Genomic DNA, 144,179 nt, shown 5'->3' with positions numbered 1-144,179 from the left:
CATAAATCGCTGATGTGAAAGTCGCCTTTTGCAGCAGATCCGACAGTTTTTCCGCATCTGCCGCGTAATGGATCACTTACGGCAACACTGCATTCGGCCTCATTCATTCCCTATGGGACTTACAGACATGTGCGGCACTTGCGGTTTTGCCGCCATCCGGCAAATGCGGTACTTGCAGCAATGAGAAAAAACACTGCTAGCAGTGTTTTATGTATCATCGTAAGTGCAAAACCGCAATTGCCGCACATGTTCGCAAGTAGCCATCACTACCTGTCCCTGCACCTTGCTAGCTCATCCCTATCCAACCCTCCCTGACCTATAACTACACTATAAAGCTTCAGAAAAGCAATTTATTAACTGACATATTCCTATTATAATGAGGGCTCTAGGCTATGGTGTAGACTGGGACGGGCCGTCTCCGGGTCTCCATCCTCTCTGTGCACACCCTCAGTCCCTGCCTCACTGCCTGTGCACAGACCTCCCTCCACCGGACCCGGTAATCGCCGCTCGCAGTAGCATACCAGCAGAGGTGTATCTAGGGTTTCTGGCACCCGGGGAAAGAATTCATTTTGGTGCCCCCCCCCTCCGCCAAGGACATATGTGATTTGTACACTCAGTCATGTGCCCACGAGCTCCTCTCCCTAATGCTCTCAATGTTCAGTGAAAAACTAAGAGAAGCAGAAGAGAAGCTCGTTGTCGCAGGACCATAAGAGTATGTGTCCACGTTCAGGATTGCATCAGGATTTGGTCAGGATTTTTCATCAGTATTTGTAAGCCAAAACGAGGAGTGGAACAATTAGAGGAAAACTATAATAGAAACATATGCACCACTTCTGCATTTATCACCCACTCCTGGTTAAGGCTTACAAATGCTGATGAAAAATCCTGACCAAATCCTGATGCAATCTTGAACGTGGACACATACCCTAAGTCTGAAAATCGCATATGAGTGACGTGTCCATGTGACGACTACTGGAACTTGCAGAGCTGAATCCTGACATCGCAGCTTCTGAATTCTCACAACGCATGCACTGCACTTTTAGGATTCTCCCTTGCCGGTGGACGGTCATGTCAGCACAAGTATGTGATTTGTATACTTCTGACCACATTCCGACTAGATGTGCCCGGCCTCGCTCAGTTCATTTTCATTGACGGAGGTCACGCATGTCTAGTCAGCACGTGATCGCATTAATGTAAATCTCCAGCATGAGAGAATCCTGACAGCGTGCAGTGTGCACTGTGAGAATTCAGAAGTCTGCAGTCACAAAGAATGACTGCAGACTCATCACAAGCCTGGACATCCCCTTTAAAGGGACTCTGTCATATATAAAGTCATGAATTACCCTAAAAGCACAAATTTTATTAAATATAAATCTAAAAGGCCACCAACCTGTGGCTCACCAAAAACAAAAAACAACACACCGTGAACAAACTAGGGTGGGGGGAGGAGCAAACCCTAGTGTATGTCTATGCTGAACAGCTGCCTATCTGCGGGGGTAGGCACCCTAGGGGAAATGTTGTGGCGCCCCCGCTCTGCGATGGCTGACCCTGGGGTCCCTAAATGAGCCCTGATATACCCACAGGGTCCCGCTACCCAGACAATATTGTACTAAAGGTACCCCTATCAACTATACATAGACCAATCCTAACACAAGGGAGCCCTAAACCCCACACAGTGAAAATTAAAAACAACAGGAGAACATGTGACTAAAGGCGTCTCGGTAGCAGAATTAATAGCTTATCTCTGATTTTGGATATGCTTTGGCAAAAGATATCTACAATCGATTTAGATGGTATCTTTGACCTTAGCTCTAATGCATAACTCACTGCTGAGTTTAATTAGCAGAATTCCATAAACATACGATAGTACACCATGGATACCAGATGTAATTGGTCAAATGTTTCTCAGCTCTTTTATCAGATTAACTAACGTAGCTGTCCGCACTTGCATCGGATACAGCACCAGTGCCCATCACATAGTTCATACAGTTTTGCATATACAGTGGGGCAAAAAAGTATTTAGTCAGTCAGCAATAGTGCAAGTTCCACCACTTAAAAAGATGAGAGGCGTCTGTAATTTACATCATAGGTAGACCTCAACTATGGGAGACAAACTGAGAAAAAAAAATCCAGAAAATCACATTGTCTGTTTTTTTAACATTTTATTTGCATATTATGGTGGAAAATAAGTATTTGGTCAGAAACAAAATTTCATCTCAATACATTGTAATATATCCTTTGTTGGCAATGACAGAGGTCAAACGTTTTCTGTAAGTCTTCACAAGGTTGCCACACACTGTTGTTGGTATGTTGGCCCATTCCTCCATGCAGATCTCCTCTAGAGCAGTGATGTTTTTGGCTTTTCGCTTGGCAACACGGACTTTCAACTCCCTCCAAAGGTTTTCTATAGGGTTGAGATCTGGAGACTGGCTAGGCCACTCCAGGACCTTGAAATGCTTCTTACGAAGCCACTCCTTCGTTGCCCTGGCGGTGTGCTTTGGATCATTGTCATGTTGAAAGACCCAGCCACGTTTCATCTTCAATGCCCTTGCTGATGGAAGGAGGTTTGCACTCAAAATCTCACGATACATGGCCCCATTCATTCTTTCATGTACCCGGATCAGTCGTCCTGGCCCCTTTGCAGAGAAACAGCCCCAAAGCATGATGTTTCCACCACCATGCTTTACAGTAGGTATGGTGTTTGATGGATGCAACTCAGTATTCTTTTTCCTCCAAACACGACAAGTTGTGTTTCTACCAAACAGTTCCAGTTTGGTTTCATCAGACCATAGGACATTCTCCCAAAACTCCTCTGGATCATCCAAATGCTCTCTAGCAAACTTCAGACGGGCCCGGACATGTACTGGCTTAAGCAGTGGAACACGTCTGGCACTGCAGGATCTGAGTCTATGGTGGCGTAGTGTGTTTATTATGGTAGGCCTTGTTACATTGGTCCCAGCTCTCTGCAGTTCATTCACTAGGTCCCCCCGCGTGGTTCTGGGATTTTTGCTCACCGTTCTTGTGATCATTCTGACCCCACGGGGTGGGATTTTGCATGGAGCCCCAGATCGAGGGAGATTATCAGTGGTCTTGTATATCTTCCATTTTCTAATTATTTCTCCCACTGTTGATTTCTTCACTCCAAGCTGGTTGGCTATTGCAGATTCAGTCTTCCCAGCCTGGTGCAGGGCTACAATTTTGTTTCTGGTGTCCTTTGACAGCTCTTTGGTCTTCACCATAGTGGAGTTTGGAGTCAGACTGTTTGAGGGTGTGCACAGGTGTCTTTTTATACTGATAACAAGTTTAAACAGGTGCCATTACTACAGGTAATGAGTGGAGGAAAGAGGAGACTCTTAAAGAAGAAGTTACAGGTCTGTGAGAGCCAGAAATCTTGATTGTTTGTTTCTGACCAAATACTTATTTTCCACCATAATATGCAAATAAAATGTTAAAAAAACAGACAATGTGATTTTCTGGATTTTTTTTTCTCAGTTTGTCTCCCATAGTTGAGGTCTACCTATGATGTAAATTACAGACGCCTCTCATCTTTTTAAGTGGTGGAACTTGCACTATTGCTGACTGACTAAATACTTTTTTGCCCCACTGTACATAATGATGAACAGCACGAATCAGAGCTAATACGTTTTTGGATAGATGGTGTAGTGCAAGAGCTAGAGCGCATTAAGCCTTTAAAGTTTGATACTCATCATTCAGATGCACTGCCGCCCGCCTGTTGTCTGCTTTAGCCTCTACGCGTTTCGCCTCGCTGGCTCATCAGGAGGCTCGATTGCTGCTCATGTTTCTCGATGCAATGTGATAAAGTTGAATCTCAATAGGATTACCTCGCTTTTTAACCCCCCCGAGATTGCCTTGTGCAGGTATTACTACGGAGGACAGAGAATGAGCTTCAATCCAATATTGCAGCCAGCATGCAGCCAGCGGGTAAGGAAAGGGTGAATCAAACACCCAAAAACCCCGCCTCCATGGCTGAAAATTGTTCCCTCCAAATTCAGGTGACAGTGTCCCTTTAAATCTCCTAACATATATAAAAACATGAGAGTTAGCATCACAAATAACATTTACATCCAGGTACCTGATAGATGACGTCGCCTCTGGAGCCGTTCTCCTTTTCTTCATCTTGTCCAGATCCCATGATGAGTTTTTTCTCATCCAGAGCCGTCTCTGCAGACTTCCATCTTCGCCGCTCTTTTGCAGAAAGTCTCCACATGACGCCCTTAAAGATACAAGTGTCATTATAATGCTCCCAAATAAAAAATTGCCCTCACTATATTGTCTGCACAAAATATGACCCCCACACTGTCCCTCTTATGGTACATACTCTTCACACTGACCTCTCCTTTCTATACCGGTCCCCTCTTCACACTGTCCTCTCACACTGTGTCCCCCTTATAGGGCCCAGTATTTATACTCCATATTTATACTCCATCCTCCCACACTGCGTTCATGCCTCCCCCATCCTCCCACCTTGCGTTCATGGCTCCCCCATCCTTCTCCCCTGCGTGCATGGCTCCCCCATCCTCCCACTCTGCGTTCATGGCTCCCCCATCCTTCTCCCCTGCGTTCATGGCTCCCCATCCTTCTCCCCTGCGTGCATGGCTCCCCCATCCTTCTCCCCTGCGTGCATGGCTCCCCCATCCTTCTCCCCTGCGTGCATGGCTCCCCATCCTTCTCCCCTGCGTGCATGGCTCCCCCATCCTTCTCCTCTGCGTGCATGGCTCCCCATCCTTCTCCCCTGCGTGCATGGCTCCCCCATCCTTCTCCCCTGCGTTCATGGCTCCCCCATCCTTCTCCCCTGCGTTCATGGCTCCCCCATCCTTCTCCCCTGCGTTCATGGCTCCACCATCCTTCTCCCGTGCGTTCATGGCTCCACCATCCTTCTCCCCTGCGTTCATGGCTCCCCCATCCTTCTCCCCTGCGTTCATGGCTCCCCCATCCTTCTCCCCTGAGTTCATGGCTCCCCCATCCTTCTCCCCTGCGTGCATGGCTCCCCATTCTTCTCCCCTGCGTGCATGGCTCCCCCATCCTTCTCCTCTGTGTGCATGGCTCCCCATCCTTCTCAACTGCGTGCATGGCTCCCCCATCCTTCTCCCCTGCGTGCATGGCTCCCCATCCTTCTCCCCTGCGTGCATGGCTCCCCCATCCTTCTCCCCTGCGTGCATGGCTCCCCATCCTTCTCCCCTGCGTGCATGGCTCCCCCATCCTTCTCCCCTGTGTGCACGGCTCCCCATCCTTCTCCCCTGTGTGCACGGCTCCCCATCCTTCTCCCTTGTGTGCACGGTTCCCCATCCTTCTCCCCTGTGTGCACGGCTCCCCATCCTTCTCCCCTGTGTGCACGGCTCCCCATCCTTCTCCCTTGTGTGCACGGCTCCCCATCCTTCTTCCTTGTGTGCACGGCTCCCCATCCTTCTCCCTTGCGTGCACGGCTCCCTATCCTTCTCCCTTGTGTGCACGGCACCCCATCCTTCTCCCTTGTGTGCACGGCTCCCCATCCTTCTCCCCTGTGTGCACGGCTCCCCATCCTTCTCCCCTGTGTGCACGGCTCCTGTTGTGAATTCTGTGGCAGAGCTCCCTCCTGTGGTCACAAGTGATACTTCGGCTGATTCTCTCTGTGAGCTTCTGTTGGTGGAGGGAAGTGGTACTGCGGCTTCTGAGTTTCCTCCCTCAGGTGATCTGGTGAGGTCGTTAGGTGCTTCTCTACTTAACTCCACCTAATGCTTTGATCCTGGCTTCCTGTCAATGTTCCTGTGTTGGACTTGCTTTTCCCTGGATCATTCCTGTGGCCTGCTGCTCTGCATAGCTAAGTTCTTCTTTGCTATTTGTTTGCTATTTTTTCTGTCCAGCTTGTCTAATTTGTTGCTGGAAGCTCTGGGACGCAGAGGGTGTACCTCCATGCCGTTAGTTCGGTACGGAGGGTCATTTGCCCCCTTTGCGTGGTTTTCTTTAGGGTTTTGTGTAGACCGCAAAGTTGCCTTTTCTATCCTCGCTCTGTTAAGAAAGTCGGGCCTCACTTTGCTGAATCTATTTCATCTCTACGTTTGTCTTTTCATCTTAACTCACAGTCATTATATGTGGGGGGCTGCCTTTTCCTTTGGGGTATTTCTCTGAGGCAAGGTAGGCTTATTTTCTATCTTCAGGATAGTTAGTTTCTCAGGCTGTGCCGAGTTGCATAGGCAGAGATAGGCGCAATCCACGGCTGCCTCTAGTGTTGTTTGGAGAGGATTAGGGATTGCGGTCTGCAGAGTTCCCACGTCTCAGAGCTCGTTCTATGATTTTGGGTTATTGTCAGATCACTGTATGTGCTCTGACCGCTATGTCCATTGTGGTACTGAATTGCCTTTCATAACAGTACAGGAAGCCAAAAGTACTAATGATTCTCAATAGAGGGAAAGGAGAAGTTCTGAGACCATTTTTTTTTCTTTGCACTGTGTTTTGCCTTTTTTTTCCCCTAGACATTTGGGTGGTTCAGTACACAGGTGTAGCGATGGACATTAGAAGTCTGTCTTCATTTGTGGATCAGCTCTCGGCAAGAATACAAAAGATTCAAGACACTATTGATCAGAAATCTATGTTAGAACCAAGAATTCCTATTCCTGATTTGTTTTTTGGAGATAGAACTAAGTTTCTGAGTTTCAAAAATAATTGTAAATTATTTCTGGCCTTGAAACCTCGCTCCTCTGGTGATCCAGTTCAACAGGTTTTGATTGTTATTTCTTTTTTGCGCGGCGACCCTCAGGACTGGGCATTTTCTCTTGCGTCAGGAGATCCTGCATTGAGTAATATCGATGCGTTTTTCCTGGCGCTCGGATTGCTGTACGATGAAGCTAATTCAGTGGATCAGGCAGAGAAAAATTTGCTGGCTCTTTGTCAGGGTCAGGATGAGATAGAGGTATATTGTCAGAAATTTAGAAAGTGGTCCGTGCTCACTCAATGGAATGAATCTGCGCTGGCAGCTATGTTCAGAAAGGGTCTCTCTGAAGCCCTTAAGGATGTCATGGTGGGATTTCCTATGCCTGCTGGTTTGAATGAGTCTATGTCTTTGGCCATTCAGATCGGTAGACGCTTGCGTGAGCGTAAATCTGTGCACCATTTGGCGGTATTACCTGAGCTTAAACCTGAGCCTATGCAGTGCGATAGGACTTTGACCAGAGTTGAACGGCAAGAACACAGACGTCTGAATGGGCTGTGTTTCTACTGTGGTGATTCCACTCATGCTATCTCTGATTGTCCTAAACGCACTAAGCGGTTCGCTAGGTCTGCCACCATTGGTACGGTACAGTCAAAATTTCTTCTGTCCGTTACCTTGATCTGTTCTTTGTCATCGTATTCTGTCATGGCATTTGTGGATTCAGGCGCTGCCCTGAATTTGATGGACTTGGAGTATGCTAAGCGTTGTGGGTTTCTCTTAGAGCCCTTGCAGTGTCCTATTCCATTGAGAGGAATTGATGCCACGCCTTTGGCCAAGAATAAGCCTCAATACTGGACCCAGCTGACCATGTGCATGGCTCCTGCACATCAGGAGGTTATTCGCTTTCTGGTGTTGCATAATCTGCATGATGTGGTCGTGTTGGGGTTGCCATGGCTACAAGCCCACAATCCAGTATTAGATTGGAAATCCATGTCGGTGTCCAGCTGGGGTTGTCAGGGGGTACATGGTGATGTTCCATTTCTGTCAATTTCGTCATCCACCCCTTCTGAGGTTCCAGAGTTCTTGTCTGATTACCGGGATGTATTTGATGAGCCCAAGTCCGATGCCCTACCTCCGCATAGGGATTGTGATTGTGCTATCAATTTGATTCCTGGTAGTAAATTCCCAAAAGGTCGACTGTTTAATTTATCCGTGCCTGAGCACGCCGCTATGCGCATTTATGTGAAAGAATCCCTGGAGAAGGGGCATATTCGCCCGTCATCATCACCATTAGGAGCAGGGTTCTTTTTTGTAGCCAAGAAGGATGGTTCGCTGAGACCTTGTATAGATTACCGCCTTCTAAATAAGATCACGGTTAAATTTCAGTACCCCTTGCCATTGTTATCTGATTTGTTTGCTCGGATTAAGGGGGCTAGTTGGTTCACCAAGATAGATCTTCGTGGTGCATATAATCTGGTGCGAATCAGGCGAGGAGATGAATGGAAAACTGCATTTAATACGCCCGAGGGTCATTTTGAGTATCTAGTGATGCCATTCGGACTTGCCAATGCTCCATCAGTGTTTCAGTCCTTTATGCATGACATCTTCCGAGAGTACCTGGATAAATTCCTGATTGTGTACTTGGATGACATTTTGGTCTTCTCGGATGATTGGGAGTCTCATGTGAAGCAGGTCAGAACAGTTTTTCAGGTCCTGCGTGCTAATTCTTTGTTTGTGAAGGGATCAAAGTGTCTCTTTGGTGTGCAGAAGGTTTCATTTTTGGGTTCATCTTTTTCCCTTCTACTATCGAGATGGATCCTGTTAAGGTCCAAGCCATCCATGATTGGACTCAGCCGACATCTCTGAAAAGTCTGCAAAAGTTCCTGGGCTTTGCTAATTTTTATCGTCGCTTCATCTGCAATTTTTCCAGTATTGCCAAACCATTGACCGATTTGACCAAGAAGGGTGCTGATTTGGTCAATTGGTCTTCTGCTGCTGTGGAAGCTTTTCAAGAGTTGAAGCGTCGTTTTTCTTCTGCCCCTGTGTTGTGTCAACCAGATGTTTCTCTTCCGTTCCAGGTCGAGGTTGATGCTTCTGAGATTGGAGCAGGGGCTGTTTTGTCGCAGAGAGGTTCTGATTGCTCAGTGATGAAACCATGCGCTTTTTTTTTTCCAGGAAGTTTTCGCCTGCTGAGCGAAATTATGATGTGGGCAACCGAGAGTTGCTGGCCATGAAGTGGGCATTCGAGGAGTGGCGTCATTGGCTTGAAGGAGCTAAGCATCGCGTGGTGGTATTGACTGATCATAAGAACTTGACTTATCTTGAGTCTGCCAAGCGGTTGAATCCTAGACAGGCTCGTTGGTCGCTGTTTTTTGCTCGTTTTGACTTTGTGATTTCGTACCTTACGGGCTCTAAAAATGTGAAGGCGGATGCTCTGTCTAGGAGTTTTGTGCCCGACTCTCCGGGTTTGTCTGAGCCGGCGGGTATCCTCAAGGAAGGAGTAATTGTGTCTGCCATCTCCCCTGATTTGCGGCGGGTGCTGCAAAAATTTCAGGCTAATAAACCTGATCGTTGTCCAGCGGAGAGACTGTTTGTCCCTGATAGGTGGACCAATAAAGTTATCTCTGAGGTTCATTGTTCGGTGTTGGCTGGTCATCCTGGAATCTTTGGTACCAGAGAGTTGGTGGCTAGATCCTTTTGGTGGCCGTCTCTGTCGCGGGATGTGCGTGCTTTTGTGCAGTCCTGTGGGATTTGTGCTCGGGCTAAGCCCTGCTGTTCTCGTGCCAGTGGGTTGCTTTTGCCCTAGCCGGTCCCGAGGAGGCCTTGGACACATATCTCTATGGATTTTATTTCTGATCTTCCCGTTTCTCAAAAGATGTCAGTCATTTGGGTGGTCTGTGATCGCTTTTCTAAGATGGTCCATCTGGTACCCTTGTCTAAATTGCCTTCCTCCTCTGATTTGGTGCCATTGTTCTTCCAGCATGTGGTTCGTTTACATGGCATTCCAGAGAATATCGTTTCTGACAGAGGTTCCCAGTTTGTTTCAAGGTTTTGGCGAGCCTTTTGTGGTAGGATGGGCATTGACTTGTCTTTTTCCTCGGCTTTCCATCCTCAGAATAATGGCCAGACCGAACGAACCAATCAGACCTTGGAAACATATCTGAGATGCTTTGTTTCTGCCGATCAGGATGACTGGGTGTCCTTTTTGCCTTTGGCTGAGTTCGCCCTTAATAATCGGGCCAGCTCGGCTACCTTGGTTTCGCCATTTTTCTGCAATTCTGGGTTCCATCCTCATTTCTCTTCAGGACAGGTTGAGTCTTCGGACTGTCCTGGTGTGGATACTGTGGTGCACAGGTTGCAGCAGATTTGGACTCATGTAGTGGACAATTTGACCTTGTCCCAGGAGAAGGCTCAACGTTTCGCTAATCGCAGACGCCGTGTGGGTCCCCGACTTCGTGTTGGGGATCTGGTTTGGTTATCTTCTCGTCATATTCCTATGAAGGTTTCCTCTCCTAAGTTTAAACCTCGTTTCATTGGTCCGTATAGGATTTCTGAGGTTCTTAATCCTGTGTCTTTTCGTCTGACCCTTCCAGATTCTTTTTCCATACATAACGTATTCCATAGGTCATTGTTGCGGAGATACGTGGCACCTATGGTTCCATCTGTTGATCCTCCTGCCCCGGTTTTGGTGGAGGGGGAATTGGAGTATATTGTGGAGAAGATTTTGGATTCTCGTGTTTCTAGACGGAAACTCCAGTATCTGGTTAAATGGAAGGGTTATGCTCAGGAAGATAATTCCTGGGTTTTTGCCTCTGATGTCCATGCTCCCGATCTTGTTCGTGCCTTTCATGTGGCTCATCCTGGTCGGCCTGGGGGCTCTTTTGAGGGTTCGGTGACCCCTCCTCAAGGGGAGGTACTGTTGTGAATTCTGTGGCAGAGCTCCCTCCTGTGGTCACAAGTGGTACTTCGGCTGATTCTCTCTGTGAGCTTCTGTTGGTGGAGGGAAGTGGTACTGTGGCTTCTGAGTTTCCTCCCTCAGGTGATCTGGTGAGGTCGTTAGGTGCTTCTCTACTTAACTCCACCTAATGCTTTGATCCTGGCTTCCTGTCAGTGTTCCTGTGTTGGACTTGCTTTTTCCTGGATCATTCCTGTGGCCTGCTGCTCTGCATAGCTAAGTTCTTCTTTGCTATTTGTTTGCTATTTTTTCTGTCCAGCTTGTCTAATTTGTTGCTGGAAGCTTTGGGACGCAGAGGGTGTACCTCCGTGCCGTTAGTTCGGTACGAAGGGTCTTTTTGCCCCCTTTGCGTGGTTTTCTTTAGGGTTTTGTGTAGACCGCAAAGTTGCCTTTTCTATCCTCGCTCTGTTAAGAAAGTCGGGCCTCACTTTGCTGAATCTATTTCATCTCTACGTTTGTCTTTTCATCTTAACTCACAGTCATTATATGTGGGGGGCTGCCTTTTCCTTTGGGGTATTTCTCTGAGGCAAGGTAGGCTTATTTTCTATCTTCAAGCTAGTTAGTTTCTCAGGCTGTGCCGAGTTGCATAGGCAGAGATAGGCGCAATCCACGGCTGCCTCTAGTGTTGTTTGGAGAGGATTAGGGATTGCGGTCTGCAGAGTTCCCACGTCTCAGAGCTCGTTCTATGATTTTGGGTTATTGTCAGATCACTGTTTGTGCTCTGACCGCTATGTCCATTGTGGTACTGAATTGCCTTTCATAACAGGCTCCCCATCCTTCTCCCGTGTGTGCACGGCTCCCCATCCTTCTCCCCTGTGTGCACGGCTCCCCATCCTTCTCCCCTGTGTGCACGGCTCCCCACTTTTTTTCCCTGTCATACTTACCTCTCACCGCGCAGCACAGAACTTCCTGGCATCTCTGCAACGTCTTCCTTCCTGTCTTCAGCGGTCACATGGTAGCGCTAATTAAGGTGAGATGAATATGCGCATATTCATCACCCTTAATGATCGGTACCATGTGACCGCTGAAGACAGGATGGCGCTGAGACGCAGTTGCAGCCACCGCTGGAGGAAGGTGAGTATTACGTCTTCAGGGAGGGAGGGGGGCGGGAAGGAGGGAGGGAGGAGGGGGGGCGGAAACTTGACCCCGGAGTTTTATAAAAAAAAAAAAACCTAGCTCAAGGGCGCCCCCCGCATCCCGCCGCCCTAGGCACGTGCCCTCAAGTGCCTAGTGGCAAATACGGCCCTGCTTATACATGGTTATTAGATCGCCCCTCAGTCATCTTTTTTCTAGACTAAATAATCCTAATTTCGCTAATCTATCTGGGTATTGTAGTTCTCCCATCCCCTTTATTAATTTTGTTGCCCTCCTTTGTACTCTCTCTAGTTCCATTATATCCTTCCTGAGCACCGGTGCCCAAAACTGGACACAGTACTCCATGTGTGGTCTAACTAGGGATTTGTACAGAGGCAGTATAATGCTCTCATCATGTGTATCCAGACCTCTTTTAATGCACCCCATGATCCTGTTTGCCTTGGCAGCTGCTGCCTGGCACTGGCTGCTCCAGGTAAGTTCATCATTAACTAGGATCCCCAAGTCCTTCTCCCTGTCAGATTTACCCAGTGGTTTCCCGTTCAGTGTGTAATGGTGATATTGATTCCTTCTTCCCATGTGTATAACCTTACATTTATCATTGTTAAACCTCATCTGCCACCTTTCAGCCCAAGTTTCCAACTTATCCAGATCCATCTGTAGCAGAATACTATCTTCTCTTGTATTAACTGCTTTACATAGTTTTGTATCATCTGCAAATATCGATATTTTACTGTGTAAACCTTCTACCAGATCATTAATGAATATGTTGAAGAGAACAGGTCCCAATACCGACCCCTGCGGTACCCCACTGGTCACAGCGACCCAGTTAGAGAATATATCATTTATAACCACCCTCTGCTTTCTATCACTAAGCCAGTTACTAACCCATTTACACACATTTTCCCCCAGACCAAGCATTCTCATTTTGTGTACCAACCTCTGGTGCGGCACGGTATAGTTACATATAGTTACATAGTTATTAAGGTTGAAGGAAGACTATATGTCCATCTAGTTCAACCCACAGCCTAACCTAGCATGCCCTAACATGTTGATCCAGAGGAAGGCAAAAAAAATCAAACGCTTTGGAAAAATCGAGATATATCACGTCCAATGACTCACCGTGGTCCAGCCTATAGCTTACCTCTTCATAAAAACTGATTAGATTGGTTTGACAGGAGCGATTTCTCATAAACCCATGCTGATATGGAGTTAAACAGTTATTCTCATTGAGATAATCCAGAATAACATCCCTCAGAAACCCTTCAAATATTTTACCAACAATAGAGGTTAGACTTACTGGCCTATAATTTCCAGGTTCACTTTTAGAGCCCTTTTTGAATATTGGCACCACATTTGCTATGCGCCAGTCCTGCGGAACAGACCCCGTCGCTATAGAGTCCATAAAAATAAGAAATAATGGTTTATCTATTACATTACTTAGTTCTCTTAGTACTCGTGGGTGTATGCCATCCGGACCCGGAGATTTATCTATTTTAATCTTATTTAGCCGGTTTCGCACCTCTTCTTGGGTTAGATTGGTGACCCTTAATATAGGGTTTTCATTGTTTCTTGGGATTTCACCTAGCATTTCATTTTCCACCATGAATACCGTGGAGAAGGTGTTTGTTAGCTTTTTCCTCATCATCTACAACCATTCTTTCACTATTTTTTAAGGGGCCTACATTTTCAGTTTTTATTCTTTTACTATTGATATAGTTGAAGAACAGTTTGGGATTAGTTTTACTCTCCTTAGCAATGTGCTTCTCTGTTTCCTTTTTGGCAGCTTTAATTAGTTTTTTAGATAAAGTATTTTTCTCCCTATAGTTTTTTAGAGCTTCAATGGTGCCATCCTGCTTTAGTAGTGCAAATGCTTTCTTTTTACTGTTAATTGCCTGTCTTACTTCTTTGTTTAGCCACATTGGGCTTTTCCTATTTCTAGTCATTTTATTCCCACAAGGTATAAACCGCTTACAGTGCCTATTTAGGATGTTCTTAAACATTTCCCATTTATTATCTGTATTCTTATTTCTGAGGATATTGTCCCCGTATACCAGATTAAGGGCATCTCTAAGCTGGTCAAACTTTGCCTTCTTAAAGTTCAGTGTTTTTGTGACTCCCTGACAAGTCCCCCTAGTGAAAGACAAGTTAAACTGTACAATATTGTGGTCGCTATTTCCTAGATGCCCGACCACCTGCAGATTTGTTATTCTGTCAGGTCTATTAGATAGTATTAGGTCTAAAAGTGCTGCTCCTCTGGTTGGATTCTGCACCAATTGTGAAAGATAATTTTTCTTGGTTATTAGCAGAAACCTGTTGCCTTTATGGGTTTCACAGGTTTCTGTTTCCCAGTTAATATCCTGGTAATTAACCCCTTCATGACCCAGCCTATTTTGACCTTAAAGACCTTGCCGTTTTTTGCAATTCTGACCAGTGTCCCTTTATGAGGTAATAACTCAGGAACGCTTCAATGGATCCTAGCGGTTCTGAGATTGTTTTTTCATGACATATTGGGCTTCATGTTAGTGGTAAATTTAGGTCAATAAATTCTGCGCTTATTTGTGATAAAAACGGAAATTTGGCGAAAATTTTGAAAATTTCGCAATTTTCACACTTTGAAATTTTATTCTGTTAAACCAGAGAGTTATGTGACACAAAATAGATAATAAATAACATTTCCCACACGTCTACTTTACATCAGCACAATTTTGGAAACAAAATTTTTTTTCCTAGGAAGTTATAAGAGTTAAAATTTGACCAGCGATTTCTCATTTTTACAACGAAATTTACAAAACCATTTTTTTTAGGGACCACCTCACATTTGAAGTCAGTTTGAGGGGTCTATACGGCTGAAAATACCCAAAAGTGACACCATTCTAAAAACTGCACCCCTCAAGGTGCACAAAACCACATTCAAGAAGTTTATTAACCCTTCAGGTGCTTCACAGCAGCAGAAGCAACATGGAAGGAAAAAATTAACATTTAACTTTTTAGTCACAAAAATGATTTTTCAGCAACAATTTTTTTATTTTCCCAATGGTAAAAGGAGAAACTGAACAACGAAAGTTGTTGTCCAATTTGTCCTGAGTACGCTGATACCTCATATGTGGGGGTAAACCACTGTTTGGGCGCACAGCAGGGCTTGGAAGGGAAGGAGCGCCATTTGACTTTTTGAATGAAAAATTGGCTGCACTCTTTAGCGGATACCATGTCACGTTTGGAGAGCCCCCGTGTGCCTAAAAATTGGAGCTCCCCCACAAGTGACCCCATTTTGGAAACTAGACGCCCCAAGGAACTTATCTAGATGCATAGTGAGCCCTTTAAACCCCCAGGTGCTTCACAAATTGATCTGTAAAAATGAAAAAGTACTTTTTTTTCACAAAAAAATTATTTTCACCTCAATTTTTTCATTTTCAGATGGACAACAGGATAAAATGGATCCTAAAATTTGTTGGGCAATTTCTCCTGAGTACACCTATACCTCACATGTGGGGGTAAACCACTGTTTGGGCACATGGTAAGGCTCGGAGGGGAAGGAGCGCCATTTGACTTTTTGAATGAAAAATTATCTCCATCGTTAGCGGACACCATGTCGCGTTTGGAGAGACCCTGTGTGCCTAAACATTGGAGCTCCCCCACAAGTGACCCCATTTTGGAAACTGGACCCCCCAAGGAACTTATCTAGATGCCTAGTGAGCACTTTAAACCCTCAGGTGCTTCACAAATTGATCCGTAAAAATGAAAAAGTACTTTTTTTTCACAAAAAATTTCTTTTCGCCTCAATTTTTTTATTTTCACATGGGCAATAGGATAAAATGGATCCCAAAATTTGTTGAGCAATTTCTCCCGAGTACGCCGATACCTCATATGTGGGGGTAAACCACTGTTTGGGCACACGGCAGGGCTCGGAAGGGAAGGCGCGCCTTTTGACTTTTTGAATGGAAAATTAGCTCCAATTGTTAGCGGACACCATGTCGCATTTGGAGAGCCCCTGTGTGCCTATGCATTGAAGCTCCCCCACAAGTGACCCCATTTTGGAAACTAGACCCCCCAAGGAACTTATCTAGATGCATACTGAGCACTTTGAACCCCCAGGTGCTTCACAGAAGTTTATAATGCAGAGCCATGAAAATAAAAAATAATTTTTCTTTTCTCAAAAATGATTTTTTAGCCTGGAATTTCCTATTTTGCCAATGGTAATAGGAGAAATTGGACCACAAATGTTGTTGTCCAGTTTGTCCTGAGTACGCAGATACCCCATATGTGGGGGTAAACCACTGTTTGGGCGCACGGCAGGGCTCAGAAGGGAAAGCACGCCATTTGGCTTTTTAAATGGAAATTTAGTTCCAATCATTAGCGGACACCATGTCGCGTTTGGAGAGCCCCTATGTGCCTAAACATTGGAGATCCCCCACAAATGACCCCGTTTTGGATACTAGACCCCCAAAGGAACTAATCTAGATGTGTGGTAAGCACTTTGAACCCTCAAGTGCTTCACAGAAGTTTATAACGCAGAGCCATGAAAATAAAAAAAAAAATTTCTTTTCTCAAAAATGATTTTTTAGCCCGCAATTTTTTATTTTCCCAAGGGTAACAGGAGAAATTTGACCCCAAAAGTTGTTGTCCAGTTTCTCCTGAGTACGCTGATACCCCATATGTGGGGGTAAACCACTGTTTAGGCACATGCTGGGGCTCGGAAGTGAAGTAGTGACGTTTTGAAATGCAGACTTTGATGGAATGCTCTGCGGGCGTCACGTTGCGTTTGCAGAGCCCCTGATGTGGCTAAACAGTAGAAACCCCCCACAAGTGACCCCATTTTGGAAACTAGACCCCGAAAGGAACTTATCTAGATGTGAGGTGAGCACTTTGAACCCCCAAGTGCTTCACAGAAGTTCATAACACAGAGCAGTGAAAATAATAAATACGTTTTCTTTCCTCAAAAATAATTTTTTAGCCCAGAATTTATTAATTTTCCCAAGGGTAACAGGAGAAATTTGACCCCAATATTTGTTGTCCAGTTTCTCCTGAGTACGGTGATACCCCACATGTGGGGGTAAACTACTATTTGGGCACTTGCCGGGGCTCGGAAGTGAAGTAGTGACGTTTTGAAATACAGACTTTGATGGAATGCTCTACGGGCGTCACGTTGCGTTTGCAGAGCCCCTGATGTGACTAAACAGTAGAAACCCCCCACAAGTCACCCCATTTCGGAAACTAGACCCCGAAATGAAATTATCTAGATATGTGGTGAGCACTTTCAACCCCCAAGTGCTTCACAGAAGTTCATAACACAGAGCCGTGAAAATAATAAATACGTTTTCTCTCCTCAAAAATAATTTTTTAGCCCAGAATTTTTTATTTTCCCAAGGGTTACAGGAGAAATTGGACCACAAAAGTTGTTGTCCAGTTTCTCCTGAGTACGCCGATACCCCTTGTGTGGGGGTAAACCACTGTTTGGGCACACGTCGGGGTTCAGAAGGGAAGTAGTGACTTTTGAAATGCAGACTTTGATGGAATGGTCTGCGGGCGTCACGTTGCGTTTGCAGAGCCCCTGGTGTGCCTAAACAGTAGAAACCCTCCACAAGTGACCCCATTTTGGAAACTAGACCCCCAAAGGAACTTATCTGGATATGTGGTGAGCACTTTCAACCCCCAAATGCTTTACAGAAGCTTATAACGCAGAGCCGTGAAAATAATAAATACGTTTTCTTTCCTCAAAAATAATTTTTTAGCCCAGAATTTTTTATTTTCCCAAGGGTTACAGGAGAAATTGGAGCCCAAAAGTTGTTGTCCAGTTTCTCCTGAGTACGCCGATACCCCATGTGTGGGGGTAAACCACTGTTTGGGCGCACGTCGGGGCTCAGAAGGGAAGTAGTGACTTTTGAAATGCAGACTTTGATGGAATTGTCTGCGGACGTCACGTTGCGTTTGCAGAGCCCCTGGTGTGCCTAAACAGTAGAAACCCCCCACAAGTGACCCCATTTTGGAAACTAGACCCCCCAAGGAACTTATCTAGATATGTGCTGAGCACTTTGAACCCCCAAGTGCTTCACAGACGTTTACAACGCAGAGCCGTGAAAATAAAAAATCATTTTTCTTTCCTCAAAAATTATGTTTTAGCAAGCAATTTTTTATTTTCTCAAGGGTAACAGGAGAAATTGGACCCCAGTAATTGTTGCGCAGTTTGTCCTGAGTATGCTGGTACCCCATATGTGGGGGTAAACCACTGTTTGGGCACACGTCGGGGCTCGGAAGTGAGGGAGCACCATTTGACTTTTTGAATACAAGATTGGCTGGAATCAATGGTGGCGCCATGTTGCGTTTGGAGACCCCCTGATGTGCCTAAACAGTGGAAACCCCTCAATTCTAACTCCAACACACCCCTAAACCTTATCCCAACTGTAGCCGTAACCCTAATCACAACCCTAACCCCAACACACCCCTAACCACAACCCTAATTCCAACCCAACCCTAGCCCTAAGGCTATGTGCCAACGTTGCGGATTCGTATGAGATTTTTCAGCACCATTTTTGAAAAATGCGCAGGTAAAAGGCACTGCGTTTTACCTGCGGATTTACCGCGGATTGCCAGTGTTTTTTGTGCGGATTTCACCTGTGGATTCCTATTGAGGAACAGGTGTAAAACGCTGCGGAATCCGCACAAAGAATTGACATGCTGCGGAAAATACAACACAGCGTTTCCGCGCGGTATTTTCCGCACCATGGGCACAGCAGATTTGGTTTTCCATATGTTTACATGGTACTGTAAAGCTGATGGAACACTGCTGCGAATCCGCAGCGGCCAATCCGCTGTGAATCCTCAGCCAAATCCGCACCGTGTGCACATAGCCTAATTCTAAAGGTATGTGCACACGCTGCGGAAAACAATGCGGATCCGCAGCAGTTTCCCATGAGTTTACAGTTCAATGTAAACCTATGGGAAGCAAAAATCGCTGTACACATGCTGCAGAAAAACAGCACGGAAACGCAGCGGTTTACATTCTGCAGCATGTCACTTCTTTCTGCGGATTCCGCAGCGGTTTTACAACTGCTCCAATAGAAAATCGCAGTTGTAAAACCGCAGTGAAATGCGCAGAAAAACCGCGGTAAATCCACAGCGGTTTAGCACTGCGGATTTATCAAATCCTCTGCGGAAAAATCCGCAGAGGACCAGAATACGTGTGCATATCCCGAACCCTAACCCTACCCCTAACCCTACCCCTAACCCTACCCCTAACCCTACCCCTAACCCTAACCCTACCCCTAGTTCTAACTCCAACCTTAGTGAAAAAAAAAAAAATTCTTTATTTTTTTATTGTCCCTACCTATGGGGGTGACAAAGGGGGGGGGGGGGTCATTTACTATTTTTTTATTTTGATCACTGAGATAGTTTATATCTCAGTGATCAAAATTCACTCTGGAACGAATCTGCCGGCCGGCAGATTCGGCGGGCGCACTGCACATGCGCCCGCCATTTTGGAAGATGGCGGCGCCCAGGAAAGAAGACGGACACCGGCAGGCTCGGTAAGTATAAGGGGGGGGAGATCAGGGCACGGGGGGGCATCGGAGCACGGGGGGGCGTCGGAGCACGGGGGGGGGGGGCGTCAGAGCACGGGGGGGGAGGCGTTGGAGCACGGGGTGGGGGGCGTCGGAGCACGGATGAGGATCGGTGTGAGTGCGGGTGGATTGGAGCACGGGGTGGGGGATCGCTGTGAAGGGGGGGTGATCGGAGCACGGGGGGATCGCTGTGAGGGGGGGGTGATCGGAGTGCGGGGGGGTTGACTGGAGAATGGGGGGAGCGGACAGGAGGACGGGGGAGCGGAGCACAGGACGGAGGGGAGCGCTGCACAGATCGGGGGGCTGGGGGGGCGATCGGTGGGGTGGGGGCACATTAGTATTTGCAGCCATGGCCGATGATATTGCAGCATCGGCCATGGCTGGATTGTAATATTTCACCAGTTTTTTAGGTGAAATATTACAAATCGCTCTGATTGGCAGTTTCACTTTCAACAGCCAATCAGAGCGATCGTAGCCACGGGGGGGTAAAGCCACCCCCCCTGGGCTAAACTACCACTCCCCCTGTCCCTGCAGATCGGGTGAAATGGGAGTTAACCCTTTCACCCGATCTGCAGGGACGCGATCTTTCTGTGACACAGCATATGCGTCACAGGTCGGATTGGCACCGACTTTCATGACGCATACGCTGTGTCACAGGTCGGGAAGGGGTTAAAGTCCCCCATAACCAGGACCTCATTATGGGTTGCAGCTTCATCTATGTGCTTTAGAAGTAGACTTTCCATGGTTTCTGTTATATTTGGGGGTTTGTAACAGACCCCAATGAGAATTTTGTTACCATTTTTCCCTCCATGAATTTCGACCCATATGGACTCAACATCCTCATTCCCTTCGCTAATATCCTCCCTTAAAGTGGACTTTAGACAAGACTTTACATAGAGACAAACCCCTCCTCCTCTCCGATTTTTACGATCCTTTCTAAACAGACTGTAATCCTGTAAGCCCAGTCATAGCTTTCATCTAACCATGTCTCGGTTATTCCCACTATGTCAAAGTTACCTGTAGATATTTCTGCTTCTAGTTCTTCCATCTTGTTTGTCAGGCTTCTGGCGTATGCGAGCATGCAGTTTAGAGGATTTTGTTTTGTTCCAATCTCCTCGCTGTGGATTGTTTTAGAAATGTTCTTACCTTCTGAGTATGTTTTCCTGGGTCTTCTTTGTTCGCGTCTAATGTTTTTCTTCCCGTCGGGTAGTGTCGGGTATTTATAAGGATCTAGTGCACACTTTTTAAAATAATTATTAGAGCACAGAGTTGGGTAGGATAGAGGAAGATAAATGGGAAGTGATTATGGAATATATACCCCAATTATCGCTGAGTGAATCGGGCAGACTCCCACAGATATATGTACTCCATAGAGCAGTATTCCCCAACTCCGGTCCTCAAGAGCCACCAACAGGTCATGTTTTCAGGATTTCTTTAGTATTTCACAGGTGATGGAATTATTGCCTGTGAAGGTGATGCAATTATCACCTGGGCAATACTAAAGGTACCGTCACACTAAACGATATCGCTAGCGATCCGTGACGTTGCAGCGCCCTGGCTAGCGATATCGTTCAGTTTGACACACAGCAGCGATCAGAATCCTGCTGTGACATCGTTGGTCGCTGCAGAAAGTCCAGCACTTTATTTCGTCGCTGGACTTCCTGCTGACATCGCTGAATCGGCGTGTGTGACACCGATTCAGCGATGTCTTCGCTGGTAACCAGGGTAAACATCGGGTTACTAAGCGCAGGGCCGCGCTTAGTAACCCGATGTTTACCCTGGTTACCATCCTAAAAGTAAAAAAAACAAACGCTTCATACTTACCTTCCGCTGTCTGTCCCCGGCGCTGTGCTTTCCTGCACTCACTGTGAGCACAGCGGCCGGAAAGCAGAGCGGTGACGTCACCGCTGTGCTTTCCGGCCGCTTTGCTCACAGCCAGTACAGAGAAGCAGAGCGCCGAGGACAGACAGCGGAAGGTAAGTATGAAGCGTTTGTTTTTTTTACTTTTAGGATGGTAACCAGGGTAAACATCGGGTTACTAAGCGCGGCCCTGCGCTTAGTAACCCGATGTTTACCCTGGTTACCGGCATCGTTGGTCACTGGAGAGCGGTCTGTGTGACTGCTCTCCAGCGACCAAACAGCGACGCTGCAGCGATCCGGATCGTTGTCGGTATCGCTGCAGCGTCGCTTAGTGTGACGGTACCTTAAGGAAATCCTGAAAACATGACTTGTTGGTGGCTCTTGAGGATCGGTGTTGGGGAACACTGCCATAGAGTATATAGAATCCCTGAACGGCTCTATGGAGCGGGTCTGAGACAGAGTTCTGAGTGTCCTCGGTGCCGAATGGAGGGGGCTGGAATTCTCCATATGTTATGGCAGTGTCCAAATCTGAACCCATATTGGACAGCGGTGCTTAATGCCATAAGAGGAGCGTCTGGTTGTAGGATTGAGAGGGATCCTGTGGTGTGTATACTGGGTAATGTGGAGGAGGTCCTGGTACATAATAAATATAAGGTGGCAATAGCTAGATTATTATATATTGCGCGGGAACTGATCGCCAGACACTGGATAAATGAAGATCCGCCAACATTGAGGGAATTTTTCAGATAGTCTGACTATTGTGGATATGGAAAAAAACATCTATGTTAAGAGAAAAGGCATAAGAACATTTGAGACACTTGGGTGGAGAGATGACCCTGAACTTAAGTTACATCATGCATCATTTGCTGCTCTTGTATGTAATGGTGGGAGGGGGAGGGGAAGGGAGGGAATTTCTGAACTAATGACCATTGTTAACCTTTGTCAGGCTGCATAATTTTACAACGTTAACAGGCTGCAGAGGTACAACTGTACCTTCATATATATTTTATTGAAATTTGGCCAATATATTCTGGACCAAAACTGCAGAGATGTCACAAAATTTCAGCCCTCTACGGCTTTTCGAAAAAAAAAAGTTATTGCAATTTTAAAACGGAATAGTTACAATTGTACCTACTCAGCCGGACGAAGGTTAATGTTGTTCTCATTGCGATATTTGTTTTATTGCTTTGTACCACTGAATTTGGTTACCGTATTTTTCCGACTATAAGACGCACTTTTCCCCCAAAAAAATTGTGAGGAAAATGGGGGGTGCGTCTTATAGTTGGAAGGTAGGCTTACCGGCATTGTGGCCGCGACAGAGGTGCGGGGATGATGTGGCGCGGTGACCGGTATGGCGTGAGCAGGGTCCTGTCCACATTTGAGGTGAATCTGTGGCCCGGTATTGAAGGAGAGAAGCAGAGCTGGGTGAGTTACGGTTTTCCCGGTGGTGGCGGCCATCTTCCTGAGGCCGCGCGTGCGCAGATTGAGTTTTCTGCTTCCTCGCACTTCAGGAAAGAGGCCGCACGTGCGCAGATAGAGATCGCGGCGGCCATTTTCCTGAAGCCGAGTTCGCAGATTGAGATCTCGGCTCCAGGAAAATGGCCGCCACGATCTCCATCTGCGCACGCGCGGCCTCCCGCGGCCATTTTCCTGAAGCCCTGGAAAGCAGAGTACTGAATCTGCGCACGCACGGCCTCAGAAAGATGGCCGCCGCCACCGGGAAAACCGTAACTCACTCAGCTCTGCTGCTCTCCTTCAATACCGGCCCGCGGATTCACCTCAAATGTGGACGGGACCCTGCTCACGCCATACTGGTCACCGCGCCACATCATCCCTGCACCTCTGTCGCCGCCACAATGCCGGTATGCCCGCCACCACCGGGAAAACCGTGACTCACCCAGCTCTGCTGCTCTCCTTCAATACTGCCGTGGCGTCACCTCAAATGTGGAAGGGACCCTGGCTGCTGCCACCTGAGGATGTGACCGCATATCTGCCGCCGCCACAGCACTGCCGCAACCTCCCCATGGACACCAGGCCATGGCGTCGCCCACCTAAGCAGGATGGGACCCTGCTCAGGTGCACACCGTTCCGCCCACCGCACCTCAGCATCACCTCACCTCTGCCACCACCATGCCTCCTGTGACCCTGCTCTGCCACTCAGGGCTGCCATCAGGGCATTACAGCCGTGACTGGCGTATGGGGCCCGGTGAGCACAGGGGGCCCGCATCGGGCCCCCTCTTACCTTCTCACCGGGCCCCTACCGGCAGCCGCAGGCTGAACCGGGCCCTTAGCGGCGGCCGCAGCGTGCAGGTCGCCGGCGTCTGACGTCATTGTCAGTCGCCGGCGAGTGCACGACGCTGCAGCTGCGTGGAGAGAGCAGGAGCGCGGCAAGTAAGCAGAACTTTTTTTTATTTTTTTATTGAGAGCGGTGATCCGGGGGGGGGTTGGGGGGGCAGAAAGCTGGACACAGGGGGGGCAGAAAGCTGGACACAGGGGGGGCAGAAAGCTGGACACAGGGAGGGCAGAAAGCTGGCCACGGGGGGGGGGCAGAAAGCTGGCCACAGGGGGGGGGCAGAGTGCTGGACACGGATGGGGCAGAGTGCTGGACACAGATGGGGCAGAGTGCTGGACACAGATGGGGCAGAGTGCTGGACACAGATGGGGCAGAGTGCTGGACACAGATGGGGCAGAGTGCTGACACAGATGGGGCAGGATTGGACACAGATGGGGCAGAGTGCTGGACACAGATGGGGCAGAGTGCTGGACACAGATGGGGCAGAGTGCTGGACACGGATGGGGCAGAGTGCTGACACAGATGGGGCAGGATTGGACACAGATGGGGCAGAGTGCTGGACACAGATGGGGCAGAGTACTGACACAGATGGGGCAGGATTGGACACAGATGGGGCAGAGTGCTGGACACAGATGGGGCAGAGTGCTGGACACAGATGGGGCAGGATTGGACACAGATGGGGCAGAGTGCTGGACACAGATGGGGCAGGATTGGACACAGATGGGGCAGAGTGCTGGACACAGATGGGGCAGAGTGCTGGACACAGATGGGGCAGAGTGCTGGACACAGATGGGGCAGAGTGCTGGACACAGATGGGGCAGAGTGCTGGACACAGATGGGGCAGAGTGCTGGCACAGATGGGGCAGGATTGGACACAGATGGGGCAGAGTGCTGGACACAGATGGGGCAGAGTGCTGGACAGAGATGGGGCAGAATGCCGGACAGAGATGGGGCAGAGTGCCGGACAGAGATGAGGCAGAGTGCCGGACAGAGATGGGGCAGAGTGCTGGACAGAGATGGGGCAGAGTGCTGGACAGAGATGGGGCAGAGTGCTGGACAGAGATGGGGCAGAGTGCTGGACACAGATGGGGCAGAGTGCTGGACACAGATGGGGCAGAGTGCTGGACACAGATGGGGCAGAGTGCTGGACACAGATGGGGCAGAGTGCTGGACACAGATGGGGCAGGATTGGACACAGACGGGGCAGAGTACTGGACACAGATGGGGCAGGATTGGACACAGATGGGGCAGAGTGCTGGACACAGATGGGGCAGGATTGGACACAGATGGGGCAGAGTGCTGGACACAGATGGGGCAGAGTGCTGGACACAGATGGGGCAGAGTGCTGGACACAGATGGGGCAGAGTGCTGGACACAGATGGGGCAGAGTGCTGGACACAGATGGGGCAGAGTGCTGGACACAGATGGGGCAGAGTGCTGGACACAGATGGGGCAGAGTGCTGGACACAGATGGGGCAGAGTGCTGGAAACAGATGGGGCAGAGTGCCGGACACAGATGGGGCAGAGTGCCGGACACAGATGGGGCAGAGTGCCGGACACAGATGGGGCAGAGTGCCGGACACAGATGGGGCAGAGTGCCGGACACAGATGGGGCAGAGTGCCGGACACAGATGGGGCAGAGTGCCGGACAGAGATGGGGCAGAATGCCGGACAGAGATGGGGCAGAGTGCCGGACAGAGATGGGGCAGAGTGCCGGACAGAGATGGGGCAGAGTGCCGGACAGAGATGGGGCAGAGTGCCGGACAGAGATGGAGCAGAGTGCTGGACAGAGATGGGGCAGAGTGCCGGACACAGATGGGGCAGAGTGCTGGACACAGATGGGGCAGAGTGCTGGACACAGATGGGGCAGGATTGGAAACAGATGGGGCAGAGTGCTGGACACAGATGGGGCAGGATTGGACACAGACGGGGCAGAGTACTGGACACAGATGGGGCAGGATTGGACACAGACGGGGCAGAGTGCTGGACACAGATGGGGCAGGATTGGACACAGATGGGGCAGAGTGCTGGACACAGATGGGGCAGAGTGCTGGACACGGGGCAGAGTGCTGGACAGAGATGGGGCAGAGTGCTGGACAGAGATGGGGCAGAGTGCTGCACACAGATGAGGCAGGATTGGAAACAGATGGGGCAGAGTGCTGGACACAGATGGGGCAGGATTGGACACAGACGGTGTAGAGTACTGGACACAGATGGGGCAGGATTGGACACAGACGGGGCAGAGTGCTGGACACAGATGGGGCAGAGTGCTGGACACAGATGGGGCAGAGTGCTGGACACAGATGGGGCAGAGTGCTGGACACAGATGGGGCAGAGTGCTGGAAACAGATGGGGCAGAGTGCTGGAAACAGATGGGGCAGAGTGCTGGACACAGATGGGGCAGAGTGCTGGACACAGATGGGGCAGAGTGCCGGACACAGATGGGGCAGAGTGCCGGACACAGATGGGGCAGAGTGCCGGACAGAGATGGGGCAGAGTGCCGGACAGAGATGGGGCAGAGTGCCGGACACAGATGGGGCAGAGTGCCGGACAGAGATGGGGCAGAATGCCGGACAGAGATGGGGCAGAGTGCCGGACAGAGATGGGGCAGAGTGCCAGACAGAGATGGGGCAGAGTGCCGGACAGAGATGGGGCAGAGTGCTGGACAGAGATGGGGCAGAGTGCTGGACACAGATGGGGCAGAGTGCTGGACACAGATGGGGCAGGATTGGAAACAGATGGGGCAGAGTGCTGGACACAGATGGGGCAGGATTGGACACAGACGGGGCAGAGTACTGGACACAGATGGGGCAGGATTGGACACAGATGGGGTAGAGTGCTGGACACAGATGGGGCAGGATTGGACACAGATGGGGCAGAGTGCTGGACACGGGGCAGAGTGCTGGACAGAGATGGGGCAGAGTGCTGGACAGAGATGGGGTAGAGTGCTGCACACAGATGAGGCAGGATTGGAAACAGATGGGGCAGAGTGCTGGACACAGATGGGGCAGGATTGGACACAGACGGTGTAGAGTACTGGACACAGATGGGGCAGGATTGGACACAGACGGGGCAGAGTGCTTGACACAGACGGGGCAGGATTGGACACAGATGGGGCAGAGTGCTGGACACAGATGGGGCAGAGTGCTGGACACAGATGGGGCAGAGTGCTGGACACAGATGGGGCAGAGTGCTGGACACAGATGGGGCAGAGTGCTGGACACAGATGGGGCAGAGTGCTGGACACAGATGGGGCACAGTGCTGGACACAGATGGGGCAGAGTGCTGGACACAGATGGGGCAGGATTGGACAGAGATGGGGCAGAGTACTGGACAGAGATGGGGCAGAGTGCTGGACAGAGATGGGGCAGAGTGCTGGACAGAGATGGGGCAGAGTGCTGGACAGAGATGGGGCAGAGTGCTGGACAGAGATGGGGCAGAGTGCTGGACACAGATGAGGCAGGATTGGAAACAGATGGGGCAGAGTGCTGGACACAGATGGGTCAGGATTGGACACAGATGGGGCAGGATTGGACACAGATGGGGCAGAGTGCTGGACACAGATGGGGCAGAGTGCTGGACACAGATGGGGCAGAGTGCTGAACACAGATGGGGCAGAGTGCTGGACACAGATGGGGCAGAGTGCTGGACACAGATGGGGCAGAGTGCTGGAAACAGATGGGGCAGAATGGAGACAGATGGGGCAAGATTGGAGACAGATGGGGCAGGATGGATACGATGGAGACAGATGGGGCAGGATGGGGAGATCATATGGGGCAGAATGGATACTCATGAGGGCAGGATGGGAGAACATATGGCTGGAGCCTGGAATGAGACACACGGGGGCTAAGATGGCGAATATTACCATAGGGGCTAATTAAGGGATATTATTATTGCAGTGATGTATTTATTTTATTTTTTGAGTATACTGTTTTAAATGGGGGGGCGGTCCTGTTACTGTGTAGAGTGATACTATGTTGCCTTCTTCATGTGGTGTAATGTAGAAGTTGGGAAAATTAAGTAATGTGTTCTACAGGCGGAACTCGAGATAACTGTTTTATTTCCTGCAGAGACGAGTCCTGGCTGGATGAAGTGATGGCGGTCTGTGCTGGATGAAAGATGAAGGACTTCACCTAGAGACGTCACTGGTGAGTCAGTGTTACCTATACACTGACACTATACACTGTATACTATATATAGAGGTCCTGTGTACAATGTCACCGGTGATCACTGTATTACCTGTACACAGACACTGCTTACTAATTACAGATCTCCTGTGCATAATGGCACTGATGGTGATAGTATTGTGGGTTTTTTTTTTATTACTGATCAGTATTGTAGTATTCAGTCATTGGTGGTAATATGCGGTCTGGTCATGGTGTAGCGGTATTTGTTCCTTGTATTTTATATTATTCGATCACTGTGGTGGTAATATGTCATCTGGTCATAGTGCTGTGGTATTTGTTCCTTGTATGTAGTATTATAGGTCATTTTAAAAAATGAAAAATAAATAAAAATATACCTAAATTGTATTGCATATTTTAACAAATATTTAATAGGTTACAGCAGAGTAGGGCCCGGCCAAAAGTGTCTACCGTGTTATGGTGGCGGCTTAAAAAATCTTTTGGCCAAAACAAAAGCTGCCGGCTATATGTGTGATCTGGTGATGGGAACTGTCAATGTGTGATAGGTGAGAAGTGGAGATTTTCCAAGAGAGAGCGGTGGGACTGTGGACAGTTTGTGGGGTGGAGCCTGGAGGCGGGGCTGGGGTGGAGTCTGGGCGGAGTTTCAAGGGGGCCCCGAAAATTTTGCCAGTATGGGGCCCCAAAATTTCTAGTGGCAGCCCTGCTGCCACTGCCTGCCCTCAGGTAAGAGATCTTAAATTCGGACAATAAGACGGACCCCCATCTTATAAAAAAATCTTTTTTTCTGCAATTTTCACCCCAAATTTGGGGTGCATCTTATGGTCTTATAGTCTGAAAAATACGGTAAAGAAAAATTCATCTGATTTAAAAAAAAAAAAAAAAAAGATGAAATTATTTCTAAAAGGCTTAAGGTTAAAAGATTACACGCTTCCTCTGTAATTTAGGCAAAATAATAATAATAATATAAAGTATATATTGGCTTTATATTTTAAAAATTACAAAAAGGAAAATGGTCTGATTCAAAAGTTTGGAGATTTGTATTCTCAGATCTCAATTAGCTTGTTAGGGTTATGGCTTGTTCCCTTTCATCGTTAGGAAAGGTCAGGTGATGCAAATTTCCCAGTTTTATAAAAACCCAGCCTCCTCTAACCTTGTGCCAAAAAACAGAAGCCATGGGTTCTTCTAAGCAGCTGTCGAGCACTCTGAAAATGAAAATGGTGGAGACCCACAAAGCAGGAGAAAAATAGCAAAACATTTTCAAGTTGCCCTTCCTTCAGTTCGAAATGTAATTAAGAAAAGGCAGTTACCAGGATCAATGGAGATCAAGATAAGGTCTAGAAGACCAAGCAAAATTTCAGTAACAGGAGCTCATAAGATTTCTAGAGAGGCAAATCAGAACCCCCTCTTGCTTTCAAAAGACCTTCAGAAAAATTTAGCAGACTCTGGAGTTGTGGTACATTGCACTACTGTTCAGAGACACCTACACAAATATGGCCTTCATGGAAGAGTCATGAGAAGAAAACCTCTCCTGCATCCTCAACATAAAATTCAGCGTCATGAGTTTGCAAAAGAACATCTAAATAAGTCTGATGCATTTTGGAAACAAGTCCTGTGACCGATGAGGGTAGAGTAAAACTCATTGGCCACAATGATCAAAGGTATGTGTGGGGAAAAAAAGAGCATAGAATTTCAGGAAAAGAACATCTCGCCAACCATTAAGCATGTGCGTGGATCAATCATGCATTGGGGTTGTGCTGCAGCCAATGGCATGGGGAACATTCTACAGGTAGAGTGAAGAATGGATTCAATGAAATTTCATCAAATTCTTGATGCACACATAACACATCTATAAAAAAAACTGAAGATGAAAAGAGGATGGCTTCTACAGATGGATAATGATCCTAAATAGATGTCAGAATCCACAATACAAGACCTCAAAAGGAGCAAGCTGAAGATTTTACAATGGCCCTCACAGTCTCATGATCTGAACATCATTGAAAATCTGTGCTAGACCTCAAAATAGCAGAAGATGCAACATGACCCAGGAATCTCACAGGGACTAGAGGAATTCTCCAAAGAAAAATGGATAAATATTCCTCAAATAAGAATTGAAAGACTCTTGTCTGGCTGGAAAAAGTGTTTACAAGCTGTGATACACTTTTACATGCCACTGTAATTTGGAACGTGGGGTAAAGAGAACACGGAGAAAGGTTTTGTTTGAAAATCAACATTGCTTGCAGGAACAGAACTCTCCTTGAAGAAGACGGACGGCTCTCTTTGTAAAGGACCCGTACCATTTGCCTCTTATTTCTAAAATATTCAATTGGATTAAAAGAGCTTATATTTTTTGGATGCAGGATTGCAACAAGTTTACAACTTGATTCACATCAAGGAGGAGGATGAGTGGAAGACTGTGTTTACTACTTGAGATGGTCGCTACAAATACCTTGTCATGCCCTATGGACTTTGCAATCCTCCTGCCATTGCAGAAATTAGATTTCAGAGATCTCTTGACTCAGTATTTTCTCACGAGACATGGAGTCTCACTGTCAGTACGTTTGTTCCGTTCTACATAGGCTGCATCAAAACAATAAAACAACCTGAGTAAAAATCAGTGAGTGAGAATCAAGATATGATTCATTTCCTTGGGAACCTTGCAGCTTTACCAGGTTTCAGGAATTGTAGACTGGCAACAAACCCCATAGACTGAGAGCCCTTCACGGTTTTCTTGGCTTCGTCCATTATTTCTGGCAGTTGATCAAGAACTATTCACAAACTGTGCAGCCTCTTACGTCCCAAATGTGGAAGGGAACAAATTCAGTGAAGTGGCCGGACTCTGCAATTCAAACCTTTATTACCCACTTCTACATTATCCTGAGGTCAACAAGCTATTTTGTTTATAGGAAGATGCCCTTTTCATTGGGTTAGGAACAGTTCTTTCACAGTTTTCCCATGAAATTAGGAACCATGACTGCACTTTTTCTCAAAGGAATTTTCTCCTGCTTAATTGAACTATCCCATCAGAGATTAGGAACTACTTGCTGTTAAAATAGTATAGGAAAATAGCACAAACTTCAGGAAGGAGTTAAGTTTTCTGTGACAATTACTCACCTTAAGGCTATGTGCACACGTTCAGGATTTCTTGCAGAAAATTCCTGAGAATTCCGGACATTTTCTGCAAGAAATCCGCAAGAAAACCACATGCGTTTTTGCTGCGGTTTTGCCGCGTTTTTGCCGCGGTTTTAGCGCGTTTTTGCCGCGGTTTTTTCCAGACACTTCCCAATGCATTTTGGAGTGTGAGGGTATGTGCACACGTCAGGATTTTTTCCTGGCAAAATCCTGAGAATTCTGCCAGAAATCCGCGTGCTTTTTTCACGCGGATTTCTCGCGGAATTTGCGCATTTTTTGCGCAGATTTTTTGTGGATTTTTTGCGGGTTTTTTAAAAATTTTCCGGAATGTCCTTTTTGATAGGAAATCCGCAGAAAATCCGGAAAAAGATAGAGCATGTCCGGATTTTTTGCGGGATGTGTTTTTTTTGCGGAAAAAAACGCTAACATCTGTACAAAAAATGCGGAATGCATTCTAAATGATAGGATGCATAATGTTAGCGTTTTTTTTACCGGATTTATAGCGTTTTTATGGCGAAATTCCACAAAAAAAACGCTAAAAATCCTGACGTGTGCACATACCCTGAAATCCACAAAAAAAACCGGAAAATTAATGAACATGCTGCGTTTTTTGCCGCGATGCGTTTTTTTTGCGGAAAAAAACGCATCATGTGCACAAAACATGCGGAATTCATTCTAAATGATGGGATGCTTATTGTATGCGTTTTTTTTGCGGTTTTATAGCGTTTTTATCGGGAAAAACCGCAACGTGTGAACACAGCCTAAGGGTATGTGCACACCATGCAGATTAAGTGCAGATTTAGTGCAAATTTAGTGCAGATTTAGTGCAGAACTGCAGCAGATTTTTCTGCAGCAGAAACGCAGCAGAACTGCACTGTCATTTACAGTACAATGTAAATCAATGTGAAAGAAAAAAAGCTGTGCACATGGTGCAGAAAAATCTGCGCAGAAACGCTGCAGATTTCAAGGAAGTGCATGTCACTTCTTTTGTGCAGTTCTGCAGCGTTTCTGCACCCCTCCATTATAGAAATCCACAGTGGTAAAACAAAAAACGCATTTGCGGATTCTGCCAGGAGATGCAGATTTAGTGCAGAAAATTCTGCACCACATTTCCTACGTGTGCACATAGCCTAAAAATCTGGAAAATCCATTTAAATGCAGTCTCTCAGCACAGAATAGCTGCTGAAACCAAGCACATCTCCAGCCTTTTCGGGTTCTATAAAGCCAGAGATGACAATCAAAGAAGAAGAAGAAAGAAATGGGAGGACCACAAGCAGCTGACAAGATGCACTTAAGGCTATGTGCACACGTTCAGGAATTCATGCAGAAAATTTCTGTGAAAAGCCGGACATTTCTGGGAGATTTCCGCATGAAATCCACATGCGTTTTTTTTGCGCGGTTTTGACGCGGTTTTGACACGTTTTTTGTGCGTTTTTTTCCGGACATTTCCCAATGCATTAGACAGTGGGAAAACCGTGAAAAAAAACACAAAATTAATGAGCAGGTTATTTTTCTGCAATGCGTTTTTCATGCGGAAAAACGCACATCATGTGCACAGAAATTGCGGATTTCATTAAAAATGATAGGATGCTTAATGTATGCAGATTATTTGCGGTTTTATAGCATTTTTATAGCGCAAAAACGCTAGAAAACCGCAAATAATCTGCAACGTGTGCACATAGCCTAAATATTTAGCCTAAAGCCTGCACTGACACCGCTGCTGCCTCATCACTATCGAAGCTACCGCCTCACCAACACCGGAGCTACCGCCTCACCAACACCGGAGCTCCTGCAACCCTCAACCTACTGTCTCCTTCCCCATAATCCTGTAGAATGTAAGCTGCAAGGGCAGGGTCCTCGCCCCTCTGTATCAGTCCGTCATTGTTAGTTTGTTTACTGTATGTGATATTTGTAACTTGTATGTAACCCCTTCTCATGTACAGCACCATGGAATCAATGGTGCTATATAAATAAATAATAATAATAATAATATTTGGCTGTGCCAAGGATGCGCTGAGCCACATAGCAGGAAATCACATGCAACTCCGTGATTTAAATACCGGTAGATCTCCACTTTTGTCATATGTGCGGGAAAAAATTAGAATACGAGAGCCCTCCCTGTGTCAGTAGCTGGGAGAATCAACGTCAATAAAATGATAGTTCTCCCTAAATTCCTGCATGCTCTGAAATATTCAGCCTCCATATCCCCAAAGAAGGTCTTTGCCATTATCAACTGCCATTTAGCGTCCTTCATACGGAGCTCAAACAGACACAAAAAGACTGAGCGCTTTTCACAGAACCAGGGATGAGACACGCGCCTGGACTACTTCTTAATTTACACAGCTAGCCAACTTCGCGTTCTACAAAACTGGATAGCAGATCATTTGCCTAATTCCGAACACCATCTTGAGCACTGTTTGAGTCATAGTTCATGGGGGGGTCTTGGAGGCACCAGAGCAATACTCACGCTTCTTCTTGCCAATTCACAGACTCACAGTTCAAGTGTGGAGAGCCACCAAAAGATCCTTCAATTCAAGGACACATTAGCCAAGTCCCCTTTATGGCATATGCTCTCCCCAAATGGCTACACTCCCAAGATGCTCAGTTTTGGTGGAATGTAGAGGTGAAGATTCTGGCACAGATACACAGTGGGGGAAATAAGTATTTGATCCCTTGCTGAATTTGTAAGTTTGCCCACTGACAAAGACATGAACAGTCTATTATTATAAGGGTAGGTTAATTTTAACATTGAGATATAGAATATTCAAAATAAAGGGTTGCAAACTTTTTCCATTGTTCTTCCAGCCATTAAGGCCCCGTCACACATAGCGACGCTGCAGTGATACCGACAACGATCCGGATCGCTGCAGCGTCGCTGTTTGGTCGCTGGAGAGCTGTCACACAGACAGCTCTCCAGCGACCAACGATCAGGGGAAAGACTTCGGCATCGTTGAAACTGTCTTCAACCATGCCGAAGTCCCCGGGTATCCAGGGTAAACATCGGGTTACTAAGCGCAGGGCCGCGCTTAGTAACCCGATGTTTACCCTGGTTACCATCGTTAAAGTAAAAAAAACAAACGCTACATACTTACCTACCGCTGTCTGTCCCCGGCGCTGTGCTTCTCTGCTCTGGCTGTGAGCACAGCGACCGGAAAGCAGAGCGGTGACGTCACTGCTCTGCTTTCCGGCTGCCCGCCGCTCACAGCCAGAGCAGAGAAGCCCAGCGCCGGGGACAGACAGCGGTAGGTAAGTATGTAGCGTTTGTTTTTTTTACTTTAACGATGGTAACCAGGGTAAACATCGGGTTACTAAGCGCGGCCCTGCGCTTAGTAACCCGATGTTTACCCTGGTTACCAGCGAAGACATCGCTGAATCGGAATCACACACGCCGATTCAGTGATGTCAGCGGGACCTCAACGATCAAAAAATGGCCCAGGCCATTCCGACATGACCAGCGATCTCACAGCAGGGGCCTGATCGCTGGTACGTGTCACACATAGCGAGATCGCTACTGAGATCGCTGTTGCGTCACAAAACTTGTGACTCAGCAGCGATCTCACTAGCGATCTCGCTATGTGTGACGGGGCCTTTAGTCTAATTGTGTGGATGGAGATCGTAGCCCCTGGGGAACCGTCACTACAGGGGTCTCACATGCAGTCCAGGTAATGGGCTTATGGAATATTCTTCATTCTTTGAACTAAAAGCAAAAGGGTAAGGGAGAGGGAGGAAAAGAAGCCACATGGTTAGTGAGGCAGTTGGGAGAATGACGTCGAAGGGAGAGGATCGAGGATGACATCCTGGAGCACATGGATGGATGGCCTATGGAGTTTTGGAGATCAGTTGCTGGCTGGGCTGGGTGTTTGCTACTGTTGAGTGATCTGTCATCTGGGTTTCAGCAATTTTCTTACCTCTAACTGTTCCTGCTGGACACAAGGGCTTTGTTTGTGTTACCTGTCATCTGAAAAAACGTGGACTGTGACTACTGACTATACTGTCGAGTGATACGAAAACTGTGGGCCAAAAACAGAAGGCGGGGACAGCGAGTATCCCATGATATGGAGGTAGTGGGACTACCGGCCCCAAAACCATGGACATAATGAATAAAAAATAGTTGCATCGTTAACCTGCCTAGTTGACTGTTACAACCCACAACCTCAGATCTTCACAAACCCTTTAATGACAGAGCCAATTTTGAACTTAACCCCTTCACCCGCGGAGCTTTTTTCGTTTTTGCGTTTTCATTTTTCCCTCCCCTTCTTCCCAGAGCCATAACTTTTTCATTTTTCCGTCAATATGGCATGTGAGGGCCTGTTTTTTTGCAGGACGAGTTGTACTTTTGAACGACACCATTGGTTTTACCATGTCGTGTACTCAAAAATGGGAAAAAAATCCAAGTGCGATGTAATTGCAAAAAAAAGTACAATCCCACACTTGTTTTTTGTTTAGCTTTTTTATTAGGTTCACTAAGTGCTAAAACTGACCTGCCATTATGACTCTCCAGGTCATTGCAAGCTAATAGACACCAAACATGTCTAGGTTATTTTTTATCTAAGTTTTTATTGTTTTATTTTGAATGGGGGGAGAGAGGGGATGAATTAAAGTTTTATATTTTTTGAATTTTTTTATATTTTTAAAAACTTTTTTTTTTACTTTTTGAATGCTTTAATAGTCTTCATAGGAGGCAAGAAGCTGCCGTATCCCGATCGGCTCTGCTATATAGAGGCGATGGTCAGATCGCCCATATGTAGAAGAATTGCTGACTTGCTATGAGCGCCGACCACTGGGTGGTGCTCATAGCAAGCCGGCACTGACAACCATAGAGGTCTCCAGGAGACCTTGGGTTCTCGTGCCGACACATTGGTTACCTGCGTGATCGCGGAATTGCCAGATTGCGATTGCCGGAAGCGCCATTTAAATGCCCCTGTCAAGAATTTGACAGCAGCATTTAACTAGCTATTAGTCTCGGGCGGATGGATTGCGATTCCACCCGCGATTGGGCCACTTTGAAGATTATTACATTTAAAAACTCCTTGGGATAAACATATCATCATGTACAAGAGATGCTTCAACGACTTTCAATTCATTTGGGACGGTGGTGTGGTCAGCAATTCCAACTCACCTAAGAACGATCGATGCCTTATGTCCACATCTACATACACTAATAGGTAGAATATCTGGAACTGCTTACATCTAATGAGAATAGTCTCTAAGACCCTGTGTAATGATCCGGGCCTGGATTGGAGTCTTATTATTGCAACCACAAGGGTTAGCACAGGCAGGTAGTGTAGTCAGTGGGAAGCCAGAGGTCAGCACACGGGAAACTGCAGTACAACATAAAGGAGTATAGGCGGGTGAGAGAGTTACACACCAGTCCTGAATCCCTATCTCCCCAAAATGGAACTCCTCACAAGAGATGGCGTCTTGGCATTCTCTTTAGCCAGTATAAAAGGATACACAGGAATTAGAACTCTGGTTATATCCAAAAGAGAGAAATGGAAAATCCGGGTACCCAAGAAGAGCAGGAACGGTTTTGTAACTTTTTGTTATGTCTACTTTCAGTTTGAGATATTATGTATGGCTCATACCTTACCCCATCTCTACTTTATATCATTGTTTATACCACTGGCCATCCATTTGTCATATTCCACTGGCTGGTAGTCATCAGTTACAGCTTTATTTTCCCTGACTTTATGTGTTCACCATCTTTAGGAGAACTAGAATAAGCTAGAATCGCTTATTTCCATGCTAAGCTGCAGTCAGACTGCTGGGCTCTGCAGGTGTCCGACGCACCCACTCATCCATTCCCCTAATATATAACTTCATACTGAGGGATGGGATGATTCTGAGGAGATCATCTCAGCGCAGTACACTAGCTGCTGGCTGTCTCCTAATGCCGCATGTTAGGTCGTGCAGCCCAGGGGCGTCTAAGCCCAGATCTGTTCAATGACGCAGGTCACATTAGCTGGAAACTACAACGTCTCCCCGATCCTGAATGTGTCACTGGCTCCCCTCTGTGGTGGATGAGTAGAATGTACTCTTCCACTTCAGTTCATACAGGATCTATAGGTTCATTGCCTCCTTATGGTGTCCACCCCAGCAGTGGCGTAGGAAGGGGGGTGCGGGGGGGGCGGTCCGCCCCGGGCGGCACAATGCGGGGGGCGGCCGGCGCTGCAGGAGAAAGGAAAAAAAAAAAAAAGACGACCCTTTAAATCTTCGGGCGGCGCCGTCCGCCGCCACGACCAGGCTCCCCCCGCCCCTGGGCCCCCGCCCCCCGCTCTATACTCACCTCTCCTGGTTCCTGCGGCGCCGGCAGCTACAGCGTCCTCTGACTCTGCGACGTCTCAGAGCAGAGGGCGCGATGACGTCACTACTGGGGGCGCCAAACTCGGGAACAGCCCCGGGCGGCAAAAGCTCTAGCTATGCCTCTGCACCCCAGGCACACATGCTGTGGGCTCCAGGGAAAGAAAATCTTAAGTGCAGGAGTAGCCAAGAGAAGGCGACTTTATCTTATCAATTTGCGCCATGAATAATGGACATGGAAATTGGCCAGCGGTGCACATACTAAAGTCTGATAAACAAAGCTAAGGAGGGCACCATCTAATGAGCGGGATCCACTTGCGGCATGTCAAACGGAAGGCTCATAAAACTGTACAGAAAAGAAATATACCATATGAATCAGGAATCACCATAAAAGTATCGCATTTTATTGTAACACAAGTTAGCCGACATAGTGCCTGATCATACATGTCCTTGTGTTGGTTTTCATTAGGTCCTTCTTATTATTTCAGCGATTACGTTGTAGTTTATATACTTTCCTTGCATATATTATTATTATTATTTATTTATATAGCACCATTAATTCCATGGTGCTGTACATGAGAAAGGAGTTACGTAAAGGGTTATATACATATATTTATGGTTCATACAGCTCTCTTGTGAGTCGATGTGTACTTGTCATTTCATGACTTTAAAATTGTTTGTGGCTATCCTGTGTTACAATAAAATGTGATACTTTTATGGTGAGCCCTGTTCAATATTGCATGTTTCTTGTTTGTACATTTTTATGTACATACTAAAGTCACAGTAATTTAATGGACGCTGGACCAAGCATGAAACATTCAGAAAGTGACACAAATCCCACCTCAAATCCGCACTGAAATTCACAGTAGGATGGACGTTCTTAAAGGAATAGTGCAGGAATAGAAAAACATAGCGGTCCTGTCCACAGGCTGTGTCTCCTACTGCATCTCAGCTCCAGTTAGATTAATAGGAATGGTCTGCAGTACCAGACATGGCCTGTGGATAGGTAACATAGTAACATAGTTATTAAGGTTGAAGGAAGACTATAAGTCCATCTAGTTGAACCCATAGCCTAACCTAACATGCCCTAACGTGTTGATTCAGAAGAAGGCAAAAAAAAACCATGTGGCAAAGAGTAAGCTCCACATTGGGGAAAAAAAATTCCTTCCCGACTCCACATAAGGCAATCAGACTAGTTCCCTGGATCAACGCCCTATCGAGGAATCTAGTATATATACCCTGTAACATTATACTTTTCCAGAAAGGTATCCAGTCCCCTCTTAAATTTAAGTAATGAATCACTCATTACAACATCATACGGCAGAGAGTTCTATAGCCTCACTGCTCTTACAGTAAAGAATCCACGTCTGTTATTATGCTTAAACCTTCTTTCCTCCAGACATAGAGGATGCCCCCTTGTCCCAATCTCAGGTCTATGAGTAAAAAGATCATCAGAAAGGTCTTTGTACTGTCCCCTCATATATTTATACATTAACATAAGATCACCCCTTAGCCTTCGTTTTTCCAAACTAAATAGCCCCAAGTGTAATAACCTATCTTGGTATTGCAGACCCCCCATTCCTCTAATAACCTTGGTCGCTCTTCTCTGCACCCGCTCTAGTTCAGCTATGTCTTTCTTATACACCGGAGACCAGAACTGTGCACAGTATTCTAAGTGTGGTCGAACTAGTGACTTGTATAGAGGTAAAATTATGTTCTCCTCATGAGCATCTATGCCTCTTTTAATGCATCCCATTATTTTATTTGCCTTTGTAGCAGCTGCCTGACACTGACCACTAAATGTGAGTTTGTCATCCACCCATACACCCAAGTCTTTTTCATTGACTGTTTTGCTCAGAGTTTTAGAATTAAGCACATAATTATACATTACTTATTACTTCTACCCAAGTGCATGACCTTACATTTATCCCCATTAAAGCTCATTTGCCATTTATCAGCCCAAGCTTCTAGTTTACATAAATCATCCTGTAATATAAAATTGTCCTCCTCTGTATTGATTACCCTGCAGAGTTTAGTGTCATCTGCAAATATTGAAGTTCTGCTCTGTATGCCCCCTACAAGGTCATTAATAAATATGTTAAAAAGAAGAGGGCCCAATACTGACCCCTGTGGTACCCCACTGCTAACCGTGACCCAGTCCAAGTGTGCTCCATTAATTACCACCCTTTGTTTCCCATCCCTGAGCCAGCTCTTAACCCACTAAGGCTAGGTTCACATTGCGTTAGGGCAATCCGTTAAGCGCCTAGCGCTAGCGGATTGCGCTAACGCAATGTTTCTTTTTGGTCCGCGTTCGCCGTCCCCGCTAGCGCAGATCCCCGATCTGCGCTAGTGAGGACCGGACCTTGGACGCCACAGGCTGAAATAACATTGCTGTCAATTGGTGCGCTAATGGACACGTTGCACAGCGTTAATTGCGAAATTTTCGCCGTGCAACACTGTCCGTTAGCGTTAACCCATTAACGCAATGTGAACCTAGCCTTACACATATTTTCCCCTATCCCCATTGTTCTCATTTTATGTATCAACCTTTTGTGTGGCACCGTATCAAAAGCTTTTGAAAAGTCCATATACACTACGTCCACTGCGTTCCCTTGGTCCAGTCCGGAACTTACCTCTTCATAGAAACTGATCAGATTACAAATACAAAGCTGTCCAAAAACATATTAATGCTAAATACATAGGAACCTTCAACAAGGAAGGTTTTTCCATCAAAGCATTGGAATATAGGGGTGTGTTAACCTATCATAATCTCACAACCGGGTACAAAGTACCCAAACACATCACTTCCACAAAAAAAGTGTTTAGAAAAGATAAATTTTATTTTTTAAAAACACAGAAAATACCATAATGTCTTATTCAGTAAGAGGAAAGGATAAATACCCAAGTACATAGCACAAAAAAGTGATACAGAAAATTGTATACAGGCTTCTAGGATCATATAGTCTGTGTCAGAGCATATGGGCATCCCAAGTATATAAGCCCTAGTCTAAATAGACCTAAAGTGCATAGTGCCAAGTTCCCAAGCAAGGTTAACACACATAAAATGACGTCATATCTGCACGCCGGAGTTGAAAGAGGCCTTCAAACAGATGCCGGATCCCGGAGCATGGTGCGCATGCGCGTCGCCATTTTGTTGAAGCCCCGATGTGCCACACACCAGCCTCTAAAGCGCAAGTGCGCAGCCCTTTCTCTTAATGGACTAAAGCGGTGCAAAGATCCCTCCCTGAACTATGCATACTAATGAGAAGGATCGCATACCTCCCTCCTCATTGCGCTTTCCCTATACTGGTGTTTAGGTCATTTAGATGTCCAGATTAATCCAAACTACAGGCAATAATATATCACACAGTGATCAGAGGGCATTCAGGAAGAGAGGAGAGAAAGATCACATATAATAAAATAGACAAACACACATATAGCCTCCAGGTTGATCCGGGAAATTCTTCAAACATATAGTGCAACTGAGTCGGTTTTCATGCGATCTTCAAAGGTTGTCAATAAGTGGAGGATCTCAATCATCATAGGGGGACCATATCTCAAGCCATGACAAAATATGATGTTTCATGTAAATAGGTTACTAAAATAAAAAAATACAACAATAAAACACATTTACTAAAGACACAACAAAATTAAAAACAAGCAGGGATTACTAATACGGGGCAAAGCTCAATTTCTCATTTAATCCACTGGGGGACATAGTGCCAAGCTCCACAATCCATCTGGTTTCGGCCTGTGCTAGCACCTGCTTCAAATTTCCACCTCTTATACCTCCATGTATTCTATCGATTCCCTTCACTTTAAGGCCGCGTGGGTCAGAGTTGTGGCACAGCCTGAAGTGTTTGGGCAGGGTTTTCAACAGCAAAAGGTCCTCCACCTCCTTTGCCGCAAGTATATCCCTGACGTGCTCCCTTACCCTGATGCGCAGTTCCCTGGAAGTTAGGCCAATATAGACCTTAGAGCAGGGACACTGAGCAAAATAGATCACATATGAGGTGGTACAGGAAATGTAATGGTTAATAGTGTATTCCCGAGTACCATCCATATTCATAAAGGTTTTAGCCCTTATGATGTTATGCAGATTGCACACCAAACAATTCCCGCAAGTGAAGCATCCCCACCTTTGTTTTAAATTGCCAAAGGGACTTTTCTGGGGAACCACATAGTGGCTCTTCACCAGTTGATCCTTGAGATTTTTACTTCTCCTAGCCGTAATCAATGGTCTTGTGGAGATTTCTTTCCTCAAGATCGGATCAGTTTGGAGGATAGGCCAATGTTTAGTCAGAATCTGGCGAATAGTGTCCCACTGGCAATTGAAAGTTGAGATAAACCTCGTTTGGGAGTCACTCTTATCCTTCACTTTGCCACAACTACCGAGTAGGCCTTGTCGTGGGGTATATTTGGCCCGATGGTATCCCTGTTTGATGTACCTTCGACTGTAGCCTCTCTCCTGAAAGCGGGCTCTCAAATCCTTAGCCTGTGCCTCAAACCCATCCACTGTAGAGCATGTCCGTTTAGCCCTCAAGAATTGACCCGTGGGGATGGCTTTGATCGTGGAATGGGTATGTCCAGAAGAGGCATGCAGGAGCGAGTTAACCGAAGTCTCCTTTCGGTAGATGTCAGTATGGACGAACCCAAAGTCATCCACCACCAATGCAATATCTAAAAAATCTATTTTACGTACATGCCACTTATAAGATAACCTGATATTATAATTATTGTTATTTGTTAAAAATGGTTATTTCGCAAAAATATTTAATCAGGACTATTCACCAGGTGCTTACTCTTAAAAGAAAAATGTCATGATATTCTGATGAAAAGTATAGGGGTTTATTGAATTGTCCATAGGAAAAGCACATAGCAGCAATAACATAAAAGTAGATGAAATAGTTACGAACAGATTGTCCATGTGTAAATATCAGCGCTTGTCTTGTTACTCATCTTTCCCAAGGTCCTGAATGGTAAAACCGTCTGTCTGTGTGAAGTCTGAAGTCATCATGGCATGGAGTAGAATTATAGCATGGCTAACAGCTGTTGCTTTTTTGTCCGACGTCCATGGAGAATGACGTTGAAGGCAGGGGTGACAGTCCCACGTGTCAAAAGGCCCCCACACCCTCCTAAGAGACGTTTATATACATTTCCTACAGACCACGTGTCCTCTGTATATGGTGTTAACTTATACTCTGAGCTACATACACAGAAATAGCTTTTGATAGTGTCAGCAAGAAGCAATGTGCTCAGTACAGACTTGAGAATAATTGAATTACGGTAATAATTAATATTTAACATTATTCAAAGTGGACGTGAACATCTCCAGCTCAGGGAATGGACCCTGCCAGATAATGAAAAGGTTGTCGATATAACGAAACCAGCACTGCACATGGTCGGCGGCGCAAGCCCCCTCCCCGCGAAACACCTCCCTCTCCCATAGGCCGAGGAAGAGGTTCACGTAAGCGGGCGCACACGCCGCCCCCATGGCAGTGCCACGCTTCTGCAAGTAGAACCGGTCCCTGAAGGTGAAGAAATTATGATATAGTACAAATTGCAAGAGTTCTAATAGTAGGTCGACAAGGGGTCCGTCCAAACTGCTCATCTCCAAAAAGAACTTTACTGCACGCAGGCCATGGTCATGGTCAATACACGTGTATAAGGACTCGACGTCTGCGGTGACAAAGAGCATATCGGAGTCCAAGGAGAGACCATCGACCCTCACCAGGACGTCCGCAGAGTCACTCACATAGGAGGGCAGCGTCTCCACCAAAGGTTTTAGATAGTGATCAATAAATTTACATATTGGGTCACAGAGCCCTCCTATGCCAGAGACTATCGGACGCCCGGGGGGGGTCCGTGGGGTCCTTGTGTATCTTTGGGAGGAGGTAAAAGGTAGGGACTTTGGGAAATTTGGTCAACAGCCCATCCAGCACCTTTTTGGGAATAATCCCCTTTTCCCAAGCATGTGTCAAAATTGAGTCAAGTTGTAAAGAGAAGGTGGTCAAAGGGTTTTGAGGGAGGAGGGTATAGTTATGTTTATCTCTGAGTTGTTTAACCCCTTAGCGACCGCCGATACGCCTTTTAACGGCGACCGCTAAAGGTACTTAAACCACAGCGCCGTTAATTAACGGCGCTGTGGAAAAAGTAAATAGCGCCCCCCCCCAGAGTCGGATTTTCTCCGGGGTCTCGGCTGCCGAGACCCCAGAGAACATGATTCGGGGGTTTTTTAACCCACCCCGCATTTGCGATCGCCGGTAATTAACCGTTTACCGGCGATCGCAAAAAAAAAACAAACGCGATCTCTTTTTAATTTCTCTGTCCTCCGATGTGATCGCACATCGGAGGACAGAGAAAAGGGGTCCAAGATAGTAGGATTAGGGGTAGGGTTAGGGGTAGGGTTAGGGGTAGGGTTAGGGCTAGGATTAGGGTTAGGGCTAAATTTAGGGTTAGGGTTGGGGCTAAATTTAGGGTTAGGGTTGGGGCTAAATTTAGAGTTAGGGTTGGCGCTAAATTTAGGGTTAGGCTTCTTTCACACTTACGTCGGTACGGGGCCGTCTGTTGTGAATTCTGTGGCAGAGCTCCCTCCTGTGGTCACAAGTGGTACTTCGGCTGATTCTCTCTGTGAGCTTCCGTTGGTGGAGGAAAGTGGTACTGCGGCTTCTGAGTTTCCTTCCTCAGGTGATGTGGTGAAGTCGTTAGGTGCTGCTCTATTTAACTCCACCTAGTGCTTTGATCCTGGCCTCCAGTCAATGTTCTAGTATTGGACCTGTTTCCTCCTGGATCGTTCCTGTGGCCTGCTGCTCTGCATAGCTAAGTTCTGCTTTGCTATTTTGTTTGCTGTTTTTTTCTGTCCAGCTTGTCTATTTGTTTTTTCCTGCTTGCTGGAAGCTCTGGGACGCAGAGGGTGTACCTCCGTGCCGTTAGTTCGGTACGGAGGGTCTTTTTGCCCCCTTTGCGTGGTTTTTGTTGGGTTTTGTGTTGACCGCAAAGTTACCTTTCCTATCCTCGCTCTGTTCAGAAAGTCGGGCCTCACTTTGCTAAATCTATTTCATCTCTACGTTTGTCTTTTCATCTTAACTCACAGTCATTATATGTGGGGGCTGCCTTTTCCTTTGGGGTATTTCTCTGAGGCAAGGTAGGCTTATTTTCTATCTTCAGGCTAGCTAGTTTCTCAGGCTGTGCCGAGTTGCATAGGGAGCGTTAGGCGCAATCCACGGCTGCCTCTAGTGTGGTTGGAGAGGATTAGGGATTGCGGTCAGCAGAGTTCCCACGTCTCAGAGCTTGTTCTATGTTTTTGGGTTATTGTCAGGTCACTGTATGTGCTCTGACCTCTATGTCCATTGTGGTACTGAATTACCTTATCATAACAGTACTGGAGGCCCAAAGTACTAATGATTCTCAATAGAGGGAAAAAAGAAGTTCTGAGACCATTTTTTTTCCTCTGCACTGTGTTTTGCCTTTTTTTTCCCCTAGACATTTGGGTGGTTCAGGACACAGGTGTAGCGATGGACATTAAAGGTCTGTCTTCATGTGTGGATCAGCTCACGGCAAGAGTACAAAATATTCAAGACTTTGTGGTTCAGAATTCTATGTTAGAACCGAGAATTCCTATTCCTGATTTGTTTTTTGGAGATAGAACTAAATTTCTGAGTTTCAAAAATAATTGTAAACTATTTCTAGCTTTGAAACCTCGCTCCTCTGGTGACCCAGTTCAACAAGTTAGGATCATTATTTCTTTTTTACATGGCGACCCTCAGGACTGGGCATTTTCTCTTGCGTCAGGAGATCCTGCATTAAGTAATATCGATGCGTTTTTCCTGGCTCTCGGATTGCTGTACGATGAACCTAATTCAGTGGATCAGGCAGAGAAAAATTTGCTGGCTCTGTGTCAGGGTCAGGATGAGATAGAGGTATATTGTCAGAAATTTAGAAAGTGGTCCGTACTCACTCAATGGAATGAAGGTGCGCTCGCAGCTATTTTCAGAAAGGGTCTCTCTGAAGCCCTTAAGGATGTCATGGTGGGATTTCCTATGCCTGCTGGTCTGAATGAGTCTATGTCTTTGGCCATTCAGATCGGTCGACGCTTGCGTGAGCGTAAATCTGTGCACCATTTGGCGGTATTACCTAAGCTTAAACCGGAGCCTATGCAGTGCGATAGGACTTTGACCAGAGTTGAACGGCAAGAACACAGACGTCTGAATGGGCTGTGTTTCTACTGTGGTGATTCCACTCATGCTATCTCTGATTGTCCTAAGCGCACTAAGCGGTTCGCTAGGTCTGCCACCATTGGTACGGTACAGTCAAAATTTCTTCTGTCCGTTACCTTGATCTGCTCTTTGTCATCGTATTCTGTCATGGCATTTGTGGATTCAGGCGCTGCCCTGAATTTGATGGACTTGGAGTATGCTAGGCGTTGTGGGTTTTTCTTGGAGCCCTTGCAGTGTCCTATTCCATTGAGAGGAATTGATGCTACGCCTTTGGCCAAGAATAAGCCTCAGTACTGGACCCAGCTGACCATGTGCATGGCTCCTGCACATCAGGAGGTTATTCGCTTTCTGGTGTTGCATAACCTGCATGATGTGGTCGTGTTGGGGTTGCCATGGCTACAAGTCCATAATCCAGTATTAGATTGGAAATCCATGTCTGTGTCCAGCTGGGGTTGTCAGGGGGTACATGGTGATGTCCCATTTCTGACTATTTCGTCATCCACCCTTTCTGAGGTTCCAGAGTTCTTGTCTGATTACCGGGATGTATTTGATGAGCCCAAGTCCGATACCCTACCTCCGCATAGGGATTGTGATTGTGCTATCGATTTGATTCCTGGTAGTAAATTCCCAAAAGGTCGACTGTTTAATTTATCTGTGCCTGAGCACGCCGCTATGCGGAGTTATGTGAAGGAGTCCTTGGAGAAGGGGCATATTCGCCCGTCATTGTCGCCATTAGGAGCAGGGTTCTTTTTTGTAGCCAAGAAGGATGGTTCGCTGAGACCTTGTATAGATTACCGCCTTCTAAATAAGATCACGGTTAAATTTCAGTACCCCTTGCCGTTGTTATCTGATTTGTTTGCTCGGATTAAGGGGGCTAGTTGGTTCACCAAGATAGATCTTCGTGGTGCGTATAATCTTGTGCGTATTAAGCGAGGTGATGAATGGAAAACTGCATTTAATACGCTCGAGGGCCATTTTGAGTATCTAGTAATGCCATTCGGACTTGCCAATGCTCCATCAGTGATTCAGTCCTTTATGCATGACATCTTCCGAGAGTACCTGGATAAATTCCTGATTGTGTACTTGGATGACATTTTGATCTTCTCGGATGATTGGGAGTCTCATGTGAAGCAGGTCAGAACAGTGTTTCAGGTCCTGCGTGCTAATTCTTTGTTTGTGAAGGAATCAAAGTGTTTCTTTGGTGTTCAGAAGGTTTCATTTTTGGGGTTCATCTTTTCCCCTTCTACTATCAAGATGGACCCTGTTAAGGTCCAAGCCATCCATGATTGGACTAAGCCGACATCTCTGAAAAGTCTGCAAAAGTTCCTGGGCTTTGCTAATTTTTATCGTCGCTTCATCTGCAATTTTTCTAGTATTGCTAAACCATTGACCGATTTGACCAATAAGGGTGCTGATGTGGTCAATTGGTCTTCTGCTGCTGTGGAAGCTTTTCAAGAGTTGAAGCGTCGTTTTTCTTCTGCCCCTGTGTTGTGTCAACCAGATGTTTCGCTTCCATTCCAGGTCGAGGTTGATGCTTCTGAGATTGGAGCAGGGGCTGTTTTGTCGCAGAGAAGTTCTGATTGCTCGGTGATGAAACCATGCGCCTTCTTTTCCAGGAAGTTTTCGCCTGCTGAGCGAAATTATGATGTGAGCAATCGAGAGTTGCTGGCCATGAAGTGGGCATTCGAGGAGTGGCGTCATTGGCTTGAAGGAGCTAAGCATCGCGTGGTGGTCTTGACTGATCATAAGAACTTGACTTATCTCGAGTCTGCCAAGCGGTTGAATCCTAGACAGGCTCGTTGGTCGCTGTTTTTTGCCCGTTTTGACTTTGTGATTTCGTACCTTCCGGGCTCTAAAAATGTGAAGGCAGATGCTCTGTCTAGGAGTTTTGTGCCCGACTCTCTGGGTTTATCTGAGCCGGCGGGTATCCTCAAAGAGGGAGTAATTGTGTCTGCCATCTCCCCTGATTTGCGGCGGGTGCTGCAAAAATTTCAGGCTAATAAACCTGATCGTTGCCCAGCGGAGAAACTGTTTGTCCCTGATAGGTGGACGAATAAAGTTATCTCTGAGGTTCATTGTTCGGTGTTGGCTGGTCATCCTGGAATCTTTGGTACCAGAGAGTTAGTGGCTAGATCCTTTTGGTGGCCATCTCTGTTGCGGGATGTGCGAGCTTTTGTGCAGTCCTGTGGGATTTGTGCTCGGGCTAAGCCCTGCTGTTCTCGTGCCAGTGGGTTGCTTTTGCCCTTGCCGGTCCCGAAGAGGCCTTGGACACATATCTCTATGGATTTTATTTCAGATCTTCCCGTCTCCCAAAAGATGTCAGTCATTTGGGTGGTCTGTGATCGCTTCTCTAAGATGGTCCATTTAGTACCCTTGTCTAAATTACCTTCCTCCTCTGATTTGGTGCCATTGTTCTTCCAGCATGTGGTTCGTTTGCATGGCATTCCAGAGAATATCGTTTCTGACAGAGGTTCCCAGTTTGTTTCGAGGTTTTGGCGAGCCTTTTGTGGTAGGATGGGCATTGACTTGTCTTTTTCCTCGGCTTTCCATCCTCAGACTAATGGCCAGACCGAACGAACCAATCAGACCTTGGAAACATATCTGAGATGCTTTGTTTCTGCTGATCAGGATGACTGGATGTCCTTTTTGCCTTTGGCTGAGTTCGCCCTTAATAATCGGGCCAGCTCGGCTACCTTGGTTTCGCCGTTTTTCTGCAACTCTGGGTTCCATCCTCGTTTCTCTTCAGGGCAGGTTGAGTCTTCGGACTGTCCTGGTGTGGATACTGTGGTGGACAGGTTGCAGCAGATTTGGACTCATGTAGTGGACAATTTGACCTTGTCCCAGGAGAAGGCTCAACGTTTCGCTAATCGCAGACGCTGTGTGGGTCCCCGACTTCGTGTTGGGGATTTGGTTTGGTTATCTTCTCGTCATATTCCTATGAAGGTTTCCTCTCCTAAGTTTAAACCTCGTTTTATTGGTCCGTATAGGATTTCTGAGGTTCTTAATCCTGTGTCTTTTCGTCTGACCCTTCCAGATTCTTTTTCCATACATAACGCATTCCATAGGTCATTGTTGCGGAGATACGTGGCACCTATGGTTCCATCTGTTGATCCTCCTGCCCCGGTTTTGGTGGAGGGGGAGTTGGAGTATATTGTGGAGAAGATTTTGGATTCTCGTGTTTCAAGATGGAAACTCCAGTATCTGGTTAAGTGGAAGGGTTATGCTCAGGAAGATAATTCCTGGGTCTTGCCTCTGATGTCCATGCTCCCGATCTTGTTCGTGCCTTTCATATGGCTCATCCTGGTCGTCCTGGGGGCTCTGGTGAGGGTTCGGTGACCCCTCCTCAAGGGGGGGGTACTGTTGTGAATTCTGTGGCAGAGCTCCCTCCTGTGGTCACAAGTGGTACTTCGGCTGATTCTCTCTGTGAGCTTCCGTTGGTGGAGGAAAGTGGTACTGCGGCTTCTGAGTTTCCTTCCTCAGGTGATGTGGTGAAGTCGTTAGGTGCTGCTCTATTTAACTCCACCTAGTGCTTTGATCCTGGCCTCCAGTCAATGTTCTAGTATTGGACCTGTTTCCTCCTGGATCGTTCCTGTGGCCTGCTGCTCTGCATAGCTAAGTTCTGCTTTGCTATTTTGTTTGCTGTTTTTTTCTGTTTGCTGGAAGCTCTGGGACGCAGAGGGTGTACCTCCGTGCCGTTAGTTCGGTACGGAGGGTCTTTTTGCCCCCTTTGCGTGGTTTTTGTAGGGTTTTGTGTTGACCGCAAAGTTACCTTTCCTATCCTCGCTCTGTTCAGAAAGTCGGGCCTCACTTTGCTAAATCTATTTCATCTCTACGTTTGTCTTTTCATCTTATCTCACAGTCATTATATGTGGGGGCTGCCTTTTCCTTTGGGGTATTTCTCTGAGGCAAGGAAGGCTTATTTTCTATCTTCAGGCTAGCTAGTTTCTCAGGCTGTGCCGAGTTGCATAGGGAGCGTTAGGCGCAATCCACGGCTGCCTCTAGTGTGGTTGGAGAGGATTAGGGATTGCAGTCAGCAGAGTTCCCACGTCTCAGAGCTTGTTCTATGTTTTTGGGTTATTGTCAGGTCACTGTATGTGCTCTGACCTCTATGTCCATTGTGGTACTGAATTACCTTATCATAACAGCCATCGCAATGCATCGGCCCGACATACCGACACACGTTGTGAAAATTGTGCACAACGTGGGCAGCGGATGAAGTTTTTCAACGCATCCGCTGCCCAATTTATGTCCTGGGGAGGAGAGGGCGGAGTTACGGACACGCATGCGCGGTCAGAAATGGCGGATGCGACGTACAAAAAACGTTACATTGAACGTTTTTTTGTGCTGACGGTCCGCCAAAACACTGATCCAGTGCACGACGGACGCGACGTGTGGCCATCCGTCACGATCCGTCGGCAATACAAGTCTATGGGCAAAAAACGCATCCTGCGGGCACATTTGCAGGATCCGTTTCTTGTCCAAAACGACGGATTGCGACGGATGCCAAACAACGCAAGTGTGAAAGTAGCCTTAGGGCTAGGGTTAGGGTTGGGGCTAAAGTTAGGGCTAGGGTTGGGGCTAAAGTTAGGGTTAGAGTTGGGATTAGGGTTAGGGTTTGGATTAGGGTTGGTATTAGGGTTAGGGTTGGCATTAGGGTAACGCTTGGGATTAGGGTTAGGTTTGGGATTAGGGTTAAGGTTAGGGTTGTGATTAGGCGTGTATTGGGATTAGGGTTAGGTTTGAGGTTAGGGTTGAGATTAGGATTAGGGGTGTGTTGGATTTAGGGTTTTGATTAGGGTTATGATTAGGGTTGACATTAGTGTTGTTTTGGGGTAAGGGTTGTGATTATGGTTAGGGTTAGTGATTAGGATTATGGATCAGGTTGGGATTAGGGTTAGAGCTAGAATTGGGGGGTTTCCACTGTTTAGGTACATCAGGGGGTCTACAAACACGATAGCCAATTTTGCGCTCAAAAAGTCAAATGGTGCTCCCTCCCTTCTGAGCTCTGCCGTGCGCCCAAACAGTGGGTTACCCCCACATATGGGGCATCAGCATACTCGGGATAAATTGGACAACAACTTCTGGGGTCCAATTTCTCTTGTTACCCTTGTGAAAATAAAAACTTGGGGGCTACAAAATCCTTTTTGTGGAAAAATATATATATATTTTTTTATGACTCTGCATTATAAACTTCTGTGAAGCACTTGGGCATTCAAAGTTCTCACCACACATCTATATAAGTTCCTTGGGGGGTCTAGTTTCCAAAACGGGGTCACTTGTGGGGGGTTACTACTGTTTAGGTACATCAGGGGCTCTGCAAACGCAACATAACGCCCACAGACCATTCTATCTAAGTCTGCATTCCAAAACGGCGCTCCTTCCCTTCCGAGCTCTGCCGTGCGCCCAAACAGTGGTTTACCCCCACATATGGCGCATCAGCGTACTCGGGATAAATTGGACAACAACTATTGCAGTCCAATTTCTCCTGTTACCCTTGTGAAAATAAAAACTTGGGGGCTACAATATCTTTTTTGTGGAAAAAAAAATATTTTTTATTTTCACGACTCTGCATTCTAAACTTCTGTGAAGCACTTGGGCATTCAAAGTTCTCACCACACATCTAGATAAGTTCCTTGGGGGGTCTAGTTTCCAAAATGGGGTCACTTGTGGAGGGTTTCTACTGGTTAGGTACATCAGGGGCTCTGCAAACGCAACATAATGCCCGCAGACCATTCTATCAAAGTCTGCATTCCAAAACGGCGCTCCTTCCTTCCGAGCTCTGCCGTGCGCCCAAACAGTGGTTTACCCCCACATATGGGGTACCAGCATACTCAGGACAAATTGGACAACAACTTTTGGGGTCCAATTTCTCTTGTTACCCTTGTGAAAATAAAAACTTGGGGGCTAAAAAATCTTTTTTGTGGAAAAAAAAAATATTTTTTATTTTCACGACTCTGCATTATAAACTTCTGTGAAGCACTTGGGCATTCAAAGTTCTCACCACACATCTAGATAAGTTCCATGGGGGGTCTAGTTTCCAAAATGGGGTCACTTGTGGGGGATTTCTACTGTTTAGGCACATCAGGGGCTCTCCAAACGCGACATGGCGTCCGATCTCAATTCCAGCCAATTCTACATTGAAAAAGTAAACCGGCACTCTTTCTCTTCCAAGCTCTGCGGTGCGCCCAAACAGTGGTTTACCCCCACATATTGGGTATCGACGTACTCAGGAGAAATTGCACAACAACTCAAGTGGTCTAATTTCTCCTGTTACCCTTGTGAAAATAAAAATTTGTGGGCAAAAAAATCATTTTTGTAGAAAAAATGCGTTTTTTTTTTTCATGGCTCTACATTATAAACTTCTGTGAAGCACATGGGGGTTCAAAGTGCTCACCACACATCTAGATAAGTTCCTTAAGGGGTCTAGTTTCCAAAATGCGGTCACTTGTGGGGATTTTCCACTGTTTAGGCACATCAGGGGCTCTCTAAACGTGACATGGCGTCCAATCTCAATTCCAGCCAATTCTGCATTGAAAAAGTCAAACGGCGCTCCTTCACTTCTAAGTTCTGCGGTGCGCCCAAAAAGTGGTTTACCCCCACATATGGGGTATTGGCGTATTCAGGAGAAATTGCATAACAAAATTTATGGTTACATTTCTGTTTTTACACTTGTGAAAATAAGAAAAATTGTTCTGAATTAAGATGTTTGCAAAAAAAAGTTAAATGTTCATTTTTTCCTTCCACATTGTTTCAGTTCCTGTGAAGCACGTAAAGGGTTAATAAACTTCTTGAATGTGGTTTTGAGAACCTTGAGGGGTGTCGTTTTTAGAATGGTGTCACACTTCATTATTTTCTATCATATAGACCCCTCAAAATGACTTCAAATGTGATGTGGTCCCTAAAAAAAAATGGTGTTGTAAAAATGAGAAATTGCTGGTCAACTTTTAACCCTTATAACTCCCTAACAAAAAAAAATTTTGTTTCCAAAATTGTGCTGATGTAAAGTAGACATGTGGGAAATGTTATTTATTAACTATTTTTCATGACATATCTCTCTGATTTAAGGGCATAAAAATACAAAATTTGAAAATTGCAAAATTTTAAAAATTTTCGCTATATTTCCGTTTTTTTCATAAATAATCGCAAGTAATATCGAAGAAATGTTACCACTAACATGAAGTACAATATGTCACGAAAAAACAATCTCAGAATCAGCGGGATCCGTTGAAGCGTTCCAGAGTTATAACCTCATAAAGTGACAGTGGTCAGAATTGCAAAAATTGGCTCGGTCATTAAGTACCAAATTGGCTCTGTCACTAAGGGGTTAAATACTTCCCTCTCATATTTGTCCATAGGCCAGATCACAACATTTCCCCCCTTGTCCGCTGGTTTAATAACTGCATCGTCCAAAGCATTAAGTTGTTTTAAAGTACGTCTTTGATTTGGACTGAGATTATCTTTCCTTATATTGGTGGAGATGTGTTTAAAATCTTCAGTTACCAAGCGTGCAAAAATATCAATTTGTGGACAGATGGACAAGGGGGGAAAGGTCGTTGATCTGGGCATGGCTGACTTAGGAAATTTGACCATATTCTCTGACTCTTGTTCATTAAGTAGTCCCTCCAATACCTCCAATGCCTCCTGCTCAGTCCCACCGCAGACGCCGATATCCTCCCCTGAACGATGATGTAGCCTCCTCAGGACAAGTTTACGGCAAAAAAGATTTAGGTCTTTCACTGCTGTGAAAAAATGAAAGCCGTTAGTGGGGGAAAAAGATAAACCCAACACCTCAAGTTGTGCCTGGGATAATGTGTGTGTGGAGAGGTTAATTACCTCAAGATTGTTGTTGGTGGCACTGCGGGTCTTTTTAACATACAGTCATGGTCAAAAGTATTGACACCCCTGCAATTCTGTCAGATAATACTCATTTACTTCCAGAAAATGATTGCAAACACAAATTCTTTGGTATTATTATCTTCATTTAATTTGTCTTAAATGAAAAAACACAAAAGAGAATGAAGCAAAAAGCAAAACATTGATCATTTCACACAAAACTCCAAAAATGGGCCAGAGAAAAGTATTGGCACCCTCAGCTTAATAGTTGGTTGCACAACCTTTAGCCAAAATAACTGCGACCAACCGCTTCCGGTAACCATCAATGAGTTTCTTACAATGTTCTGCTGGAATTTTAGACCATTCTTCTTTGGCAAACTGCTCCAGGTCCCTGATATTTGAAGGGTGCCTTCTCCAAACTGCCATTTTTAGATCTCTCCACAGGTGTTCTATGGGATTCAGGTCTGGACTCATTGCTGGCCACCTTAGAAGTCTCCAGTGCTTTCTCTCAAACCATTTTCTAGTGCTTTTTGAAGTGTGTTTTGGGTCATTGTCCTGCTGGAAGACCCATGACCTCTGAGGGAGACCCAGCTTTCTCACACTGGGCCCTACATTATGCTGCAAAATTTGTTGGTAGTCTTCAGACTTCATAATGCCATGCACACGGTCAAGCAGTCCAGTGCAAGAGGCAGCAAAGCAACCCCAAAACATCAGGGAACCTCCGCCATGTTTGACTGTAGGGACCGTGTTCTTTTCTTTGAATGCCTCTTTTTTTCTCCTGTAAACTCTATGTTGATGTCTTTGCCCAAAAAGCTCTACTTTTGTCTCATCTGACCAGAGAACATTCTTCCAAAACGTTTTAGGCTTTTTTAGGTAAGTTTTGGCAAACTCCAGCCTGGCTTTTTTATGTCTCGGGGTAAGAAGTGGGGTCTTCCTGGGTCTCCTACCATACAGTCCCTTTTCATTCAGATGCCGACGGATAGTATGGGTTGACACTGTTGTACCCTCAGACTGCAGGGCAGCTTGAACTTGTTTGGATGTTAGTCGAGGTTCTTTATCCAACATCCGCACAATCTTGCGTTGAAATCTCTTGTCAATTTTTCATTTCCGTCCACATCTAGGGAGGTTAGCCACAGTGCCATGGGTTTTAAACTTCTTGATGTCACTGCGCACTGTAGACACAGGAACATTCAGGTCTTTGGAGATGGACTTGTAGCCTTGAGATTGCTCATGCTTCCTCACAATTTGGTTTCTCAAGTCCTCAGGCAGTTCTTTGGTCTTCTTTCTTTTCTCCATGCTCAATGTGGTACACACAAGGACACAGGACAGAGGTTGAGTCAACTTTAATCCATGTCAACTGGCTGCAAGTGTGATTTAGTTATTCCCAACACCTGTTAGGTGCCACAGGTAAGTTACAGGTGCTGTTAATTACACAAATTAGAGAAGCATCACATGATTTTTCGAACAGTGCCAATACTTTTGTCCACTCCCTTTTTTATGTTTGGTGTGGAATTATATCCAATTTGGCTTTAAGACAATTCTTTTTGTGTTTTTTCATTTAAGACAAATTAAATGAAGCTAATAATACCAAATAATTTGTGTTTGCAATCATTTTCAGGAAGAAAATGAGTATTATCTGACAAAATTGCAGGGGTGTCAATACTTTTGGCCATGACTGTATTGCTGTGGGGGGGGGGTGATTTTCCTTTTATTATATTTATTGTTTCTCTTAGCGTTTCTAGCGTTCAATGTAGCGGAAGAGCCCTTGCCATGTGATTCGCTACCACTCTGTCTGGATTCATCCACTGAGGTAAAGGAGGACATTGATCCAGATCTTGATCTGCTCGGTCTCCTAATTTTGTTAATTTTCCTCCATTTATACATAGTTTTATTTTGAAAATCGAGGTTATCCCGCTGGAGTTTCCTTGATTTAAAACCAACAATTTCTTTTTCCCACTTCTGGAAGCATGATTCAAGATCTTTGTTGAACTCTTCCAGAGCTCCCACAGATAAATCTTTCCTGAGATCGCCCTGAATCTCCTCAATATCTTTTTCAATGTCCTTGAGTTTCATATCATCTAGTTGAACCAGAATTTCCATGAATCCTTTAGAACAATCACCAGCAATTTTTTTCCCATTTATCCTTAAATACCTCATTAAGTTTATTGAGCCACGTTTGATCACGCGCTCGATAGTCCATATGTTTTGGATCACAAGCTGTGAAAAACACAGAAACAATTACAAATACAAAGCTGTCCAAAAACATATTAATGCTAAATACATAGAAACCTTCAACAAGGAAGGTTTTTCCATCAAAGCATTGGAATATAGGGGTGTGTTAACCTATCATAATCTCACAACCGGGTACAAAGTACCCAAACACATCACTTCCACAAAAAGTGTTTAGAAAAGATAACAAATTTTATTATTTATAAACACAGAAAATACCATAATGTCTTATTCAGTAAGAGGAAAGGATAAATACCCAAGTACATAGCACAAAAAAGTGATACAGAAAATTGTATACAGGCTTCTAGCATCATATAGTCTGTGTCAGAGCATATGGGCATCCCAAGTATATAAGCCCTAGTCTAAATAGACCTAAAGTGCATAGTGCCAAGTTCCCAAGCAAGGTTAACACATATAAAATGCCTGACACATACCCATGTGGTAACCCCGTCCTTAGTACCACACACGTCCCAAAGTACGTTTCGCGTCTTCCACTTTCTCAAGGGAGAAAAAGATAATTGTGCATGTCATGTCTGCATAAGTGCTGGCTTATATGGTGCCCCCACTCACCTATTGCCCAATGATGCGTCGCGCACGGCGCCACCGCCCCCGGGTCTCAGGTGCATCTATTACCGGCACTCAGCTTCAGCGTGCAGGGAGGAAATCCCCCGTGACGTCATATCTGCACGCCGGAGTTGAAAGAGGCCTTCAAACAGATGCCGGATCCCGGAGCGTGGTGCGCATGCGCGTCGCCATTTTGTTGAAGCCCCAATGTGCCACACACCAGCCTCTAATGCGCAAGTGCGCAGCCCTTTCTCTTAATGGACTAAAGCGGTGCAAAGATCCCTCACTGAACTATGCATACGAATGAGAAGGATCGCATACCTCCCTCCTCATTGCGCTTTCCCTATACTGGTGCTTAGGTCATTTAGATGTCCAGATTAATCCAAACTACAGGCAATAATATATCACACAGTGATCAGAGGGCATTCAGGAAGAGAGGAGAGAAAGATCACATATAATAAAAGTCCATATACACTACGTCCACAGCGTTCCCTTGGTCCAGTCCGGAACTTACCTCTTCATAGAAACTGATCAGATTAGTCTGACAGGAACGGTTCCTAGTAAACCCATGTTGGTATTGGGTCATGAGGTTATTCCTCTTCTGATACTCCAGCATAGTATCCCTTAAAATGCCCTCCAGGATTTTACCCACAGTAGAGGTTAAGCTTACTGGCCTAGAATTTCCGAGTTCAGTTTTTGTCCCCCTTTTGAATATTGGCACCACATTTGCTATACGCCATTCCTGTGGTTCAGACCCTGTTATTATGGAGTCATTAAAGATTAAAAATAATGGTCTATCAATGACTGTACTTAATTCCTGCAGTACTCGGGGGTGTATCCCCTCCGGGCCTGGAGATTTGTCTATTTTAGTGATTTTTAGACGCCGCCGTACTTCCTGCTGGGTTAAGCAGGTGACATTTACTGCGGATTTTTTGTTATCACTGATCATATTGTCTGCCATGGAATTTTCTTGTGTAAATACTGATGAAAAAAAGTCATTTAGCATATTGGCTTTTTCCTCATCTACCATTTCACCCAGACTATTTTTAAGGGGGCCAACACAATCATTAGTGAGGCGGCATTTTAGAACTCAGTGGAAAGACAATGTTCTAGTAACAGCTCAGTCGTCCCCCACTGTGTGATCTAGGCCTCCGCTGTCACTGACCTGATGGTTGCACACATCGTCTCTACATGGATTTGTCTGGAGCTTGCCAGGTGAGATGCCAAAGAGATTATCCATTCTTCCACTTTCCAGGAAAGAGGGGTCTACTGGACGGTCTACAGAGAGAGGACAAGCAATATTCGTCAGGCACAGATTAGTACACAACACACACAGCATTTTAGTGACCCAGCTGCACATGGCACGCGGGTACTGGCACAGTGATGACGCCAGTGTGAGAGCAGCCGAGTGCGGAATCGCCGCGCTGTCGTCATGTCCTAGGGTAGCACCACACACTGAGCATACACTACATGGAGAGAGGCATCGGCCACCTCTTAATCACGGAGTTCAGGTTTCTCATTCAGCCCCATCACCCCGGTATATAACACAGACCCCACTGAACCCGCATGGAACCCCGGGTGTAACTTCAGTGCCCGTGATCAGCCACACTAACTGGGATATGGGCAAGATGGTCTGGTACGTCACACACCGCTGTATCACAGAGCAGAGTTGTATACACCAGGTCTGGATCAGGGAAGACGATCCTAATACAGGACGAGTGAATCTCCCGCATCTTGGTCACTATCGCATGAAAACCAACAGCGGTGAGTAGGCTATATAGCACACTTAAATACAACCAGGGTTGTATGTTTGTCCAACAACTACAGTGGCTTGAGAAAGTATTCACCCCTTTGGCGTTTTACCCATTTTGTTACATTACAACCTCTGTTTAAATATTTTTGTAATCCGATTTGTGTGTTATGTATCAGCACTAAACAGGCTAAGTTAGCGAAGTGAGAAAATATATGTATACATTAAATTTATGGGCTCAAATAGCTAAAAATTGGCAGGTGCATATGTATTCACCCCTTTTGCAATGAAGTCCCTAATAATTTCTGGCGAAAGAACTTCCCTTCATAAGTCCCATTCTTAGTGACAGGATGTCCCCGTGTGCAATCTAAGTGTCACAAGTTGGTCAGTATATACACTTTACCTTTTCTGAAAGGCCACAGAGGCTGCAACACTATTAACAAGAGGCAACACTAACCAAACACCACCATGAAGTCCAAGAAGAGCTCCAAACAAGCCAGGGACAAAGTTGCTGAGAAGTACAAGTCAGGGTTGGGTTATAAAAAAAATCCCAATCTCTGATGATTCCCGGAGAACAATCAAATCCATTATCATCAAATGGAAAGAACATGGTACCACAACAAACCTACCAAGAGAGAGCACCCACCAAAACTCTCAGCTTGGGCAAGAAGGACATTAATCAGAGAGGCAACACAGAGACCTAAAGTAACATTGAAGGAGCTGAGAGTTCCCAAGCAGAGACTGGAGAATCTGTCCATACAACCACAATAAGCTGTACACTCCAAAGAGGAGGCCTTTATAGAAGAGTAGGCAGAAAAAAGCCTTTACTACACACACAAATTGTAAGGCTTCTTTTGAGTTTGCCAAAAGACATGTGGGAGACTCACCAAATGTATGGAGGAAGGTGCTGTGGTCAGATGAGACCAAAATTGAACTTTTTGGTCACCAAGGTAAAAGCTATATCTGGCGCCAAACCAAGACAGCTCATCACCCCAAGAACACCATTTCCACAGTGAAACAGGGTGGTGGCAACATCATGCTGTGGGGACAGGGAAAATAGTCCAAGTTGAGGGGAAGATGGATGGTGCAAAATACAGGGATATTCTTGAGCAAAACCTGATTCAGTCTGTCAGTGATTTGAGACAGGCACAGAGGTTCACCTTCCAACAAGACAATGACCCAAAGCATACTGCTAAAGCAACACTCGAGTGGTTTAAGGGGAAACATGTAAATGTTCTGGAGTGGCTGCATCAGAGCCCAGACCTTAATTTAATTGAGAATATGTGGTCACGTTGCTGTTCACCAGAGGAAACCATCTAACTTGAAGGAACTGGAGCAGTTTTGCCTTGAAGAATGGGAAAAAATCCAAGTGGCAAAATGTAGAAAGCTCAGAGACTTAACCAAAGTGGCTTGTAACAGTAATTGCCGCAAAAGGAGGCTCTACAAAGTACTAACTTTATGAGGGGTGAATAGTTATGCACATGAAGATTTCAGTTATTTTGTCTTATTCGTTGCTTGCTTCTAAATAAAAAGAAAACTAAATATTCACAGTTGTAGGCATGTTCTCTACAAGAACTGATGCAAGTCCTCAAAAAAAAAAAAGTGAAACTCCAGGTTGTGAGGTAGCAAAACACAAAAGATGCCAAGGGGTGCGAATGCATTCGCAAGCCACTGTACACTGATGCTTCCACCTTGTGCCAGTCACTGCACTGGTTACCATCCATTACAGAATACATTATAAAGTTATCGTGCTCACCCACAAAGCTCTCCACAGGTCAGCTCCTCCTCATCTGTTCTACCATCCTACCGTGCTCTCCACAGTACTGCACCCCCTACATCTGGTTGAACATCCCTGAACCCCCTACACAATGGTTGCACATCCAAATGGGAGAGTGCTTTAAGTGGGGTACCACAGGGCTGTGTCCTGGCCCTAGTGTTGTTAAACATTTTTATAAATGATCTAGATAAGGGAACTGAAGGTAAACTGATCAAATTTGCAGGTGATGCAAACCTAGGAGGGATAGCTAACACTTAAGACAGAGAAAGGATTCAGAAGGATCCAGAGAAGCTTGAACAATGGGCAGCGACTAATAGAATGGTATTTAATGGAGAAATGCAAGATCCTACATCTGGGCAAGAAAAATGAAAATTACATCTACAGATTGGGAGGAATAGAACTAAGCAACAGTACGTGTGAAAAAGACTTGGGTATACTAATAGATCACAGACTGAACAAGAGTCAACAGTGTGATGCAGCAGTAAAAAACACAAACACAGTTCTACGATGTATTAAGAGAAGCATAGAGTCTAGATCACATGAAGTCATTATCCCCCCTCTACTCCTCCTTGGTCAGTACTCATCTGGAATACTGAGTCCAGTTCTGGTCACATTTTAAAAAAAGACATTGAAAAACTGGAGCAACTTCAAAGAAGAGCTATCAGGATGGTGATTGGACTGGAAAGTATGTCCTACGAGGAACAGTTAAAGGATCTGGTAATGTTTAGCTTGCAAACAATAAGGCTAAGAGGACCCTTAATAGATGTCTACAAATATCTGTAGGGCAGTCACTGTGTAGATGTATCATCCTTATTCTCATTTGCACATGAAAACCCGAGAAGCAATGGGATTAAACTGAAAGAGAGAAGATACACATTACATATTAGAAAAAACTTTTTGACAGTGAGTGGAACAGCCTGCCACGAGAGGTGGTGAGTTTTCCTTCAATGGAAGTCTTCAAACAGAGGAAGGACAGACATGTGTCTGAGATGGTCTATTGAATCCTGCATTAAGCAAGGAGTTGGGACACGATGACCTTAGAAGTCCCTTCCAACTCTAACATTCTAGGATTCTATGATCCTCCCTCGTATCTACCACCCTGGCCGGCTGCTCCACAGATCTGCACCCCCTACATCTGTCTATGACCTACCCGATTTCTCCACCCCCTACATCTCCTCATCTGTTTACCACCTACCTGTCCTCTCCACAGTACTGCAGCATCCTACATCTCTCCCTTGTCTTCTTCTACCACCTACCCGTCCTCTCCACAGTGCTGCACCGGCCTACATCTCATCTGTTTACCACCCTATCCATCCTGTCCAGAGTGCTGCACTGCCTTATATCTCTTCATCTATCTACCACCCTACCAGTCCTCTCCACAGTGCTGCACCAGCCTACATCTCATCTGTTTACCACCCTATCCATCATGTCCAGAGTGCTGCACTGCCTTATATCTCTTCATCTATCTACCACCCTACCAGTCCTCTCCACAGTGCTGCACCAGCCTACATCTACTCCTCATCTATCTACCACCCTACCCATCCTCTCCACAATGCTGCAATGCCGTACATCTCATCCATCTTCCACCCTACCCATCCTTTCCGCACTTCTGTAAGAAAAAGAACACGCAGAAGGATGCACACACCTAGAATATATTAATGGTTTATTACACCTTCTAACAATTAAAAACACATTAAAGCCACAGAAAGAGGTAACATACATGTTACCCCCTTTCTGTGGTTTTTGTGTTTTTAATTGTTTGTTAGAAGGTATAATAAAGTTATTTTTCACTACTGATATATTCTAGGTGCGCGTGTCCTTCTGCATGATCTTTTTTCTTACACACATTGCTCATCATGCAGGATGCAGCACACTACTGTTGGCTTATCGTTTGACTAGTAATGCACCCAACATCCAAATTCTCTGCAGTGCTGTAACACCCTACCTCTCCTCCTCATCTACCTACCACCCTACCAGTCCTCTCCACAGTGTTGTACTGTTCTACATCTCCACCTCATCTACCACCCTACCCATCCTCACCACAATGCTGCACCGTCCTACATCTCCTCCTCATCTATCCAACACCCTAACCGTCTTCTCCAAAGTGCTGCACTGACAGACATCTCATCTATGTACACCCCTACCCGTCCTCTCCACAGTGCTGCACTATCCTACATCTCTTCCTCATCTATCTACTACCCTACCCATCCTCTCCACAGTGCTGCACTGACCTACATCTCCTCATCTATCCACCACCCTACCCATCCTGTCCACACTGTCACAAAATCTCATCTTCATCTGTGTACCACCCTACCCATGCTCTCCATTCTGCAACTGATCTAAGAATAACATCCTCCATAATTCGAACTTCACACAGACACTTAAAGGGGTATTCCCATCTGCAAGACCCATACCAATACATAGTAGGTGTAATAATAATATTAGCAAATACCTCCAATTAGAAATGTAGTATAGTACTTCTGATTTTCTATGTCTCATTCCTCATGCGCAGGCATTGCAGGACCGTAGGTATCCATGGTTACGACCACTGATATAGTGACACTTTGGGCTCACTCACACTTGCTATGCAATTGGAAGCGTTCAATCCGATAAAAAATTAGATTGCACTCGGCCCAATGTTAAAATATGGCGCAGCTCACATCTGCGATTACTTTTTCACGCCTATTCGGCAGCATGCTGCAATTCCATCTGAGAATCAGATTGCATGCACCTGAGTGCAGTGCAATTCCCGCAGGCGCATGCAATGGAGAAGTTACTTTCTCCATCTCCTCCGCACCCGTGCTATGAGTCTCTGATGTGAGAGGATCAGGGAGCAGAGCGCGACACTAGGATCACGATCACAGCAGTGCCAGAGCCGAGTCATTAGCTTTCGCATCGGATGCCATTCGCTAATGGGATCCCGGACTTAGTTGCTAGTGGTCGTAACCATGGTTATCTAAAGTCCTGCAATGCCTGCACATGAGAAAAGACATAGAAAATCAGAGAAACTATATTACATTTCAAATTGGAGGTATTTACTAATATTACTATTATTATACCTACTACATATTTGGATAGGATCTATGGAAATACTTTTTTCATTGTAAAGTCTCCAACACTTCTCTCATGCTGCGCCAGTTGTTTGGAATGCACTACTGCAGATTTATTTGAAAACCTCAATTAAAATGATGGCCGTACTGTACATGATTAGCTCTTGTTTCCTCGTGTCCCCCCTATTTCCTTATAGATTGCAGCTTGGGGCCGGCCCCTCACTCCTCCTGTATCTGGTGATCTGTAAGTTACTCTGTGTCCCCGCTTATCGCACTGCGCTGTAGAGTTTGTTGACGCTATAGAAATAACAGTATTTTTATTTAGAGATGATTTCAGAGCAGCGCTTTCTTACAAGGCTCAATTCTCCTGCATGGAAATGGTCCACGCTGCTGTGACCGATCGCCAGTCTCACCTGAATGAGCAGAGCTGAGTATGAGGCTGATAGCCTGGCCACACAAGGACAAACCATGGGCCAACATCTTAGGGCCCCTGCTCACTAGGAGACAGAAGCCGTATGTGGTGTCCAGTGACGCAGTGCTGATCCAATGTATGCAGCTGACTGGTAATAGTACAGATCAGTGGAGGAAACTGGCAGTACGGCACCAGTAGTTCACTAGCAGTTGTGGAGGGCTGGGAAGTCACGCATCCCATTTGGTCAAGACCCCAGCAATCAGTATATACTGTGTGTACCCAGGAGTGCCCACCCTCATCACATGAGATAACGTAGCAGAGCGCACTACAAGCACCAATGTCCCCAAAAACTAAGCCTGAGCCACGCGGCACCATCCACAAGGTCTGACCACGAGCAGGACCCCACGGACGGACACAACACCTCAGGCGTCTCTCTCCCACTTGGGGGTCTCTTTCTCACACCTCAAGGGTCTCTCACTCCCAATCTCGCACCTTAGTGGTGTCTCACCACTGGGGTGTCTCCCACCTTGGGGCTCTCTCCCTATTGCTCACCTCAGGGGTCTCTCACCTCTTGGGTACTCCCTCATGAGTCTCTCTACCTTGGCGGTCTCTCACTCCCTAGCTCTCACCTAATGGCTCTCTCTCCCTGTTTCCTCAGAAGTATCTCCCACCTTGAGGGTCTCCTGCTCCCTCTCTCAACTTATGGGTCTCTTTCCCTCTCACCTAAGGGGTCTCTCTCCCATCTCAGGGGTTTCTCTCACCTCATTGGTTTCTCTCCCTATCTCTCACCTCAGGGGTCTCTCTCTCACCTTGGCGGTCTCTCTTACCTCTGGGATATCTCTCTCAGGGGTCTCTCTCCTACCTTGGCGGTCTCTCTTACCTCTGGGATATCTCTCTCAGGGGTCTCTCTCCTACCTTGGCGGTCTCTCGCTCCCTTTCTCCCACCTCAGGGGTATCTCCCTATCTCTCTCCTCAGGGGTCTCTCTCCCACCTTGGCGGTCTCTCTTGCCTCTGGGATATCTCCCTATCCCTCTCCTCAGGGGTCTCTCGCTCCCTATTTCTCACCTAATGGGTCTCTCTCCCTGTCACCTCACGAGTCTCTCAGTCCCTTTCTCCCACCTTGGGGGTCTCTGGTTCCCTCTCTCACTTCCTATCTCTCACCTCACGGGTCTCCCTCCCACCTTGGGGGCCTCTCTTCCTCACAACCCAACGGTCTGTCCCACTTCTGAGGGTCTCTCGCTACCTTTGTCTCACTGCGGGGGTCTCTCTCCCTGGTCTCAAGTTCTTGACCCCTCATTCCTAAACCTGCTAGGAATTGGCGGGCAGTCTCGGCCATGTTGCGTGTGGCGCCCATCACAAGAGAGAAGCCATTACTATTACTAACAATAACCTGCAGTTCCTGTACATGAGGCCGGAGCACAGTCCTCACAGCCTCCTACGGGGCCTGAGACAGTAGCCGTGGACACTCAGGTCTCCTGTCAGTCACACACGAGACCCCAAACATGGCGGTCAGAAAGTGACACTTCCGTGACGTCAGCACGGCGTCCGCCGTCACCACAGGGTTGTCATAGTGACCGAGAGTCGGCAGTGAGGCCTGAGCAACGCCGGAGCCTGGACTGGAGCAGCGCTAGAGACCGGTGCACTGTGTGACCCGCGGGTGAGAAGGCGGAGACGTCCCTGCACAGTGTGGCCATGTACTAATATACCTGCGGCCATGTGTGACGGTGCCACGAGGAGCAACCTGAGGGATATGTGTCTGCACGTGTACACACTGCCCTGCGGTATAACATGGGGATATTACATCTGTATCTGCCCTGCGGTATAATATGGGGATATTACATCTGTATCTGCCCTGCGGTATAATATGGGGATATTACATCTATATGTGACCTGCGGTATAATATGGGGATATTACATCTGTATCTGCCCTGCGCTATAATATGGGGATATTACATCTGTATCTGCCCTGCGCTATAATATGGGGTATTACATCTATATGTGACCTGCGGTATAATATGGGGATATTACATCTATATGTGACCTGCGCTATAATATGGGGTATTACATCTATATGTCACCTGCGGTATAATATGGGGATATTACATCTATATGTGACCTGCGGTATAATATGGGGATATTACATCTGTATCTGCCCTGCGGTATAATATGGGGATATTACATCTATATGTGACCTGCGGTATAATATGGGGATATTACATCTGTATCTGCCCTGCGGTATAATATGGGGATATTACATCTATATGTGACCTGCAGTATAATATGGGGATATTACATCTGTATGTGACCTGCGGTATAATATGGGGATATTACATCTATATGTGACCTGCGGTATAATATGGGGATATTACATCTGTATGTGCCCTGCGGTATAATATGGGGATATTACATCTGTATCTGCCCTGCGGTATAATATGGGGAAATTACATCTGTATCTGCCTTGCGGTATAATATGGGGATATTACATCTGTATCTGCCTTGCGGTATAATATGGGGATATTACATCTGTATCTGCCTTGCGGTATAATATGGGGATATTACATCTGTATCTGCCCTGCGGTATAATATGGGGATATTACATCTGTATCTGCCCTGCGGTATAATATGGGGATATTACATCTGTATCTGCCTTGCGGTATAATATGGGGATATTACATCTGTATCTGCCTTGCGGTATAATATGGGGATATTACATCTGTATCTGCCCTGCGGTATAATATGGGGATATTACATCTGTATCTGCCCTGCGGTATAATATGGGGATATTACATCTGTATCTGCCCTGTGGTATAATATGGGGATATTACATCTCTATCTGCCTTGCGGTATAATATGGGGATATTACATCTATATGTGACCTGCGGTATAATATGGGGATATTACATCTATATGTGACCTGCGGTATAATATGGGGATATTACATCTGTATCTGCCCTGAAGACACAAAAGAGAATAGTAAAACCAAAAACACTCAGTTTGAAAAAATGTTGCAGTAATCCGCAAGTGCTAGTAAAAGATGTAAAAAACAGGGTATTTGGTTGATACGTTTTTTGCAAAAAATGTATACTAAGCTGCTCTACCAATCTTCACGGTATACCCTTATCAGAGCAGTCCTAACTAATGTATGCAATCCCTATCTGATGTATTTAAAAACCTGATCATCTGTATATAACCTGTGTGAACAGGGTTCAGAGAGGAAAAATCCATGTGTGCATACAGGGTAGAACAGCTATTGTGCAGATAGCCCAAGAGGAGTGGTGGAACTCCCCAGTCTTGTAGACACAAGAGAACAATTATGGAAACAGGAACACATGGGCTACTTGCACAGTGAACAAGTCTGTATGATCATGTTCACACACCACCAAGAAACCTGAAGACACAAAAGAGAATAGTAAAACCAAAAACACTCAGTTTGAAAAAATGTTGCAGTAATCCGCAAGTGCTAGTAAAAGATGTAAAAAACAGGGTATTTGGTTGATACGTTTTTTGCAAAAAATGTATACTAAGCTGCATCTGCATCTGTATCTGCCCTGCGGTATAATATGGGGATATTACATCTGTATCTGCCTTGCGGTATAATATGGGGATATTACAGCTGTATCTGCCTTGCGGTATAATATGGGGATATTACATCTATATGTGACCTGCGGTATAATATGGGGATATTACATCTGTATCTGCCCTGCGGTATAATATTGGGATATTACATCTGTGTCTGCCTTGCGGTATAATATGGGGATATTACATCTGTATCTGCCTTGCGGTATAATATGGGGATATTACATCTGTATCTGCCTTGCGGTGTAATATGGGGATATTACATCTGTATCTGCCTTGCAGTATAATATGGGGATATTACATCTGTATCTGCCCTGCGGTATAATATGGGGATATTACATCTGTATCTGCCCTGCGGTATAATATGGGGATATTACATTTTTATCTGCCCTGCGGTATAATATGGGGATATTACATCTGAATGTGACCTGTGGTATAATATGGGGATATTACATCTGTATCTGCCTTGCGGTATAATATGGGGATATTACATCTGTATCTGCCCTGCGGTATAATATGGGGATATTACATCTGTATCTGCCTTGCGGTATAATATGGGGATATTACATCTGTATCTGCCCTGCGGTATAATATGGGGATATTACATCTGTATCTGCCCTGCGGTATAATATGGGGATATTACATCTGTATCTGCCTTGCGGTATAATATGGGGATATTACATCTGTATCTGCCTTGCGGTATAATATGGGGATATTACATCTGTATCTGCCCTGCGGTATAATATGGGGATATTACATCTGTATCTGCCTTGCGGTATAATATGGGGATATTACATCTGTATCTGCCCTGCGGTATAATATGGGGATATTACATCTGTATCTGCCCTGCGGTATAATATGGGGATATTACATCTGTATCTGCCTTGCGGTATAATATGGGGATATTACATCTGTATCTGCCCTGCGGTATAATATGGGGATATTACATCTGTATCTGCCTTGCGGTATAATATGGGGATATTACATCTGTATCTGCCTTGCGGTATAATATGGGGATATTACATCTGTATCTGCCTTGCGGTATAATATGGGGATATTACATCTGTATCTGCCCTGCGGTATAATATGCGGATATTGCATCTGTATCTGCCCTGCGGTATAATATGGGGATATTACATCTGTATCTGCCTTGCGGTATAATATGGGGATATTACATCTGTATCTGCCCTGTGGTATGATATGGGGATATTACATCTATATGTGACCTGCGGTATAATATGGGGATATTACATCTGTATGTGACCTGCTGCGGTATAATATGGGGATATTACATCTATATGTGACCTGTGGTATAATATGGGGATATTACATCTGTATCTGCCCTGCGGTATAATATGGGAATATTACATCTATATGTGACCTGCGGTATAATATGGGGATATTACATCTATATGTGACCTGTGGTATAATATGGGGATATTACATCTGTATCTGCCCTGCGGTATAATATGGGAATATTACATCTATATGTGACCTGCGGTATAATATGGGGATATTACATCTATATGTGACCTGTGGTATAATATGGGGATATTACATCTGTATCTGCCCTGCGGTATAATATGGGAATATTACATCTATATGTGACCTGCGGTATAATATGGGGATATTACATCTACATGTGACCTGTGGTATAATATGGGGATATTACATCTGTATCTGGGTCATTCCACATCAAGTGGACCAGTTTTAAAAATCGTCCCCACTCGACCGTCTCCGATTTTGCTGAAAATTTATAAGGATGTACATGTATGTTTGAAAAGAGGTTCTGTAAATTTTTAGGGCCAGATCTTAAATACATTGGGCACTGTTGACCTTTCACTGGAGGTTCCACCAAGCCTGCGGCTTCAGCTAAGAGGATTTTGCAAACTTTGGCACATAGCCATTAGAGTTCTATACTGGCTATGATGCTGAAATTTGGCATACTAGCTCAACTTTTGCTGCTAAACACGATAACATTATTACCGGCTATGACAAAACAATATTTCGGCCGCAATTTTGTGTGAAAGTAGCTTGAAAACCGCGTCGCATAAAATTTATGCCAAACTTTGCCCATATATGGAATTTTTTTGGTATCAGTCATGGAAAGTCGCCCTGTGATGGGATTGGAGGGACAGCAAAGAGGTTGGCAGCTCGTGCCAGTCTTCAACGCCCAACTGAAAACCAAATACTGACCCTGGTGGATTTATTCAACTTTTGCAACGAGCAACTGCATGGAATCAAGTTTTTTTTTGTTCCAAAAGAAAAAAATTGACGAAATACGGGTAGTTCAAGAGGAAAGGTTCAAAGATGGACATACAATTGCTGGAACAAGAGAAAATCACCAGTTTGTGCCAATTGATGACAAAAAGATTTGCATTTCAAGGGTGTCAAATGACCCATCATCTTTCATTGCCCATGTAGATAGATCTGTCAGATCAGAAATGCCTTTTGTGCCCATTGCAAACCTCCAGCCAGGGCAATACATTGCCTGCATTTACGATAGGAACTGGTGGATTGGAAATATTTCTGAAATTTCAGTCGACGAGCATGATGCATTAATAAATTTTATGCATCCTCATGGACCAGCTAGCTTCTTTCACTGGCCTGTAAGAAATGATACATGCTGGATTCCCGAGCAGTCAATCATTGCAATAATTCCAGCACCAGCTGCAACAGCAATGGGCCGACAATACAGCTTCTCTGAACCGATTATGTTGGGAATTCAGCAACAATTCCAGACCACTTAGACTGAACATTATGGCTTGGGAACCAACAAAAGATACCCAATATTAGGCTTGGGATCCTAGGCAAAGACACCCACCCTCAGGCTTCGGAACCTGCGATAAAGAGACCGCCCGAGGCTCGCCTTGCACGGCTATCGGCCATGGCTCCTAGGCGATGGGGCTGCCAATTCTCGAAAGACAGCATTATTACAATTCTTAATAGGATTATAATACCAAATCTTAGGGAATGGGTTGTGGTATAACCACCATGGACCAACGCAAGGGTTTGAATAGTTACCATTCATTGCGTATTAATAAATAACACCATGTTCAGTGGCATTTTTCATTTCTTAAACTGAGAGACTCCAAAAAAAAAAAAACAATGATCATTGTAGAGAAAAATGTGCTCTTTCTAATGATATCAGAATTAATATATTTTAGGGGTACCCTTTTTGAGAAAGTTGACCTAAAAATAGGTAAAATTCAGGTTTTTAAGTTTTTCATCATATGTGGGTGTGAATATTTCCACAAATACATATACTTTGACCGTTATATTGCAGCAATGCAAAGTCATGTAGATGTTTGGTGTACAGGGCAAAGCACCAGTTATTATTGGTTTTTGGTCTTGAGTTATATATGGGCAAAGTTTGGCATAAATTTTATGCGACGCGGTTTTCAAGCTACACAAAATTGCGGCCGAAATATTGTTTTGTCATAGCCAGTAATAATTTTATCGCGTTTAGCAGCAAAAGTTGAGCTAGTATGCCAAATTTCAGCATCATAGCCAGTATAGAACTCTAATGGCTATGTGCCAAAGTTTGCAAAATCCTCTTAGCTGAAGCCGCAGGCTTGGTGGAACCTCCAGTCAAAGGTCAACAGTGCCCAATGTATTTGAGATCTGGCCCTAAAAATTTACAGAACCTCTTTTCAAACATACATGTACATCCTTATAAATTTTCAGCAAAATCGGAGAAGGTCGAGTGGGGACCACTGGTCCACTTGACATGGAATGACCCATCTATCTGTGACCTGCGGTATAATATGGGGATATTATATCTGTATGTGACCTGCGGTATACTATGGGGATGTTACATCTATATGTGACCTGCGGTATAATATGGGGATATTACATCTGTATGTGACCTGCGGTATAATATGGGGATATTACATCTATATGTGACCTGCGCTATAATATCGGGATATTACATCTGTATGTGACCTGCGGTATAATATGGGGATATTACATCTGTATGTGACCTGCGGTATAATGGGGATATTATATCTGTATGTGACCTGCGGTATAATATGGGGATATTACATTTGTATGTGACCTGCGGTATAATGGGGATATTACACCTGTATGTGACCTGCGGTATAGTGGGGATATTACATCTGTATGTGACCTGCGGTATAATGGGAATAGTACATCTGTATGTGACCTGCGGTATAATGGGGATAGTACATCTGTATGTGAACGGCGGTATAATGGGGATATTACATCTGTATGTGACCTGCGGTATAATGGGGATATTACATCTGTATGTGACCTGCGGTATAATATGGGGATATTACATCTATATGTGACCTGCGCTATAATATGGGGTATTACATCTATATGTGACCTGCGCTATAATATGGGGATATTACATCTATATGTGACCTGCGCTATAATATGGGGATATTACATCTGTATGTGACCTGCGGTATAATATGGGGATATTACATCTATATGTGACCTGCTGTATAATATGGGGATATTACATCTGTATCTGCCCTGCGGTATAATATGGGGATATTACATCTGTATGTGACCTGCGGTATAATGGGGATATTACATCTGTATGTGACCTGCGGTATAATATGGGGATATTACATCTATATGTGACCTGCGCTATAATATGGGGTATTACATCTATATGTGACCTGCGCTATAATATGGGGATATTACATCTGTATGTGACCTGCGGTATAATATGGGGATATTACATCTATATGTGACCTGCGCTATAATATCGGGATATTACATCTGTATGTGACCTGCGGTATAATGGGGATATTATATCTGTATGTGACCTGCGGTATAATATGGGGATATTACATTTGTATGTGACCTGCGGTATAATGGGAATAGTACATCTGTATGTGACCTGCGGTATAATGGGGATAGTACATCTGTATGTGAACGGCGGTATAATGGGGATATTACATCTGTATGTGACCTGCGGTATAATGGGGATATTACATCTGTATGTGACCTGCGGTATAATATGGGGATATTACATCTATATGTGACCTGCGCTATAATATGGGGTATTACATCTATATGTGACCTGCGCTATAATATGGGGATATTACATCTATATGTGACCTGCGCTATAATATGGGGATATTACATCTGTATGTGACCTGCGGTATAATATGGGGATATTACATCTATATGTGACCTGCTGTATAATATGGGGATATTACATCTGTATCTGCCCTGCGGTATAATATGGGGATATTACATCTGTATGTGACCTGCGGTATAATGGGGATATTACATCTGTATGTGACCTGCGGTATAATATGGGGATATTACATCTGTATGTGACCTGCGCTATAATATGGGGATATTACATCTATATGTGACCTGCGCTATAATATCGGGATATTACATCTGTATGTGACCTGCGGTATAATATGGGGATATTACATCTGTATGTGACCTGCGGTATAATGGGGATATTATATCTGTATGTGACCTGCGGTATAATATGGGAATAGTACATCTGTATGTGACCTGCGGTATAATGGGGATAGTACATCTGTATGTGAACGGCGGTATAATGGGGATATTACATCTGTATGTGACCGGCGGTATAATGGGGATATTACATCTGTATGTGACCTGCGGTATAATATGGGGATATTACATCTATATGTGACCTGCGCTATAATATGGGGTATTACATCTATATGTGACCTGCGCTATAATATGGGGATATTACATCTGTATGTGACCTGCGGTATAATATGGGGATATTACATCTATATGTGACCTGCTGTATAATATGGGGATATTACATCTGTATCTGCCCTGCGGTATAATATGGGGATATTACATCTGTATGTGACCTGCGGTATAATGGGGATATTACATCTGTATGTGACCTGCGGTATAATATGGGGATATTACATCTATATGTGACCTGCGCTATAATATGGGGTATTACATCTATATGTGACCTGCGCTATAATATGGGGATATTACATCTATATGTGACCTGCGCTATAATATGGGGATATTACATCTGTATGTGACCTGCGGTATAATATGGGGATATTACATCTATATGTGACCTGCTGTATAATATGGGGATATTACATCTGTATCTGCCCTGCGGTATAATATGGGGATATTACATCTGTATCTGCCCTGCGGTATAATATGGGGATATTACATCTGTATGTGACCTGTGGTATAATATTGGGATATTACATCTGTATGTGACCTGCGGTATAATGGGAATATTATATCTGTATGTGACCTGCGGTATAATGGGAATATTACATCTGTATGTGACCTGCGGTATAATATGGGGATATTACGTCTGTATCTGCCCTGCGGTATAATATGGGGATATTACATCTGTATGTGACCTGTGGTATAATATTGGGATATTACATCTGTATGTGACCTGCGGTATAATATGGGGATATACATCTGTATGTGACCTGCGGTATAATATGGGGATATTACATCTGTATCTGCCCTGCACTATAATATGGGGATATTAAATCTGTATGTGACCTGCGGTATAATGGGGATATTACATCTGTATGTGACCTGGGGTATAATATGGGGATATTACATCTGTATCTGCCCTGGGCTATAATATGGGGATATTACATCTGTATGTGACCTGCTGTATAATGGGGATATTACATCTGTATGTGACCTGCGGTATAATATGGGGATATTACATCTGTATGTGACCTGCGGTATAATGGGGATATTACATCTGTATGTGACCTGCGGTATAATGGGGATATTACATCTGTATGTGACCTGCGGTATAATATGGGGATATTACATCTGTATGTGACCTGCGGTATAATGGGGATATTACATCTGTATGTGACCTGCGGTATAATATGGGGATATTACATCTGTATCTGCCCTGTGGTATAATATGGGGATATTACATTGTATGTGACCTGCGGTATAATATGGGGATATTACATCTATATGTGACCTGCGGTATAATATGGGGATATTACATCTGTATGTGACCTGCGGTATAATATGGGGATATTACATCTGTATCTGCCCTGCGGTATAATATGGGGATATTACATCTGTATCTGCCCTGCGGTATAATATGGGGATATTACATCTGTATCTGCCCTGCGGTATAATATGGGGATATTACATCTGTATCTGCCCTGCGGTATAATATGGGGATATTACATCTGTATCTGCCCTGCGGTATAATATGGGGATATTACATCTGTATGTGACCTGCGGTATAATATGGGGATATTACATCTGTATGTGACCTGCGGTATAATATGGGGATATTACATCTGTATGTGACCTGCGGTATAATATGGGGATATTACATCTGTATGTGACCTGCGGTATAATATGGGGATGTTACATCTGTATGTGACCTGCGGTATAATATGGGGATATTACATCTATATGTGACCTGCGGTATAATATGGGGATATTACATCTATATGTGACCTGCGGTATAATATGGGGATATTACATCTGTATGTGACCTGCGGTATAATATGGGGATATTACATCTATATGTGACCTGCGGTATAATATGGGGATATTACATCTGTATGCGGTATAATATGGGGATATTACATCTATATGTGACCTGCGGTATAATATGGGGATATTACATCTGTATGCGGTATAATATGGGGATATTACATCTATGTGACCTGCGGTATAATATGGGGATATTACATCTATATGTGACCTGCGCTATAATATGGGGATATTACATCTATATGTGACCTGCGCTATAATATGGGGATATTACATCTGTATGTGACCTGCAGTATAATGGGGATATTACATCTGTATGTGACCTGCGGTATAATATGGGGATGTTACATCTGTATGTGACCTGCAGTATAATGGGGATATTACATCTGTATGTGACCTGCGGTATAATATGGGGATATTACATCTGTATGTGACCTGCGGTATAATGGGGATATTACATCTGTATCTTCCCTGCGGTATCATGGGGATATTACATCTGTATGTGACCTGCGGTATAATAAGGGGATATTACATCTGTATGTGACCTGCGGTATAATAAGGGGATATTACATCTGTATGTGACCTGCGGTATAATATGGGATATTACGTCTGTATGTGACCTGCGGTATAATGTGGGATATTACGTCTGTATGTGCCCTGCGGTATAATATGGGGATATTACATCTGTATCTGCCCGGCGCTGTAATATGGGGATATTACATCTATATGTGACCTGCGGTATAATGGGGATATTACATCTATATGTTACCTGCAGAATAATATGGGAAAATTACATCTGTATGTGACCTGCACTATAATATGGGGATATTACATCTATATGTGACCTGCGGTATAATATGGGGATATTACATCTATGTGACCTGCGGTATAATATGGGGATATTACATCTATATGTGACCTGCGCTATAATATGGGGATATTACATCTGTATGTGACCTGCGGTATAATATGGGAATATTACATCTATATGTGACCTGCGCTATAATATGGGGATATTACATCTATATGTGACCTGCGCTATAATATGGGGATATTACATCTGTATGTGACCTGCGGTATAATGGGGATATTACATCTGTATGTGACCTGCGGTATAATATGGGGATGTTACATCTGTATGTGACCTGCGGTATAATGGGGATATTACATCTGTATCTGCCCTGCGGTATCATGGGGATATTACATCTGTATGTGACCTGCGGTATAATAAGGGGATATTACATCTGTATGTGACCTGCGGTATAATAAGGGGATATTACATCTGTATGTGACCTGCGGTATAATATGGGATATTACGTCTGTATGTGACCTGCGGTATAATGTGGGATATTACGTCTGTATGTGCCCTGCGGTATAATATGGGGATATTGCATCTGTATCTGCCCGGCGCTGTAATATGGGGATATTACATCTATATGTGACCTGCGGTATAATGGGGATATTACATCTATATGTTACCTGCAGAATAATATGGGAAAATTACATCTGTATGTGACCTGCACTATAATATAGGGATATTACATCTATGTGACCTGTGGTATAATATGGGGATATTACATCTATATGTGACCTGTGGTATATATAATATGGGTATGTTACATCTGTATATAATCTGCGGTATAACATGGAGATATTACATCTGTATGTGCCCTGTGGTATATTATGGGACATTACATCCCGGGCTGTGGAGTCGGTAAGCCAATCCTCCGACTTCTCAATTTCCATGACAGCAACTCCACGACTCCAACTCCCTCATACATGGCTCATGTTTAAGTAATAAATTTGCTGTAGTAAAATGGTAACATCAGGCTTTTAACCATTATTATGATACAATAATCAAGCCATTTAGATAGAACATAAAATATATTTATTGGAATACAACTTTAAAAAAAAAAACTTTTGCATATTTACAATTTATTATACACTCTGCAGTATGTGGGGAAAAAAACAGTTTACCGTATGTTAGGGCTAGCGGAACGCACCAAATACAAAGACAGATAGAGTATGGTGAGTTCGCAGCCCGGGGTCCACCGTGCAGAGATGGAACCTGCTGCCAAGTAATGACGGACTATATGGCGGTACTCATAAGTATACACACGTGGGTTAAACTTCACCCAGCATGAAGGAAGCGATCCTGTTGCGTCACAGGATCGCGGTACCGCACATAGAGCGCGAGCAAGTAGTCAGCGAACTCAACCCCAACTAGGATTGAAGTCCGATTAGACCGTTGCTGGCACAACACCGCAACTGGGTGTGTAAGGAAGCTGAATAACAATATTAGGGCACAAGAGTGCATGCGGTGCCGCACTGACGAACGCCACTAACCACCCAGGCTTGGGTAAGGAAAGCACAGAGGAAGTGCACGGCGCCGTACTGGCGGTCACAGCAACTGGACGCTGTAATGTGTGATTCGTGCTGTAGGATAAGTCGGGCGCTAGATAGCAACCATACACCTTCCGCGAACAGACATTCAATAGGGAAGGGGTATCCAAGGACGACTTGCACTCACAACAAACACACATATGCAAATGTACACTAGCGCATGGCCGTGCGGTCATGCGCAGTTTATATAGTTGCAGCACAGGAAGTGGCCACAGAAACTTTGCCCTTCCAAGACCTGCCAAGAGGACCAATGGAATGTGCTGCAGGGCCTGAGCACATGACCCTCGATCTCCAACGGGAGATCTTGCCCTGGGCATGCTCAGTGTGTGCAGACAAGGACTTAGTCCCAGAGAAGTCTGCTCGCTGCTGACCTGCACTGGCTTTAATGGCAGAAGCTGAAGAAGCAGCAGTAACTCTCTGTACAGAGTGAGACTGAGCAAGACGCTGGGACCGACGTCCCTGCTGAGCAGACTCCACTGCGGCTGGATAAGAATGGGAGACCGCAGCGGAGATGGCTCGAGATTCCCCCTGTGCAGAAGCGGGAACTCGAGACCTAACATTACCCCCCCCCTCCTAGGGCCCCCCCCCTCCTTGGGCCTCGCTACGCTCGAAGGCAGCAATGAGCTGTGGGGCCCGAATGTTTTCAGCAGGCTCCCATGACCTGTCCTCTGGGCCATAACCCTTCCAATCCACCAGATAGAACTTTTTGCCGCGTACCACCTTGCACCCCAAAATAGCGTTCACCTCGTAATCGTCCGTAGACGAACCCGATGTCCCGGCAGATGACTCGGAAAACCGGGACATGTATACGGGTTTCAAGAGGGACACATGAAAGGTGTCGGTGATACCCAAGCGTGGAGGAAGAGCCAAACGGTAGACCACAGGATTAACCTGTTCGAGAACCTTGAAGGGACCCAAGTAGCGAGGAGCAAACTTAGTGGACTCAACTCGAAACCTGATGTTACGGGCGGAGAGCCACACCAAGTCGCCTGGAGCAAAGGTCGGAGCGGGGCGCCGATGAACATCGGCGGAGGACCTCATTCTCTCCTTGGAGGCCCGAATGGCATCCTGCGTGCGGTCCCAAATGTCCCGTGCCTCCACAGCCCAGTCTGCCACCCTGGAGTCAGCAGAAGACACAGGCATGGGCACAGGAACACGCGGATGCTGGCCGTAATTTAGGAGGAATGGAGTCTGACCGGTGGTGTCGGCTACGGCATTGTTAAGTGCAAACTCTGCCCACGGTAGCAAGGATGCCCAGTCATCCTGCCTGGCAGAAACAAAATGTCGTAAATATGTGACCAAGGTCTGGTTGGCCCTCTCTACCAACCCATTCGTCTCGGGATGATATGCCGAAGAGAGATTCAACTCAATACTGAGTAGACGACAAAGCTCTCTCCAGAATCGAGACGCAAACTGGGGACCCCGGTCACTAACAATTTTGTCTGGCATACCGTGTAGGCGAAAGATATGCTTGACGAACAAGACAGCCAACGCCGTGCAGAAGGTAGCCGTGGAAGAGGCACCAAGTGCACCATTTTGGAAAAATGGTTGGTGATCACCCAGATAATGGTGCAGTTACGAGACTTGGGTAAGCCCACCACAAAGTCCATCCCGACCATCTCCCAGGGCCTGTCCGCCACCGGCAGAGGATAAAGCAAACCAGCTGGCCGTTGCCGAGGAGTCTTGTTCTTGGCGCAAGAGACACACGCCCGAACATACTCTGCGACATCACGAGCCATATGCGGCCACCAGTATGTCCTCGCCAGTAACTCAGATGTCCTTTTGGTACCAAAATGTCCACCCACCCTGGACGAGTGTGCCCAAGAGAGAACCTCCGGTCGCAAACTGGATGGTACAAAAGTCTTGCCCGGAGGCACAGACTCTAGCGAAACCGGGGCTACAGTTCTCAAGCTCTCGGTGGGGACAATAAACCGAGGCTCCTCCTCCTCCTCCGCAGATGACACAACGGAGCGAGAGAGAGCGTCGGCCCGAATGTTCTTCTCCCCAGAAAGAAAATGGAGGGTGAAATGAAACCGGGAGAAGAATAAGGACCATCTGGCCTGGCGAGAATTCAACCGCTGGGCTGTCTGCAGGTACACCAAATTTTTATGGTCTGTGAAGACTTGGAAGGGAAAACGTGCTCCCTCCAAGAGATGTCTCCACTCCGAGAAAGCCAACTTCATGGCTAGCAACTCCCTGTCCCCGATGGAATAATTCCTCTCTGCTGGTGAGAAGGTCTTGGAGAAAAAGAAGCAAGGATGCTTCCGACCTTGAGCATCCTTTTGGAAGAGGACTGCTCCAGCACCAACAGAAGAGGCATCCACCTCCATGATAAATGGCTTATCAACATCGGGGCGATGTAGGATGGGAGCGCTAGCGAAGTGTGACTTTATAGAGTTAAAGGCCTTGGAGACCTCCTCAGACCACAATTTGGGATTCGCCCCCTTCTTGGTGAGGGCAACCAAGGGAGCTACCAAAGTTGAGAAGTGCGGAATGAACTGGCGATAATAATTAATGAACCCCATAAAGCGCTGCACCGCTTTAAGAGAATGGGGTTCCTGCCAGTCCATCACAGCCTGTAGTTTGGCAGGATCCATAGCCAATCCCTGGGCAGAGATGATGTAGCCTAGGAAAGGTAAGGACTCCTGCTCAAACATACACTTCTCCAACTTGGCATAGAGGGAGTTTGCCCGTAGGAGGTCGAAGACTTTGCAAACATCTCTCCGGTGGGAGTCAATATCTGGAGAGTAGATGAGAATATCATCCAGATAGACTACGACCGAGGTGGAAAGCATATCCCGGAAGATATCGTTCACAAAGTCCTGGAAAACGGCTGGGGCATTACAGAGCCCGAAGGGCATCACCAGATATTCATAGTGCCCATCCCTGGTGTTAAAAGCCGTCTTCTATTCGTCCCCCTCACGGATGCGAATCAGGTTGTAAGCACCCCGCAGATCTAGTTTAGTAAATACCCTTGCTCCCCGAAGCCTATTGAAGAGCTCAGATATCAAGGGCAAAGGATACTTATTTTTAACGGTGATGGCATTAAGACCCCTGTAGTCTATGCATGGACGCAATTCCCCATTCTTCTTTTGCACGAAGAAGAACCCTGCCCCAGCAGGTGACACTGACTTCCTAATGAATCCTCTTGCCAGATTTTCCTGGATGTACTGTGACATTGCCTCCGTCTCCGGGAGAGATAACGGATAGACTCGACCCCGATGAGGCTCAGCACCAGGCAAGAGATCAATAGGACAGTCATAGGGGCGATGGGGCGGAAGGATCTCCGCCGCCTTTTTGGAGAACACGTCTGCATAAGACCAATACTGCTTGGGGAGAGAGGAAAGATCTGCGGGTACCTCTGTAGTAGCAACCTGAACGCACTCCCTCTGACACCTACCCCCACAAGATTCGCCCCATCCCAGGATTCTGCCAGAGGACCACTCAATATGAGGAGAGTGGTACCGTAGCCAAGGTATTCCCAACAGGACCTCATCAATTCCCTCAGGAATGACGAGCAGAGATATAATCTCCTGATGAGATGGCGACATGGACAGAGTAAAAGGGATGGTCTGGTGTGTAATCTGTGAGGGCAGTGTCGACCCATTCACCACTCGTACTGTTACTGGTTGAGCTAGCATAACCAGGGGTATTGCGTGACGTTGGGCGAAGGCAGAAGACATAAAATTGCCCTCCGCCCCAGAATCCACGCAGAGCTCTACCGAGTGGGAGAATGAGCCTATAGTAATTGTCCCCTTAAAGGACAATTTAGAGGCAAACATCGCCGTGTCTAGTGTACCTCCACCTACTACCTGAGGACATCTGGTGGCTAGATGTCCTGACTGCTGGCAAACATGACAGACCTTGAGTGCACAAGCGGTCCGGGACTTAGATCCCGCTTGTGACACTTCCCTGGCCTCATGTGACTCAGGAACCAGGACCGGAGATTCCAGAGGTTTGGCGAAGGTAGGAGCCAGCCGAAACCTCTGCCTACACTGGGCTCGCTCTAACCTCCGCTCGTTAAAACGGAGGTCAATTCGAGTGGAGACAGTTATTAAGTCCTCCAGTGTGGCAGGAATCTCCCTAGTGGCCAGAGCGTCCTTAACGTGGTCAGCCAGGCCCCTCCAAAATATGGGGATAAGAGCTTTATCCGACCAATCCAGCTCAGAAGCTAAAGTGCGGAATTGGACGGCAAACTGACTGACCAAGGACTCACCCTGAGTTAATGCCAGCAGTTGGAGCGCAGTATCATGGGTGACTTGAGGTCCTAAAAAGACCTGTTTCAGAGTGCTCAGAAACAGCGGAGCACTCTGCACCACATGATCGCCACGCTCCCACAGCGGCGTAGCCCATTCCAACGCCCTGTCCGACAAGAGAAACACTATAAATCCCACCTTAGCCCGCTCTGTGGGAAAACGTGCAGCCAGGAGCTCGAGGTGAATAGAGCACTGACTCACAAATCCCCTACAAAATTTGCTATCACCAGAAAATTTTTCTGGCAGCGGGAGGCGAGAAAATGTCGGAGCAGGGGTGGCAATGGACAGGGTTGCTGCAGCCACGCTAGCAGCCTGTACAGCAACTGCGGTAACATCCACAGCTGAGGTTGCGCTCTCAAGAGCCGCCAACCTACCCTCCAGCTGCTGGATATACCGCAAGGATTGCTGTTTGTCCGTCATTACTAGCCAGACCCTGGCGCTAGTGTAATGTTAGGGCTAGCGGAACGCACCAAATACAAAGACAGATAGAGTAAGGTGCGTTCGCAGCCCGGGGTCCACCGTGCAGAGATGGAACCTGCTGCCAAGTAATGACGGACTATATGGCGGTACTCATAAGTATACACACGTGGGTTAAACTTCACCCAGCGTGAAGGAAGCGATCCTGTTGCGTCACAGGATCGCGGTACCGCACATAGAGCGCGAGCAAGTAGTCAGCGAACTCAACCCCAACTAGGATTGAAGTCCGATTAGACCCTTGCTGGCACAACACCGCAACTGGGTGTGTAAGGAAGCTGAATAACAATATTAGGGCACAAGAGTGCATGCGGTGCCGCACTGACGAACGCCACTAACCACCCAGGCTTGGGTAAGGAAAGCACAGAGGAAGTGCACGGCGCCGTACTGGCGGTCACAGCAACTGGACGCTGTAATGTGTGATTCGTGCTGTAGGATAAGTCGGGCGCTAGATAGCAACCATACACCTTCCGCGAACAGACATTCAATAGGGAAGGGGTATCCAAGGACGACTTGCACTCACAACAAACACACATATGCAAATGTACACTAGCGCATGGCCGTGCGGTCATGCGCAGTTTATATAGTTGCAGCACAGGAAGTGGCCACAGAAACTTTGCCCTTCCAAGACCTGCCAAGAGGACCAATGGAATGTGCTGCAGGGCCTGAGCACATGACCCTCGATCTCCAACGGGAGATCTTGCCCTGGGCATGCTCAGTGTGTGCAGACAAGGACTTAGTCCCAGAGAAGTCCGCTCGCTGCTGGCTTTAATGGCAGAAGCTGAAGAAGCAGCAGTAACTCTCTGTACAGAGTGAGACTGAGCAAGACGCTGGGACCGACGTCCCTGCTGAGCAGACTCCACTGCGGCTGGATAAGAATGGGAGACCGCAGCGGAGATGGCTCGAGATTCCCCCTGTGCAGAAGCGGGAACTCGAGACCTAACACCGTATATACTCGAGTATAAGCCGAGATTTTCAGCCCATTTTTTGGGGGCTGAAAGTCCCCTTCTTGGCTTATACTCGAGTCATACCCGGGGTCGGCAGGTGAGGGGGGGCAGGGGCTGTCTAGTTATACTCACCTACTGCTGGCGCGGTCCCTGCACATCCCTGCTTTTTCCAGCGCTGCAGCTTCTTCCTGTACTGAGCCGTCACATGGTACCGCTCATTACAGTCATGAATATGCGGCTCCACCTCCCATAGAGGTGGAGCCGCATATTCATGACTGTAATGATCGGTAACTGTGACCGCTCAATACAGGATGACGATGCAGCGCTGGAAGAAGCAGGGACCGCGCCGGGAGCAGGTAAGTCCCTCCCCGGGGAGGGGAGCGCTTCGCGATATTTACCTGCTCCTTGTTCCGGTGCGGCTCCGTCTCCAGCATCCTCTGGCAGTGACGCTCAGGTCAGAGGGCGCGGTGACGTAGTCAGTGCGCGCCCTCTGCTGAGCGTCAGTGCTGGAGACGGAGCCGCACGAGGAGCAGGTAAATATTGAAAGCGCCGGCGTCCTGAGCTAAGAGAGGTGAGTATATGATTTTTTTTTTTTTATTGCAGCAGCAGCAGAATTATATATGGCACAGCTTTATATGGAGCATCTATGGGGCAGTAATGAACAGTATGGAGCATTATATGTGGCACAGCTTTATATGGAGCATCTATGGGGCCATAATGAACAGTATGCAGCATTATATGTGGCACAGCTTTATATGGGACCATAATGAACGGTGCAGAGCATTATATGTGGCACAGCTTTATATGGAGCATCTATGGGGCAATAATGAACAGTATGCAGCATTATATGTGGCACAGCTTTATATGGAGCATCTTATGGGACAATAATGAACGGTATGGAGCATCTATTTTTATTTTTGAAATTCACCGGTAGCTGCTGCATTTCCTACCCTAGGCTTTTACTCGAGTCAATAAGTTTTCCCAGTTTATTGTGGCAAAATTAGGGGGGTCGGCTTATACTCGGGTCGGCTTATACTCGAGTATATACGGTATATAATTCCACATGTGTTAATTCATAGTTTTGATGCCTTCAGTGTGAATGTACAATTTTCATAGTCATGAAAATGCAGAAAAATCTTTAAATGAAGTATGTCGAAACTTTTGGTCTGTACTGTAGTCCTTATCGTTCCCGTTACTGTATTTTCGAATTTGAGATGATATAAAACAGTTTTTCCCCTTATATTCTATGTTTAGTGTATATATAAGACATCAGAGCATCTAATTTCTCCAAACATGAGCTAAGAGGAAAAACAAACTAAAACATCAAACATACAGAGACAAAATATACTGGACTATTGATTTATGCACAGTTTTCTGAAAGATTTAGATATGCTTTAAGAAGTACTTACCTTCCTTAATCCTGGTTTCCTGTTCACTCCAGAAGTACTGAGATGAATGCAGGCATTCCTTCCTTGTGTGTTTATTTTTCCCCCCTTATTGTAGAGGAGGAGCTTCACTACTTGTCATGAACGTAAACTGCAGCACATATTCATCTCAGCTAAAAGTCAGGACCTTAGATCAGGAGTAGGACATTTCATAACTTTCCCAAATTCTTATGAAAAAAATATTCCCCACAACATGCATTGAACTACTGTACCCAATTTATTATATATTTTAGGAGTCGATCCATTTTATACCGACTCCACAACCCTGATTACATCTATATGTGACCTGTGGTGTATTATGGGATATTACATCTATGTGCCCTGTGGTATGTTATGGGATATTACATATATATATGACTTGCGGTACACTCCCTGACAGAAGTTATGTCGCTTATCCATGTTATGTAAATAAAAGCTTATAACCTGACGTTAAATTCATCCATTGGTTGTATAAATTATTCTTTAGAAAGCGGAAACACTCCGAAATGTGGTTTAGGTTAAGAAAATAAATTGGTATCAATGCAGAAATATTGATCAGTTAATGGACACAGAATGGTCATATTTTGGCAAGACAAAAGTTTTGTCGCCTGGTCATGTAGTGCACCCAATCCTAGTTTACATCCTCACCTGTGCTCAGTAAATGATCCGTTAATTACTATGTGTGTATAAAAAGAAACCCAGCACCCCAAACCTTCACTTGAACTGCAACTTGAGCTCTGACAACATGCCAAAAATCCACCCTGCAACCAAAACCTGGATTATCAAGAGGCTGAAGACCAGATCCACTGCAGATGTGGCAGGGATTAAAGGCCTAGAGACTGGCTAGGTCACTCCATGACCTTAATGTGCTTCTTTTTGAGCCACTGCTTTGTTGCCTTGGCTGTATGTTTTGGGACATTGTCTTGCTGGAAGAGCCAGCCACAACCCATTTGTAATGTTTTGGCGGAGGGAAGGACGTTATCACACAGGATTTTACGGTACATGGCACCATCTGTGAGGACTGGCGGAACTCACCAAGTTAATATGGATGTTATAATTGGTGCGTTCGCAGCCTGGGGTCCACCGTACAGGAGACAACCTGCTGCTAGAAAATGACGGCACTATATGGTGGTATAAGTGAACTCATTACTTCACTGAGTCACACAGAAAAGAAGACGCTGTGCCCTGTTAGCGTTACAGGGTAACACAGCTAACTGCTGAGCTGATGGCAGTCAGTGTTCACGCACACAGAGAAGCACACAAAAACTCCTCACCGGAGGTGCCAGTATTCTAGGGGCTTATTTCAGCCGGTTCCTTGAATACAATCATACAAACTCCTCACCGGAGGTGCCGGTATTCTAGGGGCTTATTTCAGCCAGGTCCCTGAATACAGGCGTGACCACAATTAGCAAGCTCATAACATGAAGTGATACTAGCGCATGGCCATGTGTCCATGCAAACTTTTTATAGCTGCAGCAGCTTCAGGACCTTCCTAGAGGACCAATGGAAGCTGCTACAATACCAGAGCAACTTCAGGACCTTCCTAGAAGACCAAAGGGAGCTGCAGCAGTACCTTAGCATGTGACCCCTGACCTCCAATGAGAGGTCTTACCTTGGGCATGCTCAGAAGGGAAAAAGCAGGACTTAGTCCCAGAGACGTCTGCTCGCCACTGACCAGTACTGGCTACAATGGCTGAGCCTGGGAAAGCAGCAGAAACCATCCACACAGTGTCAGGCTGAGCCAGACGCTGGGACCGATGTCTCCGCTGAGCAGGTACCACTGTGGTTGGAGAGGAATGGGAGACCGCAGAGGAGATGACTCGAGATTCCCCCTGTGCAGAGGCGGGAACTCGACCCCTAACACCATCCATTGAAGCAGTGAAGTAGTCCTGTGACCTTAGCAGAGAAACACCCCCAAAACATAATGTTTCCACCTCCATGCCTGTCAGTGGGGACAGTGTTCTTTGGGTCATTGGCAGCATTTCTGTTCCTCCAAACACGGTGAGTTGAGTTAATGCCAAAGAGCTCAATTTTTTCTCATCTGACTACAGCACCTTCTCCCGATCACTCACAGAATCATCCAGATGTTCATTGGCAAACTTCAGAAGGGCCTTGCAAGCACGGCAGGATTTTAAACCTTTACAGCGTAATGTGTTACCAGTGGTTTTCTTGGTGTCTGTGGTCACAACTGCCTTGAGATCATTAGCGGGTTGTGTAGTTTTAGGCTGATCTCACTTCCTCATGATTAAGGATACCCCACGAGGTGACATTTTGCATGGTGCCCCAGATCAATGTCAATTGATAGTCATTTTGTATTTTTATTATTATTATTTATTTATGTAGCACTCTTGATTCCATGGTGCTGTACATGAGAAGGGGTTACATACAAATTACAGACATCACTTACAGTAAGCAAACTAACAATGACAGACTGCTACAGAGGGGAGAGGACCCTGCCCTTTTGGGCTTACATACTACAGGATGGTGGAGAAGGAGACAGTAGGTTGGGGGGTTGCAGCAGCTCCGGTGTTGGTGAGGAGGTAGCTCCGGTAGTGATGAGGAGGCAGCGGGGTCAGTGCAGGCTGTAAGCTTTCTTGAAGAGGTGGGTTTTCAGGTTCCGTCTGAAGGCTCCGAATGTGATTGATAGTCTTACGTGTTGGGGCACAGAATTCCTGAGGATGGGCGATATTCTGGAAAAGTCTTGGTGGCGATTAGGTGATTAGCGAATAAGTGTGGAGGAGAGAAGGAGGACTTGGGAGGACCGGAGATTATGTGAGTGAAGATATCGAGAGATTTATTCAGAGATATTTGGAGGAGACAGGTTATGGATGGCTTTGTAGGTCAGTATTAGAAATTTGAACTGGGTATGCTGCGGGAATGGGAGCCAGTGAAGAGATTTGCAGAGGGGAGAAGCGGAGGAGTAGCGAAGAGATAGATGAATTAGTCGGGTAGCAGAGTTAAGGAATGACTGGAGAGGTGTGAGAGTGTTAGCAGGGAGGCCACAGAAAAGGATGTTGCAGTAGTCGAGGAGGGAGATGATGAGGGCATGCCCAAGCATATTAGTAGATTGAGGGTTGAGGAAAGGACGGATTCTGGAAATATTTTTGAGCTGGAGGTGACAGGAGGTGGAAAGAGCTTGGATGTGCGGTTTGAAGGACAGGGCAGAGTCAAGGGTTACTCCGAGGCTGCAGACTTCCAGTACTTGGGAAAGTGTGATGTCATTGATTGTGATAAATAGATCAGGAAAGGAAGATCTGTATTTCTTCCATTTTCTTACTATTGCACCAACAGTTGTCTCCTTCTCACCCAACATCTTACGTATGGTTTTGTAACCCATTCCAGCTTTATGCAGCTCTATGATCTTGTCCCTGACATCCTTAGAAAGTTCTTTGGTCTTGCCCGTGTTGTAGAAGTTAGAGTTTTATAAGAGTGACTATGTAAAACAGCTGTCTTTAATGGAGTTAACGAGTTCATTAGGAGTGTCCAACTGGTCTGTAGGAGCCAGAACTCTTAATGGTTGGTTAGGGGATCAAATACTTATTTCTCACTGCAAAATGGGAATTTATATAATTTATACAATGTGATTTCCTGGAGTTTATTTTTGATGTTTTGTCTCTCAATATTAAAATTTACCTACCCTTAAAATTATATACTGTTAATGTCTTTGTCAGTGGGCAAACTTACAAAATCAGCAAGGGATCAAATACTTATTTCCCCCACTGTATGTGTACCCTGCGGTATAATATGAGAATATTACATCTGTATACAGGAGCTTCTTACAAAATTAGAATATCATCAAAAAGTGGATTTATTTCAGTTCTTCAGTACAAAAAGTGAAACACATATATTATATAGCGTCATTACAAACAGTATTTCAAGAGTTTATTTCTGTTAATAATTATGGCTTACAGCCAATGAAAACCCAAAAGTCATTATCTCAGTAAATTAGAATACTTTATAACACCAGCTTGAAAAATTATTTTAAAATCCGAAATTTTGGCCTACTGAAATGTATGTTCAGTAAATGCACTCAATACTTGTTTGGGTCTCTTTTTGCATCAGTTACTGCATCAATGCGGCGTGGCATGGAGGAGATCAGCCTGTGGCACTGCTGAGGTGTTATGGAAGCCCAGGTTGCTTTGATAGCAGCCTTCAGCTCGTTTGCATTGTTGGGTCTGGTGTCTCTCATCTTCCTCTTGACAATACCTCATAGATTCTCTATGGGGTTAAGGCAAGTGTGGACAGGTGCCAAGTCCTGCTGGAGAATGAAATGTCCATCTCCAAAAAAGCTTGTCGGCAGAGGAAGCATGAAGTTCTCTAAAAAATTTTGGCTGTGCTGATTTTGGTCTTGATAAAACGTAGTGGACCTACACCAGCAGATGACATGGCTCCCCAAACCATCACTGATTGTGGAAACTTCACACTAGACCTCATGCAACTTGGATTGTGGCCTCTCCACTCTTCCTCCAGACTCTGGGACCTTGATTTTCAAAGGAAATGCAAAATTTACTTTTATCTGAAAACAGCAACCTTGGACCACTGAACAACAGTTCTATTCTTTTTCTCCTTGGCCCAGGTAAGACACTTCTGGCGTTGTCTATTGGTCCTGAGTGGCTTGACATGAGGAATGCGACACTTGTAGCCCATGTCCTGGATACATCTGTGTGTGGTGGCTAGTGAAGCAACGACTCCAGCAGCAGTCCACTCCTTGTGAATCTTCCCCAAATTTTTGAATGACCTTTTCCTAACAATCCTTTCAAGGCTGCGGTTATCCCAATTGCTTGTTCACCTTTTTCTACCACACTTTTTTTTTCCTTCCACTCAACTTTCCATTAATATGCTTGGATACAGCACTGTGTGAACAGCCAGCTTCTTTAGCAATGGCCTTTTGTGGCTTACCCTCCTTGTGGAGTGTGTCAAAGACTGCCTTCTGGACATCTGTCATGTCAGCAGTCTTCCCCATGATTGAGGAGCTACTGAAACAGACTAAGGGACCTTTTTAAACGCTTACGAAGCCTTTACGGGTGTTTTTTTTTGTTGTTGTTAATTATTCTAATTAACTGAGATAATGACTTTTGGGTTTTCATTGGCTGTAAGCCAGAATCATCAACATTAACAGAAATAAACACTTGAAATTGATCACTCTGTTTGGAATGACTCTATATAATATACGAGTATGAGTTTCACTTTTTGTATTGAAAAACTGAAGTAAATTAACTTTTTGATGATATTCTAATTTTGTGACAAGTACTTGTATGTGATGTGGTGTAATATGGGGTATAGAATACCACACAAATATATTGAATACTCGGGTGCTAAACTAAAAAAAAAAAGTTTTTTGCAAAAAAAATGTTTTTGTATTTTCAAGTACCGTAGTTTTAAAGGAGTATCTCCAAGATCCTATCCCAATATCTAGTAAATGTAATAATAATAATATTAGCAATCACCTCCAATTAGTAATGTAGTATAGTTCTTCTGATTTGGTATGTCGCTTACCCCATGTGCAGGGCATTGCAGTAGCTTAGGTATCCATGCCTATGACCTTATAGTGACAATTATTTGTTATTGGTCGGTCATAACCATCGATACCTAAGCTACTGCAATGCCCTGCACATGGGGTAAGCGACATCACAAATCAGAAGAACTATGCTACATTTCTAATTAGAGGTATTTGCTAATAATATTACACCTTCTACATATTGAATTCCAATTTCTCCTTCTGTCCCACTGCCTCAGTGTCGCTGTAACCTCCTTCCTCCAAGCCCCGGCAACGTGTCACCTTAACCCTCTGCCTCACTTTCCTGGCTTGTCCCATTGTCTGATAGAGTGGTGTAAGGCCACCACTACTGGACTCTGGAGGAGATGTGTTCTGTGCAGTGATGGATCGCACTTCTCTATCTGCGTCTGATGGAGGAGTCTGGGTTTGGTGATTCCAGGAGGACGTTCCTCCCCTGACTGCATTGTGCCCCTGTACATATGGAGGAGGATAATGCTATGGGCTTGTTTCCGGGGCTCGGCCTCAGCCCCTTAGTTCCAGTGAAGGAAAATCTGAAAGAGTAAGTACATTTTCTTTCTAATTTTTCATATTTAGAAGGCCCTTGATTTGCCTGTAGATCGGTGATGGTGCAGGTCCTGAATTCCCCACTAGACCCCTGAGAAGTGTGCAGCTGAGCAGACAGGAGCGCACAGTTCCTATCTGAGAGTGCACACCGGCTGGAGTACTGATTTAATAGAAAGCATTGAACTGCAGCCGTTCTGTGTGCGCTTTCAGACTTGTTTGCTGAGCTGCATAATTGGTGGGGGTCTTTGATCACCTCTACTGATGTGCAGATAATTGAAGGGCCTGCTAAATCCAAATAATTAGGAAAAGGACATAGTAGACAACTGCAGCTTTAGAACAGCTTGGTGAAGACCCTTATCTGTTGTCAATAACTGTGCCCAGAGCAGGAGATCCATAAAGACATGGAGGGGGGAACATGTGCGGTTGCGCAGAGCCTGGACCCCATGCTATAATGGAGATTGTGAGTCCAGCCTTCCCCCAGCATCAGAGTCTAACTCCACAAATGCTCTTCTAATTGAAAGGGCTGAAATCCCCACAGAGAGCCGTTATATCTGCAGAGGGGTGACTCCATGTTAATGCTATGGATGTAAGTGGAGGACAGAAAAGCTTGTGGATTTGGTGGGTCACATATTTTTCTTCAACATCATTTATTAGTATATCATTGATGTCCTTTACTCTCGTTTTTGGAGCCCTGAATTCCTCAGCGCGGTAGACTCATCGTCACAATCATCTCTTGTTTTAGTTTTCTAATATGGAGAACCTGGATCCGGGCTCCACCAGTCAAGAGAAGCCAAGACCGTGCCGTAGAACAGCGCAAGTGGATCAGCCCAGAAACGCCATTCCTGCAGCTCCAGAATCGGATAAAGACTCGGGTTACTCAGGTACGACAAACAAATTACTAAGTCAAGTAGTGTTTGTTACCCGCACGCCTTGTATCGGCTTACCTTTTACTCCTTGGCTCTCTGGTCTGATTGTAAGTTACCATTATTGATGACTGCGCTTAAAGGATCTGCACTAAGGCCTCTTTCACATTTCCGTCTTTTGCTGTCCATCGCAATGCGTCGTTCTGTGCAGAAAACGTATCCTGCAAAGTTGCCCGCAGGATGCGTTTTTTGCCCATAGACTTGTATTGCTGACGGATCGCGACGTATGGCCATACCTCGCGTCCGTCGTGCACTGGATGCGTCGTGTTTTGGCGGACCGTCGTATCGAAAAAACGTTCAAGGGAACATTTTTTTCGTACGTCGGATCCTGCAATTCCTACTGCGCATGCGCGGCCGGAACTCCGCCCCCTCCTCCCCGGGACTTTAGAATGGGCAGCGGATGCGTTGAAAAACTGCATCCGCTGCCCACATTGTGCCAAATTTTCACAACGTCCGTTGGTACGTCGCGCCAATGCTTTGTGACGGCCCCGTACCGACGGAAGTGTGAAAGAAGCCTTAGTCAGCAGTTGTACTCTTCATGTGTCAGACTGGGCTTTACGCACGGTCTGTACTCACGGGTGTTTTGGGTTGTGTTTTTTTTTTTTTGTGCAAAAGTGTCTTCCTGTTGTCTCCTTCCATGACCACCATTTTTGATTAGTGTTCCTCTGGTTGTGGGTGCATGAGCCAAGGGCTGTGTAGTCTTTTGGTCTTTCTCACCTCCTTCAGGATAGCTTTGTTTTACAGCATTTGCTTCGAGGAGCCAGAGTCCTGAATTTTCTTTTATATATAGTTTGTGTAATTGTGCAATGATGATCACCCTGGTCCTTTCCAACTTTTCTCATGTTTATAATATGTCTTCTGAATGTGGTTTTCCCACAGTGCCACGTCAGAGCCCATTGTCAGCTGTATGACGTGCTGTGTGTCTGTGCCAAGCCGTTGCCGTATCTTGCGCCTGATACCTTTTTTCTTTCTGTAGATGTTGCATCTGAGTGCCTGAGTTCTGTGGAGCCGACCGACACAGAGGAGTGTGTCCCATCATCATTGCACTGGAGCACGACGCGTCCTCTGTCCCACCATCCTCCTCTGCTGGTCCTGAAGAATTTGCTAGTTGATCAGGTATGACAGGTTACATATGGATGTTACAGCTGATATATTATTACATTTTACACAATTAATATCCATGTACATCAACCCCAATAATGTCACTGCCCACAAGTGAACATGTTGGCTCCACCTAAAGGTGTGAAGGGTTTCCCATGTTTCAGCCATAGCGGAGACTGATGTGTACTGAACGCTGCAATCTACTGTGTCTGCAACGCATCACACTCACTTTCTTGTGTTCACTATGGGGAGTGCATAGAAAAGTCAGACCTCCCTGTTGTCCTCCTTGATTTAGATTCCTCTATCATCACCCTCCTCCTCTGCTTGTATGCCTCTGTCGCCTTCCTCCTTCTCTTGTCGCAGCCTTCTGTCTTCTTCCTCCTCCGGTTGCAACCCTGTGTCGCCGCCCTTCTCATATTACAGCTCCCTTCTTCTCTTGTCGCCGCCTTTTTTTTCCTCTGGTCGTGGCCCTTTTTTCCTCTGGTCGCGGCCCTTTTTTCTCTGGTCGCGGCCCTTTTTTCTCTGGTCGCGGCCCTTTTTTCTCTGGTCGCGGCCCTTTTTTCTCTGGTCACCCCCCTCTTTCTCTGATCGCAGCCCTCTGGCCGTCCCCCCTTTCTCTGGCCATCACCCCCCCCTTCTTTCTGTGGCCTCCCCCGTCTTTCTTTGGCTACCCCCGTCTTTCTATCACCTCTCCCCACCTCTTTCTCTGATTGCTTCCCTCGGGCTGCCCTCCGTTTTCTCTGGCCGCCCCCCTCTTTTTCTGGCCGCCCCCCTATTTCTCTGGCCGCCCCCCTCTTTCTCGGGTCTCCCCCTCTCTTTCTCTGGTCACCTCCTTTTTCTGGCCGCCCCATTCTTTCTCTGGCCGTCCCCCTCTTTCTCTGGCTGTCCCCCCTCATCCTCTAGCTGTCCCCCCTCTTTCTCTGGCCGTCCCCCCTCTTTCTCTGGCCGTCCCCCGTCTTTCTCTGGTTGTCCCCCCTCATTATCTAGCTGTCCCCCCTCTTTCTCTGGTCGCCGTCCTCTTTCTCTGGCCGCCTCTTTCTTTCTCTGGCCGCCTCTTTCTTTCTCTGGTCGCAGCCCACTGATCGCAACCCTCTTTCTCTGGTCGCCTCCCTCTTTCTCTGGTCGCAGCCCACTGGTGCCCTCCCCTTTCTCTAATCGCCTTCCCCTTTCTCTGATAGCCCCCTTTTTCTTTGGTTGCCCCCTTCTTTCTCTGGTCGCCCCTGACTTTCTCTAGTCAATGTTTTCTGGTCGCCTCCCTCTGGTTGTAGCATTTCATCGTCATACGTACCCTACTGGCAGCAGCAGCTTTTCAGTCATTTTTACAGAAGTCTGGTGTGTTTCGATCTTTCTCATTTTTTCTTCCAGGGGTCCGGACCTGACCCTCATATCCAGTCATGGGCCGGACATCCGTCTTTTCAGTTGCTCCCAACTTCTTCACAAATCCTGGTTTTGCCCCCATCAATACCTTCTACGAAGTCTCAGCCTATCTGTAGAAAGTACCTGCCGATCCTGAACTCTTACACCAAGATCGCCCCGCATCCATGTCAACTTTCCTCCAATGTAACCCATCCAAACACCAACAAGAGGGCGGCTAATCCGTCCCACCACATCCAGGCCAAGAGGCTAGCCTCAGGATTACAGCGTTTCACAGCTAAAGGAAATGCAGCATCCGCTGTCCCCAAGAGCCACGTACAGAAGTCTGTAGTGCTGAGCGATGAAGTGTCATGTTGTGAGCTGGATCTAACAACTCCACCAAAAGGCACCAATGATACTGCGAGCAGAGTTAGAGGAGACCCCCACACAGTGTCCTCATACAGTATCTCACGTAGTGAAGATGGGACGCTGCCTGCACACCAGCAACAGAACAAAAGCCGACGATTTCACAACACACTGGATGTTTTACGCCGCTCCGGATTGTTGAGCATTGCCATGAAAACGAAAGAACTGGCCCGACTCAACCAGGCCACGCAGGTGGAGCTGGAGAGACTGCAGGAGCAGGTGGCCATCTACTCCAAGGCTGTCTTCAGCAATAACCCCGACGACTGGCAGCTGTTACACAACTCACTGGCGGGAAGTCACATGCTAGTCGGAGAGATTGACATGTGACGCAGGAGCTTCATCTCTTACTAACGTCATCTTCTCGCTCCTCTTCTGGAATATTTGCTGCTCTCCAGATATAAGGCCTCCCTGCTACTTCTGAGGTAACAGGAAGGTCTGAACATAAATCCGTCCAGCCGCACATCCAGCTGCCGTCAGGATAATCTGTAGCAACTGCATTTCCTCGTGGGAGCAGAGCTCGCAACATAGGGAAGCACATTCTCTAGAAACAACTCGTTTATGAGATTTATCCAGATAAAGCTCTGCAACAAGCTGAGACGACCCGCAGAATTTAGTCTTCTGTGTCATGTCCAAGGGAAGAATAGCTGGCAGCTGAAGTGCATGAATACTGTAATACTGGTCACACTCAATAACACCCTAACTGTACAATTTCATCCATGGGATGTTCAGTCACCCGGTGTCATAGACTTCCAGTGTACTGGGTGCAGATGTAGCCATCCTCTACCTCCATTTCTGTTGTTCTACTCCGTGTTTCCCTCACCATTAGGAGCACTTGTCAGCTCAGACATGACTTCAGAGTAGCCATAGACGGCTCCTTTATATTATTATAGGGCATTGTCTGCGCCTCCCTACTGTTCACTAAGGTTAGTAGCATGGATACCTGGGCCCAGCACGGTAGGAGGCCTCCTGTATGTAATGGATAGAGGGACAACGCTTGTTTTTCAGAGACCCCATAATTAGGTGCACGTTATCTCATGGTCACTGTAGGAATGAAACCTCTTTCCAGCAAAATATTATAACAAAGTGAAGCCACATGGGTACCTCTGTACTTCATCAGGATTGTGGAAGCTAAATACAGGCCATACACCCTGCGTGCAGCCTGTATGAAGAAATTCATTCTAGAGTTGTATGTAAAATCCACAAGTGTCCTGCTGCTGTAATGGCCACAGAAGGAAAAGCATCATGTCAGTATTATAACCAGGTTACTGCAATGTTATATGTTGTAAGGTACTGCATGCCCTGCAAAATAGTAATTCTGTGGCGGCGTACGCGTGACTGAGCCAGGCGGCGTGCTCGTGACTAAGCCAGGTGGCGTGCGCGTGACTGAACCAGGCAGTGTGCGCGTGACTGAGCCAGGCGGCGTGCGGGTGACTGAGCCAGGCGGCGTGCGGGTGACTGAGCCAGGTGGCGTGCGCGTGACTGAGCCAGGCAGTGTGCGTGTGACTGAGCCCAGCGGCGTACGCGTGACTGAGCCCGGCAGCATGCGCGTGACTGAGCCAGGTGGCATACAGGTAGTAGGTAACCACATGGCACTGGTTCTGCTCACCTTGGTTCCCACTGTTTGCCTCCCAGCCTAGGGGATATCTGTGATCTATGGGTGCTTGCATAGAAACCACTGCAGACAATGTGATCTGCTCCAATGGCAGTACCCGAGTCCACAGTGGTGTTTGATGAGCCAACAGTACTTTTCTAGGAAATTTGAAGAGATGTTAATGAGAAGATCACAACACATCGATTGAGATTCAGTGGAGCCGAATAACTGGTGACTGTGACAGATGCAGATTAGTAAAACAAAGGACAAATGTCGGGGTCCAAACAAAATATGGATGTGCGAAGTGTGATCCTTTACATTGTTTCCTGATAGATGGAGATGGTGAATGTAACCATACTTACACAGAATATCGCCAGCATTATAGGTGCATACATGACCTTATATTGCATTCTGTGCACCCTGCTGCCTGCCTCCCCATATGCCCTCACATCTACTAGATTGTGACATGATGGAGCCTGTGCTGCACACTGATAGTACGGGGCAGTGGATATCCACTCTCAGAGCAGAGGAGTCAGGGAGGTCTAGCTGGGAAAATCTCACTGCCGCCAGCCCCGGCCACCAGTGGAAATGACGGGAGCCGCGGGGAGCTGAGTCATGGCAGCAGCCGAGCTTTGCTCTAGTTAAATGTCATGATCTACAAGATAATTCTGTGTGACAGATCTGCACTAATCGCATGAGACAGATAACAGCCGTCCAATCACAAAGCTGGAGCGCTGCATCAATTATTCAGACTATTCCAAGATGAAGGTGCCAGGACTAGATCGAGACCCTCAGGGACAATGTTCTCAGTCACTGGTGACCTGGGAGAAAAGGGAGCTGTCACAATAGGCTTATTGCATCCTCATATTGGAGGGTTACATGCTGCTGCCACCATAAGATATTCATTGTGTGGCAATGGAAAATAAGCGCATCATGCACGACCAGCTCTACCCTCTCCTAGTGTATCCTCACCCATCCCCTGTAGACTCTGAGCCCTCGCGGGCAGGGTCCTCTCTCCTTCTGTACTTGTGTGTGCCTTGTAGTGTTCATGTTTATTGTACTTGCCTATGTATGCCCCTTTTTTCACATGTAAAGCGCCATGGAATAAATGGCGCTATAAAAATGAATAATAATAATCATCAGTGTTTTTTTTGCGGCTGGTGATGCTTACCTATGCTGGATAACTCCACTGACTGCATTAGATCTGAAGATGATGGGTGTGCTACTCTTCCCCTTTGTCAATTATTCAGAACTGCATTGCCCCAAGGCCTAGTCTTAATAAATATCTTGTAGTTTACAACTCTACTGTTGTCTGCTACTCTTCCTTCCATGACATATTAGTGCTGCTCCAGTATTCCAGTGTGATGGTGACTGTGTTTATACTGGGCTGTGCTACAATCTTTCCTCATGAGAAAACCTTTAACCCCTTCCCGACCTTTGACGCCACGTAGGCGTCATGAAAGTCGGTGCCATTCCGACCCATGACGCCTATGCGGCGTCATGGAAAGATCGCGTCCCTGCAGATCGGGTGAAAGGGTTAACTCCCATTTCACCCGATCTGCAGGGACAGGGGGAGTGGTAGTTTAGCCCAGGGGGGGTGGCTTCACCCCCTCGTGGCTACGATCGCTCTGATTGGCAGTTTCACTTTCAACAGCCAATCAGAGCGATTTGTAATATTTCACCCATTATAACGGGTGAAATATTACAATCCAGCCATGGCCGATGCTGAAATATCATCGGCCATGGCTGGAAATACTAGTGTGCCCCCACCCCACCCCTCCGATCGCCCCCCCACCCCCCCGATCTGGCCGGTACACTGCTCCGGCTCCCCTCCGTCCAGTGCTCCGCTCCCCCCCGTGCTCGTGTCCGCTCCCCCCGTGCTCCAATCACCCCCCCGTGCTCCAATCACCCCCCCTGCACTCCGATCCACCCCCCCCGTGCTCCGTTCAACCCCCCCGTGCTCCATTCCAGCCCCCCCGTGCTCCGTTCCACGCCCCCCGCGCTCCGTTCCACCCCTCCCGCGCTCCGATTCCCCCCCCCCCCGTGCTCCGATCCCCCCCCCGTGGTCCCCCCCCACCCTATCATACTTACCGATCCAGCCGTGGTCCCGTCCGTCTTCTCCCGGGCGCCGCCATCTTCCAAAATGGCGGGCGCATGCGCAGTGCGCCCGCCGAATCTGCCGGCCGGCAGATTCGTTCCAAAGTGCATTTTGATCACTGAGATATAATCTATCTCAGTGATCAAAATAAAAAAAATAATAAATGACCCCCCCCCCCTTTGTCACCCCCATAGGGACAATAAAAAAATAAAGAATTATTTTTTTTTCCACTAATGTTAGAATAGGGTTAGGGGTAGGGTTAGGGTTAAGGTTAGGGGTAGGGGTAGGGTTAGGGTTAGGGCTAGGGCTAGGGTTAGGAATGTGCACACGTATTCTGGTCCTCTGCGGATTTTTCCGCTGCGGATTTGATAAATCCGCAGTGCTAAACCGCTGCGGATTTATGGCGGATTTACCGCGTTTTTTTCTGCGCATTTCACTGCGGTTTTACAATTGCGATTTTCTATTGGAGCAGTTGTAAAACCGCTGCGGAATCCGCACAAAGAAGTGACATGCTGCGGAATGTAAACCGCTGCGTTTCCGTGCAGTTTTTCCGCAGCATGTGTGCAGCGATTTTTGTTTCCCATAGGTTTACATTGAACTGTACACTCATGGGAAACTGCTGCGGATCCGCAGCGTGTGCACATACCTTTAGAATTAGGCTATGTGCACATGGTGCGGATTTGGCTGAGGATTCGTAGCAGTTTTCCATCACGTTTACAGTACCATGTAAACATATGAAAAACCAAATCCGCTGTGCCCATGGTGCGGAAAATACCGCGCGGGAACGCTGCGTTGTATTTTCCGCAGCATGTCAATTCTTTGTGCGGATTCCGCAGCGTTTTACACCTGTTCCTCAATAGGAATCCGCAGGTGAAATCCGCACAAAAAACACTGGAAATCCGCGGAAAATCCGCAGGTAAAACACAGTGCCTTTTACCCGCAGATTTTTCAAAAATGGTGCGGAAATATCTCACACGAATCCGCAACGTGGGCACATAGCCTTAGGGTTAGGGTTGGAATTAGGGTTGTGGTTAGGGTTAGGGGTGTGTTGGGGTTAGTGTTGTGGTTAGGGGTGTGTTGGGGTTAGGGTTGTGATTAGGATTATGGCTACAGTTGGGATTAGGGTTAGGGGTGTGTTGGGGTTAGTGTTGGAGTTAGAATTGAGGGGTTACCACTGTTTAGGCACATCAGGGGTCTCCAAACGCAACATGGCGCCACCATTGATTCCAGCCAATCTCGTATTCAAAAAGTCAAATGGTGCTCCCTCACTTCCGAGCCCTGACGTGTGCCCAAACAGTGGTTTACCCCCACATATGGGGTACCAGCATACTCAGGACAAACTGCGCAACAATTACTGGGGTCCAATTTCTCCTGTTACCCTTGTGAATCTAAAAAAATGCTTGCTAAAACATAATTTTTGAGGAAAGAAAAATGATTTTTTATTTTCACGGCTCTGCGTTGTAAACGTCTGTGAAGCACTTGGGGGTTCAAAGTGCTCACCACATATCTAGATAAGTTCCTTGGGGGGTCTAGTTTCTAAAATGGGGTCACTTGTGGGGGGTCTCTACTATTTAGGCACACCAGGGGCTCTGCAAACGCAACGTGACACCCGCAGACCATTCCATCAAAGTCTGCATTTCAAAAGTCACTACTTCCCTTCTGAGCCCCGACGTGTGCCCAAACAGTGGTTTACCCCCACATATGGGGTATCAGCGTACTCAGGAGAAACTGGACAACAACTTTTGGGGTCCAATTTCTCCTGTAACCCTTGGGAAAATAAAAAATTCTGGGCTAAATAATTATTTTTGAGGAAAGAAAACGTATTTATTATTTTCACGGCTCTGCATTATAAACTTCTATGAAGCACTTGGGGGTTCAAAGTGCTCACCACACATCTAGATAAGTTCCTTTCAGGGTCTAGTTTCCAAAATGGGGTCACTTGTGGGGGGTTTCTACTGTTTAGGCACATCAGGGGCTCTGCAAACGCAACGTGACGCCCGCAGAGCATTCCATCAAAGTCTGCATTTCAAAACGTCACTACTTCAATTCCAAGCACCGGCATGTGCCCAAACAGTAGTTTACCCCCACATATGGGGTATCACCGTACTCAGGAGAAACTGGACAACAACTTTTGGGGTCAAATTTCTCCTGTTACCCTTGGGAAAATTAAAAAATTCTGGGCTAAATAATTATTTTTGAGGAAAGAAAACGTATTTATTATTTTCACGGCTCTGCATTATAAACTTCTATGAAGCACTTGGGGGTTCAAAGTGCTCACCACACATCTAGATAAGTTCCTTTGGGGGTCTAGTTTCCAAAATGGGGTCACTTGTGGGGGGTTTCTACTGTTAAGCCACATCAGGGGCTCTGCAAACGCAACGTGACGCCCACAGAGCATTCCATCAAAGTCTGCATTTCAAAACGTCACTACTTCACTTCCGAGCCCCGGCATGTGCCCAAACAGTGATTTACCCCCACATATGGGGTATCAGCGTACTCAGGAGAAACTGGACAACAACTTTTGGGGTCAAATTTCTCCTGTTACCCTTGGGAAAATAAAAAATTGCAGGCTAAAAGATCATTTTTGAGAAAATATTTTTTTTTTTTATTTTCATGGCTCTGCGTTATAAACTTCTGTGAAGCACTTGGGGGTTCAAAGTCCTCACCACACATCTAGATTAGTTCCTTTGGGGGTCTAGTTTCCAAAATGGTGTCATTTCTGGGGGATCTCCAATGTTTAAGCACACAGGGGCTCTCCAAACGTGACATGGTGTCCGCTAATGATTGGAGCTAATTTTCCATTTAAAAAGCCAAATGGCGTGCCATCCCTTCCGAGCCCTGCCGTGCGCCCAAACAGTGGTTTACCCCCACATATGGGGTATCAGCGTACTCAGGACAAACTGGACAACAATATTTGGGGTCCAATTTCTCCCATTATCCTTGGCAAAATAGGAAATTCCAGGCTAAAAAATCATTTTTGAGGAAAGATAAATTATTTTTTATTTTCATGGCTCTGCGTTATAAACTTCTGTGAAGCACCTGGGGGTTTAAAGTGCTCAATATGCATCTAGATAAGTTCCTTGGGGGGTCTAGTTTCCAAAATGGGGTCACTTGTGGGGGAGCTCCAATGTTTAGGCACACAGGGGGCTCTCCAAACGCGACATGGTGTCCGCTAACAATTGGAGCTAATTTTCCATTCAAAAAGTCAAATGGCGCGCCTTCCCTTCCGAGCCCTGCCGTGTGCCCAAACAGTGGTTTACCCCCACATATGAGGTATCGGCGTACTCGGGAGAAATTGCCCAACAAATTTTATGATCCATTTTATCCTACTGCCCATGTGAAAATGAAAAAATTGAGGCGAAAATAATTTTTTTGTGAAAAAAAAGTACTTTTTCATTTTTACAGATCAATTTGTGAAGCACCTGAGGGTTTAAAGTGCTCACTAGGCATCTAAATAAGTTCCTTGGGGGGTCTAGTTTCCAAAATGGGGTCACTTGTGGGGGAGCGCCAATGTTTAGGCACACAGGAGCTATCCAAACGCGACATGGTGTCCGCTAACGATGGAAATAATTTTTCATTCAAAAAGTCAAATGGCGTTCCTTCCCTTCCGAGCCTTACCATGTGCCCAAACAGTGGTTTACCCCCACATGTGAGGTATTGGTGTACTCAGGAGAAATTGCCCAACACATTTTAGGATCCATTTTATCCTGTTGCTCATGTGAAAATGAAAAAATTGAGGCTAAAAGAATTTTTTTGTGAAAAAAAAGTACTTTTTCATTTTTACGGATCAATTTGTGAAGCACCTGGGGGTTCAAAGTGCTCACTATGCATCTAGATAAGTTCCTTGGGGCGTCTAGTTTCCAAAATGGGGTCACTTGTGGGGGAGCTCCAATTTTTAGGCACACGGGGGCTCTCCAAACGTGACATGGTGTCCGCTAAAGAGTGGAGCCAATTTTTGATTCAAAAAGTCAAATGGCGCTCCTTCCCTTCCAAGCCCTGCCGTGCGCCCAAACAGTGGTTTACCCCCACATATGAGGTATCAGCGTACTCAGGACAAATTGGACAACAACTTTCGTGGTTCAGTTTCTCCTTTTACCATTGGGAAAATAAAAAAATTGTTGCTAAAAGATAATTTTTGTGACTAAAAAGTTAAATGTTAATTTTTTCCTTCCATGTTGCTTCTGCTGCTGTGAAGCACCTGAAGGGTTAATAAACTTCTTGAATGTGGTTTTGAGTACCTTGAGGGGTGCAGTTTTTAGAATGGTGTCACTTTTGGGTATTTTCAGCCATATAGACCCCTCAAACTGACTTCAAATGTGAGGTGGTCCCTAAAAAAAAATGGTTTTGTAAATTTCGTTGTAAAAATGACAAATCGCTGGTCAAATTTTAACCCTTATAACTTCCTAACAAAAAAAAATTTTGTTTCCAAAATTGTGCTGATGTAAAGTAAACATGTGGGAAATGTTATTTATTAACTATTTTGTGTCACATATCTCTCTGGTTTAACAGAATAAAAATTCAAAATGTGAAAATTGCGAAATTTTCAAAATTTTCGCCAAATTTCCGTGTTTATCACAAATAAATGCAGAATTTATTGACCTAAATTTACCACTAACATGAAGCCCAATATGTCACGAAAAAACAATCTCAGAACCGCTAGGATCCGTTGAAGCGTTCCTGAGTTATTACCTCATAAAGGGACACTGGTCAGAATTGCAAAAAACGGCAAGGTCTTTAAGGTCAAAATAGGCTGGGTCTTGAAGGGGTTAAGCGATTGACCTAAAGCAAGCCTATGTCTGTAAAAGCCGCCTGTAATGTAACTGCAGGTATGTTGCACTTTCCCTAACGACAAAATTACTAGACTCCTCATCTGTTGCCGCTGTTTCAGCCAAAGCTTGAACTGTAGAGACGATGGTGATTATGAAGAATATTGTAGAGATAATTCCATGTCAATCATATGTATACTATTGGGCATGGAGTTATAAAAATCCTTCAGCGCATGCTGTGGTAACATGACACCTGGCCAGCTCCAACAAAGGATTCACATCGCCTTAGCTATTTGGTATGCAACCTTCTACAGGAAGACCCCCTGTGGATCCAAGCTACGTGGCCTGAGTCCTTTGTTAAGCCAGCTAGGATTTCATAAATGGAAATGCTATGCATCCTAGCTGTACATCGTATATATTTCCAAGATCCCCAGACCAGGGCAAGCACCTGTCTGGGTCTTGAGGCATTCTAACATGCACTGCAAGGGAGATACATAGAACAGCTTCTAGCAGCTAGGTAGCAAAATTGTTTAGTTTCTATGAGTAGCAGGGGCCTGGTCGGATCCGATGGTGCCAGAACCGCTGCCCTAGGACCGCCCAGAAAGGAGTTATGATCTTTCATAAATTTTGGGAGATTTATCTTTAAACCTCCAGGGGAGAAGATTTAGGTTCAGCCCAGAGGGCAGGAGGTGAGTGACCCAGAGGGTTAAATGCTTGTGTGCAGCATTTCCTATTGCTTTTTCTCTGCGAGGTCGCGAGGACATTGTGTGTGGACAAGTCCCACACAGAGAGGACCACAAGCCTCTTTTTTGGCAGCCCCTCCCCCACAAGCTTTCATCTAACTGGTAGCTTACTATATGTTCTGTTTATACCCTTTGTCCTACCCCTATTGTATTTGCATAACTGACCATTATATATATAACCATTATGTATATATAGTGTATTCTCTATTGTGCCCGTAAAGCGATTAAATGTATAATTTAACCTTGGGCTGCTCTTTTATCTCGATCCACGAATCCACACGTCTGTTTCTCGGCTCAGGGCTGGTTTCTGTCCCAATATAACCCTTGTAACGGACCAGGCATGTATCAAATGAGGAACTGGAGCAGTCCTACCGGGCTGATAATGTTCTGTTTGACTGGTGCTAGTGAAAGGGGCCCCTCAGGGTTGTGGGCGAGTGTGGTACCACATCAGTGACTGCGTGGGCCACCCTCTCTCACTCCCCATACCTCCTTGGGCCCGTGTGGATGGGGGGGGGGGTCTGTGTGTGACTTGTCCTCGCAACCTCCCAGAGAAAAAGCAATAGGCAATGCTGCACACAAGCATTTACCAATTTACCCCTCTCAGTCACTGCACTGTGGGCTGAACCTAGATCTCCTCCTCTGGAGAATTTGGAGAGAACTCTTCCAAAACCTATGAAAGATCATTCATAACTCCTTTCTGGGCGGTCCTAGGGCAGCGATTGTGGCGCCATCATATCCAACTGGGCCCTAGAGACTAAACACAATTTTGCTGCCTAGCTGCTAGTGGCTGTTCTATGTATCTCCCTTCCCGTTCATGTTAGAATGCCTCGAGACCCAGACAGGCGCTTGCCCTGGTCTCGGAATCGTGGAAATATATATGATTCACAGCTTGGACATTTAGTATTTCCATAACTCCTTTATGAAATCCTAGCCGGCTGAACAAAGGACATACCAGCTATCTAGAGGGGTGTGAATCATTTGTTTGACTTGGCCAGGTGTCATGTTACCACAGCATGTGCTGAATGATTTTTTTTTTTTTTATAACTCCATGCCAAATAATATACAGATGATTGACATGGAATTATGTATCCAATATTCTTCACAGTGATCATCCTAGAATTGGTGATCATGTGAGGCAGCGGCCGTATCACAACACAGATCACACGCGCATTATATTATTTATGGTCTTTATTGCATCTTATAATACTGAACGTTACTGACATTCTCGACTTCCTGCACTTGAGCACTAGTAACTGACAGGTATGGGTATTAATGGACAACCCAAAATAGTCTACAGCATTGTGCAAACGTTTTAGCCAGCTCTGTAAATAAAGGTGGCAGTGTAAGAAGCTTCATACAAATTGAATGAAGACAGGAGAAATGTAAGTCTGTATCTGGTGATCAGACCAACCTTCGCCTCCATCATCAGTATCTGGTGACCGCTCGTCAACTCCATCATTATTATTTATATAGCACCATTGATTTCATGGTGCTGTAAATGAGAAGGGGTTAGATACAAATTACAGATATCACTTACAGTAAACAAACTAACAATGCCAGACTGATACAGAGGGGAGAAGACCCTGCCCTTGCGGCTTACATTCTACAGGATGGTGGGGATGGAGACAGTAGGTTGGGTTGCAGCAGCTCCGGTAGTGGTGAGGAGTCAGCGGGGTCAGTGCAGGCTGTAGGCTTTCTTGAAGAGGTGGGTTTTCAGGTTCCGTCTGAAGGATCCGAATGTGGTTGATAGTCGGACGTGTTGGGGCACAGAATTCCAGAGGATGGGGGATATTTGAGAGAAGTCTTGGAGGCAATTAAGTGAGAAGTGAATAAGTGTGGAGGAGAGAAGGAGGTCTTGGGAGGACCGGAGATTACATGAGGGTAGATATCGGGAGATTACTTCAGAGATATATGGAGTAGACAGGTTATAGATGGTCTTGTAGGTCAGTATTAGTAGTTTGAACTGGATATGCTGAGGGAATGGGAGCCAGTGAAGAGATTTGCAGAGGGGAGTAGCGAGGAGAGAGATGAATTAGTCTGTCAGCAGAGTTAAGGATGGACTGGAGAGGGGCAAGGGTGTCAGCAGGGAGGCCACAGAAAAGGATGTTGCAGTAGTTGAGGCAAGAGATGATGAGGGCATGCAAAAGCATTTTAGTAGATTGAGGGCTGAGGAAACTCTGGTGACCAGACCACCCTTCGCCTCCAACATCAGAATCTGGTGACCGCCCATCGCCTCCATCATCAGTGCCTGGTGACAGCCCATTACCTCCATCTTCAGTATCTGGTGACCACTCGTCACCTCCATCATCAGTATCTGGTGACCACCCGTCGCCTCCATCTTCAGTATCTGGTGACCGCCCGTCACCTCCATCTTCGGTATCTGGTGACTGCTCATCGCCTCCATCATTAGTATCTGGTGACCACCCATCACCTCCATCACTTCTTCTCACTTGTACACAGGTTATGGATGACCTCGGCAGGAGCTTGTACCACACATCTTAGAGACTTGACCCCAGATCTTCTGTGTATGAGGCTTGTACGGACACTTCTGTCTCTGCGCTTTTTCTGAGCAGCATTTGTATCACACCCGTCTAAGACTTTTGCACTGTGCTGTTCCTCGGAGTAAAAGAATGGACATACTGGCTCTACCTAGCTTTTTAGTACCATGGTTCTTCCTCTGTAAGGACTTCTGACAATGTTGCATCTGAATGCCGTCACTGACTTAACACTATGGATTCTGGAATATGGAAGACTTCATCCTCGGATGAATTAATTTAATGACAATAATACAATCCTGGATCAATATTAATCCGATATGTGGTTATTAAGACAGCGTAGACTGACAGAAGAATGAATGCACAAAGCACTAGCTAAAACTTAATCTCGAGGCAGGCGAACGCTGCTTTATATGATGGATTTTTAATCTAAGGATATTTTAGGAGTCAGCGACCGTCACTCATTCCGCCTCCACGTGGATCAAGACTTAGATCCGTCAAGGTCTGGTGCTAGTGCACAGCCCTGAATGTTTAGTTATCATTAGTAGGGATGAGCGGACCCGTGGAAGTTCGGGTTCTGGTACCTGACCAAAACTTTAATCCATAGTGCAGTTTGCGTATGAGAACTGTACCAGAACCTGAATCCCATTGAAAACAATGGAGACCCAAACTTTGGATCTGGAAAAAATTATATCTCAGAACTCCGACACTAACTGTCCGGTAATTTTAAGTTCTGGTTCACTCATCTCTAATCATTAGTGATCCTGGATCTCTGGACAAAGCAGCAGATGAATCAAATTCTTTCCACAAAGCCAAAGTTCAGACAAGAAATCAGGACAAAATAACCTGATACAGAACAGATAGTGGACACTGCTTCTACTGAGGAAACCCACACATCCACATCTGCTCCAGGATTTAGTTGATTAAAGGCGGTATAGCAATTACCCATGATACGGCAGAGAACAAAGCTCTCGTAATGTACAATAACGAGGCAACCCGACTCCCTGGACGTATAATAATGAGGCGACTTAGCTCCTGGGATGTAGAATAAGGATGCTACCTGGCTATCGGGACATAGACTAGCGAGTGGACTTGTCTCAATGACATAAAATAGCTAGTGGACTCGGCTCTCGAAACATAGAATAACAAGGCAACTTGGCTCCCAGGATGTAGAATAATGAGGTGACCCAACTTCTGGGACGTAGAATAACAAGGCGACTTGGCTCCCGAGACTTAGAATATTGAGCCGGCCCGACTTCTGGGACAGAGAATATTGAGTGCATCCGTATCCCAGGACATAGAATAACGAGTGGATCCATAACCTTGGACAAAGACTAATGAGAGAACCTCACTCCTGGGATGTAAATTAATGAGTGGACCCAGTTCCTGGGACATAGACTAATAAGTGGACCCCGCTTCAGGATGTAGAATAATGAGTGGACCCGGTTCCCAGGATGTTGACTAATGAGTGGAACCCGCTTCGGTATGTAGAATAGTGGGTAGACCCAGCTCGCGGGATATAGACTAATGAGTGGACCCGGCTCCCGAGACGTAGATTAATGAGTGGACCCAGCTACCGGGACGTAGACTAATGAGTGAACCTGGGTTCCGAGACATAGAATAACAAAGCGACCCAGCTCTTGGGACATATAATAACTAGTGGCTCCCTGAATGTAGCCTAACGAGTGAACTTGATTCTTTGCACAGGGCACTTAGTAGATCAATGTCCTGGTAATTACATATTTAATTGGACCAAAATAAGACAACCTCAGGTTCTGCCTATTTTTCTACACACAGATGTCAGGAACTTTCATAAATAAATAAAGCAGTGTGGGCATCCACCAAGTGAGTGTAAGTTAAGACAGAATTGTGATGAAGGAAACAAAGTCTCAATACAGGTGGATAGTGTGGTGTCCTCTTATAGCATAACATTTACGTACTCTTTAAAGAGACTCTCCACATTAGAGAGATTTTTATATAAGATATATATACATGAATTATGAGGGAACACAGGAGGTCCGTCATTCAGGACTGTCATCTCACATCCGGAGAGAGTTTCCGTCTACTTATGTCTCTGAATTGTAAAGTAGCGACCATCATCGGGGAACCTTTTAACAAAAAGATTGTCCAAAGCTGACGCAGGTGATAAAGCATAGCGGTCAGGCATTACAGTATTTTATCAGCCTTATTAGTTCCTTGACATCCACACAAACCTAAGGGGATGTATATCTACTGGGGTCCATTGGATATTTCTAAGCATACCCTGCTACAATCAGAGCTGAACTGCCCTGTGCTATTGCTAGTGATTCTCATAAAGCATTCTCCAGAAACCACTCATGTCTCTGATTAGTTCTTGTTTTCGATATATCCAATGGTATAGATTAGAGGTTATGAATGGCCAATAAACGTGCAGAACTAGCTTCTAATATGGAGGAATGCATGGCACGATCTGGGGTGACAGGATGCTGTGGTTATTCATACAGGCCTCGCAGTAGCTGAGGATACAAAGCGTCTTATCTGGATGTTCTAGTCGTTAGTATGCCTAGTAAAATTATTAAGGATAATAAATTAGGAATGTCTATCTGTGTGTGCAAATCACGGAGCAGATCCAGCCATCGTTCTAAACTACATGAGGTCACTGAAGCAAAATGTCCCCCACTGTAAGGACACGGCTATGATGTCTCCTCACGTCATGTCTCACCAAGTCCACGGTGACATTTTAATAGGTCTCACCACTTTTCCTGGCTTCATTTTTGCTTCGTGCTAGGAAAAAGAATTGCCATCAGCCACCGCTTTCCAAAGACGCTTGTGATGTTGTCCATCCAGGTGATGGGGCTGGGGCTGCTCTGTTCGGAGTGGATTTGGTGACAGCCAGGTCTTCTGGATATCAGTAACAGATGGTGCCAACAGAAGGCACCACAGGCTAAACCCACCCCAAACCAGAGGTAAAGCATTAAGACGGCCAACATCTCCGAACTGAGAAGAGAACCTGTGGAGAGGAAAGACCGAGTCAGAGAAGGTTGTCACGAGATACTCCATCAGGCTGCTGAAGTTGAGGCAAAATAGTATCTAAAAATGCAGTTTCCGGCTTGGTATGCGGTAATATGGGCCAGACATGGCAGACGGCAGCTCTCAGTGCCAGGTCCACCCTCACCCACCCTGTCTATAAATAGTGCCAGGCTCTTGGCAGGGTCCCCATGTGTCATTGTCATAAGAAGGCACAAAACTGGGGCAGCATTGATCAATGTCACCAGAGCCCAGGAAACTTAACCCCTTACAGTGTGGGATGTGTGCTATGTGTATCCTATTCATGTAACATGCTAAAAAGCCCCGATTATCCCTCCACCCCTGCCTGGACGCTGCACAATCTATATAAATTGGATAAATGCTGACATATTCTCACCATCTTCCCATGTGTCGCACTTTTTAGCAGCAACATCGGCACATTTGCAGAGACTTGTATGCTGGACAGATGCTGGCTGCTTATGGATTTTGTATGAATTTCCCTTCATAATTCCCACAAAAGTAAAATAAAGAATGGGATTGAAATAGATGGTAGGAGGTATGGTTGTCCAAGCCCTGAGCATCTACCTGAGCTTACAATGCTGAGAGAGACCATGTCTGATTGCAAAGTTGTAGGCACAGAGGATAGGAAATATCTACTGGAATCTGCATTGTATGGTCCCATAGTCCTTGTCAGGAGAGAAGCTGCCTCCTCACACACATGGCAGTGTCTATAAACAGTAGTGTTCAAAATAATAGCCGTCCAATATGGCTAACCAGATTAATCACTGTTTTTGGTATAAATTATATCACAAAATATCAAACAATTTACCAGTTGGTGTAGCAGATTCTAAGAAAACCACCAGACTCCGCATTCATTATCTTCAGGTTTCTGAGTCTGTGTATTAGAATAATGAATTGAAAGGGGAAAGTGTTCAGAATAATAGCAGTGAGCAGATAAGTGAGGTCAATCATTCTGTGATGAACCAGGTGTGAATCAGGTGGCCCTTATCTAAGCGTGAAGCCAGGACATGTTGTACATGCATTTCTCCCTGAAAGCCTGAGAAATATGGGTCTTCGAGACACTGTTCAGAAGAACAGCGCACTTTGATTAAAAAGTTGATTGGAGAGGAAAAAACTTATAAAGAAGTGCAGACAATAATAGGCTGTTCAGCTAAAATTATCTACAATGCTTTAAAATGGAAAATCAAACCTGAGAGACGTAGAAGAAAACGGAAGACGACCATTCGAATGTATGGAAGAATAGCCAGAATGGCAAAGGCTCAGCCAATGATCGGCTCCAGGATGATCACAGACCGTCTCAGGTTACCTGTGAGGACTGGGACAGTTAGACGTCTGTGTGACGCTAATCTTTTAGGAAGAAGTCCTCACAAAGTCCCACTGTTCAAAAAAAGACAGATACTGAAGCGAATACAATTTGCCAAAGAACACATCAACTGGCCTGAAGAGAAATGGAGAAACATTTTGTGGACTGATGGAAGGAAGATTGTTCTATTTGGGTCCAAGGGCAGCAGACAGTTTGTCAGATGACCACAAAACTCTGCATTCAAGCCACAGTACACTGAAGACAGTGAAGCATGGAGGTGCCAGCATTATGATATGGGCAGGTTTCTCTTACTATGGTGCCGGACCCATTTACCGCACACCAGGGATCAGGGACCAGTTTGCATATAATAAAATACTTGAAGAGGTCATGTTGCCTTACGCTGTAGAGGATAAGCCCTTGAAATTGGTGTTTCAACAAGACAACAACCCTAAACACACCAGTAAACAAGCAAAATCTTGATTCCAGTCCAACAAAATTGAGGTTATGGAATGGCCGGCCCAATCCCCGGACCTTAAAGGGAACCTGTCACCTGAATTTGGCGGGACTGGTTTTGGGTCATATGGGCGGAGTTTTCGGGTGTTTGATTCACCCTTTCCTTACCTGCTGGCTGCATGCTGGCTGCAATATTGGGATTGAAGTTCATTCTCTATCCTCCATAGTACACGCCTGCACAAGGCAAGATTGCTTTGCGCAGGCGTGTACTATGGAGGACAGAGAATGAACTTCAATCCAATATTGCAGCCAGCATGCAGCCAGCGGGTAAGGAAAGGGTGAATCAAACACCCGGAAACTCCGCCCATATGACCCAAAACCAGTCCCTCCAAATTCAGGTGACAGAGTCCCTTTAATCCGATAGAACACTTGTGGGGTGACAGAAAAAATGCCCTTTCTGAGGCAAAGTCAACAAATGTAAAAAAATTGTGGGATGTCGTCCAATCATCCTGGGCTGGAATAACAGGTGACATGGGACAGAAGTTGGGTGACAACATAGATGTGAAGCAGATCTAAAAAACTTTGGGCAACAACTAAATATTGGGTCAGTGATTCACAGGAATGAGAAATCCTCAAAAAATACATATTGTGAGTTTGTAAAGACAAATGCAGGCACTGCTATTTATTAGAACAGCCCAATGTTCATTTTTTGTTATTTTCTGTAGTTATAAATTATATACATTTCTCTTCATATTTGCATTAGAAAACAGCGTGCCACGTTCCCAATGCTGGAAATACTAGTATAAAGGTTTTGTGATTAACTCATGTTTTGAACATACTGCTATTATTTTGAACACTACTGTATAGCTGCAGGTTGGGCTGGGTTCACATTGCGTTGAACCCGTCCGTTAGACGGACTACGTTACACCGTGGCATAACGCGGTGTAACGTAGTCCGTTAACGCCGCCATTGAATCCAATGTCGGACGCATTGCTAGCGCGCGTCCACAATGGGCGTGCGCTAGCGTTGTGCCGTCATTGAGTGACGGACCCCGAGACGCGGGCTGCAGCGTTTCCGGGTCCGTCACCGCTAGCGGAGATAGAGCTAGCAGATGCTCTATCTGCGCTAGCACGCTGCCTTACCGGCACTTACGTTAAGAGCAGCCCGTTAACGTATGTGTTGAATGGGCTGCTCACGCTGTTAACGCAATGTGAACCTAGCCTAACACTTTCTGCATCCATTTCCACATGTGGTCAAAATTGTTGGTACCCCTCGTTTAATGACCGAAAAACCCACAATGGTCACAGAAATAACTTGAATCTGACAAAAGTAATAATAGATAAAAATCTATGAAAATGAAGAAAGTCAGGCATTGCTTTTCAACTATGCTTCCACAGAATAAAAAAAATCATAAAACTCATGAAATAGGCCTGGATAGAAACGATGGTACCCCTGAAAATAATGTGACAAAATGGACATGTTAAATCAAGGTGTGTCCACTAACTAGCATCACAGGTGTCTACAATCTTGGAATCAGTGAGTGGGCCTGTATATAGGGCTACATATACTCAATGTGCTGTTTGGTGACATGGTGTATATCACACTCAACATGGACCAGAGGAAGCGAAGGAAAGAGTTGTCTCAGGAGATTAGAAAGAAAATTATAGAACATGTTAAAGGTAAAAGTTATAAAACCATCTACAAGTAGCTTGATGTTCCTGTGAATAGAATTGCACATAATATTCAGAAATTTAAGAACCATGGGACTGTAGCCAACCTCCCTGGACGTGGCCGCAGGAGGAAAATTGATGACAAATCAAAGAGACGGTAACAAAAGAGCCCAGAAAAACTTCTAAACAGATTTAAGGGTATGTGCACACGTTCAGTTTTTTTCGCGATAAAAAACGCGATAAAAAAAAAAAACTGCATTCGAAACTGCAGACATCTGCATCCTATCATTTAGAATGCATTCTGCAATTTTTGTGCACATGATGCGCTTTTTTCCGTGAAAAAACGCATCGCGGTAAAAAAAAGCATGTTCATTAATTTTGCAGGTTTTTTTGCGTTTTTCCCGCTATTCTATGCATTTGGAAAAAACGCAAAAAAAAAAAACGCATCAAAAACGTGCAAAAAAAACACAAAAAAAACGCATGCGGATTTCTGGCAGAAATGTCAGGTTTTTGACGGGAAAATTTCTGCCTGAAATCCTGACGTGTGCACATAGCCTTAAGGTGAACTTCAAGCTCAAGGAACATCAGTGTCAGATCGCACCATACGTCGTTGTAGGAGCCAATGTGGACTTCATGGGAGACGACCAAGGAGGACAACATTGTTGAAAAAAAAGTCAGACTGGAATTTGCCAAACTACATGTTGACAAGCCACAGAGCTTCTGGAAGAATGTCCTATGGACCTTACCTGACCTCCTTACTCACCAAACTCCCACAATGTCTGTCTGCTATTTCAGCCTTCTTTTCTACTCGCTTTCTTAAACTGAACATGGACAAAGCAGAATTCATCATCTTTCCCCCATCTCACTCTACCCCTCCACCAGACCTATCCATCAATGTCAATGGCTGCTCACTTTCCACAGTCCCGCATGCTCGGTGCCTCGGGGTGATCCTCGACTCTGCCCTCTCAAGCCACATATCCAAGCCCTTCCCTCCTCCTGCTGTCTCAAACTCAAAAATATTTCCCGGTTCTGCGCATTCCTCGACAACGAAACCACAAAAACACTAGTGCATGTCCTTATCATCTCCCGCCTTGACTACTGCAACCTCCTACTCTCTGGCCTCCCCTCTAGCACTCTGGCACCACTCCAATCCATCCTACATTCTTCTGCCCGACTAATCTACCTGTCTCCCTGTTATTCCCCAGCCTCTCCCCTATGCCAAGCCCTTCACTGGCTTCCTTTCGTCCAGAGGTTACAGTTCAAAACCCTTACTATGACATACAAAGCCATCCACAACCAGTGTCCTCCATACATCTGCGACATGGTCTCCCGGTACTTACCTACATGCAACTTTCGATCCTCATAAGATCTCCTTCTCTACTCCCCTCTTATCTCTTCTTCCCACAACCGCATCCAAGACTTCTCCTGTGCTTCCCCCATACTCTGGAACTCTCTACCCCAACACATCAGACTCTTGCCTACCATAGAAACCTTCAAAAAGAACCTGAGGTGAAGCCTACAGCCTGCAGTGATCCTCAACCTACTGAACCACCACATAACCAGCTCTACCCTCTCCTAGTATATCCTCATCCATCCCCTGCAGACTGTGTCGCCCAATGTCAGAAAGCTTGGTCTCAGTCGCAGGTCATGGGTCTTGCAGCAAGATAATGACCCAAAATACACAGCTAAAAACACCCAGGAATGGCTAAGAGGAAAACATTGGACTATTCTGAAGTGGCCTTCTATGAGCCCTGACCTAAATCCTATTGAGCATCTTTGGAAAGATCTGAAACATGCAGTCTGGAAAAGGCACCCTTCAAACACGAGACCACTGGAGCAGTTTGCTCTTGAGGAGTGGGCCAAATACCTGTCGAGAGGAGCAGAAGTCTCTTGACAGTTACAGGAATCGTTTAATTGCAGTGATTGCCTCAAAAGGTTATGCAACAAAATATTAACCCCTTCCTGACATGCGCCGTAATAGTACTGCTCTGCGAGTTACCGCAAACCGCAGTGTTATGACCCCAATGGCGAGGGTCTCAGAGGAACGTGGAAGTCTGCAAGATACAAAAATCCAGCTCATAGGGCAGTGGTAACTGGGTTGACCATATATCTACTCCTAACGCCAACACTAGAAGTAGCCGGGGGTCATACCTACGTTGATCCTAGATGACTCGCGCCAGCCGAGAATCTAAATACCCCTAGTAGAGGAAAACAAAGACCTCTCTTGCCTCCAGAGAAAGGGACCCCAAAGCAGGATAGAAGCCCCCCACAAATAATAACGGTGAGGTAAGAGGAAATGACAAACACAGAAATGAACCAGGTTTAGCACAGAGAGGCCCGCTAACTAATAGCAGAATATAGAAAGGTAACTTATATGGTCAACAAAAAACCCTATCAAAAATCCACACTGGAAATTCAAGAACCCCCGAACCGTCTAACGGTCCGGGGGGAGAACACCAGCGCCCTAGAGCTTCCAGCAAAAGTCAGGATACAGATTAGGAACAAGCTGGACAAAAATACAAAACCAAAAACAAATAGCAAAAAGCAAAGTAAATGACTTAGCTGAATAACCGGACCAGGATCAGTAGACAAGAGCACAGCAGATTAGCTCTGATAACTACGTTGCCAGGCATAGAACTGAGTGTCCAGGGAGCTTATAAAGCAACGCCCCTAACTAACGACCCAGGTGCGGATAAAAGGAAAGACAGAAAAACCAGAGTCAAAAAACTAGTAACCACTAGAGGGAGCCAAAAAGCAAATTCACAACAGTACCCCCCCCTTAGTGAGGGGTCACCGAACCCTCACCACGACCACCAGGGCGATCAGGATGAGCGGCATGAAAGGCACGAACTAAATCGGCCGCATGAACATCAGAGGCGACCACCCAGGAATTATCCTCCTGACCATAGCCCTTCCACTTGACCAGGTACTGAAGTCTTCGCCTGGAGAGGCGAGAATCCAAGATCTTCTCCACCACGTACTCCAACTCGCCCTCAACCAACACCGGAGCAGGAGGCTCAGCAGAAGGAACTACAGGCACAACGTACCGCCGCAACAAGGACCTATGAAATACATTGTGAATAGCAAACGACACAGGAAGATCCAGACGAAAAGATACAGGATTAAGGATTTCCAATATCTTGTAAGGACCAATAAAACGAGGTTTAAATTTGGGAGAGGAGACCTTCATAGGAACAAAGCGGGAAGAAAGCCATACCAAATCCCCAACGCGTAGTCGGGGACCCACACCGCGGCGGCGGTTGGCAAAGCGCTGAGCCCTCTCCTGTGACAACTTCAAGTTGTCCACCACATGATTCCAGATCCGCTGCAACCTATCCACCACAGAATCCACCCCAGGACAGTCAGAAGACTCCACATGACCTGAAGAAAAGCGAGGATGGAAACCAGAGTTGCAGAAAAAAGGCGAAACCAAGGTGGCGGAACTAGCCCGATTATTAAGGGCAAACTCAGCCAACGGCAAGAATGTCACCCAATCGTCCTGATCAGCAGAGACAAAACACCTCAAATAAGCCTCCAAAGTCTGATTGGTTCGCTCCGTCTGTCCATTAGTCTGAGGATGGAAAGCAGAGGAAAACGACAAATCAATGCCCATCCTACTACAAAAGGATCGCCAGAACCTGGAAACGAACTGGGATCCTCTATCTGACACAATATTCTCAGGGATGCCGTGCAAACGAACCACGTTCTGGAAAAACACAGGAACCAGATCGGAAGAGGAAGGCAGCTTAGGCAAAGGAACCAAATGGACCATCTTGGAGAAGCGATCACATATCACCCAGATAACAGACATGCCCTGAGATAGCGGAAGATCAGAAATGAAATCCATGGAGATATGTGTCCAAGGTCTCTTCGGGACAGGCAAGGGCAAGAGCAACCCGCTGGCACGAGAACAGCAAGGCTTAGCTCTAGCACAAGTCCCACAGGACTGCACAAATGACCGCACATCCCTTGACAAAGAAGGCCACCAAAAGGACCTGGCCACCAGATCTCTGGTGCCAAAAATTCCCGGGTGACCTGCCAACACCGAGGAATGAACCTCGGAAATGACTCTGCTGGTCCACTTATCCGGAACAAACAGTCTGTCAGGTGGACAAGACTCAGGCCTATCAGCTTGAAATCTCTGCAACACACGTCGCAGATCCGGAGAAATAGCTGATAAGATAACTCCATCCTTAAGAATACCAACAGGATCAGCGACTCCAGGAGCATCAGGCACAAAGCTCCTAGAAAGAGCATCGGCCTTCACATTCTTTGAACCTGGTAAATACGAGACAACAAAATCAAAGCGGGAGAAAAACAATGACCAGCGGGCCTGTCTCGGATTAAGGCGTTTAGCAGACTCGAGATACATCAGATTTTTGTGATCAGTCAAGACCACCACACGATGCTTAGCACCCTCGAGCCAATGACGCCACTCCTCAAATGCCCACTTCATGGCCAACAACTCCCGATTGCCCACATCATAATTTCGCTCGGCAGGCGAAAACTTCCTAGAGAAAAAGGCACAAGGTTTCATAACAGAGCAACCAGGGCCTCTCTGCGACAAAACGGCCCCTGCTCCAATCTCCGAAGCATCCACCTCAACCTGAAAGGGAAGTGAGACATCGGGCTGGCACAAAACAGGCGCCGAAGTAAACCGGCGTTTCAACTCCTGGAAAGCCTCCACGGCAGCAGGAGCCCAGTTAGCTACATCGGAGCCCTTCTTGGTCATATCCGTCAAAGGTTTCACAACGCTAGAAAAATTAGCGATAAAACGACGGTAGAAGTTAGCGAAACCCAAGAACTTCTGAAGACTCTTAACTGACGAGGGCTGAGTCCAATCAAGAATAGCTCGGACCTTGACCGGGTCCATCTCCACAGCAGAAGGGGAAAAAATAAACCCCAAAAAGGGAACCTTCTGTACACCAAAGAGACACTTTGAGCCTTTGACAAACAAAGAATTTTCACGCAAAATTTTAAAGACCAACCTGACCTGCTCCACATGCGAGTCCCAATCATCAGAAAAAACCAAAATATCATCCAGATAAACGATCAAAAATTTATCCAGATACTTCCGGAAAATGTCATGCATAAAGGACTGAAAAACTGAAGGCGCATTGGAGAGCCCAAAAGGCATCACCAAGTACTCAAAATGACCTTCGGGCGTATTGAATGCGGTTTTCCATTCATCACCTTGCTTAATGCGCACAAGGTTGTACGCACCACGAAGGTCTATCTTGGTGAACCACTTGGCACCTTTAATTCGGGCAAACAAGTCAGACAACAGCGGCAGAGGATACTGAAATTTGACAGTGATCTTATTTAAAAGCCGATAATCAATACAAGGCCTCAAAGATCCGTCCTTTTTAGCCACAAAAAAGAATCCTGCACCAAGAGGGGAAGAAGACGGACGAATATGTCCTTTCTCCAAAGACTCCTTGATATACGAACGCATAGCGGTATGTTCAGGTACCGACAGATTAAAGAGTCTTCCCTTAGGAAATTTACTGCCTGGAATCAAATCTATAGCACAGTCACAGTCCCTATGAGGAGGCAATGCACTGGACCTGGACTCGCTAAAGACATCCTGATAATCAGACAAATACTCCGGAACTTCCGAAGGCGTAGAAGAAGCAATAGACACAGGCAGGATATCCCCATGAATACCACGACAGCCCCAACTAGAAACTGACATAGCCTTCCAGTCCAGGACGGGATTATGGGTCTGTAACCATGGCAGCCCTAAAACAACCAAATCATGCATTTTATGTAAAACAAGAAAACGTATCACCTCGCGGTGTTCAGGAGTCATGCACATGGTAACCTGTGTCCAATACTGCGGTTTATTTGCTGCCAATGGCGTAGCATCAATACCCCTAAGAGGAATAGGATTTTCTAATGGTTCAAGAGTAAAACCACAGCGCTTAGCAAATGACAGATCCATAAGACTCAGGGCAGCACCTGAATCTACAAACGCCATGACAGGATAAGACGACAGTGAGCAAATCAAAGTTACAGACAGAATAAATTTAGGTTGCAAATTTCCAGCGGTGACCGGACCAACAACCTTAGCTATACGTTTAGAGCATGCTGAGATAACATGTGTAGAATCACCACAGTAGTAGCACAAGCCATTCCGGCGTCTATGAATTTTCCGCTCATTTCTGGTCAGGATTCTATCACATTGCATTAAATCAGGTGTCTGTTCAGACAACACCATGAGGGAATTTGCGGTCTTGCGCTCCCGCAATCGCCGATCAATTTGAATAGCCAGTGCCATAGCATCATTCAGACCTGTGGGAATGGGAAAACCCACCATAACATCTTTAATGGCATCAGAAAGACCATTTCTAAAATTAGCGGCCAGTGCACACTCGTTCCAATGTGTCAGCACGGACCATTTCCGAAATTTTTGGCAATACACTTCAGCCTCGTCCTGCCCCTGAGACATAGCCAGCAGGGCCTTTTCTGCCTGAATCTCAAGATTGGGTTCCTCATAAAGTAAACCGAGCGCCAGAAAAAACGCATCAATATCAGCCAATGCCGGATCTCCTGGCGCCAGCGAAAAAACCCAATCTTGAGGGTCACCCCGTAAGAACGAAATAACAATTTTAACTTGCTGAGCGGAGTCTCCAGATGAACAGGGTCTCAGGGACAAAAACAATTTACAATTATTCTTGAAATTCCTAAACTTAAACCTGTCTCCGGAAAACAGTTCAGGAATCGGTATCTTAGGTTCTGACCCATGACTTCTGATAACATAATCTTGTATGCCCTGCACACGAGTAGCCAGCTGGTCCACACTTGTAATCAAGGTCTGGACATTCATGTCTGCAGCAAGCATAAGCCACTCTGAGGTAAAGGGGATGAAGGAAAAAAAAAAAAAAATGAGAGAGGAGAAAAAAAAAACTCAGAATCTTCTTTCTTATAATCCCTCTTTTGCAATGCATTAAACATTTAATATGGGCCTGGCAAACTGTTATGACCCCAATGGCGAGGGTCTCAGAGGAACGTGGAAGTCTGCAAGATACAAAAATCCAGCTCATAGGGCAGTGGTAACTGGGTTGACCATATATCTACTCCTAACGCCAACACTAGAAGTAGCCGGGGGTCATACCTACGTTGATCCTAGATGACTCGCGCCAGCCGAGAATCTAAATACCCCTAGTAGAGGAAAACAAAGACCTCTCTTGCCTCCAGAGAAAGGGACCCCAAAGCAGGATAGAAGCCCCCCACAAATAATAACGGTGAGGTAAGAGGAAATGACAAACACAGAAATGAACCAGGTTTAGCACAGAGAGGCCCGCTAACTAATAGCAGAATATAGAAAGGTAACTTATATGGTCAACAAAAAACCCTATCAAAAATCCACACTGGAAATTCAAGAACCCCCGAACCGTCTAACGGTCCGGGGGGAGAACACCAGCGCCCTAGAGCTTCCAGCAAAAGTCAGGATACAGATTAGGAACAAGCTGGACAAAAATACAAAACCAAAAACAAATAGCAAAAAGCAAAGTAAATGACTTAGCTGAATAACCGGACCAGGATCAGTAGACAAGAGCACAGCAGATTAGCTCTGATAACTACGTTGCCAGGCATAGAACTGAGTGTCCAGGGAGCTTATAAAGCAACGCCCCTAACTAACGACCCAGGTGCGGATAAAAGGAAAGACAGAAAAACCAGAGTCAAAAAACTAGTAACCACTAGAGGGAGCCAAAAAGCAAATTCACAACACCGCAGTACTAGTACGGCGGCACGATCGCGCGGCCTCACAGTGAGCGCCGCAGCGATCGCGTGCGGATTTCAACTGTATATGACAGTTGACACCCCGCAGCAATGCCCACGATCAGCGCTAGCGCCGATCGTGGGCATTTAACCCCTCTGATGCCGCTGTCAATAGTGACAGCGACATAGCGGGGCATCGCGCAGGGACGGGGCTCCCTGAGCTCTCCCACCGGAAAAACGCGATGCGATCGCGTTGTTCCGGAAGGAGTCCCCAGATCCAAGATGGCCGCGGGACTCTTTCCAGGTCATGAAGTGAGGTGGCTAGCCGATGCCTGCTCAGAGCAGGCGCCGGAAAGCCTCCTGCACTGCCTGTCAGATCTGATCTAATATAGTGATGTCCCACCCTGGGACAATGTAAGAAAGTTAAAAAAAAAAAAAAAAATAGAATGTGCAAAAAAAAATCCACAAATAAATTTTTTAAAAATATCCCAATAAATCCATTTATTTATGTAAATAAAAAACAATAAAAGTACACATATTTGGTATTGCTGCGTCTGTAACGACCCGCTCTATAAAACGATCCCACTAGTTAACCCCTTCAGTGAACACCGCAAAAAAAAAAAAAAATGAGGCAAAAAACGCTTTATTATCATACCGGCGAACAAAAAGTGGAATAACACGTGATCAAAAAGACAGATTTAAATATACCGCTGAAAACGTCAACTCGTCCCGCAAAAAACAAGATCTCACATGACTCTGTGGGCCAAAATATGGATAAATTATAGCTCACAAAATGTGGTGATGCAAAAACAATTTTTTGCAATACAAAGCGTCTTTTAGTGTGTGACGGCTGCCAATCATAAAAATCTGCCAAAAAAACGCTATAAAAGTAAATCAAACCCCCCTTCATCACCCCCTTAGTTAGGGAAAAAGAATAAAATTTAAAAAAATGTATTTATTTCCATTTTCCCATCAGGGTTAGGGCTGGGGTTAGGGGTTGGGTTAGGGCTAGGGTTGGGGTTAGGGTTGGGGTTAGGGCTAAAGTTAGGGTTGGGGCTAAAGTTAGGGTTTGGATTACATTTACGGTTGGGATAAGGGTTGGGATTAGGGTTAGGGGTGTGGTTAGGGTTATGGTTGGGATTAGGGTTAGGGGTGTGTTTGGGTTAGGATTTCAGTTAGAATTGGGGGGGTTTCCACTGTTTAGGCACATCAGGGGCTCTCCAAACGCGACATGGCGTCCGATCTCAATTCCAGCTAATTCTGCTTTGAAAAACTAAAACAGTGCTCCTTTCCCTTCCGAACTCTCCCGTGCGCCCAAACAGGGGTTTACCCCCACAAATGAAGTATCAGCGTACTCAGGACAAATTGGACAACAAATTTTGGGGTCCAATTTCTCCTGTTACCCTTGGGAAAAGACAAAACCAGGGGCTAAAAAATAATTTTTGTGGGAAAAAAAAAAGATTTTATTTTCACGGCTCTGCGTTATAAATTTAGCAAAACACTTAGGGGTTCAAAGTGCTCACTACACATCTATATAAGTTCCTTAGGGGGTCTTCTTTCCAAAATGGGGTCACTTGTGGGGGATTTCCACTGTTTAGGCACATCAGGGGCTCTGCAAATGCAATGTGACGCCTGCAGACCAATCCATCTAAGTCTGCATTCCAAACGGCGCTCCTTCCCTTCCGAGCTCTGCCGTGCGCCCAAACAGTGGTTCTTCCCACATATGGCGTATCAGCGTATTCAGGAGAAATTGGACAACAACTTTAGCCATCCAATTTCTCCAGTTACCCTTGGGGAAAAAAAATTGCGGGCTAAAAAATAATTTTGTGGAAAGAAAAAATGATTTTTCTAATGTTCACGGCTCTACATTCTAAACTTTAGTGAAACAATTGGGGGTTAAAAGTGCTCACCACACATCTATATAAGTTCTTTACGGGGTCTTCTTTCCAAAATGGGGTCACTTGTGGGGGTTTCCACTGTTTAGGCACATCAGGGGCTCTACAAACGCGACATGGGTTCCGATCTCAATTCCAGCCAATTTTGCATTGAAAAGTCAAACGGCGCTCCTTCCCTTCCGGGCTCTGCCATGTGCTCAAACAGTGGTTTACCCACATATATAGGGTATCAGCGTACTCAGGGCAAATGGAACAACAACTTTTGGGGTCCAGTTTGTCTTGTTACCCTGGGGAAAATAAAAAATTTGGGGCGAAAAGATCATTTCTGTGAAAAAAAAATGATTTTTTTTACGGCTCTACATTATAAACTTCTGTGAAGTACTTGGGGGTTCAAAGTGCTCACCACACATCTAGATTAGTTCCCTAGGGGGTCTAATTTCCAAAATGGTGTCACTTGTGGGGGGTTTCAATGTTTAGGCACATCAGGGGCTCTCCAAACGCGACATGGTGTCCGATCTCAATTCCAGCCAATTTTGCATTGAAAAGTCAAATGGCGCTCCTTCCCTTCCGAGCTCTGCCATGTGCCCAAATAATGGTTTACCCCAACATATGGGGTATCGGCGTATTCAGGACAAATTGCACAACGACGTTTGTGGTCCAATTTCTCCTGTTACCCTTGGTAAAATAAAACAAATTGGATCTGAAGTAAAAATTTTGTGAAAAAAAGTTAAATGTTCAGTTTTTTTTTTAACATTCCAAAAATTCCTGTGAAGCACCTGAAGGGTTAATAAACTTTTGTAATGTGGTTTTGAGTACCTTGAGGTGTGCAGTTTTTAGAATGGTGTCACTTTTGGGCATTTTCTGTTATATAGACCCCTCAAAGTCACTTGTGTGAGGTGTGAGGTGGTCCATAAAAAAAATGGTTTTGCACTTTTTGTTGTAAAAATTAGAAATCGCTGGTCAAATTTTAACCCTTATAACTTCCTAATAAAAACAAATTATGTTTCCAAAATTCTGCTAATGTAAAGCAGACATGTGGGTAATGTTATTTTTAAATTATTTTGAATGATATGGCTCTCTAATTTAAGGGCATAAAAACTAAAAGTTTAAAAATTGCAAAATTTTCAAAATTTTCGCCAAATTTCCATTTTTTTTCACAAATAAACGCAAGTCAAATCGAATAAATTTTACCACTATCATAAAATACAATGTGTCACGAGAAAAAAAATCTCAGAATCACCAGGATCCGTTGAAGCGTTTCAGAGTTATGACCTCATAAAGTGACAGTGGTCAGAATTGAAAAAAAATGGCCTGGTCAGGAAGTTGAAAACAGGCTTCGGGGTGAAGGGGATAAGTTAAGGGTAGATTCATTTCTGTCCAGGACTATTTCATGAGTTTTATTTTTTTAAACATTCTGTGGAAGCATGGTTGAAAACCAATGTCAGACTTTTATTTGTTCATTTTCATAGATTTTTTATTTACCGGTAGTATTACTTTTGTCAGATTCAAGGTATTTCTGTGACCATTGTGGTTTCTTTCTGTCATTAAACGAGGGGTACCAACAATTTTGACCACGTGTAGCTTTGATGCTTACATGACACCATCTCAATGTGCTAAACACTAAAACAAATCTGCATGAGACTTTCAAAAATAGACACCCCTCGTCCACTGCTTGCAGACCCTGCCTATTGGTACTGCATACAATTACAAGGGCTGAGTAAGTAATGAGCCCATACTTGGACCCAAGTCAACAAACAAAGGGTCTGACCTGAGAAGAAACGTGTGACAGAGAGCGGTAGGAGCCTGAGGAAAGTCAGAGGATTGGAGAAGGACAGAGAGAAGTTGTGAGAAACGTATCCCAGTCCGGATAGCACAGCATGGAAGCAGCTGCAGGAAGCGTGTAGGCAGAATAACACAAAGCTACGCAGGTTGCTGCGTCCAATGCACGTCCCAGTGAAGAAGCAATGATGTTCCTGCTCCCACATCATCCTAGAGCAAATACTGCAAAATAACTTATCGGACATGTCTGCATCGGTGCTCATCCTACCAGATGCAGGGCTGTTCCAAATGACGAGGAAGTAGTTCCCTATGACATTAACCAGAAAAAAGACAAAGATGAAACTGTGAAGAAAACCTGAAAGAGGCAGCGAGTGCCCCTCATACATCCCAGGCAGAAAGAAGAACAGCTGGAGGCTAAAAGTCACCGCAAGAAGGCAGAGAAAGTAGCAGGGTGCCATAAGGTTCAGAAGCTGCAGGAGAACCATCCTAGACCTCGGGACAGTTTTAACATGGCGGAGAATATGTGCAAGAAGGGTGGCTGGAGGGTCTGAAACTTTAGCTCCAGAGTTACTGCCAGAAGAGGAGCATGGCTGATCCTGAATGGAAACAGAACAAGAACCATCATTAGTAAAACTGGTATTCTCCACAGGAGCCAGCGTGAACTACACAAGTCCCAGGAGTCGTCGTCACCCTTCTCACTCCGCAGCCCTTTCTCCTCTAATCTCTCGGCAGCTGAAGCTTTAGGGAAGCCCAGAGGGACTTCTCTTCATGTCTCCTCTTATTGTCAGAAAGCATGAAGTTTTATCCACCTTCAGACACAAGCAGACTTGTCAGAGAAAGCCTGCGGACATCATGCTGCATTAAGAGTGACTAACCTCTCCCCAGTCTGAACCACATGGCCACAGCTAATCAGACCCTTACCTTCAATCTCACCTGTCCACACCTCATGGGTAAAGGCAGCTGTGGGAATTACCTGTACTGGTGGGGTAATGTATACAGGTCTGCCGTCCACTCACCCGTCCTATATTATACGCTGCTGCCCACTCACCCGTCATATATTATACGCTGCTGCCCACTCACCCGTCCTATATTATACACTGCCGTCCACTCACCCGTCCTATATTATACGCTGCCGCCCACTCACCCATCCTATATTATACACTGCCATCCACTCACCCGTCATATATTATACACTGCCGTCCACTCACCCGTCCTATATTATACGCTGCCGCCCACTCACCCATCCTATATTATACACTGCCGTCCACTCACCCGTCATATATTATACACTGCCATCCACTCACCCGTCCTATATTATACGCTGCTGCCCACTCACCCGTCCTATATTATACGCTGCTGCCCACTCACCCGTCCTATATTATACACTGCCGTCCACTCACCTGTCATATATTATACGCTGCCGCCCACTCACCCATCCTATATTATACACTGCCGTCCACTCACCCGTCCTATATTATACGCTGCCGCCCACTCACCCATCCTATATTATACACTGCCATCCACTCACCTGTCATATATTATACACTGCCGTCCACTCACCTGTCATATATTATACACTGCCGTCCACTCACCCGTCCTATATTATATGCTGCCGCCCACTCACCCATCCTATATTATACACTGCCCCCACTCACCCGTCATATATTATATACTGCCGTCCACTCACCCATCCTATATTATACACTGCCATCCACTCACCTGTCATATATTATATACTGCCGTCCACTCACCTGTCATAGTAACATAGTAACATAGTTAGTAAGGCCGAAAAAAGACATTTGTCCATCCAGTTCAGCCTATATTCCATCATAATAAATCCCCAGATCTACGTCCTTCTACAGAACCTAATTGTATGATACAATATTGTTATGCTCCAGGAAGACATCCAGGCCTCTCTTGAACCCCTCGACTGAGTTCGCCATCACCACCTCCTCAGGCAAGCAATTCCAGATTCTCACTGCCCTAACAGTAAAGAATCCTCTTCTATGTTGGTGGAAAAACCTTCTCTCCTCCAGACGCAAAGAATGCCCCCTTGTGCCCGTCACCTTCCTTGGTATAAACAGATCCTCAGTGAGATATTTGTATTGTCCCCTTATATACTTATACATGGTTATTAGATCGCCCCTCAGTCGTCTTTTTTCTAGACTAAATAATCCTAATTTCGCTAATCTATCTGGGTATTGTAGTTCTCCCATCCCCTTTATTAATTTTGTTGCCCTCCTTTGTACTCTCTCTAGTTCCATGATATCCTTCCTGAGCACCGGTGACCAAAACTGGACACAGTACTCCATGTGCGGTCTAACTAGGGATTTGTACAGAGGCAGTATAATGCTCTCATCATGTGTATCCAGACCTCTTTTAATGCACCCCATGATCCTGTTTGCCTTGGCAGCTGCTGCCTGGCACTGGCTGCTCCAGGTAAGTTTATCATTAACTAGGATCCCCAAGTCCTTCTCCCTGTCAGATTTACCCAGTGGTTTCCCATTCAGTGTGTAATGGTGATATTGATTCCTTCTTCCCATGTGTATAACCTTACATTTATCATTGTTAAACTTCATCTGCCACCTTTCAGCCCAAGTTTCCAACTTATCCAGATCCATCTGTAGCAGAATACTATCTTCTCTTGTATTAACTGCTTTACATAGTTTTGTATCCTGTCCTATATTATACACTGCCATCCACTCACCTGTCATATGTTACACCCTGCCCTCCACTCACCCGTCATGCGCTACATCCTGCCCTCCACTCACCCGTCATACGTTACACCCTGCCCTCCACTCACCCGTAGAACGTTACATCCTGCCCTCCACTCACCCGTCGTATGTTACGTCCTACCCTCCACTCACCCGTCGTACGTTACATCCTGCCCTTCACTCACCCGTCGTACGTTACATGCTGCCCTCCACTCACCTGTCGTACGTTACACCCTGCCCTCCACTCACCCGTCGTACGTTACGTCCTGCCCTCCACTCACCCGTCATACGTTACATGCTACCCTCCACTCACCCGTCATACGTTACATCCTGCCCTCCACTCACCCGTCGTATGTTACGTCCTACCCTCCACTCACCCGTCGTACGTTACATCCTGCCCTTCACTCACCCGTCGTACGTTACATCCTGCCCTCCACTCACCCGTCGTACGTTACACCCTGCCCTCCACTCACCCGTCATACGTTACATGCTGCCCTCCACTCACCTGTCGTACGTTACATCCTGCCCTCCACTCACCTGTCTTACGTTACGTCCTACCCTCCACTCAGCCGTCGTACGTTACATCTTGCCCTTCACTCACCCGTCGTACGTTACATGCTGCCCTCCACTCACCCGTCGTACGTTACATGCTGCCCTCCACTCACCTGTCGTACGTTACGTCCTGCCCTCCACTCACCCGTCGTACGTTACACCCTGCCCTCTACTCACCCGTCGTACGTTACATCCTGCCCTCCACTCACCCGTCGTACGTTACATCCTGCCCTCCACTCACCCGTCGTACATTACATCCTACCCTCCACTCACCCGTCGTACGTTACGTCCTACCCTCCACTCACCCGTCGTACATTACATCCTGCCCTTCACTCACCCGTCGTACGTTACATGCTGCCCTCCACTCACCCGTCGTACGTTACACCCTGCCCTCCACTCACCCATCGTATGTTACACCCTTCCCTCCACTTACCCGTCATACGTTACATCCTGCCCTCCACTCACCTGTCGTACGTTACACCCTGCCCTCCACTCACCCGTCGTACGTTACACCCTGCCCTCCACTCACCTGTCGTACGTTACATCCTGCCCTCCACTCACCCGTCGTACGTTACGTCCTGCCCTCCACTCACCCGTCATACGTTACATGCTGCCCTCCACTCACCCGTCGTACGTTACACCCTGCCCTTCACTCACCCGTCGTACGTTACACCCTGCCCTCCACTCACCCGTCGTACGTTACATCCTGCCCTTCACTCACCTGTCGTACGTTACACCCTGCCCTCCACTCACCCATCGTACGTTACACCCTGCCCTCCACTCACCCATCATACGTTACACCCTGCCCTCCACTCACCCATCGTACGTTACATCCTGCCCTTCACCCACCCGTCGTACGTTACACGCTGTGTACATTATAGAGGTAGGTGTATAGGGATACATGCTGTATCTAGTGTATAGCACATGTGCTGCACCTTCCATACTTGGCTGTCTCTCTGGATGTCTCATGCTGACCCTTGCTGACAATAAGTAAACCCTTACAATGTCTCTGTAGCCCTACAAGTGCCAGGAACAGTGTAGTGTGTCAGGTCCATGATGTGTGCCCCCCACGTGTACAGTCTGCGTCCCACTGACCTTGGGCAGGGCTGGAGATTGCTGCCTGTCTGCTGTGCTGGTCCCCTCTCATCCTGAGGTGGCATCTTGTATAACATCCTAGTCGGCGACCACACTCCTCCCCCTGTACCCAGATACCTGCCCCCTCTCCGCAGCCAGCACTGTGCACCTTTCTGTGCCACTGCTGTCTGTGCACAGATGATGCTGAGGATTAACCTTCATATCCCCTTCATCTGCGGCCCCTTCCCTCCTCTCCTTCTTCTGTCACACTTGTCTACATGAGCGATTGCTGCATTCAGGGGGCGCATGATGGCCCCTCAGTGCACTCCTTCCTTATTACTGTCACAGATCTGGGGTCCACAGCACCCATGCTCATTAATCAGTCCGCATTACGTAGGCTCAGGCTGCCGTCACACTATCCGTATTTGGTCAGTATTTTACCTCAGTATTTGTAGCCAAACCTGGAGTGGAACAAATAAAGGAAAAGTATAATAGAAACATATGCACCACTTCTGCATTTATCACCCACTCCTGGTTTTGGCTACAAACTGAGGTAAAATATTGACCAACTACTGCTGGTGTGACGGCAGCCTCATCCTTCCACCAGTGCCCTGCTGTACAATGGGCGCGGCTGACTGGGCTCACCTACCCACCACTGTTGTGTGGGGCAATAATTGGCAGAGCGAGGGGTAATAAAATAACTATGCCACCTGTCAGCCCACAAGCCATCAATATGGTGACTAAAACCCTCTCTATGTGAATGGGGTGCTTGATATCTGTGGACTGTATGAATGGTTGCGGGGTCTTCGTGCAGCATCCATCGCCCACATAGAAGGACCCCTTACGTCGCCGGTCAGTGCTTCTTATGAGCAGAAATTGGCTCAATTGAGATGTGGAACAACCTGCTTGAGCATATATGGACTGTTCTCTGCACCTGTGGGTGAGAGGATGTTAATGTCTCCTTTGGTGAGTATATGGAGGGGTGTGTGAAGCTACTGACTGCACCCTCTGCACAGACGAGTCCCGAATGTGCCCTGACAGCTTCTATGGTGACCGCACAGTACACCAACTGCCCCGGGTTATAGGTGACACTGGGAAATTCACCGACACACCCTCAAAGAAGCATGTTGTCTAAGACATTGGATCATGCACAGAGAGCCCTGCTTAAAAGCTATGGCATCAATTCTAATAAAATACATCCACACTGCAGGCAAAAACCTGCAGTGTAACATTTACCTGCACTGCAAACTTAGTCTACAGTATATCAATTTACACTGCAGCGTATCACCACCTGTGTGGACATATCATAAAAATCCTTTCAATAATCCATGACAACTCCCTCCGACATAACACAGTGTGACTGCTCTTACAGTAGAGAATCCGCAGTGTGGCCAGCACACCATAGAGTGAGCCCTTGCATAAAGGTGACAGGCGGGAATACTCTGAGCCCATGTATATACAGTTGAAACTAGAAGTTTACATGCCGGAATAATGAGAGAGAGAGAATGTTTTAAGGCATTTTTTTAATTACTGCAAAGTTAAAAGTTTACATACACTGAGATTTCTATACCTTTTAACAATTCTGGACTGCCCATTTGATGATGTCATGTGTTTGGAAGCTCCTGATAGTTTTTTGGCAACATCTGAGTTAGGCCATTTTCACATTTGCGTATGTGTCCGCAGCGTATCGTCTGCATGCAAAAATGCATGCAAACGCATGTGTACGCAGTGTTTTTTATCCGCATGCTCTTACGAATGATGTAAAAAACCCGCTGCGATTGCATGTGTTTGTATGCGTTTTTGCATGCGTTTGCATTGTTTATGTGCATGCGTACAGTATTTCCCAATGGGCATGGCTTATGGGTTTTCTATACATAGTGACACTGCACAGCAGAAATTCGTTTCTTTGGATGCTGCTGCAAGATGGAGAGCGTGGAGAGCTTCAATATGATTCTGGATTTATCTTTGAAATTGGCTTTTGCTTTCGCTGTGGCTTGTGAGGAAGAAAGAAGAGAAAGATGGAGAAGGCTTTGTCGTCGCCTTTGGCAACACCCCATTGTTGAACTCCGACAGAGCCGTGGAGCCTACCACTCATTGTACACAGATGTTCGTGAAAACCCGGGTACGTTTTTTGACTACACTAGGATGAGCTTCGATGACTTGCTGCAACGTGTCCGAGGATACATTGGCAGGCACCAACTAGGTAGAGCAATTCCTGCTGAGGAACGTCTGTTGTTGACCATCAACAAACACCTGTCCTTACTATTATTGTTAGAAATGCCATGTACTGATTTATTTGTTTCTTTGTCTGTTCCACAGATTCCTGGCTACCGGAGAGACCTTAAGATTTTCAGTTTCGAATTGGACTGTCCACCCTTTCTGGGATTGTTGGAAACACCTGCCCTGCATTGTGTGATGTTCTGCATGCCGACTTCCTCCTCCAATCCACAGCTGAACTGTGGCTGCAAAATGCAGCAAAATTCAATGAGTGTGTAATTTTCCTAACTGTGTGGGGGCTGTGGACGGCAAACATATTCGGATTCTGAAATCTGCAGGAAGTGGATCTGAGTACTTTAATTATAAAAAATACTTTTCCATTGTTCTGATGGCAATTGTGGATGCTGAATGTCGATTTATCACCGTTGAAGTTGGCTCATTTGGACGAGGAAATTACTTTCAAAAACTCTGACATGGAACAACGATTGTATGGGAATGATTTTAATTTTCCCCTGCCACAACCTCTTCCTAACACTGAAGGACCGCCAATGCTGTTTGTTATTAGTGATGAGGCCTTTCAAATGTCTGGCAACCTCCTAAAACCGTACACAAGTCGGGACTTGAGTCACACAAAAAGGATTTTCAACTAACGACTAACAAGGGCACGAAGAACTGTGAAGTGTGCCTTTGGTTTGTTGGCATCTAAATGGTGCATTTTGGGAACAGCCATATATCTGAAAATAGAGACAATTGATGAGGTTGTACATCCTGTCAGAAGAGCAACCCCACTTTGAACTTGAGGAAAATACTACATTGCAGGATTACCAACATCACCCTCTGAGGACTACAGTAGAAGTTGCCAAAATGAGGGATACATTTGCAGCCTATTTTGTTTGTTATAGTGGATGTGTGTCATGGCAAGATGAAATGGTTTAACCTGTAAATAAAATATACCTGTAATGTTATGTACCTGTAATGTTTTCTGACTCTAATATTAACACCTTGAATCGAACTTGTATAATAAACACTGTAACTGCTACACCCGTTTATACTTCACTCGACAATACACACATCTACTATATAATTATCTAAGGGTCACTTCCGTCTTTCTTTCTGTCTGTCTGTCTTTCTGTCTGTAACGGAAATCCCAAGTTGCTAATTGGTCGCGGCAAAACAGCCATGACCAATCAGCGACAGGCACAGTCCGGCGGCAAAATGGCCGCTCCTTACTCGCCGCAGTCAGCGCCCTACGTGGGCTGTGCAATATACTACGTGGGCTGTGCTATACACTACGTGGGCTGTGTTATACACTACGTGGACTGTGTTATACACTATCTGGGCTGTGTTATACACTATGTGGGCTGTGTTATACACTACGTGGGCTGTGTTATACACTACGTGGGCTGTTATATACTACGTGGCTGTGTTATATGCTATGTGGGCTGTTATACATAGTAACATAGTAACATAGTAACATAGTTAGTAAGGCCGAAAAAAGACATTTGTCCATCCAGTTCAGCCTATATTCCATCATAATAAATACCCAGATCTACGTCCTTCTACAGAACCTAATAATTGTATGATACAATATTGTTCTGCTCCAGGAAGACATCCAGGCCTCTCTTGAACCCCTCGACTGAGTTCGCCATCACCACCTCCTCAGGCAAGCAATTCCAGATTCTCACTGCCCTAACAGTAAAGAATCCTCTTCTATGTTGGTGGAAAAACCTTCTCTCCTCCAGACGCAAAGAATGCCCCCTTGTGCCCGTCACCTTCCTTGGTATAAACAGATCCTCAGCGAGATATTTGTATTGTCCCCTTATATACTTATACATGGTTATTAGATCGCCCCTCAGTCGTCTTTTTTCTAGACTAAATAATCCTAATTTCGCTAATCTATCTGGGTATTGTAGTTCTCCCATCCCCTTTATTAATTTTGTTGCCCTCCTTTGTACTCTCTCTAGTTCCATTATATCCTTCCTGAGCACCGGTGCCCAAAACTGGACACAGTACTCCATGTGCGGTCTAACTAGGGATTTGTACAGAGGCAGTATAATGCTCTCATCATGTGTATCCAGACCTCTTTTAATGCACCCCATGATCCTGTTTGCCTTGGCAGCTGCTGCCTGGCACTGGCTGCTCCAGGTAAGTTTATCATTAACTAGGATCCCCAAGTCCTTCTCCCTGTCAGATTTACCCAGTGGTTTCCCGTTCAGTGTGTAATGGTGATATTGATTCCCTCTTCCCATGTGTATAACCTTACATTTATCATTGTTAAACCTCATCTGCCACCTTTCAGCCCAAGTTTCCAACTTATCCAGATCCATCTGTAGCAGAATACTATCTTCTCTTGTATTAACTGCTTTACATAGTTTTGTATCATCTGCAAAAATCGATATTTTACTGTGTAAACCTTCTACCAGATCATTAATGAATATGTTGAAGAGAACAGGTCCCAATACTGACCCCTGCGGTACCCCACTGGTCACAGCGACCCAGTTAGAGACTATACCATTTATAACTACCCTCTGCTTTCTATCACTAAGCCAGTTACTAACCCATTTACACACATTTTCCCCCATTTTCATACATACATTTCATACACTCCGTGGGCTGTGCTATATACTCTGTGGGCTGTGTTATATACTATGTGGCTGTGCTATATACTCCATGGGCTGTGCTATATACTCCTTGGGCTGTGCTATATACTCCGTGGCTATGCTATATACTACGTGGCTGTGCAATATACTACGTGGCTGTGCTATTTACTACCTGGCTGTGCTATTTACTACGTGGACTGTTATATACTACATGGTTGTGCTATATACTACATGGCCGGCCACGAACAATCAGCGACAGGCGCAGTCCGGCCGCGAATTGGCGCGGGATTTGAACCACGCTTCGCTAATTGGTCACGGTTGGCCGAATCCTATGTATTCAATGTATTATTCTAAAATCTTCATAAATAAACTACATACATATTCTAGAATACCCGATGCATTAGAATCGGGCTACCATCTAGTGGTTAAATAAATACATAAAGAAAACACAATAAGGCCACATTCACACGTTCCTGTTTATCCTGCGGGTTCTCCCGCAGCGGATTTGGTAAATCTGCAGGGCAAACCCGCTGCGGTTATCCCTGCAGATTTATCGCGGTTTGTCCTGCGGGTTCCGCTGCGGGATTTTACCCCTACTATTGATGCTGCATATGCAGCAATATGCAGCATCGATAGTAGTGTTAAAAATAATGAAATCATGGTATACTCACCCTCTGACGTCCCGATCTCCTTGGCGCTGCAGGCGGCGGTCCGGTTCCAAAGATGCTGTGCGACCAGGACCTTCGGTGACGTCACGGTCATGTGACCGCGACGTCACCGAAGGTCCTGGTCGCATAGCAAACCTGAGACCGGACGGCCGCGTGCAGCGCTGAGACTTCAGAGGTGAGTATATCATTATTTTTTATTTTAATTCTTTTTTTTTTTAATACAAATATGGTTCCCGGGGCCTGGAGGAGAGTCTCCTCTCCTCCAACCCGGGTATAACCCGCACATTATACGCATTGCTTCCCGCATGGTGGGCACAGCCCCATGCGGGAAGTAAGCGGATCAATGCATTTCTATGGGTGCAGAATCGCTGCGATTCTGCACAAAGAAGTGACATGGTCCTTCTTTTTTTCCGCAGCAATTCAGCGCGGTTTTTTTCGGGTTTTTCCGCATCATGTGCACTGCGGTTTCTGTTTTCCATAGGCTAACATTGTACTGTACCCTGCATGGAAAACAGCTGCGGACCCGCAGCGGCAAAATCGCCGCGGTTTCGCAGTAAAAACCGCATAGTGTGAACATGGCCTAAAACTGGTATTGTGAATCAAAACAATTTTTTCTAACAAATAAAAAATTTATTTTTTTTAAACATAAGGAAAAATGATTACTTATGGTGTCTGTGGGAGGGAGTAACATGGTGGTCCAGAGGGGTGTCGGGCTGTGAAGGTAGGTTAGGAGTGGTTGGGGAAGTTGTTACAGGGGAAGTATAAGACAATTGGAGGATTGGGTTAGACACATTGGGGGAAGACACATTGGAGGAAGAGGCCACATTAGGAGTGGAAAACAAGTTGGAAGAGATTGACACATTGGAAAGTGTGGACAGACTAGAAAACAAAGACACATTAGGAGGTGAGGGTTAAGGGGGTGCATTTAATATTTTTTTAATATTTTTTTCTCGGTTTTTCTTCTCCGGGACTTTGTTTTTGCCGCTTTTTTTCCTGCTGCTGCGTTGGTATAGAAGTGTGGGCTGCTGCACTCGGCTGTGTTGTGGTGGATGTGGATGGCTGGTCTTCTGCACTCAGCTGCATGGTGGAGCTTGGGATTTTTGGAAGTGTAATGTCCAGCGGTGGTGGTAGATAAGTCCCTTGGCGAGTCGGTGCAGGCGGATTCTGCCACAGCTGATGTCCTGGAGCTTGTTGCCCTGTAGGGAAAGAACTTTGGGCCTGCTGCTGATATCGGGACTGCTGCATGGCATCCTGACAGGTCTTCATCACAAACAGCTGGCGATCAGGACTAAGGTTTGCCGTCACGCCCCGTTCTATAGTGGAAAAATAATGTTGCGCTGGTATATTAAGGTCGCCTTCCAGGTGGTCAAGGCATTTGTGGACTTCCTGGAACAGTATATTCACATGAGTGAACCCACTCTCCATCCTTTCCACAACTGCCTTCATCCCAGCCTGGAAGACCGAGCTTAAGTGAATAAACTCGGGCATGACTGACCTCTCCCAGGCCCTCTGCTGCTGGCGAGCAGACCCAAGTAAAGTAGCGGTAGAGAGCTGGGAGAGGAGAAAACCGGAAGGACCGGCTTCCTGTTCCCCAGCCTGTGAAGCCTGCCTGGCTGATGCATCGATGGTGGATGATTGGGATGGTGCCGGTTCGTTTGCTGGTCGATGAGGGGCCGCTCCAACAGAGGAAGATCCAGGTTCTACAATGCTGCTCCAGGTTCTTTATGGAAATGAAATAAAAAAAAGAATATTACAAAAAAAGAAAAAATGAAATAATAGTGAAAGACAACACAAAAGATACTCACGTTCGCTGAGCAACCTATGGCTTTAGAAAAGAAAGCTGGTTATGATACTTTCATTTTCTGATTTTTCGAGCTGCACCACTTCGAACCCGAATTTCCTCTCTCATGTCCCTATTGAAGCGATCCTTCATTGAACGCCAGCGAACTTTTACTCTCTTCTCTGTGAAGGGGGAAGAAAAAAAATTGCTAAAAGACAGCAAAATTTACAGAAAATCAGAAGCGGCCAAAATAGCAATACTTACCAAAATCCTTTTTGACTTTTGCCGTTGCATGGTCCCAGTCATTCATCAGTGACCTGGCCACTTCTTCCCAGAGTCATCGGATCAAGACTGAGTCAGAATGATTCCAAACACAGGGGTCCCACAACGCTGCTCGCTCTTGCGCAGCTTGAATCAGTCGGTCATTATCAATGTCAGGTTGTGGAACCTATAGATGAAATACAACAAAAGAATTTGCTAGTAAAAATGACATAAAATTCAATAAAAACTCTGATAAAAGATACTTACACCCCCGTCTTTCCTCCTCAGCAACTTGAGGCCGACCACCCTGGGAAAGAATCATTTCCACTTGACTGCTCTTGCTCTTCTGCAGTGTCAGGTACCTGTAAAGAAAATACATGATTTAACACATGTCTAGTATTGACAGTTAATACATACCAATCAGTAAATCAAATGTGCTTACATAATCGGTGTCATGGCCACTTTTGGAACCTTCAATGGAGGACATGTTGTAAGAGCAGGCAGCAATCAAGTGATACAGTAGAGAGGAAAAAAAAATAAATGTAGCTTGGTAAAAGCAAAAAACAATGTAGAAAAAAAACATAAAAATTTGGACAACAATACTTACATTACAGGCAGTAGTCCAAGCAAACAGCAGGCAGACATCGCACAACAGGACCCGCAACACAGCACCAGGACGAACTGAAGAACAGCACCAGGACAGCAGCATCGGGACCAAGAGAGTAGCACCTAATCTACAAGGAATCGAAAAAAAAAATTTGTAAAGAGTGCAAAGACAGAAAGATATTTTCAAAGCTTCTATACTTACATAGACGGCAGCCCCGGGACCAAGACAGCAGCACCAGGAACAGGACTGCAGCATTGGGACCAGGACAGCAGCACTGGGACCAATACGGCAGCACCGAGACCAAGACAACAGCGCTGGGACCAAGGCGGCAGCACTGGGACCAAGACAGCAGCACCTAATCTACAAGGAATGGAAAAAAAATCTGTACGGAGTACAGAGTGCAAAGACAGAAAGACATTTTCACATCTTCTATACTTACCGTATATACTCGAGTATAAGCCGACCAGAGTATAAGCCGACCCCCCTAATTTTGCCACAAAAAAACTGGGAAAACTTATTGACTCGAGTATAAGCCTAGGGTGGAAAATGCAGCAGCTACTGGTAAATTTCAAAAATAAAAATAGATGCTCCATACCGTTCATTATTGCCCCATAGATGCTCCATATGCAACTGTGCTATATAGAATGCTCTATACCGTTCATTATGGCCCCATAGATGCTCCATAGAAAGCTGTGCCATATATATATTGCTCTGCACCGTTGATTATGGCCCCACAGATGCTCCTTATAAAGCTGTGCCCCATATATATTGCTCTGCACCGTTGATTATGGCCCCATAGATGTTCCTTATAAAGCTGTGCCCATATACGGTGTATTGCTCTGCACCATTGATTATGGCCCCATAGATGCTCCTTATAAAGCTGTGCCCCATATGTATTGCTCTGCACCATTGATTATGGCCCCATAGATGCTCCTTATAAAGCTGTGCCCCATATACGGTATATTGCTCTGCATCATTGATTATGGCCCCATAGATGCTCCTTATAAAGCTGTGCCCCATATGTATTGCTCTGCACCATTGATTATGGCCCCATAGATGCTCCTTATAAAGCTGTGCCCCATATACGGTATATTGCTCTGCACCATTGATTATGGCCCCATAGATGCTCCTTATAAAGCTGTGCCCCATATGTATTGCTCTGCACCATTGATTATGGCCCCATAGATGCTCCTTATAAAGCTGTGCCCCATATACGGTATATTGCTCTGCACCATTGATTATGGCCCCATAGATGCTCCTTATAAAGCTGTGCCCCATATGTATTGCTCTGCACCATTGATTATGGCCCCATAGATGCTCCTTATAAAGCTGTGCCCTGTTGTGAATTCTGTTGTCGAACTCCCTCCTGTGGTCGTGAATGGTACTTCGGCGAGTTCTGTCCATGGACTCCCTCTGGTGGCTGTGAGTGAAGCTGCTGCTTCTGAGGTTCCTTACACAGGTGACGTGGTTTATCCTTTGGTTGGCTGCTCTATTTAACTCCACTCAGATCGTTACTCCATTCCAGCTGTCAATGTTTCTGCATTGGTTCAGTTCGCTCTTGGATCTTTCTGGTGACCTGTCTTCTCCAGCAGAAGCTAAGTTCCTGATAGTTATTATTTGTTAATTGTTTCCTTGTCCAGCTGGTTATCATGATTTTGTCTTGCTAGCTGGAAGCTCTGGGATGCAGAGTGGCACCTCCGCACCGTGAGTCGGTGCGGAGGTCTTTTTGCACACTCTGCGTGGTCTTTTGTAGTTTTTTGTGCTGACCGCAAAGATACCTTTCCTATCCTCTGTCTGTTTAGTAAGTCTGGCCTCCCTTTGCTGAAACCTGTTTCATTTCTGCGTTTGTGACTTTCATCTTTACTCACAGTCAATATATGTGGGGGGCTGCCTTTTCCTTTGGGGAATTTCTCTGAGGCAAGGTAGGCTTTATTTTCTATCTCTAGGGCTAGCTAGCTCTTAGGCTGTGAAGAGGCGTCTAGGGAGAGTCAGGAACGCTCCACGGCTATTTCTAGTTGTTGTGATAGGATTAGGGCCTGCGGTCAGCAGAGCTCCCTCATCCCAGAGCTTGTCCTGCGTGAGTTTAACTATCAGGTCGTGCCGGGTGCTCCTAACCACCAGGTCCATAACAGTGCCCCATATAGAATGCTTTGCACCATTGATTATGGCCCCATAGATGCTCCATATAAAGCTGTGCCATATAGAATGTTCTGCACCGTTCATTATGGCCCATAGATGCTCCACATAAAGCTGTGCCATATAGAATGTTCTGCACCGTTGATTATGGCCCCATAGGTGCTCCATATATAATGCTGTGCCCCATATAGAATGCTCTGCACTATTCATTATGGCCCATAGATGCGCCACATAAAGCTGTGCCATATAGAATGTTCTGTACCGTTGATTATGGCCCCATAGATGCTCCATATATAATGCTGTGCCCCATATATATTGCTCTGCACCGTTGATTATTGACCCATAGTTGCTCCATATAATGCTGTGCCATATAGAATGCTGCTGCTGGTGCTGGTGGGTACAATTTCAAGATACCTGAAGGTGCCACATTCATCTGTACAATTATATGCAAGTACAAACAAGATTGGAATGTCCAGCCATCATACCGCTCAGGAAGGAGACGGGTTCTGTGTCCCAGAGATCAACATGCTTTGGTCCGACATGTGCATATCAACCCAAGGACAAAAGCAAAAGACCTTGTGAAGATGATGACAGAAGCTGGTAGGATAGTGAAACAGTGTAACAAGTACTGTATCAACATGGGCTGAAAGGTCACTCTGCCAGGAAGAAGCCATTACTCCAAAAGAAACATGAAAAAACACAGATTAATGTATTGCAAATGCACACAGGAACAAAGACCTTCATTTTTTGGAGACATGTCCTGCAGACAACAATTTTTTTGAAAATAAGCACATGGACACGATTTACCAGGAGACGCACCCTGCGACAACACACCGCCCACTCCCACCTCAGACACATCAACCTCAACGATAAAAGGCTGAGAGACATCAGGCTGTATGAGGATTGGCGCAGATAAAAAATACCTCTTCAAAGTATCAAATGCCTCCCTGGTCGGACTCGATCATTTGGAAAAGTCTGTCCTCTTCCTAGTCATATCCGTCAGAGGTTTGGCTACTATTAAAACGTTTTTGATGATCTTATGGTAGTAGTTGGTGAAACCTAAAAACCTTTGTAACACATTCAAATCCTCAGGATGGTCCCAATCCAATACCGCCCGGACTTTCGCTGGATACATGCGAAAATTGGTAGAAGACAACAAATCCTAGGAAACTGATCTACTCAACCGAGAACATACACTTCACGGGTTTGACAAATAATTTAATGTCTCTGAGTATATGTAAATGCATGTAAAAAAGCTGCGGAGACACCATCACGTGTTTCTCGACGCAAGCAGTGAATAGCCAGGCCTTTCCCCGGGAAGGAACAACCACGGGAAGGGCAGCATCCTATGAAGGAAAGCCACCTATGCCAAGCATGGTATCCATCCACAGACAGCTGTTTCGGGGTTTTTGCCCCTCATCAGTGTGGAGTAGGAATCTGGCTATTAGGAGCAGTGTCTGAGTATATGTAAGACCTGCCTCACGTGTACCTGATGTGACTCAAGGTCGGGTGAATAAATTAATATGTCATCCCAATAGATAACCACAAATCTGCCTACTAGGTGACTAAAGATGTCATTTACAAACTGCTGAAAGATGGCGGGCACGTCCATCAACCCAAAAGGCATCACCAGGTTCTCATATTGTTCCTCAGGAGTATTGAATGCTGGTTTCCACTCATCCCCCTCTTTAATGCAAATGAGATTATACGGCCCCTTGAGGTCCAGTTTTGAAAACTATTTATCTCCTACAATCTGATTAAAAAGGTCCAAGAGGGGAGGGAACAGATATGGATCCTGGACTGTGATCATATTGAGTTTGCGGAAATCTAGGCAAGGGTGTAACCCCCATCTTTTTTCTTTACAAAAAATGAACCCCGCGGCAATGGAGGAAAAGGATGGTCTGAAATTACCTTTTGTTAAACTTTATACAGTATAGTCCTTCATGGCCTGCCTTTTTAAGACCAGAGATACTATACAGTCTGCTCTTAGGCAGCTTGCCACCAGGAATAAGATTTATGGCGCAGTCATAAAGACGATGGGGAGAAAGTTCTTGGCACCTCTGCTCCGAGAACACATCCCTAAAATCAGAAAGGTATTTTGGCACAGACTGGGTATCCACCCTAGCAAGCCGGGTACCAAAGCAGTGTTCTTGACAATACTCATTCCACTTTACCACTTCTCGAGTTTGCCAATGTACCACAGGATTGCGCAGAGCTAGGCAAGGAAGTCCAAGACCCAAAGGAGAGGGCAGACCCTCTAGCACATAACAGTCTATTACCTCAGAGTGCATGGCCCTTACCTGAAGCTGTAAACCTCCGACGATCTAAGTAAAATACCTCTGTCTCAAAGAGTCAATGGCAATTATGGGTATGGATCTGGACAGAGTATGTGGAATGAGGCCTCGGACCTGAACATACCTAGCGTCGATCAAATTAAACCCTGCCTCACTGTCCAGAAATCCAGACACGTCTACTTTAATCTCATCAAGGTGAATATCAGCTGGAAGAATAAATTGTGTCCTACCAGCGGAGGTGATGAGTACACCCAGGTTGAAAACCTCCCTGCAACCCGGCCCACTTAGTTTTCCGGCAGCCGTTTACTGTGAGGTCGCGAAGGACATGTGCCCACGAAATGGCCATTTTTACCACAGTAAATACACACTCCCCCTTTTGGCCGAACAACAGAGCTTTCTAGAGTGAGTTGCCGCACCCACCTGCATGGTTTCCTCATATGACTCAGTCCCGATCTCTCTTGGCCCCAGACCTCCCACATACAGGGGTGTCTCCCTATGTCTCTGGTGAAGACGGCGATCAACCCAGATTGCCAGAGACACAAGAGAGACTGGAATCTCATACAGGGCTAAAGCATTCTTCTCCCTTACTGTAAGCCCCTCACATAACTGGCTACAGAGTGCAGGGTCATTCCACTTAGTGTCTGTGGCCCACCTTCACAACTCAGAGCAATACTCCTTTGCAGGCTGGTCTCCTTGCTGAAGTTGGTGCTGTGTGGACTCAGCTAAGGAGACGCAATCGGGGTCATCATATATCATATACAGTATAAGGCCCAGTGCCCGAAAAATTCCTCCACCGTCTGAAGCAACTGGGAGTCAGATGGGAGAAAAAATGCCCATGCTTGGGGATCCCCCTACAGGAGCGAGTTTATTATCCCTACACATTGCTCCTCTGTACCTGAGGAAACAGAATGTAACCTAAAGTACAGTTTACGGCCCCTCGGAACACAGTAAAATTTTCGCACTTCCCCCCCCCCAGCGAAACTGTGAGGCAAAGGCTAAGTTCACACTGCGTTAGCAGCAGCCCGTTCAGCACATACGCTAACGGGCTGCTGCTAGCGCAAGTGCCGACGTTATGGCGCTAGCGCAGATAGAGCTGCTAGCTCTATCTGTGCTAGCAGTGACGGACCCGGAAACGCTGCAGCCAGCGTCTCCGGGTCCGTCACTCAATGACGGCACATCCCTAGCGCACGCCCATTGTGGGCGTGCGCTAGCGATGCGTCCAACATTGCAGTCAATGGCGGCCGTAACGGACTACGTTACACCGCGTTTATGCCGTGGTGTAACGTAGTCCGTCTAACGAACACCATTGACGCAGTGTGAACCCAGCCAAAGTGATCTTGGGCTCCACTACGATTTGCCTGGGAGACCTGATACCTACACCAGATGTATTAGGGTGTTGCAAAACAACAGTGTGTAGATCTGTCAGCTCCATACTGAGCTGGTGTAGTTGCCCGTTCAGAACATTAATAGGATCCATAATGGATCAGAAAATGGTAACGGTCAGAGCTATTGTCACGAGTCAGCTGTCAGGTGATCCGGGACCAGGGGCTCCTTCACTGTCCCTAACAATAGGGGCACCCTAACTTTCCCTATTCCTCTGGATACTTCTGAAGGTGAAGATACAGGGGCCGCCACCATTGCCTTATCTTCTGAATCAGCCCTCCATCTGCTCTCTTCCCCCACCCAGGGAAGAGGGGCGATACTTTGCACCGCAGTACACCAACCCTATGAACAAGGCAACACAAGGGTAAACTGAAATACGAAGCATACAAATAGTCACAGGGGAGTGAAGGACAGGGGATGTTATGATCAGGTGGCCTTGGAGCAGCATGAAAACCTTCACTGGAGTAGGTGGTAACTTATACTGACCGCAAACCCTGATCTTATCACCGCAACTAGAAGTAGCCGTGGGGTGTGCCTAACAAAACCTAGACACCTCGACACAGCCGGAGGACTAAATACCCTTAAAGATGGAAATAGGAAAACTATCTTGCCGCAGAGTAGACCCCCAAAGGATAGGCAGCCCCCCACAAATAATGACTGTGAGTTGGAGAGGAAAAGACACACGCAGGCAGAAAACAGGCTTAGCAAAGGAGGCCACTTCTAGCTAAATAGAAAAGGACAGGACAGGATACTAAGCGGTCAGCATAAAAATACTACAAAAATATCCACAGCAGAAAATACAGAACTCCACCACCTAACTAAAGATGTGGAGAGTATAACTGCAACTCCAGAGAATCCAACCAGACTGAGAAAAACAACTGACACAGTCTAAGCTGGACAAATAGAAACAAAAGATCAGCACTGAAAATAAGCACACAGCAAGTGTGCTTCAGAAAAAGAAACAGACACTTATCTTTGCTGAACTGGCAGCTAAGCAGGTGAGGCCAGGCAGAGATCCAATACTTCCAAAGAAACATTGACAACTGGCCAGGGCTAATGAATCCTGCACACTTAAAGGGACACTGTCACCTGAATTTGGAGGGAACAATCTTCAGCCATGGAGGCGGGGTTTTTGGGTGTTTGATTCACCCTTTCCTTACCCGCTGGCTGCATGCTGGCTGCAATATTGGATTGAAGTTCATTCTCTGTCCCCCGTAGAACACTCCTGCGCAAGGCAAGATTGCCCTGTGCAGGCATGTACTACGGAGGACAGAGAATGAACTTCAATCCAATAATGTGGCCAGCATGCAGCCAGCGGGTAAGTTAAGGGTGAATCAAACATCCAAAAACCCCGCCTCCATGGCTGAAGATTGTTCCCTCCAAATTCAGGTGACAGTGTCCCTTTAAATATCCCAGTCAGAACAGCAATTAGCAGATACACCTGGCCAGGACTGTGACTCAGAGACAACTGCATTCCCACCTACAACCACTGGAGGGAACCCAAGAGCAGAATTCACAACAGTACCTCCCCCTTGAGGAGGGGTCACCGAACCCTCACCAGGACCTCCAGGACGATCAGGATGAGCCAGATGAAAGGCACGGAACAAATCAGCAGCATGGACATCAGAGGCAAAAACCCAAGAATTATCCTCCTGGCCATAACCCTTCCATTTGACAAGGTACTGAAGCTTCCGCTTCGAAAAACGGGAATCCAAAATCTTCTCAACAACATATTCCAACTCCCCATCAACCAACACAGGGGCCGGAGGATCAACAGAGGGAACAACGGGCTCCACATATTTCCGCAACAAAGATCTATGGAAGACATTATGGATAGCAAAAGAGGCCGGAAGCGCCAGTCGAAAAGACACCGGATTAATAATCTCAGAAATCCTATAAGGACCAATAAACCGAGGCTTAAACTTAGGAGAAGAAACCTTCATAGGAACATGACGGGAAGACAACCAGACCAGATCCCCAACCTGAAGCTGGGAACCGACACACCGATGACGGTTAGCAAAACGCTGAGCCTCCTCCTGAGACAACACCAAATTGTCCACCACATGAGCCCAAATCTGCTGCAACCTGTCAACCACAGAATCCACACCAGGACAGTCAGAAGGCTCAACCTGCCCAGAAGAAAAACGAGGATGAAAACCAAAATTACAAAAGAAAGGCGAAACCAAAGTAACCGAACTAGCCCGATTATTAAGGGCAAACTCGGCCAATGGCAAAAAAGCCACCCAATCATCCTGATCAGCAGACACAAAGCATCTCAAGTAAGTCTCCAAAGTCTGATTAGTTCGCTCGGTCTGGCCGTTTGTCTGAGGATGAAATGCAGAGGAAAAAGACAAATCAATGTCCAGCTTGGCACAAAAGGCCCGCCATAACCTAGAAACAAACTGGGAACCTCTGTCGGACACAATATTCTCCGGAATACCATGCAAACGGACCACATGCTGAAAAAACAATGGAACCAAATCAGAAGAAGAAGGCAAATTAGGCAAAGGCACCAAATGAACCATCTTAGAGAATCGGTCACAAACAACCCAGATAACCGACATCCTCTGGGAAACAGGAAGATCGGAAATAAAATCCATAGAAATATGCGTCCAGGGCCTCTCAGGAACCGGCAATGGCAAAAGCAACCCACTAGCACGGGAGCAACAAGGCTTGGTCCGCGCACAAGTCCCACAGGACTGCACAAAAGAACGCACATCACGCGACAATGAAGGCCACCAAAAGGACCTACCAACCAAATCTCTGGTACTAAAAATGCCAGGATGACCAGCCAACACGGAACAGTGAACCTCAGAAATCACTCTACTAGTCCATCTGTCAGGAACAAACAGTTTCCCCACAGAACAGCGGTCAGGTTTGTCAGCCTGAAATTCCTGAAGAAACCGTCGTAAATCAGGGGAAATGGCAGAAAGGACCACCCCCTCTTTCAGAATACCGGCTCTAAGACCTCAGGAGAATCAGGCAAAAAACTCCTAGAGAGGGCATCAGCCTTAATATTCTTAGAACCCGGAAGGTACGAGACCACGAAATCAAAACGAGAAAAAAACAAGGACCATCGAGCCTGTCTAGGATTCAACCG

General features: G+C 45.9%; 3 protein-coding genes and 1 long non-coding RNA gene across 7 annotated transcripts; 2 read left to right on the top strand and 2 right to left on the bottom strand.

Annotated features, from left to right (window-relative positions):
• Positions 1–39,830: 39,830 nt before the first annotated feature.
• LOC138647173 (uncharacterized) lies at positions 39,831–64,288 on the bottom strand. Its single transcript, XR_011314912.1, has 4 exons — positions 64,198–64,288; positions 56,984–57,096; positions 52,822–52,931; positions 39,831–40,574 (listed from the first exon to the last, which is right to left on the bottom strand). It is a non-coding gene; the product is annotated as an uncharacterized lncRNA (long non-coding RNA).
• A 69-nt stretch (positions 64,289–64,357) lies between these two features.
• CIPC (CLOCK interacting pacemaker) lies at positions 64,358–96,144 on the top strand. Of its 3 annotated transcripts, XM_069735977.1 has the most exons (5): positions 64,391–64,464; positions 89,121–89,440; positions 90,188–90,326; positions 91,345–91,484; positions 92,835–96,144. In XM_069735977.1, the coding sequence occupies exons 3-5, from the start codon at positions 90,197–90,199 to the stop codon at positions 93,573–93,575; spliced, it is 1,011 nt and encodes a 336-aa protein (XP_069592078.1). In that variant the 5' UTR covers positions 64,391–64,464; positions 89,121–89,440; positions 90,188–90,196; the 3' UTR covers positions 93,576–96,144. The 3 variants fall into 3 exon arrangements, with proteins under 3 accessions (XP_069592060.1, XP_069592069.1, XP_069592078.1); XM_069735959.1 differs by lacking the exon at positions 89,121–89,440 and having other exon boundaries at positions 64,358–64,464; XM_069735968.1 differs by lacking the exon at positions 89,121–89,440 and having other exon boundaries at positions 64,385–64,588.
• A 7,472-nt stretch (positions 96,145–103,616) lies between these two features.
• On the bottom strand, positions 103,617–127,236 carry ZDHHC22 (zinc finger DHHC-type palmitoyltransferase 22). 2 transcript variants are annotated; one of them, XM_069735949.1, is made up of 4 exons: positions 127,155–127,236; positions 122,783–123,389; positions 107,675–107,930; positions 103,617–107,049 (listed from the first exon to the last, which is right to left on the bottom strand). In XM_069735949.1, the coding sequence occupies exons 2-3, from the start codon at positions 123,276–123,278 to the stop codon at positions 107,689–107,691; spliced, it is 738 nt and encodes a 245-aa protein (XP_069592050.1). In that variant the 5' UTR covers positions 123,279–123,389; positions 127,155–127,236; the 3' UTR covers positions 103,617–107,049; positions 107,675–107,688. The 2 variants fall into 2 exon arrangements, with proteins under 2 accessions (XP_069592050.1, XP_069592041.1); XM_069735940.1 differs by having other exon boundaries at positions 103,617–107,930.
• On the top strand, positions 125,538–126,980 carry LOC138645001 (uncharacterized). The gene has a single exon (XM_069734008.1). The coding sequence runs from the start codon at positions 125,538–125,540 to the stop codon at positions 126,978–126,980; it is 1,443 nt and encodes a 480-aa protein (XP_069590109.1).
• Positions 127,237–144,179: the final 16,943 nt, after the last annotated feature.

The sequence above is a fragment of the Ranitomeya imitator genome, chromosome 1, assembly GCF_032444005.1.
Source record: "Ranitomeya imitator isolate aRanImi1 chromosome 1, aRanImi1.pri, whole genome shotgun sequence".
In the NCBI taxonomy this organism is placed as follows: Eukaryota; Metazoa; Chordata; class Amphibia; order Anura; family Dendrobatidae; genus Ranitomeya; species Ranitomeya imitator.
Note: the sequence above shows the minus strand (reverse complement) of the source record. Positions and strands in the feature narration are given on the sequence as shown.

Bases quoted from the DNA above. Each gene is read 5' to 3' on its own strand.
- LOC138645001 (XM_069734008.1), top strand. From the start codon at position 125,538: ATGCGCTACATCCTGCCCTCCACTCACCCGTCATACGTTACACCCTGC.
- CIPC (XM_069735959.1), top strand. From the start codon at position 90,197: ATGGAGAACCTGGATCCGGGCTCCACCAGTCAAGAGAAGCCAAGACCG. The intron at 90,327-91,344 runs GTACGACAAACA...TTCTTTCTGTAG, and splicing joins TAAAGACTCGGGTTACTCAG to ATGTTGCATCTGAGTGCCTG. The intron at 91,485-92,834 runs GTATGACAGGTT...TTTTTCTTCCAG, and splicing joins AGAATTTGCTAGTTGATCAG to GGGTCCGGACCTGACCCTCA.
- ZDHHC22 (XM_069735940.1), bottom strand. From the start codon at position 123,278: ATGGTTCTCCTGCAGCTTCTGAACCTTATGGCACCCTGCTACTTTCTC. The intron at 107,931-122,782 runs GTCAGACCCTTT...TCCTCTCCACAG, and splicing joins TGTCACACGTTTCTTCTCAG to GTTCTCTTCTCAGTTCGGAG.